This window comes from Primulina eburnea, chromosome 8 (genome assembly GCF_022965805.1).
Source record: "Primulina eburnea isolate SZY01 chromosome 8, ASM2296580v1, whole genome shotgun sequence".
Lineage (NCBI taxonomy): Eukaryota > Viridiplantae > Streptophyta > Magnoliopsida > Lamiales > Gesneriaceae > Primulina > Primulina eburnea.
This window is the reverse complement of record NC_133108.1, coordinates 38,766,960-38,911,138: the sequence shown is the minus strand read 5'-3', so window position 1 is coordinate 38,911,138 and position 144,179 is coordinate 38,766,960. Positions and strand designations below refer to the sequence as shown.

The window sequence follows — 144,179 nt, the reverse complement described above, 5'->3', positions numbered from 1 at the left end:
AGATTCATTATTTAATATATAATATAAAATAAAATAAAAATATATTATTAGGCCGCGTTTGGTTCGGATGATTAGCCGAGATAGATTATTTTATCCTACCTAGTCAGTTGTTTGGTACGCGTGATTATTTAACCAAGTCAATCCATCTTATGAATGATTAGGTTATATTAGGTAGGTTAAATAATACCTCCTCACCCCCTAGGATTATTTATCCAACTCTTAATATCTCATATTTTTCCAATTTTACCCTTCTATTATATTCAAACTCACCACCACTTCCCGCCGGCGCCGCCGGCCGACCGCCGACGGACCGCCGGCGTCGGCACCGACTATTTCCGGTGCCGGTCGACATTTCCGACCGGCCTTTTCTGGCCGCCGGCCGCCGCCGCTATTGTCGTCGTCGTCGCCTCCGCCGCCGCCGCCGCCATTGTCCGTTCATCAAAAAATTCAAAATTATCCTACACTTAAAAATCTTACTAAACATAATATTATTTTACACCATATATTACAATCCTACCACAATCATTTTCTTTATCATTTACATACTAATCATTAGTTTATCATATCCTTCCAACCAAACGCAACCTTATTATTATATAAAACGGGACTGATTCTTTCTTCAAAAAAAAAAAAAAAGAAAAAACGGGACTGATTCATTAAAACATGTTACCCGCCATGAATTTAAACCCAACCCATTGCTTCACTGTATTCTCCCCTAAATATCACCCACGACCCTTACCACCGACAATCCTACCCCGAGCTCGATCACATTACCTCAGAGCTGGATACTTCCTGAATATGACGCATGGAGCTCCGCCCCAAATCTCGCTCGACCTCCGGCTCAACCGTGGGATTTGGCCCAACTCTATCCGTTCATTCTATTCTGACTTGGTCCCAATAGCAGAGCAGATACCAGAGCCTGAGCCAAGCCATACGGGGCCATACATCTACCAGGATATCAGTTAGTACGTTTTTGTTTTGGCGGCATCAGGGTTGGGAAATATTTTGAAGGAGTAAAAATTATGTTTGGTTGTGTTTCTAAATTAGATTTATTTTTTTATTGGCAAAAGATAATAGGAACTGTTGGAAAGTAGTATTCTCAATTTTAAAGTTATTACACTTTAGTGGAGGATATAATTTAATATTAAAGTTTTCCCCTGCAATAATCTAGCTATGAAAAAGGAGAAAAAAATATATATATTTAATGTTAATGATAATGATTATTCTAGCTATGAAAAAGGAAAGTATATACATTTTCACATGGAAAGATTATTCTGGGGAAATAAAATAGGAAAGGGCTTATAAATTATTAAATAGGCATTTTTTATTTTAATAGGATTTTTTTCTTGGTCCTAGTTTTTGTTTTCAAATAATCCCAACAAAAATAATTTTCTAACTTATATTTATTATAAAAATGTAAGAGATTAATACAGAATCAGATATTTGAAACATGATTCACGAGGAAATGTTGGAAATCAATTACTCGATTAAAATAATAAATATTATATGATATTTAGCCATATCAAATAAATAGTTTATGAATGAATTTGACTTTTCAATTAATAATCTTTTGACATTCCAATATATATATATATATATATATATATATATATATATATATATATATATATATATATATATATTCAAGCTGCGATGGAAAGATGATGATGGAAGAATGGGTTGCAAGCCGACAAAAGGCAGACCAACAGTAGTGGTTCACGTTTCAGATTTCGCGTAAAGCTCACCTCACATTATTAGTTTTTGTTTTTCTCTCCATCGCCGGCCATCTTTTCTTTTAACCGTCTGTTTCCATTAATGGATTCTTGCTGGGATTTGCTGTCTTAAGGGAAAAACCCGTAAATTTGTTGCCATTGATTTGGATTCTTTGACAAGAAACGGAAATAAGAAGCGCAATGGGGCAGAGTTTTAGGCGGGGAGATGGTTTTGGCCTAGTCATGCTGTTGTTGTATAGGGTGGTGTTCGTGTTGCTAGTGAGCAGTGGGAGAGCCGGCTCGGAGCCGACTCAGGATAAGCAAGCGTTGCTCGCGTTCCTCTCGCAAGTTCCGCACGAGAGACGCCTGGTGTGGAACGAGTCTGAATCGGCCTGCAGCTGGGTTGGGGTGGGATGCGATGCCACCAATTCTTCAGTGTACTTTTTGAGGCTTCCCGGTGTTGGGCTCGTCGGCAGAATCCCGCCAAACACACTAGGTCGGCTTACTCAGCTTCGAGTCCTAAGCCTGCGGGCCAACAGGCTCACCGGAGAAATCCCACGTGATTTCTCCCAACTCAAGCTACTCCGCAGCCTCTACCTCCAGAACAACGTGTTAACCGGTGATTTCCCGGCGAGTATCGCTGACATGGGTCGGATTACTCGGCTGGACCTCTCGTCCAACAACTTAACCGGCTCAATTCCGTTTTCTATCGGCAATCTGACTAGTTTGACAGGCCTTTTTCTCGAGAACAATGGATTCACGGGCAAAATTCCTAGCAATGTCCCACCCAGACTCGTCGATTTTAGCGTCGCCAACAACCGTCTCAACGGTTCAATCCCCACGGGGTTCGCAAAATTTCCCAGGCTCGCATTCGCGAACAACGTCGATTTGTGCGGCGACCCATTGCCCTCGTGCAACCCATTTTTCCCCTCTCCGTCCCCTTCTCCAACATTGCTTCCCAACGCCACTCCCCAAAAGAAACATAAAAAACTCTCAACTGCCGCCATTATTGGAATATCAGTTGCCGGCGGAGTACTATTACTTCTTCTCATCCTTGCAGTAATTTTCCTTCTCTGGAGAAGAAGAAGGACCAAAGAAAGCTCAAAAGCTCCGAAACCGCCCATAACAACAGAGGCCATGGCAGTGGGAGAGGCTGGAACATCTTCGTCGAGAGACGACGTCTCAGGGGGTCCATTGGCGCAACCCAGTAAGCTTGTTTTCGTTCCCGACGGGGGCTACAGTTTCGATTTGGAGGATTTGCTTAGGGCCTCGGCAGAAGTGCTGGGGAAGGGGAGTGTGGGAACAAGTTACAAAGCAGTTTTAGGGGAAGGCACAATTGTTGTGGTGAAGAGGCTTAAGGACGTGGTGTATGCTAAGAAAGAATTCGAGGAGCTAATGCAGAATCTGGGCACTGTAAAGCATCCGAATTTGCTTCGTTTGAGAGCTTTTTACTATTCCAAGGATGAGAAATTGCTGATCTATGATTACTTGCCTGCTGGAAGCTTATCTGCTCTTCTCCATGGTAATTCTTTCTCTTCAAGATTGTCATTTTCTTGTGTATTCTGGGTGGCCTTTGCCTTAGATTTCTTTACCAAGATTTTGTCTCCATTTTGTTCCCTTTTTTCAGTAACGAATTCCTAGATTTTGTTGCAGATTATTAATCTTATTTGAAAAACTTTTCTTTAAAAAAAATAAATTACGAGAAACTTAGTTGAAAATACTTGTTAAGTTTCTCATATCTGTCCATATAATCAAAATTATCTTATCTCGTCGGCTAGAGGCACATACTAATTGGTGAGTTTTGGTTTGATTCATTCAAAAGCCAAGGTATGATATATTATATTATATAAATTGTTTTGAATTTGTTTTTCTAATCGTGTTACTACTATTTTAAAATCAGTAAATTCCTTTGTATGGTGCATATTCATTAGAAACGAGGGGTGGAAAGCCACGAAAATTCCGGATGAAGTTTCTTTTTCTTTAGTTAATTAGCCCGAGACTTTATTGCTCACATATTGAAATGTTGTCCACCACGAAAACGCCAGTTCTTTTCAATCAATAATTGGAGATTTGGAGTCTCCACCTACCCATACGTGTCAGAAATTGATTTATAATTTGAATTCAGAATAGTAATAACTTACAAAATAGCCAAAAACTTGGGTGAGACGGTTTCACGGGTCGTATTTTGTGAGACAGATATCTTATTTGGGTTATCCATAAAAATTATTATTTTTTATGCTAAAAGTATTACTTTTTATTGTGAATATCGGTAGGGGTGACCCGTCTCACAGATAAAGACTCGTGAGACCGTCTCACAAGAGATCTACTCATAAAAATAATAACTTTTATTTGCTTTTAATCGTTCGTGTTTAATAGTTAACTATTGTTGTTCTATTGGTGTAGAGTGTAGACCCATTCACATGGTTTGAGTCTTTTTGGTATGTAATATTTATTAAATAAAAAGATATGAAAAGTATATTCTAGATTCCTCAAAATTGTGAAACAATAAGTGTGGCTATTTGGGTTGCCCTTAGCTCTTGTTCACATACATGGCAAGACAAGTACCGATACACATGCTCCTCTCCTTCATTACTGTTATAATGAAAGAAAATTTGATGACCACTCTATTTTCCTCTTTAAATGTGAATGCCTTTCCCCTATCTTGACGTTATGTGTGTGTGGTCACTCCATTATCATGTTTTCTTTCCAATTTACATGAATACTTTAAAGATTTTACATTTACATTATACTAGACCGCAAAATACGTTTTCGGTGTAACATACTTCCACACATATTTTTGATATATGCAATCATATTCATATATTTTATGAGAAGAAGTTTTTGTAATATTTTTGTGTGACCATCTGTCTATCATCAACAGAAATTTATCATATATACTGATTATGGAAAGATAAAAGAAGTTATGATTCATTATATAGGAATGTTACGTAGAATAGAATGAAACATAATATTTTTTGCCATATGTTACACATAATATGATATATCGTGCCTTTTTTAAACTTAGGTTCCTCTCATGTACCCATTTGAAAACCAAGAATTGACCTTTCAATCAATGTTATTGCTATTTTGACAGTCTGTGCACATGTAAGGGGCCGATATGTATACCATATTCACTCAAAAAGAAGTTAAGTATAGGCCCATGGCCATGAAGTAGTTGCCTACAGCTGCCACCTTTTCTTGAAATGTTTTTTTACGGCAACACTTTCGTTGTTCAAATATCTGTCTTTGGTGATGCATGAAATAAGAAATGGCTCTTGATCCAGTGATTATGTACTTCACCGATTGAACGGGGTAGGCACTAAGGCAATTGATTTAATGATTGTGCTTCTTCCTTTTTTGCCTTTTCTTGAGTGGTGGTTTATGATGTTCGATTAGAAATGATGATGGTTTTACTATTGATTGTACCAAGAAACGAATAATGTAGAGAATCCGAGGAGGGTCTATTTTCGGAAGCAAGCATTTTTGTTTCTTTTCAACTTTTGATTGATTAAAATTGATTTGTAAGTTTTGTTATGCAATATGATATCTTTTGAGTTCTGTATGTCGAATCATTGATCTTGTTGTTTGGCCACCTCGAACGAGCTTGAGCTTGGAAAGAAAATTTCTATATGGCATCATTAATGCCCGACATACTCGAGTACTTCTTGGATCATTGTAGCCTATGGCTTGCTACATTCCATTTGCCCTGTTTATCTATCTGGGAGTTTCCTAAAATGCATTGATTCTTGCATTTGATTGGGACTCAGTTATACTGATTATAAAACAGAGCTGATGTATAATCATTTTACAGGTAGTCGTGGCTCGGGCCGCCCTCCCCTAGACTGGGACAGTAGACTGAGAATAGCATTATGTGCTGCGAGAGGAATTGCCCACCTCCATGTATCTGAAAATATAGTTCATGGAAACATCAAGTCCTCGAATATCCTTCTCAAACAAGACAATCTCCATGCCTCCGTATCAGATTTCGGACTCAATCCCCTCTTCTCAAGCTCAACACCTCCTAGTCACCGGATAATGGGCTACCGTGCCCCTGAGGTGCTCGAAAACCGAAAGGTTACGCCGAAATCCGATGTCTACAGCTTCGGGGTACTACTGTTAGAGCTATTAACAGGCAAAGCACCTAATCAAGCTTCTCTAGGCGAAGAAGGGATTGATTTACCGAGATGGGTCCAAAGTGTCGTGCGGGAGGAATGGACGGCCGAGGTGTTCGATGTAGAGCTCATGAGGTATCAAAACGTAGAGGAGGAGATGGTGCAACTTTTGCAGATAGGTATGGCCTGTGTGGCCACGGTTCCAGACCAAAGGCCTTCCATGCAAGAAGTTCTTAAAATGATCGAGGAAATAAACCGAGGCGACACAGATGATGGCGTACAACAGTCTTCAGATGACACATTAAGGGGAGGATCAGACGGCCAAACACCTCCAATGGGTTCAAGAGCTTCTCCCCCGAGTGTCGTCAGACCTTGAACATAGCTCGAGCTCGTGAAAATCATCTGAAATTTGATAAATCCAACTCCAGGAGGCTCCTTCCTGATCCCGTGAATTGGCTTTTATATTCTTTGGAGAGGTTTGTTCTTCTATAGTTTGATTGTGAAAAGAAATTGATTTTTTTGTATAGATTGATGGTGGCAGAGTGGAATGGTTTCGTGGAGTTGCATATTGGACCATGTCATGTATTTATTTGCTTTCATTAATAATTATTATTTTCTGAGTCAATGGAGTCCACATTTATTTAATAGATGAACAAGATTTTGGTATATAATAAAATTTTATATATAAAAAACAAAGTAATAATTGATAAAATTATAAGTCAAATTTGTACTTTGAAACAATTGGCCTCTCAAATCCTTTTCTTTTTAAGATATGGCAACAATATATATCTTTAACACACGTTTTTTAAAAGTTTAAATCACAAAATCTTTTTTTAATCCATCAAATATAATACAAAAGTAGGAAGAACTAATGCAAAAACACGAAGATAAAAATTTGTGTGACACGGCCTCACGGATCGTATTTTGTGAGATATATTTTTTATTTGGGTCATCCATTAAAAATTATTACTTTTTATGTTAAGAGTATTACTTTTTATTGTGAATATCGGTAGGGTTGACCCGTTTCACAGATAAAAATTCGTGATACCATCTCAAAAGAAACCTACTCCAACACGAAACTTAATTTTCGATACAAAGTAACAAAGTATATATTTAAACAAAAACTCATTTGAGTCAATTTTATGAGACATATATTTTAGTTGGGTCATCCGTGAAAAAAATATTAGTTTGAATTATAAATATGTGTAATATTGACTCGTCTTACGAATAAAAATCCGTAAGACCATTTAACCTATTCATTAATTAATGGCCAACTCATGGGACCTAAAATATTTACCCAAAAGCCAAAATGTATTGATTGACTACACACAATCACGACCATCAAATTTTTGGCGGCATGAGAGCACGTTAGCTTTGTCCTCAAGTTTTTGAGATGGACAAATTTAGAGGCCCAATGGGTTCTTTGAAATAGACAGACACGCACAAATTTCACAATTTATGCTACATAAAACGTACCATTCATACTTGATTATCACATGTAATTCTCCTTTTTGCCATTATCACTTCATTCTCGGATGCTTTCCGAAAACTAATCCGACGCTCAATTCAGTAAAGAAGAATGAAATTACTTAAGATTTGAGGTTAAAATATTCTACTTGTACGTTATGATTCGCATAGGAATGAAACTACTATTATGTTTCTGAACAAAAACATAACTAAAAAAATAATAAAACTTTAGTTTTGAAATAAATTTTAGTAGAAAAAAAAATAGGGCAAAAACTTGTGTGAGACGGTCTTACGAGTCGTATTTTATGAGACATATCTCTTATTTGGATCATCTACGAGTCGTATTTTATGAGACATATCTCTTATTTGGATCATCGATGAAAAAGTATTACTTTTTATGCTAAGAGTATTACTTTTTATTGTGAATATTGGTAGGATTGATCCGTCTCACAGATAAAAATTCGTGGGACCGTGTCACAAGAGACCTACGAGTTAAAAGATACCGTACCAAAGTTCGCGATGTTTTATCTATGACACGTTTTACAGTATTCAAGTTTGAGTAAAAAAAATAATAATAATAATATTTTAATATCTGCAATCGATTGAGAATGTAAAAATTAGAGTACAAAATGTATATATAAAATCACAAATTATTCATTTATTTATTATGCTTAAAATACTAATCAAGTTGTTCAATAATTTCTTTCTCAATCGATAACATAGCCAATCTATTCAATTTTTTTCGTGACATGGTTGATCGGAGAAAAGTTTTGATGAGCTTTATCTTTGAGAAACTTTGCTCTGCACTTGCTACTATGACCGAAACAGTCAACAAGATTTTATAAGCTATATGGAGGAATTTATTTCATGACTTGTGAATTTAATTCATATTTTTAATGTTGCTGAAATTTTTATGTTTAAAGTCCTAGAGTTTCGGCCATGTAATAATAATAATAAAAAAAAGTACTTGCTTCGTAATTTTATAGATGACTGACTGACTGACTGACTGGACAAGTTTTCCCACGTAACGGGACGAGAGATTATGCGCTATTTTGAGATCATAAATATTTGGAAATCGAGCTGCATGGAGTTTGAGAATCTTGAGGAAATCGCTATTGAAGGTAGAACCTACTTGAATTTTCGAAAATCTTGTTCGAAATACTCTTTGACAGATCTCCAAGTAACGTTGTAGTACTAGGAGACACTTTTAAAGGCTTGTTTTTGGTCCCTCCATCTGTGGTACTAAGAGCCTTGTTCGTTGTTATTCTTAGTTACAATACATGTATATAGCATCTCCTTTTACAGGATCAGCGAATGGTTCGGATTCGCGTTGATAGTTTCTTTAGCATGTTTGCACTGCCCGCCTGCCTGATCATCTAATAGATCAGTTCGGTGGTCATGAGGATGTATCGAGCTTTCGAAGCGAAATTCGTTTTCGAAGAGAGAGCTGTAAGGTCTCAAACCAGATAACTTGTACTCCTTTCTGCACAAGTTGAGTCCCCATGATGTGTTAGTCTGTGCCTATTATGAATTGTGAAAGCAGTTGAAATATAATTAAAAGGACTCGAATAAAGAAATATACTATTCGGCAAATCTTGGATAAAGTTGAGCCAAAAGATCGCGATTCAAGATAAATTCGTGACAAAGTGGTCTCTTTAGGATCTACTCCAGAGTGGTGCCTCGCCGTTGAGAGCGTCTGTTGTCTCTGTAGCTTTCGATTTCTTATTTTTCATTGTATACACTAGGGGTGTGTTTGGTTGAGTGGATTAAATAAGGATAGATTAATAGTCAAATATTTATCGTTAAAATTTTAAGTTGTTTTAATAATCATTTTGACCCGGTTTAAGATCCAATTTTATGGATAAGTATTTGATTAATAAAATTGGATATTGAATCGGGTCAAAATGATTATTAAAACATCTTAAAATTTTAACGATAAATATTTGACTATTAATCTATCCTTATTTAATCCACTCAACCAAACACACCCCTAGATACTAATGCTTAGTAAAAAAATAAAAAGGCGATACTCTCAAGCCATTCAACTATAGTGCTCCTTCAAAAACCATATACACAATCAATGGTTTCCAATAAGCAAACGCACTCTGCATTCATATATATGTTACAATAGCATACCAGAACAACTTAAAACCTGAAACAAAATCAAGAAACGAGAAACAGAACACTAGTACCTTAGAGACTACGAACATAAGACATCATGATAATCAAAAATCCATGATCCTATCGAACACCTCGAGGAACTCGAGGGGCGCGGTGAGTTGAGGGAAATGACCGTCCGTGTCGATGATATGTACCTCGTGTTTTCCCTTAATTTTACTGTTCATGAACTCGGTGACCGAGTTTGGAACGACGATGTCGTTTCTTGTTTGGATGATGTCACATGGAACGATCACTTTGTCAAGGATATCCCTGTAATCACCTAAGAAGACAGTCTTGGCCAAAGGCAATGCAACTTCAGGTCTCATCCTTTTCAGACAGTGTTCAAATTTTTGCGTGGAAAGAGGATCAGTTGAATCCACCACAAGAGAAGCAAAACTTGTAGTCCATTTCTCATAGTTGTGCTCAATGTTGAAGAAGATTTGGTCAATCTCCGACATTTCGAAGCCGCCTTCGTAGTCTTCAAGGTTTGCCAATCTGTATTAGATTTATCGACATTAAAATGAATCGATTAGCTCAATTGAATTTGTTGGTGGGAATGATCAAAATACGATGTTATATATTAATTGTTGTTATATTGGAACTTGGACTCAACTCAACTCTAAAAGCTAGCTCAAGCGGGGAGGATTGTCTAAGACCATATATACAACTCCCAGGTAATTTATCCAACCGATGTGGGAGAACTAACTACACCCTTTTTACGCCTAAGAATGAACATCTGGAATGTGGAGTTTACAAATGACCCAATTATGAGCAGAACGGGTGGCTTAATTATAGACAGTTCAACACATAACGATGGAACATGAGTAACATTATCTGTTTTTTTTTCCGATTTTATAAATAGTTCGTTTTCCGTATTAAGCACAAATGATATATTAGACATCAACTCACTAACATAGTGTATTGCAACGTAATTTACGTGGGAGAAAATTATTTTTTTGATTATTTTGTTAATTTTGGATCATTTTACTTTTAATTTAAGAATTTTTTGATCTAATTGTTGATGTGATGTCAAAAATAATATATGACTTTAGTATATATGGCTTTTATATTTTTGTCAAACGTAATCCATCACATCTTATGTTAAATTCTCGGAAAAATACCAAATTTATAAACATACAATTCGTTTGACACCTTAACTTATAAGAAATATTGTTTGATTGAAAGGTTTATATATGTAGATTAAACTTGTAACTTTTGGATTGCTAAAATTTCGAGAATTTGTGGAGACCAAAATAAAAATCAATTATTCGTTAAACATTGACTTTTCACGCACTTCAAAATTGGCTGCATGCTTTTATATCAACAATGAAAGGAAAGGAACGTTCAACTTTTCAAAATTTATTGATTTGACGTTGAAGTGCATCTGAAAACTAGACGTATTGGGGCCATTTTTCAATACATAATTAAAACTAGTTTTTTGGGGTTATTGAAAAAGTTAATTAAAAAGTTTATCACATGGTTTATATAATTTTATAATTTGGATTTGTTTCTGTAATCTATATTTTGAAAATCAATCTTCCTACCTAATATATATCACAATGCCTAAAAAGATGATTGTTGGGTTAAGTGTGCATGAATGAGAGTAGTATTAGATGAACAACCTTCTAAAAAGTTCTCATGCGTCAAGCGGAGCTGCTGACGTTGCGCCGCTTGATCTATTGGTTAGATGAGCCATAAAAGAGTGACACTAGATCTTAAAAAATAATATTATTTCTATTGAGGACAACGTCAACGGTAGGAAATTGATAAGACTGATCTCCAAGAGATATGAAACAACACCAGCAGATAGACATACACATCCTCGGACTAATGGCCCTAACAAACATACCCATTAGTACTCAAATAGGTGCACCCTATGCTGCCACAAGTATAAAGAAATAAGTTGCATGTTGATTAATAACTGTAGGTTTAGGGCTAGGGGTAAGCTTTTGATCCTTATAATAACGATGTTATAGCAAAATGATAAGGCAGAATATAAGATAATAATGTAAGCCATAATCGTCAAAATTATTATAAGATTTATAAGTTTTGAAAAAAAAAGCTTAAATAATTATTCAAATTAGTTATCAAAATCTCTTATTATTATTTATTAAGGCTGAGTAGGTTAGAGTAACTTCCTTGGTCTGTTTTTAAAAAATCTAAAATACCCTTCACCCCCACTCTCTATATATATTAATAAAGTGTTAAAAAATAAAAACAAGTCACATGTAGTTTAGTGGATAAAGCCTATGTTTCTTAATCATGAGGTTGTAGGTTCAATTTTTGCTTGGGTCTTTTTATTCTTTTTTAATTTATTTTTAGTTCATATATCAAAATTATAATGTAGCCACTCATTATTTCTATAAAAATATTTTGATCCTCATTTAAATATAAATCAAATAAATTATAAAAACATATTGTACAAGCACGCAACGCGTGCGTCGTTGTACTAGTATTTTATAAAACATCTCACCTAAAGTCTTCTTCAGTCGCCCTAAAACAGTAGAACTTCATAACCAGCGCTGCTTTTTTTTTTTAAAAAAAGAAAGACAAACAAAAACAAAAAAACCAATCCCAAGAACAATCAACTTTTATGTATTCTTAATCTATTTAATTTACCTCATGCTTTTCTGAATTTCATGCAGATTACTTATATTTTGAGTTAGATCCATTTTGTTTGAGAAAAAGAAATCGTATATTGAGACCGAGCTTATAGTCCGGTGATCTTACCCCGCCAGATTAGCTGGCTCATCTCCCCGGGTTCAATAATCCCCTCTCTCCGCGTGTGTTGTAATAAAAAAAAGAAAAATAAATCGTATATTAAGAGAGATTAAGTATACTAATATAAAGTAAAAAGTCAAAGTATTCAAATTATACACCATTAATAGACGAGAATTATTTTCCTTACAACTCCAATTACAAAGAACGGTCAATAAGATCAAAAGATGTTAGGTTGTTATTGGATTGACTTGTTTGAAATGAATGATTTTGAATTTATTTTTATTATTAAATAATTTAAAAAAAAGTGAATTTGCTTTTGAATCTTCAAAATCAAACTTAATTTTGCATCTATTTTCTATCAGAAAATTAAATTATGTGTTTGTACTTCTTGATGAACGAAAAAAACTTATGCACTCATTGGATCCACGTGCTTTTTCTCGGATGAAAATCGAAACAAAATATTAAAAATATGACACAAATATATGATATTTGACTACGAGTTGTTTCAGATCTGATACTATATATGATTAGTAGGTATTCAAACATGTATAACAATTATTATTATTAATGACATATTTGTCTTTTCGGATTAAAATTGATACAAAATATTAAAAATATGGTATTAATATATGATATTTGAGTACCAACTGTTTCAAATTTAATAAAAATATATGATTTTTGAGTATTCATACATGTGTATCAAATTTGATATTAATAAATTTGTTCCAATTTTATACTTGAAACCTTATCTTTTGTATCAGATCTAAAACATTCGATGCTCAAATTTATATTATTACCATATTTTCAAATTTATACTGATTTTCATTTGTGAAAAACATGTGGGCTCAGATAGTGCATATATATATATTTTTTTGTAGATCAAATAACACAAACACATTTTTATCTTCTATTTATTTACAATTTTACATTATAATTATATTAATCACAATTGATTTCAAATGATTCCAATATACTTATGAAATCAAATATAGCGTAAATAAGTATGAATATGGATTTGAATTTCTCTCGTTTAGGTAATCTAAAGAATGAAAATACATTTAAATCCATATATTTCAAATGTAATTTAGATGTTTTTTTTGTGAACAGGCAGGCTTGGGTTCAAAGTTCAGTATAGCAAAAACCTTTTCACCGAAATGAAATAAAAATATTAGAATAACACACATATATACATGAAATATATGTATTTATTTTTAAAAAATGGATGAATTAATAATATATAATAAAGTGAATTAATAATATATAATAAAGTAGTTTTAATAAACTCAACCTGGGGGTAGCTCCAACGAGTAGCAGCCTTTGGAAAAGGTCGGGCCTTTTAATCGAAGCAATGCACCCAACCATACCAGACATGGAGTGTCCAATGAATACTGTTGTTTTCAACTCCATTTCATCAACCAAACCAATCAAGTCATCTGCAAAATCATCGTAACTACCATACCTGCAGCAAACATGTATCCTCTTAAAATTTAGTTTCAAACACTGAAAAATATTCAGTAATGAATGCGATATTTTGAAATTCAGCAGAAACCTTTTTGGTAATACTTTTGTAGTTGAGTAAAACAGTGAAAATGAGAAGTAAAAATGGTATTCAAAAGGGATTTTGGCCTACCTAATGGAGTCGTAGAGGTTTGGATCCTTGGCAGCACCTGAGAAGCACCAATCGAAAACAAGAACTCGGTAGTTTTGAGCTAAGTGTGGCAATATTTTGTCCCAGACAGAGTGGTCGGCTCCGTAGCCATGCGCTAGAACTACAGTGTGCTCGCCGGAACCCACCATTTTGGCGTTCATTGCTGTGGGCAGATACTCTTGGATCACCATTTTCCTTTGGTTTTCGTAGAGGCTGAGACCAAGATGATATTATTAACTATATGCTTCTCTAGCTCTCTTTGCGTGTGACCTAAATTTAAGTATAAAAAGTCTTACAGCGTCGGATTCACTTTATATAGAAAGGAAAAAAAAAAAAAAAAAATTATCATGTGGTAGGAAAGGATAATGATGTCCTGGAAAGGTCTTTGGACTCGGGCAGGAAAGAGGAACAAAGTAAGACTAGATTTCGAGTTGCTCGCGGAAAACTGAGTAGAGATCGGGTAGAAGTTAACCAGTGATCATCTTGTCCGACCAGGGTTCACGTCACCCTACCAGGGTCATCTCGCCCGACCAAGTTCATCTCCCCCAACCATGGTTCAAGTCACCGACCAAGTTCATCTCAACCGACCAGAGTTCATCTTCCTCGACCATGGTTCAGGTCACCCAAACAGGGTGATCTCGACCCACCAGAGTTCATCTTCCTCGACCAGGGTTCAGGTCACTAGACCAAAGTCATCTCGCCCGACCAGAGTTCATGTAACCCAACCATAGTTCATCTCGCCTGATCAGGGTTCAGGTCAAGCGACCAGGGTTCATCTTCCCCAACCACGGTTCATCTCACTTATTCACCACCAAAGATCATTCCAGATTGGGTTCCTTCCCACTTGGGCCGATCGCAAGGAGATGGGCCCGCCAATATGGGTCACCATACCTCAAAATTATTAGCTTGACAATCAGTGCTCATAACAAGACAAGAACAATATAGGTCGTCATCCCTACTGATAAAGGACAGGGCATGGGCAATTATCAGAGGACAGGGCATGGACAGCCGTCAGAGGATAGGGCGTCGGCCGCGAGCATATATTTAATAAAAAACAATGTCCATGCACCATAATCGATGTCATCTTCTATCCTATAAATATTTAGGTTTACTCATTCATTTGGGAAATGAGAAATTGCATCCTACTGCATTTAATAAATTCTCTCACTGCTTAATGAACCGTGTCCTAACTTGAGCGTTGAAGTGGCCACGTCAGAAATCCTTTCGGTGCCCACTAACATTTTCTTGTTGAGTGTGCAGATCGCCTGACCCGAGCTGATCCTATTAAGCCAAGTCACTCGGGCTCATCTCACCAGACCAGGCCAGGCCACCCGGACTCATCCCATCAGGCCAGGACATCGGGCTCGTCCCATCAAGCCAGTCTCATCTCATCAAGTCAAAATATTTAATAAAAAAGTACACATCTCTGTTCGGTAGATTGCTCACCCAACTCACACAATCTACCCGGGGCGTCAACATTGGTGTCGTCTGTGAAAAATTCAATTTATAAACATAGATACGGTTTCCATTCAAAAATAAGTCCGACCAGCTCAGCACTCAGATTTTATCTAAGGATTTTCATCTAGGCTCGAATTTCGGCAGCTATTTCCGAGAGACTTGAGGTCGTGGCACCATATTTTAAGCTCGGGATACATGAGACCCCAATATTATATCTTAAGCCCCTGAGACATGAGGCCCCGACACTTATTCTAAGCCCGGGAGACATGAGCCCCTAACATCTTATATATCTTAAGCCCGAGAGGCATGAGGCTCTTACACTTTATCTAAGCCAGGGAAACATAAGGCTCCGACACTTTATTCTAAGTCTGGGAAGCATCAGGGCATGGTTACTTTTGAACACTTGGAAAATTTTACAATGTTTTGAAGCTACTTAGCCCGACTAACTAGCGAAAATTCAAAAAAGAAAGGATTGAGCTAGAAAATGAATATTTTCATCAATAGATGAACAAGTATAATAGAGGGGTAGAGGCCAAGAGCCGCATCATCATCAAAGAAAGAATCAATGGTCTTGTCCAGATTGCAGAAGTCTTCCATGTCCGCAGGGTAGATGCCATCCTCTTCAAATTTTTCTTTTTATTTTTAGGAGCCGATCTGAAAACAAGAATTAACTATCTTTTTGGCGGAGTCAAAGCATAAATATTTGGAACAACGTGTATGACTCTATTTCGACTATTTAAAAAGGGAGTGATGATGCATTGGAAAGACCTGGGTTATCTCTGGACTCGGGTAGGAAGATGACCAAAGCAGAACCACGCTGGAAATCATTACGTTGCCCACTGACATTTTCTTGTTGAGTGTGCTGATTGTCTAACCCTAGCCCATCCCACCGGGCCAGACCAGGCCCATCCCACCAGACCAGACCAGGCAATCCTGGCTCATCCCATTAGATCAGATCATCTGGGATCGTCTCACCAAGCCAGGCCACCCTGGCTCATCCCAGCAGACCAGACTCATCCCATTAGGCCAGGCCACTCGGAATTGTCCAATCAAGCAACGCCAGAGTCATCTCATCAAATCAAAAATCATCACATGGAAGGACACATATATGTCCGGCAGATTGACCACACAACTCACTCAATCTACCTGAGCATCATCAAATAAGTAATTTAGTCACTTTTCCGTGAAAATTACATTTTTATATCGGTGTACCAAACGTGATGCCTCACATATGGATGACAATTCCACCTTATTAAAAAGGATACGAGTGGAGATGGATTTCGATAATGAATTGGTGTCTGGTATGCAGCCAGACGAGCGTTATGAGTTGCTTAGCTTGGACCAGCCGCGGCTAGACATCAATGCGGGATGTAATGTAACAAAGAAAGTGGTCAGTATTGAGGTTGTCTAAAGGAACTTCAAATGGAAGGTTTTGGGAGCCAAAGAGAAAACTATCATGTGCACGCGATCGGTGGTTGTAGCATAACTAGAAGTCATTCGCTTTGGGACGGACTTCTGTAAAATCCATGGTTTCTCAAGCATATGCATTTTTTCAAATTCTCATTTCGCGGTTCAATCCGCCGCTAATCGTGTAGAGGTCTTAAACTTCGAAGGAAATAACATTTTTGAGTTTCAATCAATTATGAAACCTCCAATTTTCTGATCAATTCAACACATGAAAAGATCGACAAATGAAGTAGCTCATCAGCCGTGAAAGGTCTTAAGTCTAATATTAGTTTTGAGTGGGTTAATTGTGATGTACCTTTATTGCTAGCTACTATTTAACTCGTGACCTCGATTGATAAGTTTAGTGGATAAATTAAAAAAGGTTATTGTATATTTTTTATTTTTCATAATATTATTGGTAAAGTTACATTAGTAGTCCGATATTTTGTATTTTTTCTATTTTAGTTTATCTTCATTAGATTGTTGATGCGGTGTGGAAAAATTTTGACATTTTGTCGGATATTGTTATTGTGTCCAATGTCAAGCCACACTCTGATTAAAATAGAATTAAAATTGATTTTTTTTTGCAAATTATTATATTAAGATTATGAATTTACTGATAAAATGATAAAAAAAAAAAATAACGTAGAAATTATATGACGTAAGATATTAACTTTCCTTGCTTTTTTCTGTTTTGTATGTCTTGATATCTGTCTACAACTAATATTGTTTAATGGATTTATATTGTGGTAATTCTTTTTCAATCACATAAAATAAAATTTATTAATTTGACGTATAGTCTGATAAATTTAATACAAAAACTCATATAAAATCATGGTACAAATTAATTTTATTATGTAAATCTCTTACTCAATCCATGATACCAAGGTCCACAAAGATTGAGTTTGACTTTGCGTAATTTACAGGTAAACTTAGGTATGCATGATTTTAACATTTTCATGATTGCTTTTAAATTTTAAATGTGAAAATGAGAAATTATATAATATTATTCGAATTATTATATTTTCTTTTTATGGATTGATTGGATCACTACCACAAATTGTGGATTTTTTTTTTAAAAAAAAAACTCAGAATTCTGGAAAGTTTTTAAAAGAAATTCAACTCTGTCTCTGTCTATCGTACAAACAAATTAAGACATTACGTGTGTGAACAAAAATACCTTTTCTAAGTTTTAAAAAAGCACCTCTTTATTTTTAATAAAACATTATAACTAGCTGAAATCGCATGTAATCTATTTTATAGATTCTCTATTAACATCTCAATTCAAGGTTATTCATAATATATTTGAATAGTGTGTATATAATTCATTTTAATTTTTCTTTTTTGTTTGCATATGGGACAAGGTAACACACTCACTTCTCATTCAGAACTCGACATCTTCGTCACGACCTGATCTCTCGATCTATATTGCTAAGAATCTAGAGATGACTTCTATATGTCCAAAATGTGTCGCTAGTCATGTAGCATTTTTGTCCGTAAATTCAAAAAGTGACTCTCACACACATAATAATTTGTCCTCAACACTTATTTTATAGTGTTTCGATGAAATATAACTATATTCTAGTCGGTTTAAGATATATCTCGCTAACGTTATGTTATTTTTTACATTAAGTTAGTTTTAAAGAAAAACTACGGACAAAATATTTATTAAACATGCTCCAAATTAAATAATATTGCAAATGTTAACTATTCGAAACATATTCCACCTAAAATCATTCCCAAAATATAAAATTGGTGAATTTTTTTCTAGTTTACAGGGATCAACTAAAAATATAGACAACTTAATATTGATTGAACAATATGTAGTGCAAGGAAAAAACGAACACAAAAATTTTTTATGCGATCATCTCACGGGTATATTTTATAAAACGAAAATCCGATCAGACACAACAAATGAAAAATACTGTATTTATGTAAAAAAATATTGCTTTTCGTTACATATATAGACATTATCGACTCGTCTCAGTGACGTAGATCTATGAACTGTCTCACAAAAAACATACATAAAAAATAATAGTTCCGTGATCGAATTGTGACTTAGACAAACTTGGTGAATTGATAAACTAATTATTAATTTTGAAATAAACTTAAGTCAAATAATTTTTTTTTTCTGCCAACCTAATAAATTAAAAGTAGTCGAAGTCTGCTGCTCAAAATAGAATGGATTAATTGAATGTAATTGGAGCCACTGACTTTTATAAGTCGATACACGCAATGATGTACAAGCAGTTAGTAGTTAGCCTCATTTATTTCTCCTTACCTTTTTAAATTTATAATGTTAAAACCTAAATGTGACACAATTGTAAAATATTTAATATTATAAAGTTGGGATTACTAAAAAATAGAAGAAATTAATTTTATGTACTTATAATTAAATATTTTGTAATACAATTGACGATTTAATAATTAAAAACATTATATATGTTTCAAAACTTTTGTGAGGCAGTCTTATGAATCAATCTTATATATATATATATATATAAATATATATATATATATATCTTATTTAGGTTACTTATGAAAAATATTAATTTTTATGTCAAAAATATTATTTATTATTGTAAATATATCTATGGTTGATCCGTTTCATAAGGCGTATATTTTATCAACACAAAAGTTTATGTGAGATAGTTTCCTGAATCAATTTTATGAGACATATCTCTTATTTAGGTCAACCATAAAAAAATATTAGTTTTTATGTCAAAAATATTATTTAGTTCTTTAAATATGATTAGTGATACCGTCTCATAAGATACTTACTTTTTTTTTCAATTACAAGTATTTTTTACTCTCGAACGAGCATCTTTTTATTTGTTTCCTTAACAACAAGAAGAAATCCCATTTTGTATAAGCGGAAACAAAATAAGAAAATATAATTACTTCCATGAATAAATATTTTGTAAGACGATCTCATGGTTCTATTGCTCCAAAAGGTGAAATCGCTCACCTTAGGCGCCCCTCACCCCCGGTCCGACAGGATCGTGAGATGAGGTAAATCATGGTGACTCAGCCAACCAGCAGCAGCTAGACCTTATGCTATGCCGGTTCTCATGGTTCTATAACCGTGAGATGAGTTGATCATATCCATAACTAATCGTGAATAATAATATTTTTAGTATAAAAGTAATATTTTTAATTAGTAAAGTCGGGTCGAAAATTCGTCTCATAAAACAATAGTGATACTGTATTACGTGAGTTTTTGTATACTTTCAAATACTCTGGAAAAATTATTTCTAAAAAATTAAAGCTAAAAACACCTTAGAAAAAATCATTACTACTAAGTTCTTATCCAAATTAAACTATAAATTTGGGTCTTATTACCCATGTATGATAGGGACATTACATACAAGTATATATCTCAATTCAATCTCTGTTTACGTGTGATCATTCCATTTAATAGACGACAAAAAATACAACTGCACAAGAAAATAGTTTTAGACAAATTTTACAGATTAACAATAGAATTGATCACGTTATCCACCCAAATAAATTATTATAAAAATAGAAAATCTTATCTATAATATATATATATATATATATATATATATATATATATATATATATATATATATATATATATATATATAGAGAGAGAGAGAGAGAGAGTATCTTCTCCAAAAAGGCATGAAATAGATAAATTAATGGGACATGCAGACAGATCTAAGGTGGAGCCTAAAGTGGTACCACATGCACATATAATCAACTATTGTTTGTTCATATTTTTGGAGTTTTTTACTCCTTTAAATTTATTTATGATTGAATAATAGGTCTTTTGTGAGACGGTCTCACGAATATTTATCTGTGAGACGAGTTAACCTTATCGATATTCACAATAAAAAATAATAATCTTAACATAAAAAGTAATAAATTTTCATGGATTACCCAAATAAGATATATGTCTCACAAAATACGACCTGTGAGATCGTCTCACACAAGTTTTTGTCTTGTTCGAATATATAATTCGACTAAAATTGACAAATGAATAGTATTGTGGTTTTTTAAAAGTACACAAAAACTCATGTGAGACGGTTTTACATATCAATTTTGTTAAATAAATCTCTTACTCGACCCGAATAATGAACAAATATAATTTTTTTGTAAAAAAATATGATGAATAAAGATTTACTCAAGAAAATCTCATCGTAAACTCTTGTTCTTTTTTTTTTTTTTCCAATTTTATAATTTATTTAAACAAAATTGAAATAGCTATTGCTGGAATCAATATATTATATTCGATTTGATTTTTGTATTTTATTTTGTTTTAGTTAGATGCCAAAAAGGTTCCTTTTGTCGTAAAGGCATTGATTGGGGCAGTTGGGAACAGATACAATGAACAGCTTTTTTCCGTGGGGGCCTACCATGTTAATCAGAGGACAAAACAATGTTCATGATTGCCTAGAAAAGCAAAATTTGGCATGCGCATCTCTACCTTTTCTTTATTTAATTATTTATTTATTTAATTTTTTGGGTTTTTGTTTGGGAGTATGAATGGCAATCGAGCAAGTTTAAATACGATTCGGATTAAAAAAATTGTTTGGGACGAGTTAGTTTAATCGAAAATTGTTTGGGACGAGTTAGACCCGATTAAACGGATCTACAAACAAGTTCGATATGAGTCTGGAGATTTAATGGATCCGCTTGAGGCTTACATCATCATTATATGTTTATATATATATTGTCGTTCTTATTTGAGAGACGAAGTGGTTATCAAGTGGAAGGATTTTTTTCTGTATCATCAAATCTTTAGGACATATCCGATCATGTGCTACTTCAACGTTAGAAGCAAAAATTGTGTAGGAAAGTCACTCAAATCCAACGCTGTTCTTTAAGTTAGATTGGGGTGGTGCTACAGTGTTTCACCATATTGGGTGTAGCTAGCACTAAACATGTTTTATTAATTTTTAAAAAATAATAATTTCATATAATTTTATAGTAAATGAATTAAAAATATGGTTAGTAGATTAACAATAAATTATTTTTAATTTTACGGTGTTATGCATTAGAAAATTTCATATTATAATTATTTAATAAATATATAAATAATATAATTATATTTTGTATATTAAATTCAAGTTTAAATTTAATATATATGAATTTGAACAAATTTATATGTTATATAATTTAACTGTTATAAATAAAAATGCTAAGAATATTCTAAATATATTTGTTAAGGCAAATTTATATATAAGTTTTGATGATCTCAAACTAAACTAATCTAATTCGATTTATATTAATGTAGATTATTAAACGGCCGAATTAAACAAGACTACAAATACGATGATCAAGTTACGATGTTACCAACTACCCTGAACAGACAGATCGAGCTATTCAACTATTTCGACCTGATAGAGTTTCTTCATTAGCACGACTTTAACCAAGCTGTTCAAACTTAACAGATCAACTTGAATACCAGTATGTCAATATTCTCCGAAGACAGACAGTCTATCTATGAGTTTATAATATAGTTGTCAGCAAAAATAAAAAAACGAAGATCTGTTGGTTACTCATTTCAGCTAGTGTCCAAGGAATTTGAATTGGTTGACATTATATTTGACAAAACAATAAGGATGCGTGTCAATATGTGCATAAATGTCGGCTACCCAGTACATCTGTGAGTACTCGATATATTTATTGCCGTTGGGGACCAATACATCTATACTATATTATTAAGTTTGAGATTTTATAATAACTAAATTTTGATATCATAGTATTCTTTAATAATTATATATATTAATGAAGTGTTAAAACTTCAATGTGAGTCACATATAATCCAGCGGATAGAGTTTTTGTTTCTTAAACATCAAGTTGCAGGTTCAGTTCCTATTTGATTTTTTTAATTTTTTTTTTCTATTTATTTTCTTAATTCATATATCAAAATTGTAGTAGTCCCTCACTATGTCTTATAATTACATTTTGATTCTCATTTAAATATAAACTAAATGAATTATAAAAAATATCGCGCACTTTGTATTCTGAATTATCCTTTACACACGAACATTGTTGTATTGTGAGAATCAATTGTAATTATCAAAAACATGTTTTTGAATATATCAAGTTGAAGAAAAGAGTGTTGATAGTTCATTTCATTAGAGTTGTAGAACCGAACTGAAGTAGTTTGTACAAGTTATTGTACTGATAAAATCTTATAGTAGTATCATTATGAAACAAAAAGAAAGGGAGACGTAAAAGATTAACATTCGAACTTCCATAAACAACTCGTTGCTTCTTTATTTACTAATATTTATTTGTGATGTTAAACTTTGATTTGTGCTGATAAGTCAGCCGATGATAACTGAGCAGTTGTTTTTATATTATACTCATTAAGTCATCTGAGCAATTTACATACTCGGGACTTATTTCTGATAGTTCAAATTACTGAGTATGAATAAAATATTGACTTGAGCTATTAACACAATTTAAGCTTAATATTATTTGACATAGTTTGCATAATAGTTCATTCACTCTCCCATTAAACTATTATCTTCGATCCTTATAATCTTCTTTTTAGACTTGAGTTTAGAGCTAATGAGTTGGAGAAGAGTTTCTGTTTTTTGTAAAAATTATATTATTTTGAAATTAGTGATGCACTAAAATAGAGTAATGAGGTAGTTTTAAGTTTATGTTTTGATCGATTAATCATTTGATTAGTCTAGTGACATGATGGATAAACATTAAATGACAGTAATATACCACAATTTCCATTGATATGGTTTCACTCGGCAAAAAGTATATGAATTTGAAATCACTTCAATTTTATTATCAAATAAGTCTCATTGATTGCAAGGAGTACACTTATTAGATGATGATATTGTTGGGTGCAATAACTGTCCCTACTAGAAGAGCGATCGAATCGCGGTGCTTCAGCTGCTGTGCAGTTTAAAATATTTGAGTTGCACCATTAACACCAGCTATATCTTTTGGTAAAGCGGCAAACGTTCGGTCCTACAAATTTTTTTAGAAAAATTAGAATGACGTAATTTGTATCATGAATTCGATTACTTAAATCAACAAGAAAATTATAACTTTATATTATATGTTAAATACTTTGATATTTACAATTCCTTGTTTACCATTTTTATAATCAATATTCTCTAAAATTTTATATGCACATTTTGAGCATTGTTTGCTTTGAAATTTATAAATATGGAGTGCTACGTGGCCGGGTTTAATATTTAATTGGGCCCCTATGTTTAAGAACTAATTGGACTAATGGGCTTAACCTTCGGAATTGTAAGTGGGCCGCTTAGTCTGTTATTTAAAAGGAACCCGGTAGTCCGGTGTGGCATGGGCCGTGACATGCAATTGTAACTAGTTTCTTCTCCTCATCAAAATTCAAAATTATAGGTATTAGCATAGCCTCCAATTAAATAATAACCTTGGTTAAACTAAGTTTTAGAAAAATAATTCAATCCAAGTATATTTGAGTGTGTTCAATAATTCAAAAGTACTTGAGAATGTAAGTTTTTTTTTTTATATAATAAAAAAATCGATCAATGTTATTCTGCTTACTAGCTATCTATCTTTGTTACCTTGTATATAGGGTGCGTAATATGTACACGACTCATCATATATTTCATAAAAAAATCGATCAATGTTATTCTGCTAATTAGCTATCTACCCTTGTTGCCTTGTAAATAGGTTGCGGAACATGTACACGACTAATCACATATTCAATGGCTTTATTTATATTTTTTCTAAAGTGTTTCTCCATGTAACACGTATAAATATAGCCCTGTGGATCCCTATTACTTCACATAAACATATATTCATAAAAATCAAGGTTCTCGAAAACAAGAACGTCATTTTTCGATGTTAAGCGAGATTATGTGTAAGAAACTTTTTCAGTTTTTATTATAATTAAATTTGTAGTCAAACAATAATAAAAAGATGGAATTATCATAAAATTAAGACTACGTGAATAAATTTAAGTGCTAAGAATATTAAATTATTAAAATTATAAGAATTAATAGTTTCATACAAATCTACAAAATAATAGAATAAAATTAGTTGATTATCAATCGGTATGTCATATTTATGTTGATGATTTTTTTATTTAATATGTAAATCCGAGCGTTTGTCATTTTGTCAAAAGTTATAACTGGTGGTAATAATGCAATTCAAATCTTTTAAGTCATATAACAGCTCAAACACTATATTTTGATTGCTCTAACAACCATGGACAATTATTGCATCTCAACAATATCTATCTCAGTAATTGTACTACTTGTAATCAATGGTAATCATACTTTTGACTTTGGCTCTGATATCAATTGTAAGACGAGTACTTGTCGTTTTATTAAAAATTATAGCTGGTGGTAATGGTGCAACTCAAATATTTAAAACCGTACAACATCTCAATTTCTAATGAGCAATTATTGCACCCCAAAATAATATTTATAAAGACATATTAATTCAAAAATATAAGTGAAACAAAAAAACTTTTGTGAGACATTTCATGTGTCAATTTCGTGAGACGAAGCTTTTATTCGAGTCACCATAAAAAAATATTACTTTTTATTGTACATATGGACATAATTGATCTGTCTCAATAATAAATATCTACAAGACTATCTCACAAGATATCTGAATAAATTTTAATTACTGGTAATTAATAAAATTGCATTTTGTTTATCACCTCCTATCATTTAACCAATAAACATATTTATTTAATGATAATTATTAATTAACAATAATAATATATCTTAAAACTAAAATATATTTCACATATATGAATATAGTAATTGATCATATTACAATATAAATATAAATAATATACACCAACCAACATATCAAGCAAAGGCTTTATGAGAAAGGTAAGCGCCATTAAACTTGGTTGGCTAGTTTAGCCCTACTAGCGGCATTTTCGATGTGATAGTAACTAGGTATGGTAATTTAGAGCTCAAGATTACATTTTTTTTAAAAATATTGTTTGATCCTTTTTTTTAATATATATAAAGTGATAATATATTTGATTAGAAAATGTTTTTGTTTTAATTTTTTTGAATGAAAAAGTTAGATTTTGAAATCTTTTTTGATAAAAATTAATTAAAAAAAGCAAAAACTTGTGTGAGACGGTCTCACGGGTCGAAATTGCGAGATATATATCTTATTTGGGTTATCCATGAAAAAACATTACTTTTTATGCTAAGAATATTTCTTTTTATTATAAATATCGGTAGAAATGATCCGTCTCACAGATTAAGATCCGTGAGACGGTCTCAACTTATACTCGCTCTTAAAAAAATAGTGATGGCGAAAATATTGAATAGTCTTTATGATGAGAAATTTATAAGGAACACAAGTTCTAACTTCCTGTGATGGTCCCACTTCAAAGAGTTGATCGAGGGTATGACATATGCGGAAATAAGCTTTTTTTCCTTAAAATAACTAGTAGACTAGACCGTCTCACGTATTTTTTAATCTGTGAGATAAAACAATCTTGTCTATATTTACAATAAAAAATAATTTTTATATTGACCCAAATAAAATATCTTACTATTGTGAAATTAATTAGTTTGAATAGTTTTTGTTATTTTTTTAATAATTTAATGATTTGCTTATATATATATGTATATTATGTATATAGAGTTTGCGAGAAGCCAAATGTCCAGCTAGTATTACAAGCAAGCTTCTCAAAATACTGAAGAAAACGAAGATAATACACAATATCTCGTAAAATTCAGGGAAGGGGGAGAACGGTTGCCAACATTAGAAATCCTGCGAGTCTCTGCTAATGGGTTTTCTGAGCTGATATTGAGGAAGTCCGTTTTGTATTCGTATTGATAAAGTCCGCATTTTTTGTTGTAGTTTTTCTGGCATTGGAAAGGTGTGCCCATTTTCTGATTTGAATGAATTTCAATGGGTTTTCCGTGATGAGTTTGTATTTATAATTTTCCATTTATCTGCTGCTTGTTCGTAAGATGCAGATAAACCTATTTGATGTTTGGAGAAATACGTTCCATTTTGTTGTTGGAATTTGAAATGTGCGAATGGATACGTCGTTCTTGTGGTTGCATGTTTTGGGTTTCTTCTGTAGCAGTTTTCTTCCGTTGAGTTTTCTTTTTCTGGTTGGTTGCGTGTTTCTGAATTCTGACTTCGGCTCTGTTTATTAAACGTTGGAATCTTGTAAAGTGGTAGAATTCATGTGTATTAATGCATCTGTGTTCCACTTCTCTGCATATATGATTTACAAGAGTTTAAGAATCAGTGCTTACATTAATTGAATTCTGCTGGAGAAACGTTTCCTTTTTTCTTGATTTTTTTTTTCTCCTTCTGTCTTTTTTTTTTGTCTCTCTGTTGAACTTCAGTTTGATCCATATCTTCTTCTCACAGACTGTGCACTAACAAAGCCATGGTGGCCGCTGCAGCAACTCACGCATTCCTTCCAGTAGTGTCCCCAACTTCGGATTCCTCCGGAAAACCATTGGGAAAGTTCGGGGGAAGCATTGTTGCTAGTGTTGATGGTCGTGGAAATGGCCTTAGTTCAAAGTCCCGATCTTCGGGAAATTTATGGGTTAGGGCCAATGCACAAATCCCTCCCAAAGTTAATGGGTCTAAGGTTGGAGTTATGGATGGTTTTGAGACTGATGAAGTGACCCCATCATCTCCCCCTCGAACCTTTATCAATCAATTGCCTGACTGGAGCATGCTCCTTGCTGCCATCACGACACTATTTTTGGCAGCTGAGAAGCAATGGATGATGCTTGATTGGAAACCGAAACGACCTGATATGGTTGTTGATCCTTTTGGTTTTGGGAAAATTGTGCAAGATAGTTTAATCTATCGACAAAACTTCAGTATCAGGTCCTATGAAATAGGAGCTGACCGAACAGCTTCTATAGAGACATTGATGAATCATTTGCAGGTAACCTCTGGAAATCATTATTGTGGTGCCTTGGTGTGTTAATTGTGTTTGCAAGACTACAATTATTGAAAGTCTTACTTGATTATGGTTAATATGGTGTAAGTACAGGAAACAGCTCTTAACCATGTGAAGAGTGAAGGTCTGCTTGATGATGGCTTCGGTTCAACACCAGGGATGAGTAAAAACAATTTGATTTGGGTGGTTGCTAAGATGCAGCTTCTCGTGGATCGTTATCCTGTATGGTAATTCACGATACGTTGAGCAATCTTGATTTGGCTATCCTTTGGCTAGAGGTCTTAGAGATGTAATTAAATCTGTAAAGCTCGATGGCATAAATGTTTCTCCTGCAGGGGTGATGTTGTTCAAGTCACTACTTGGGTGGCTGCATCTGGTAAGAATGGAATGAGACGGGATTGGCTTGTGCGTGACACCAATACAGGTGACGTTCTAAGCAGAGCATCCAGGTGAGAATTGTGTGACTAGTCTGCATAAGTAAGTATTTTATTTACAATTCTTAGATTTTTCCATCATCTTGGTAGCCTACTTTGTCAATTAGGGGATTGATACTAGCTAAACAATGTCAAGCCCAATGAGTAACCTGGTTAATTAGGCTTTGTGGGTTAAATCAGAGGGGCCAATGGAAGGCACTCGACTTCCAATCTTCAACCATCAATGGGTGACTTCTTCCAGCATCTTTTGAGTCAGACTGATGGAATTTGCTGCTAAATATTGCATAGCATTTGAAATCTATCAGACTCTGAATAACTTACCCGAAACTTTGTTTCTTGTTGGATTAATGGCAGTCTGTGGGTGATGATGAATAAAGAGACGAGGAAACTATCTAAAATTCCAGAGGAGGTCCGAGAAGAAATAAGTAGCTATTTTTTGGAATATCCTCCTGTTGTAGATGAGGATAGCAGGAAGTTTCCGAAACTCAATGAAAGCACTGCAGACTCAATTCGTACTGGTTTAACTGTAAGTAGAGTCTGTTCTATGTTAGCAAACTACTTCGTACCCTACAAATATCACAATCTTTTTTATCATTGCTGGAAAGTTCCCATTCTTTGTGTGCAGCCAAGATGGAATGATTTGGATGTGAACCAACATGTGAATAATGTGAAATATATTGGTTGGATTCTTGAGGTGAATATTTATTTCCTCCCTGTTCCCTTTTACTTTGGCAAATGTTGCATTTTGGTGTCCCGTATTCGAAAGATAGGATATAGTGTTTTATTTTTTTGCTTATTTTAGTCCATCTTAATTAATATTTTGGTAGATTGGGTTGGTGAATTAATTCTATGAAATGCATCAAAACGAATAATATCAACAAACTTCACCACGTTTACGATATGATCTTATCCGTGGAATTACTGATCACGGAAATTCCTGGTTTTTTTATTAGCTATTTTTCATCATCTCATTTGTAGTTACTTGTTTCAAAGTGATGTGCATCTACATCATCTATGTTTGTTTCAGAGTACCCCATCCACGGTTTTGGAGACTCTCGAGCTTGCCCGTGTGACTCTGGAGTACAGGAGAGAATGCACGAAAGACAGTGTTCTGGAGTCCCTCACTTCCCTTGTCGAGAATGAGGTTGGTGACTTGGCAAATTCTGGCTTTATTGAATGCCAGCACTTGCTTCGATTAGAGGGCGGTGGTGAAATTGTTAAGGCAAGAACTGACTGGAGACCTAAATTTTATAAAACAATTGGAAGCTCGAATCCGCTTCCGGTCGAAAGTGCACAGTGACTCTGTCTTCTCACAGCTGAAGTGGAGGTACTGTGAATTAGATACTGCTTTTTCTTGTGGTTGTGCATGCGTTTTCTGTCCAATTCCATGTAATATTCAAGACTCCATGTTTGTTTGTTTGTTTGTTTGTTTTTTATATATAAAATTTTTATTGATTATTTGATTAATCGGGAGAAAGATGCATACAGCATTAAGTGATTGCTAGTACCTGTCTCCGTCTGCCATTTAATTTCCAGCTAGATGAAAACTCACAACGGTACCATTATCTTGGTACCGTTTTCAATTATTTTGAAGTGAAAGTTGGTGTGTAGGGGGGTTAGCAGTCTATTTCTTTACTGTCCAACGGGTTTCTGCTTTAATTCAAAAGGTATTAATTGGGTTGCTTGCTCATATATTATATAAGACTCTTTTTTTAAAAAAAAATTACATGGAGGTGGGAGTTTAGTCGCGATCATCCCATATCACCTGGAACGACCTCGGTTTTTCACCGTACGAGAGATGTTTATGTCATTACAAGATTCACGGGACACATACATAGGGCTATTTGAGGTTAGATGTTGGGTGATGCAAACTCCAACCATGTAGCTGTTGGAAGGAAAATCAACTAATATAGTTGGCCCTTTTATTGATAATTATAGTTATTATATTCCTTTTAAATGGTATTGTTTTTTCTTGATTGATCATAATTAGATAATTCATTTTAAAGTCTGGACGGATCGATGGAGTATATTTGTGGAGAAAATTAAGAACATTACCTTTGTTTGATCATGAATTTGAATAAAATTTGTGCTTGCTTTTTGTTAATTGGATATCTTTCAAAGGTATTTAAAAAAAACATTAAAAATATTCATAAATTAATTTGATCGACACTGGTTTTGAGTAAATGTAGCTAGGCATGTTTTTAGTCAATCAATGGTCCATACTACAAAATATATGGTAGACACTTGTATTTTTTAAATAGAGTTTCACCTACGTTACGTTATTTGCTTTATGATCTGGTGTAGCATAGAATAATCTTGAATGATCGATGCATCGAATGAAAGATGATATGTTATTCAAACTGATTGTTATTATTTTAATGAATTGGCACCATGTCAAATCATCTGTCATGTGATTTCAGTTCGAATTTCCATTTCTATCCGTTTCAAATCAAATTGTTGCACAGAAAGCATGGAGTTGGAGCGTGGCGGGATTGTTGGTTTGCATGGGATTGTGGCACGTTGGAAACATATTTGAATAAATATTTCAACAAAAGCATGCCATGTTAACGGACTCTAGCGCCGTATTCTATCGGTTATGAAAACGATTTGTAAAATATAAAATAAATACAAGTTAGTGAAATAATGTACGCACCTTGATTGTATCTCATATTTATTTTCTTGTAAGTTTTGTTTTCGTTTTCTATTTACATAATAATAAGTGGGTCTCATGTGAGATCGTCTCACGGATCCTTATGTGAGACGGGTCAACCCGACCGATATTCACAATAAAAAGTAATACTCTTAACATAAAAAATAATATTTTTTCATGAATGACCCAAATAAGAGATCCGTCTCATAAATATGACTCGTGAGACTGTTTCACATAAGTTTTTGTACATATATAATTGAGAATAAATAGTCAAACGACACAAAAAAGGAAATATACACAAAGTAATTTATTGTTTAGTCTATTTTTTTAAGTTGACTTGTGCAAGTGGAAAGATCATTTTCTATATTTATTCAGGAGGTAACGCTTCTTGAGTAGACCAATTCCACGTTCAAATCTCAAACCTTGCCTTGGGGGTAGGTTTACCTTCTTAGTCGAGCCTTACATCTCAACTATTCAAACCCATGCTACTTTGTTAAAACTAATAATGGATATGATATTTTCGCATAAATAGGTTTTCCTGTCGTGAACATTGTCCGTTGTACAATTGAAAACTGTTGAAAGTCATAGATATCGACAACTCAATGCACAATATGGAAAATAACATTAACGACGCAGACTGTACGTTGTCGTTGATGTTTATTTTATTTAATAATATACGATAAAACCTATGATTTAATAAATCAATTAATATATCAGATTTAAAATAATTATCAATCTATATACAAACAATCATCACAAATATTACATCATAGTCCAAAATCAAATCACCATCAAAATTGATATGTTCCAAGATCGAACAAACATAAATATATTCCAAAATCAAACCAACGTGGATATGTTCCAAAATTAAACATTGTCACTATTATTTCTCAAAAAAGCTTATGTACCAACATCCCAGACAATTCTTTCAGCCGCAAACATTTCTTTAATCACATCCATTGTAAGCCTGCAATGAACAGTCAAATTTTAGTCTAAACTCCTACAAAAAACTAAACCTAATTAGAGGAAGAATAAACAGGAAATGACAAAATTTTGCTCAAATATTAGTTCTTAGATGATAAAACGTGCCTTAAATGAAGGTAAATACAGTTTCACTAATGTAAGCTTTGTCTTGCCCAAGTTCCTACAGCTCAAGTTATTCAACTTTATAGCACAAGCAAAATTTCCAGATGTGAGCAGACAACTCACTTGTGACTTATGGAATGAAATAACGATAAATTATTTGAACAAACCGGAAGAAGGAAGAAGCCAACGTCCTGAACTATTGGTCCTGGACGACGGAATTAATGAAATCCTCAGGCAGCCAATCCATGACTGTTACTATTGATAGGTAATATAGATATTAGAGACATTTAACGTAATTTACACATTCCAAATCACAATTACCATCAAGATGCAATGCCTCATTAAATCGGTGTTGCAGGCTATCCCCTCCTATGTGATGTCTTGTTTCAAAATTTCGGCTTGTATTTGTCAGGGAATCGAGCAAGCATGTGCTAAAGTTTCGTGGAATGAAAACAATGGGAATATAGGTTTACATTGGACTAAGTGGTTTGCATTTCCGAAAAGTATCTGCATTTGATATAGCACTGTTGGCAAAACAAGTTTGGCATGTTATACAAGCTCCTAATTCTTTGATGACAAAAGTACTCAAAGCTCCTTATTTTAAACATTCTGGAATTATGGAAGCTGGATTAGGAGCTAACGTACCCTTTGAAATGGTTTGGCACCTCCACCATTTCAATCATCGTATCCTTTGCGATGTTGGTGGAAGTTACTTTGCAGTCTTAATACCTCTCCCAAAGTACGTATATTTTTGTGGTGAATATCTCGAGACCTTATCCCAACTGCAGCTAACTTGAAGATGCATCACATGCCCATCTCAGGTATTTCTCCTTTATGCAAATTATATCATTTTTTTCATGCTATTACAAGCCATTTCGTTTTGTTTTGTCATGCGGTTCGGAATTGTTGGAAAGACTCTTATGTTTTGGCAACATTTGTGCAAGCTTCACATGGCTTCTTTCTTGAGTGCAAGTTAGATTCGTCGAAAGCCTTTTAAAAAGAAGAGTTTGAATTGTTTGCAATGTTGCGTTGGGCTGTCTGGTTTGAGGTTTGTAAACACACACATTCAGATCATGCTAAATCGAAGGAATTGAGAGTGGATTTGGTCTATTCATCTTTGGAGGCATTTCGAAATGTTACATACAGAGGTCATAAACCGATATTTATTAATGAGTTGAATTCATAATCGAGATAGGTGGCTCCAAATTCTTTGCAATATCACAAATAATAGGTATGCTGCACATCAATGATTTGAAATTTCCAGGGACAAATGGTGGCTGATCAGACGAGTGTTATTCGTTTTCGGGCTCCGTGCTTAGCGTAAAATTGGAAGCAATTCGATTCGATATGAATTTAATGTTTACATTACGGGTTATCTAATATATATATATGTTCATATTCTCTTCTGATGGTTAAGTCAGTAACGAACGATGTGAAGTATTTTCTATTAAAAGAAATTCTGGTTGTCAACGTTCAAACAATTTTGATTTCCTCGATTTTCTTTTCGTTAAAGGATATGAAAGGATGATCAATTGCTGTAACTTATTTTCTAGCACATGAAGCAATTGAATCCGAGTTTCGAGTGGATTAATTGTGATTAACTTTCGTGATTATCAACTATTGTAAATCGTAATATTATTGACTTGTTTTAATTATAATTATAATAAAAAAAATACATAGTTCCTAACACAGATAAAATATAAAGTCCGGTGGGCCAAAATTCCGGCCCGAAGAGTTTGTGTGATAATGAAAAAGACGGACATTGACTTGATGCCATTCATATATACGCATGATATAATTTCTTTGTTTCAGTAAATTCTAAATCCCTCATTGGGCTACAAATTCTTTTCAAAATTTGATAGATGTTTTGAAAATTGAGTCGGAATCTCCGATCCATCATCGGCGGGAATGGAATCGCCGGGTCTTTTGGAAGACTTTGGTCAGAAGGTGGATTTGACGCGCAGGATCAGAGAGGTTCTGTTGAACTACCCGGAGGGCACCACCGTGCTGAAAGAGCTCATCCAGAACGCCGACGACGCGGGCGCCACCAGAGTCTCGCTCTGCCTTGACCGCAGGACCCATGCCACCGGCTCTCTCTTATCTGATTCTCTCGCTCAGTGGCAGGGCCCCGCGCTTTTGGCGTACAACGATGCTGTCTTCACCGAAGACGATTTCCTCAGTATTTCCAGGATTGGCGGCAGTTCTAAACATTCTCAGGCTTGGAAGACTGGTCGATTTGGGTAATCCCGCAAATTCAGTTTATACAAGCTATTCTATTTAGAGAGAAGCGTCCGGGTTCGGGTATTTGTGTGTGTATTGATTGTTGATTATATATAACCGCGTGTGTTGTGTCCATATGCCCCTTTTCTCTACCATTTCCTTGTACGCTTCGTGGTTGTGGAAGACCGGTGCGGTATTTATGGTTGTAGATTTACCTCCTGCCCGTGATCGATATGCATTTGAGGATCATATTGATGATGGCATTGCTTGCGTTGACCTTTGCCTCTATTAGACATTGAAAATGAGGACATGCTGTTGCTTTGTGCTGATAATGAGCAAGGTTGCTACTTTGTGCTTGAGAGAATGTGAATTTCTACCATCCACACTAATGAATATTGCAATGCATTAATATACGGCCGGTCTTGTCAAATATTTAGTTCCTACATATGAAAGAGACATACTGAGAATCTTTGAATAGAGATTATTCAAGGCAATGATATTTTCCTATAAAAAAGTTATTTAAATAAGTTTTTATTTAATTTTTAGGACTCTGATTTGTCAGGCCATGAAATTCCGAAGACCGGTTAGCATGGTCTTATTTTATGTTTAGGGAAGTGTAAGGAGAAATGGCTTTCGAAACTAAAAAAAAATACTTTTGATATTATTTTCTAAGCATATATTTATTATTTTGCATGCCAAATCATGTAAAAATTGGTTTGCTTAATATTATTGTGTTATGTTCGAATGTATATTTGTGTGTATGATGATTGGAGTAAAATATATTAAATTTTAAAATATTGTATATTTAGTTCAAATATTGAACTATCGTACGATAAATTGGGTTTTTGTGGGAAGATGTGGAAAATTGAGCTTAATGTATTGATTATTTTGGGAAGCATAGAAACTGAGAAATGTATTTTTGGGAAAAAGGACAGAAAAGGAAGTGTTGTTATTTGATTTTATGTTAAGGAATGAAAACTGGAGTTGGGAGATGAAGATCAAACATTTGTAGGTGTTCAGTGGCTTTTTGTTGATAGAATTCACCTCTCTATTTATCTCTGAGAACCAAAATTTGTTAGTAACTATTAAATGTGCAGTTGTAGGATACGCGTGCTTAATGCCAGTGTTTTGAGATGACAACCCAACTTAGATATCCACTTTCAACACAATTATTGACCTAGAATGATATAGGTTACTGACAATTAGCAATTAATTAAAGGGAGTTTTTTTAATGATTTCTGCCTGTTATGTTTCAGATATATTAACTATGTAGGACCGTCTATAATTGACACATCATGGTGGATGTCTTATTTAAAACCTTTGTATTGAGAACAATTGCAAGTTCTACATGTTTTTTTTTTTTTGATGAGAAACTAAATATTATTAATAAGAGAAGTTTTACAATTAATGCGGATGAGTAGTCCGCAATACGATTAAGAACACTACATAATAGACACTAATCCAGTACGATCATGCCCATACATACTTCCAATCCCTAATTAAATCAGAAATAGATAAATGCTGAAATTCTTTAAGAGCTACTGTCCAGCCGGCGACTCTGAATCTAATCTTTTCCCAGACTGCCTCTGTGTCATCGGTGCTGTCTTGAAAAATTCTTTTGTTTCTCTCCAACCAAATGGACCATAGCGTGCAGTGTATGACCAATGGTAGGAATCTCGCCAATCTTCTGTTTGAATTATTTCCCAGCTCCATGCTGATTATTTCTGCCGCTTTCCTTGGAGCCACCCACTGAAATCCCAGCTCTATCAAGACTTTTGTCCAAATATCTCTAGCAAAAGAACAATGCACGAGCAAGTGATCTTGATCTTCTTCTTGTCTTTGACATAAGGCACACCACTGAGGGCACAACGTACACAGGGGCCACCTTCTCTGAATGGAATCACATGTGGGGAGTCTCCCCAAAGCAACAATCCACGCGAAAACCCGGACTTTATGAGGGATCGGTACTTTCCAGATTCTTGAAAAGTATTGAAAGTAAGGAAATGAAGAAATAGGAAAGAAAGAGTTGTAAAAAGAGCGAACTGAGAACACGCCCGTGTGATCACCCACCCAAACTCTAAAATCCCCCACACCCCTCTCGAGTCTAACCGAATCTAGAACCCCTAAAAGGTTAGTGTACTCACCCACTTCGACCTCGTTCAACTCTCTCCTAAACCGAATGTCCCAATGAAAGCTCTGATTTGGTCCCTCCGAATGTGACACAAAAAAGGGGTTAACAGGTTTATTTTGACTAGTGCAAATCCTATACAGTGAAGGAAAACTCTCTGAAAATGACTCTCCCCCCTCCCAAACATCTTCCCAGAATCGAACGATATTACCTTCTCTTAAAACCCCCCCTACCAAAGGAAGAAAAGTCGGGTAAGATCGAGAGATAAATTTCCACGGGCTTCTGAAAGTTGTGTTTCTTGCCAACCCCACATCCCACCCATTCTCTTGAGTACCATAGATGCTTGTAATCACTTTCTTCCATAATGCATCCCTTTCCACCGATCCTCGCCACCACCATTTCCCCAACAAAGCTCGATTTCTTAACCCTATATTTCCCACACCCAATCCACCCCTGTCCTTAGGCATAGTAACCTGTTTCCAGCCGACAATATGGCAATGCTGATCCCCATCTGCACCATCCCACAAAAAATCCCTCATCAACTTTTCCATCACCTTTTCGACCCTTCTTGGGACTTTAAATAAGGACATGTAATATGAAGGCAACGCACTCAACACTGACTGTATCAAAACCAATCTTCCACCTCTCGAAAGGAAGGCTTTTTTCCATGAAGCCAACTTCCTTGCCATTTTCGACAATACCGGTTCCCAAAATTCCATCTTCGAAGGATCACCACCCAATGGAACCCCTAGGTACCTTATCGGCAAAGTGTCTCTATTACATCCAATCTCATGTGCCAAGGCAACAACCTCATCATCCGGATAGTTAATTCCCATAACCGTGCTTTTTTCCAAATTAATTTTCAACCCTGAATGAAGGCCGAATTGATTTAGTATATCCACTAATGCGAGTACATGCATCTTCGACTGGACCATAAATAATGTGTCATCCGCAAATTGAATATGTGAAATCTCCACTTTCCTTCTCCCAACTTCTAGTCCTTTTACCTCGTTCAAGCCCTTGGCCTTGTCAACCATTCTTCCCAAGACATCGACCACTAAATTAAACAAGAAGGGGGATAGTGGATCCCCCTGACGAAGCCCTCGCTCTCCCTTGAATTTTCCCCTCGGCCTTCCATTAATAAACACCGAGAAAGACACACTCGAAATACATCCCATAATCCATCTCCTCCATTTTTCCCCAAACCCTTTCCTGTTCAAAACATATTCCAGAAATCTCCAATCCACATTGTCATACGCTTTTTCCAAGTCAACTTTGAGAATCCATCCTTTCTTATGCTTCCTACGATAGTCCTCCACCACCTCGTTTGCAATTATACAACAATCCAGAATCTGCCTCCCCTTGATAAACGCACACTGTGTGTCCTTGACGGTTTTTTCCAAGACTTTCTTCAATCTGTTAGTCAACACTTTCGACACAATCTTGTACAAGCTAGTGGTTAGACTAATTGGCCTGTAATCCTTTACCCTTATGGAGTCCTGTTTCTTAGGAATTAGGCAAATATATGTTTCGTTTGTGATCCCATTCACCACCCCTCCTTCATGAAATTCCTCAAACACTCTTATCAAGTCTGCCTTAACTGTTTCCCAATTATGTTGGAAGAAAGCTAATGTGAACCCATCGGGGCCCGGCGCTTTCTCACCGTCACAGTCAAACACCGCTCTCCTAATCTCTTCCTCCGTAAAAACAGCTTCCAACTCCTCGGCCTCCATTGTCTCTATGGGACACCATTCCACTCCTTCGATCTCCCCTACCCCATCCCCCTCCGATCTTCTGTAAAGATTCTTATAAAAGCCAAGTATATGTTCCTCAATCTGTCTCTCCCCAGTGATCATAGTTCCATCCTCCAGCATTAATTTTTCTATCGTGGACCTGTTCCTTCTATTAGTCAAAAGGGAGTGGAAAAATTTCGAATTTTGATCCCCTTCCTTCAACCATTTAATTTTCGATTTCTGTCGATCCATGCGAAATTTCATAAGGGATACCATCTGTAGTTGACATCTCAATATTTTCCTTTCCTCGTGCAAGACCGCCGACCACTCTCCCTCGGACTCTAACTCATCCATCTGCTTTATCCTTGAAGTCAACTCGCTCAACCTAATACCCACATCTCCAAAAACTTCTCGATTCCATTTTGATGCCTCAGTTTTAATTCCTTTCAATTTTAGCATGAATTTATACCCCTCCCACCCCTGGAATCCCACATTATTCCACCACATCTTGACCAAGTCTCTAAAAGAGTGGTGCGACAGCCAAGCATTCTCAAATCTAAACGGAGTAGGACCCCACAACACCTTCGTAGTGTCAAGTACCACCGGGCAATGATCCGATGTAAATAATGTATCATGGTAATTTTTGAACCTTGATTAATGATATCATTCCAATTCACTTCTGATTAACGTTGATGTGGGCGAACAATCTATGGTCTAAAATATCAATAAAAGAAGAAATCATTTGAATTTTAATACATAATAAAACCCTGAAATTAAATATTGTTCAACTCAAATGTCACAATCATTATCCACATGTTAATTTCTATCTAGTTGCATTGGCTACATGATCACTTTTATCCGTTGTGCTCTGTTTGGTATTATTGTAACCCTCAAATAGTTCAAGTCATTTTCAATTAGTGCATTGAAGTCAGTTTTGGACTCCATCCTCTTTTTCTTTCTTTTTTTTGGGTCTTAAATATTTATAATTCCCCTACTTATCCACCCAAGCCTTCGATGGTTGATGTTCAGATTAAGTACAAACAATGAACATTTGATGTTCTGATTGAGTCATGGGCGAATTAAGCTATCTTGAAGATTAATATCCGGTTAGTTCATATTCGATATGGATTATTTAGGATATTTTACTTCCATTTCTTCACAAGGCATGCTCACCTCCTTGGAGGTAGGGCAAATGCTTTTAGAAACAGCTCAAGCATGACTAGGGTTAGCCTGCATCAGAATCCCACTTTACAGATCCAGACTTCTGCTGGGCTGTTGCATGCAAAAAAAAAGAAGAAAATATAGGTAATTGTATCCCACATAATCAATTGCACAACTCTGTAAGACAATGTTGACACTCTATTCTATTTTCTCGTGACTTTTATTTTTTTGCATCTAATTACATTGCACAAGTGGCCACTTTATATACTTATAAATCGTTTTATAGTTACTGGTGAACTAGGAGTGGCCACTTTATATACTTATAAATCGTTTTATAGTTACTGGTGAACTAGGAGATACTTCTTTGTATTTACTTTGGTTTTTACAATGGGTAATTATGGTTTTTGCAGATTTTCAGTTTGGTGCTGAATTCTCTTTGTTCTGTTTGAAATGGATCATCTCTAATTTCATTGTTTCCAGGGTGGGCTTCAACTCGGTGTACCATTTAACTGACTTGCCTTCTTTTGTAAGTGGAAAACATGTGGTTCTATTTGATCCTCAGAGTGCTTATCTTCCCAATATCTCGGCGGCTAATCCCGGGAAGCGAGTTGAGTACGTTAGCTCCTCAGCAATTTCTCTGTATGAAGATCAATTTCTTCCATATTGTGCTTTTGGATGTGACATGAAAAGTCCTTTCCATGGAACTTTATTTCGATTTCCCTTGAGAAATGCAGATCAGGCTGCAAAAAGTCAGCTCTCGAAACAAGTGTACCTTGAAGATGATTTATCTTCCATGTTTAGTCAGCTCTATGAGGAAGGAATTCTATTACTACTTTTTCTTAAATGTGTATTATCCATAGAAATGTATGTATGGGAAGAAGGCACAACTGAACCAAGGAAGTTGTTTTCGTGCTGCATTGATTCGACTGATGAAAAAGTGGTGGGGCATCGTCAGGCTCTTATGAGATTCTCAAAATCAACAAATTATTCTGATTTCGGGATGACTGACTTCTCATTGGACTTCTTGAGTGAGGCTGTGATTGATGATGTTTCATATAAAAGGACACATAGGTTTTTTGTGGTGCAAATGATGGCTTCACCATCCAGTAGGATTGGCTCTTTCTCAACTTCTGCGGCAAAGGATTATGACTTACATCTATTGCCTTGGGGATCAGTCGCAGCATGCATTTCAGATGATTTGCTCAATGTAATTCTTATCAACTCAATTAGATGTTGGGTGATATTTCTCAATCTCTGTAACTGTCTGTTCTGGGGATTTTTCTCTTGCTCCTTTACAAGTACATGAAATTCTTTGGGGTTCTTGTTAAATTATGTATGCGACACTTAGTTTTTTGTTCTTCCCTACGCATTTTGGTTGGGATTTATTATCACAAACACAGGGTTTGGTTTGCTGAAGAACTTGAATGCTTCACACTTCTTCAATTTTTTGGGGGGCAAATAATATGTGGATTTACTCGTGCCTTCCATTGTTTTAGTTACTACCTTCACATATTTAATTGATGGTTGAAGAGTTTGTTAGGTGGTGATTAGTGTGCTGATGAAGAATCACGTCTAGAAATAACCTGTATGATGTAGCTCATCGGGCCTTGGGCTGCAGTAATAGATTGTCATCTCTTGAAAATGTTTGAACTTTGAAGCTACAATATTTGCTCTCAATTATTTAAATATTTTAACAGTTTAGAGGGCAAATGAAGTGCTAGAGCTGAATGATACTTATTTTTCTTTAAGATCTAATGTCTTGATTTGCTACTGTATTAAATATATTTTGGTGCATAAGTTTCCCACATGTAATGAGGATTTAATAAACAACCTTGGTCCCATAGAAGTTTTTTTGTTTTTTGTTTTTTGTTGTCTTTCATTGGAGAAAAAGCAGGAAAGGCATGTACTGATTTTTGGACCCTTTCTCCAATTAAACAAGTCTTTTTTCGTGTAAAACTTGACAGGATGATGTTCTGAAGCTAGGGCGGGCATTCTGTTTTCTCCCATTGCCTGTGAAAACTGGATTCCGTGTGCAAATCAACGGATACTTTGAGGTTTCTTCGAATCGCCGTGGGATTTGGTACGGAGATGACATGGACAGATCCGGAAAAATTCGGTCCGTCTGGAACAGGCTTCTCCTGGAAGATGTCTTGGCTCCTTGTTTCAATAAAATGCTTCTTGGTATTCAACAACTCCTGGGTCCAACAAGAAATTATTATTCTTTGTGGCCTATTGGTTTATTTGAAGAGCCATGGAATTTGTTAGTTGAGCATATATATAGGAGTATCAGGAAGTCTCCTGTCTTATATTCAGAGGTGGAAGGTGGGAAATGGATTTCACCTAAGGAAGCATTTCTTCATGACTCCGAAAGTTCAGGAAGTAAGGAACTTGGTGATGTTCTTGTCCAGCTTGGAATGCCTACTGTTCCTTTACCGAGTGATTTATTTAATATGATATTGAATTCCACAACTGCCAGTGATCAAAAAGTTGTTACTCCTGATTCAGTACGTCAGTATTTAAGAAATTGCCATCATTTGAATGTAATCAGCAAATCCTGGAAGCTTATGCTGTTGGAATATTGCTTTGAAGACTTGGTTGACACTGATGCTGGAAGTCGTGCATCTGGCCTGCCTTTGTTTCCATTGGCAAATGGCGATTTTGGACCAATTTCCAAATCCACCGAAGGGGTTACGTATTTTATTTGCAATGAGCTAGAACATGTGCTCCTTCAACGAATCTCAGATAGGCTGATAGATGGGAGTATTCCGATGAACCTTTTATGCAGATTAACAGCAATAGCAAATGTCTCGGGAGCAAATCTAGCTGTTTTTAATGTAAATGAGTTTGTTAAATTATTTTCTGCGTTTGTACCTGGTGAATGGAAATATAAGACGAGCGTTTTATGGGATCCGACTTCCAATTTTTCTCACCCAACTTCTTCTTGGTTTTTACACTTTTGGCATTATCTTAGGGAGCAGTGTGAAGAGTTATCTCTTTTTGGAGATTGGCCTATACTACCATCACGGACTGGGCATTTGTGTAGGCCTTCTATGCAGAAAAAAATGCTAAATGTGGTGAAATTGTCTGATAAAATGCAACACATTCTTGTCAAGCTAGGGTGCAAGATACTGAACAACAATTACCGCATTGAACACTCAGATTTGGTTAACTATGTGCATGATGCTGATGGTGAAGGTGTTTTAGATTCAATTTTTGACGTGTCTTCTAACAATAGCATTAGTCAGCTTCTTCAGTGTTTGGAAGCAAATGAAAGAGATGTGCTTCGGCAATTTGTTCTAAATCCGTCATGGTTTATTGGAAAGAAAATGGATGATTCTCTCATACGAAATAGCAAGTGGCTTCCAATTTATAGAGTGTATGGTGGAGAATCTTCTGAAACTTTCAAGCATTCAGATTTGATAAACCCTCGTAAATACATACCCCCATTTGATAGTCCAGAGTGCTTGTTTTGCGATGAATTCCTCTGTAATTTGTCAAACACTGAAGAAGAAATACTTAGGAGATATTATGGAATTGAAAGAATGAAGAAGACACAGTTCTATAAGCTTCATGTTTTGAATAGTATAAAGAACTTGAACATTGATGTGCGGGATAGTGTCATGTTATCGATTCTTCAAGATTTACCTCAATTATGTGTCGAGGATGAATCCTTCAAAGAAATCTTGATGACCTTTGCATTTGTACCCACAGTTAGTGGGGATCTTAAAAGACCATCAAGTCTATATGATCCACGGAATGAAGAACTGTGTGCTTTACTCGAGGATTTTGATAGTTTTCCTTCTGGGAAATTTCGTGACTCAGGAATTCTGGACATGCTACAAGGTTTGGGTCTTAAGGGGACTGTGTCTGTCGAGGTGGTCATAGAAAGTGCTCGGCATGTGGAACGCTTAATGCATGAAAATCAAGAAAATGCTAACTCAAAAGCAAAGATACTTCTTTCATATTTGGAAGTGAATGCATTCAAGTGGCTACCTGATCCACCAGCTGATGATCAAGGAACAGTTAATAGAATATTTTTAAGAGCTGCAAATGCATTTAAATCTCGTCAATTCAAATCTGACTTAGATAAGTTCTGGAATGATCTTAGGCTTATTTCATGGTGCCCCGTCCGTGTTTCTCCACCTCACATTTCATTACCGTGGCCCACAGCTTCATCAATGGTTGCTCCCCCCAAACTTGTGCGGCCATACTCGGACATGTGGCTTGTTTCTGCCAGCATGAGGATACTTGAAGGAGAATGCTCCTCTTCTGCATTATCCTACCAACTTGGTTGGTCTAACCCTCCTGGAGGAAGTGTAGTTGCTGCCCAGCTGCTTGAGCTTGGTAAGAATAATGAGATTGTATCTGATCCTATTCTTCGGCAAGAACTGGCTTTGGCAATGCCAAGGATATACTCTAACTTGATGTCTTTGCTTGGTTCTGATGAGATTGACATTGTAAGGGCTGTTCTAGAAGGTTGCCGGTGGATTTGGGTGGGAGATGGATTTGCCACCTCCAGTGAGGTTGTCCTTAATGGTCCTCTTAATTTGGCTCCATATATACGTGTCATGCCTATCGATTTAGCTGCTTTCAGTGACTTGTTTCTGGAGCTAGGTATTCAGGAACGTTTGAGGCCTTCTGATTATGCAAATATATTATATAGAATGGCCATGAAGAAGGGTACTGTTCCTCTGGATTCTCAGGAAATTAGTTCTGTTGTATTTATTGCTCATCATCTTGCTGAAGCTCACTTTCAAGAGGATCAAGCACATCTGTATCTTCCAGATGTATCGGGCAGACTATATAGTGCAACGGATCTAGTGTATAATGATGCTCCCTGGTTGCTCGACTCTGAAGGCTGTGACAATTTGTTTGGTAGTACCACAATTTCACTGGGTGCTAAGCAAACTATTCACAAATTTGTTCACGGTAACATTTCTCATGATGTTGCTGAAAAACTTGGAGTACGTTCCTTCCGGAGGATCTTGCTTGCAGAGAGTTCTGACTCTATGAATTTGAGTTTGTCTGGAGCTGCTGAAGCATTTGGGCAGCATGAAGCACTAACAACTAGACTTAGGCATATTCTTGAAATGTATGCTGACGGGCCATCAGTTCTCTTTGAGTTGGTGCAAAATGCTGAGGATGCTGGAGCTTCCAGTGTGGTTTTTTTACTAGACAAAACAAATCATGGCACTTCATCTCTTTTGTCTCGCGAAATGGCTGATTGGCAGGGTCCAGCTTTGTATTGTTTTAACGACTCTGTATTCAGTTCCCAAGATCTCTATGCTATTTCACGCATAGGCCAGGAAAATAAACTTGAGAAGCCACTTGCAATTGGAAGATTTGGGCTTGGATTTAATTGTGTTTATCACTTTACAGACATTCCTGCTTTTGTTTCTGGTGAAAATTTTGTTATGTTTGATCCTCATGCCTGCAATTTGCCCGGAATTTCTGCTTCTCACCCTGGCCTCAGAATAAAATTTGTAGGTAGAAAAATTTTGGAACATTTTCCTGATCAGTTTTCTCCATTTCTGCACTTTGGGTGCGATCTGCAACATCCATTTCCTGGCACTCTTTTCCGTTTTGCCCTTAGGACTTCAAGTGCTGCCTCTAGAAGCCAAATAAAAAAAGAAATATGTGCACCTGCTGATGTCCTGTCACTTTTTTCTTCCTTTTCCGAAGTTGTTTCTGAGACTCTGCTATTCCTTCGAAATGTGCAAACAGTATCCGTTTATGTCAAAGAAGGGCCTGAGAGCGCCATGCAGTTATTACACCATGTTGGCAAGAAATGTGTTATTGAACCTGAAGCCGTAAAAAATCCGTTTAATGACATTTTTAGTTTTATGTATGGAAATCAGCAAGATAAATTGAGCAAGGATCAGTTCCTTAATAGGTTGAGCAAATCTATTAATTCAGACGTTCCATGGAGGTCTCAAAAGCTTATCATGTCCGAACAGAACCCTTCTGGGTGTAGGTCAAACCTGTGGTTAATGAGCGAATGCTTTGGAGGTTCCCACAGCCGAATTAAATCAACAACCTATGACAAGAAATTTTTCAAATTTGCTCCCTGGGCCTGTGTTGCCACACCTATCAACTCAGTTGAGATTGGGAAAAATTCGGCGGAGAGCGGGGAAAATTTTGAAGAGTCTACTCTAAATACTGCTGACATTCCGCAGGTTCCTCTAGCCTTTAGCCAAGAAATATTCAATTTTGAAGGTCGTGCTTTTTGCTTCTTACCACTTCCAATCAGTACTGGTCTACCCGTTCACGTCAATGCCTATTTTGAGTTGTCATCAAATCGAAGGGACATATGGTTTGGTGATGACATGGTGGGGGGTGGGAAGATGCGTTCAGACTGGAACATGTACCTACTTGAAGAAGTTGTTGCACCAGCTTATGGTCACCTTCTTGAGACACTGGCGTTGGAATTGGGCCCAAGTGATATATTTTTTTCCTATTGGCCAACAAAGGCAGGTTTTGAGCCTTGGACATCATTGATGAGGAGCCTTTACCATTATATTTCTAATAGGGATCTTTGTGTGTTGTACACTAAAACTCGAGGTGGACGGTGGATTTCGACCAAGCAAGCTATTTTTCCTGATCATACTTTTCATAAAGCTTGGGAACTTTTATATGCATTGTCTGATGCTGGTTTACCTGTGGCTATTGTTCAAAAGGAGATTGTTGACAAATTCAAGGACATCATCCCATCTCTGCATTACCTCACACCTGAGTTGCTGAGAACTCTTTTGATAAGGAGGAGACGTGAATTCAGCGATAGAGATGCAATGTTCTTAATTCTGGAATACTGTTTGCTTGATATAAAAACTCCAGTAACAGCAAAAAGTTTTTACGGGTTACCCTTGATACCTCTTTCAAATGATGAATTTGCTAAGCTAGAGAAAAGAGGGTCAAGCGATCAAATTTATGTTGCACTGGGGGATGGACACATGCTTCTCAAGCATTCAATCCCACATCAGCTGGTAGATGCGAGGATTTCCGACTACCTATTTCAAAAGTTATGTCTTCTTGCTGAAAGTGAAGATTTTAACATTTATTTCCTGACATGTCCAATGCTAGAAAAACTGCTTATCAGATTACTTCCATCAGAATGGCATTATGCTAAGCAAGTGACGTGGAGTCCTGGTAATCAAGACCATCCCAGCATGGAATGGGTTAGGCTTCTATGGAGTTATCTGCGATCATGTTGTGAAGATCTATCTTTGTTTTCAAACTGGCCAATTTTACCTGTTGAAAACAATTATTTAATGCAACTTGTTGAAAATTCTAAGGTGATAAGAGATGGTGGGTGGAGCGAAAACATGTCTGCTCTATTGCATAGAGCTGGATGTCTTATATTGAGACGCGACATTCCAATTGAACACTCCCAGTTGAATCATTATGTGCAGTCATCTTCTGCAATGGGTGTTCTAAATGCACTACTAGCGGCAAACAGTATGGTGGTTGACATTGAGGAGCTTTTTGGTGATGCTACTGATGGGGCACTTCATGAGCTTAGGAGTTTTATTCTCCAGTCCAAATGGTTCTCTCAAGACTCTGTGAGTAACACGCACATTAATATAATTAAGAGCATTCCAATGTTTGAAGTGTTCAAAAGTAAAAAGCTTGTGTCCCTTAGTGGATCGCCCAAATTGCTTAAACCAGTATCCATACACGAAGATCTTTTAGGTGATGACTTTGTGAAACTGGATTCAGAAAAAGAAAGAACGATACTGAAAACATATTTAGGGATCAGTGAACCATCGATAGTGGTTTTCTACAAAGATTATGTTCTTTCTCGCATGTCACAATTCATTTTCCAGGATGGCATTCTTTCAGGCATTCTGTCTGATATTAGGTTCTTGATTGAGGAGGATAACAGCTGCATAGCATTGTTCTCTGTGATACCTTTTGTTCAGGCTCTTGATGGTGCTTGGAAAGAACCAATCAGGTGTGTTTCTCAACTTCCTCAATTCACCACTACAAATAATTGCACTTAAAAAATAAATTTCTCAACAATTCTTGTTGGGCTGTATAAATTGCCCCATGGGAATGCCTCCATATTTTTTTCTGAGTGCATGTTTTGATTTTTTTTTTAATTTCAACGCTTGAGTACCGGAGCAGCAGGAACACAAATAGGTCATGAAAAAAATACAAAGTGGAAGTTTGAGACATTTTTTACTTACATGAGCCTGGGAAAAGCAGCTAAAAAACATGAATTCTCTTGTTTTTTAAATGAATAAAGCTTACAGGCAGCTTGGATGTCCAATATAATCTTAAGCTTGTTTTGACGATCGTTGAAATTTTTTAATAAATAATGGAGAAGTTCTTCACCAGTCTTTTTATGGCCATTTAGTTTGTGAAGGTTTATATAAAATTATCGAATATCATTATCATTACACACTTGTCAAGACAGTTAAATCAAGTACATACATCTTTCTTCGGTAGCGTGCTCTCGCTGAAAATACTATATCCGAAAAGTTATATAAACTTAGTAACTTCTTGACAAGGGAATTTGAGGCTTCTTTCATTTTATTTGATTTACTAAATGTATTCTCTTACTTCCTCGTACATGCTTTCTATGCTAAGTATTTCTAAACAACCTTTAACAATCAATTCTGGGGTTATCCTATATTTAATAGCTGCCACAGCATCTTTTCTCTTGCAAATCATTCTTGTTAACTTATTCACCTTTTGTGTTTGCTTCATGGCCACACCCAATTTGATGTGTTGTTTTTCATACTCCATTACTCATTCTGCAGGAGCGGAACCAAAACTTTGAGCTAGGAGGGAATTTTATGGTAAAAACATATTGATCAATAGGACAAGATATCAATTATATCAGATTATTTTTTATCATTCTCTTGATTTTTATGTTTATTTTAGTTTTTTTGAAGAACACTCCCGTTTATAATAATACAAGAAACTAAATTTATAGAATTAACATGTGAAATTTATAATATTATATTATCTAAATCTAATAAAGAACATTATATTATATTTTAGCAATGAAATTTTGTTTTGAAAAACATTACACAAAATTTTGTTTTATAAATGAACAATGTTATAAGTTGTTTGAATTGTTAACATAATTATAAAATATTTTTATAACATATGGTATAATTTTTTAAATTTAATTTATGTTGATTTTGTTCTATGTTATAAAAATTAAAGCATTGATCCAATACTAGAATGAAATCATAAATATTGAGATTTAATTGAAATGCCACTTATATGGATGTTTGTTCACTTTATAGATTATAGATTTAAGCACCAATTAATTTATATCATAACCATTAATTTACTATGGGTGTGTTTATTTTAGATGGATGGGATTGGATTATTTAAAATAATCCCATCTTGTCACTTGTTTGGTTGCATTTTGTATACTGATTATTTATTCTATATAAATCAAATCACTAATATTTATCCAATATCATTCAAATCATTTATTTTAAAATTAGAACATTCATCCTTCATATTTTTTTTTAATATTCATTAATTATTGAAAAGGACAAAATCGTAATTTATCATTTTATCTCAAATTAAATTAGTCATACGAAGCATACTATTACTTATTAAATCTATTCCACACCCTACTCAATATTTTAATAATTACATCATTATTTATCCTATCCAATCCCATCAACCCAATTATACACAACCTATTAGAACAATTAGTTAGTCTTATTTTTGTTTCTCACAAAAGACACAAAAGACAACGATATATTTAATTTATAATATGCATTTTTATCAAAACCAGAAGGATGACACCCTGAGATTGGACAACAATCACAGCGTCAAAGAAATGCAAGATACGGTAATGATGCAAATTTCTGAAGGTCGCAAATGTTACTCCGAACCATGGTATCGAGGTAAGCAGATCAAGATTTTGAAAAGAATCCAGCCTAAATCAGTGAATGAATTTCAAACAGGGACGATCGAGTCTTTGAAGATAACTCCAAAACAGAGGGAATTTCAGTACGTCTACAGTAGGAAGAAAAGTAAGGCAATTAATGATACATATTACGCCCCAGCGGGTGAAGAATCAAAGAATCCATTCATCGAAAAATACACTGATTTCACAGAAGGGGACGTAGGAAACTGGGAGAAACATCTGAATCCAAATTTTTCAGATGTAGGTGGCGAATCCAGTGCAGAAGAAAGTCTCATATCCGATCACTCGACATTACATTCTACAGATTTTGACGATTTGGGTGTCTTTTTTGAAGAGTCTCCGAGTAAGGGTGGCAATTTGCCCAATAACTCTATTCTTATTCAATCCTCTATCCATTCTCTGTCTCCTACTCGTTCCTTACAGGGTCGGGGGGGTGGGGTCGAGATTTTAGGTGGGGTGGGAAATACATCTACTGTGTTTAAGTTGGGTAAACCCGGGAAAAATTCCATACGGCAACATAATGACAAGGTGAAAGAATTGTCATCGGGGGGAGTCGACTTACAGAACTTGAAAATTGCGGCCGATAATGATTGTTTGACAGCTATGGGTGTCGAGAAGATTGGAATTTTGAATATCAGCGAATGTGGGGAGGTGGATGGATAGTGTCGTTCTTTGTGAAGAGCGAGTTCAAGGGGAGATGCAGTGAAGTGATGAGAATTATTTCATGGAATATTAAGGGAAGTGGTTCTGCAACACGTAGGGGTTTGATACGTGCTGTCCTTGTTAAGGAAAAACCGGATTTAATAATTTTGCAGGAATTAAAAAGAGAGGTGGTGGATCGAAGATTCATTGCAAGTCTATGGAAATCGAGGTTTGTGGAGTGGCTCATTCTACCTGCTATTGGTCGGTCTGGGGGAATACTGATGATGTGGGATCCAAGGATCATTTCGGTTAAGGATAATTTGATTGGGGACTTTTCGATTTCGATTCATATACAAAAGGATAATATCATTGATTGGTGGTTCACGGCGGTTTATGGTCCATGTCAACCTAGATTGAGAGCTAATTTCTGGGATGAGTTGGCGGGATTGAGGGTTCTATGTGGTGATCGTTGGTGCTTGGGAGGAGATTTCAACGTGGTCAGATCAATAACCGAGAAGATTAATAGTCTTTCACAAACAACAAGCATGAGTTGTTTCGATGCACTGATTCAAGAATTGGAGTTGATCGATCCTCCATTACTCAATGGAAAATTCACATGGTCGAACTTTAGAGACTCGGCCATTTGCTGCAGATTGGACAGATTCTTATTCACGGTGGGGTGGTCTGAAATTTGTCCTTCTTACAGACAATCTCTCTTGCCCAGGATTATTTCGGATCATCATCCAGTGGTTTGCGACTTGGTTAAACCTAAGTGGGGTCCGACTCCATTCAGATTCGAGAATGTGTGGTTGCGGGATCCGAGTTTCAGAAATTTGATGCAATTGGCGTGGAACAATGAGAGCTTTGAAGGCTGGGAGGGTTATAGATTTATGATGAAATTAAGGGCAGCAAAGGGTGAAATAAAAAAATGGAATGAGGATGTGTTCGGGAAGGTGGATATGAAAATTGCAGACTTAGTTAACAAAATCAGCAGATTGGATAAGCTAGAAAGCGAGGGTCGGGGTTCACAAGAGGTTTTGAATGATAGGAAAAAAACAAAATTGTTGCTGGAAGAATTGATATGCCGTAAGAATCAAATTAATAACCAGAAAAGCAGAATCAAATGGACTACGGAAGGAGACCAAAACACAAAATTCTTTCATTCAATCTTAACTCAACGCAACAACAAAGCGATCATTGACAGAATGGAAAGAATTGATGGAACAATTATGACAGACGACAATGAAATAGTCTCCATTATTCTCCAGTATTATAGGGAATTGTACGGGCTGTCAAACGTGAGGAGTTGGGGCATTGAAGGGTTGGAGTGGAGTCCTATTGATGAAGAGTTGAGTGCAGAATTAGAAAAGCCATTTTCAGAAGACGAGATTAAACAAGCTGTTTTCCATTGCGATGGATGTAAGAGCCCGGGAGCCGACGGTTTCACGTTGGCTTTTTTCCAAGTGTGCTGGGATTTGGTGAAAAATGATTTGATGAAGGTTTTTGAGGAATTCTTTCAACGAGGAATCATTAACGCAGCGACAAACGAGACATATATTTGCTTGATTCGTAAGAAAGTGGAATCGAATAATGTGAAGGATTTCAGACCAATAAGCCTGGTAACGAGTGTGTATAAGATTATAGCAAAGGTACTGACGATGAGGCTTAAGACTGTGATAACAGCCACCATTTCTGAATCTCAAAACGCTTTCGTTGAAGGGAGACAAATTATGGATTGTGGACTTATTGCGAATGAATTGGTGGAAGAGGGAAGAATTAAGAAAAAAAAAGGGTGGGTATTGAAGGTGGATTTCGAAAAAGCATATGACAATGTGGATTGGGATTTCTTGGATTTTGTTCTGTTGAAAAAAGGGTTTGGTAGTAGATGGAGGTCGTGGATCAGAGGTTGTGTGTCAAATGTGTCCTTTTCTATATTGATCAACGGCAGACCAAGAGGTAAGCTCAAAGCTTCCAAAGGGCTAAGACAAGGTGACCCATTATCACCGTTTTTGTTCAATTTGGTGGTAGATGTGTTGGGAAGATTAATGGATAAGGCGAAGGAGACAAATTTTATAAGTGGGATTGAAGTTGGAAGAGAAAAGGTAGAAATATCACATATTCAGTTTGCCGACGACACACTCTTCTTCGTGCAAACCGAAGATCATCTAAGATTCTTGGTCAAAGTGGTTCAATCTTTCTGTGACATGTCGGGATTGAAAATCAACTGGGATAAAAGCGCTTTGTTGGGAATTCATCGTGCTTCGGAAGAAGTTGAATTATTGGCACAAGAAGTGGGCTGTAGAAGGGACAACTGGCCTATCAATTATCTTGGGATGCCCTTGGGTGGCAATCCGTTGAAAACATCTTTTTGGGCACCCATCGTGGCTAAGGTAACAAAAAAATTGGCAAACTCGAAGAAATCTTTTCTTTCCAGAGGTGGTAGGCTCACTTTGATACTATCGGTTTTAAATTCTATCTCGATTTATTTTCTGTCTCTATTCAGGATGCCGAGAGGCATAGTGGAGGCATTGGAGAAGCTCTCTAGAAACTTTCTTTGGGATGGGGCGGATGGCGAATCTCATTGCCATTTGGTTAAGTGGGAAAAGGTGTGCACACCGAAAGAAAAAGGAGGATCGGGTGTGGCAAATATAAGTTTGAGAAACAAGGCTTTGCTTGGAAAGTGGTGGTGGAGATTCTTTGTGGAGGGTGAGTCATTGTGGAAGAGGATAATAGTGAGCAAATATGGGTTACAAGAGAACATGTGGGATGCAGGGTTGGCGTTGAATGTCACGTTTAGATGCCCATGGAAGTTCATTTCCCGAGTTTACCCAACTTTTAAACAGATGGTTGTATTTAAAGTGAGAGGAGGTAATAAAGTGAGATTTTGGGAGGATAGATGGTGGGGGGATTCCTCTTTCAAAGAACTTTTCCCAGCTTTGTTTCAGCTTTCTTCAATCCATAACATGCCTATTTCTTATTTTGCATGTTTTGATAGTGTGTCGTCTACTCTTTCTTGGGATTTTCATTTTAGAAGGGTTGTCAGGGACGAGGAGTTACATCATTTGTCTGAGTTATTAAGGAGTCTAGATTCGGTGAGTTTGGTAGAAGGGGCAGATGATTTTCTTCAGTGGCAAGGGGACCCTTCCGGTGTTTTCTCGGTAAGATCGTTTTACGATTCGTTCTTTCCTATTAATCGTTTCCCAATTCCATCAGTTTCCCTTGCTATTTGGAAAACTCCGGTTCCAAAAAAAATTCAGTTCTTTTCTTGGATAGTGTCATTGGGTAAGCTACCTACCTCGGAGATGATTCAAAAAAGATGGTCATCGATTGCATTGCAACCTAATTGGTGTGCACTTTGTAGAAATGATACAGAAACTCAGAATCATTTGCTCATTCACTGTCCATTCACATTATCCCTATGGTTTAGAGCTTTGCAAGAACTTCATTTGGTGTGGGTGATGCCTAACTCAACAATTGATTTATTAAATATGGACTTGGGACAGCATACGGGAACAAGGGGCAGAATTTTTTGGTTTGTAGTTGTTCAGTGCTTATGTTGGTCTACATGGCTTGAAAGAAACAGAAGGGTTTTCGAAAATGTTGAAGAAAATGCGGAGAGATGTTGGGACAGAATTAAGCTTAATATTGCGTTGTGGATTGGCAATCATCACGATTTTAAGAACGTCTCGGCTCTAGATTTATTGAGAAGTTGGGAATATGTGTATCATTGACATAGTTGTTTTCGTGTTTTTCATTATGAGAGTGGACCACTAGTCCACTATGTAATCCTTCTTATCATATTATTAATAAAACATGTTTCTTATAAAAAAAAAATTATTACTTTTTACACTTGCTATTTTACCTCTGAATATAAACCCAATTAATTTAAAAAGTAATAGATATTAATCTATTAAGGATGTGGGCTAGCCTGGGCTGAAGCCAAGGCTAGCACCAATATGGTCCACCCCTATATATAGTCGTCCATAGAACTACTAGAACTACCTACAAAGAATAACATTTCATTACTTCTCGCTGCCTTGCGTAGAAATGCGATAGCACTTGTGCACATTTCACTAAATTGAGGCTCAGGTGTAGTGCATCATTAGTGGGCGGCACCTCTGCTATTTTGAGATAAGTTCATAGTCATAGGAGTGATTATTGTTATACACTGGACGTGTACCTAACATGGCCCTCCTTATTGAACCACCAAGATGTTTCCTAACAGTGCTGTACAACAGTATGCTTGGTATTGTTTTAGGAAAACATATATGTTATTATAGATGTCAAATCACATAAAAAATTGTCTCGTAATGGTGCTATATCATAATGTAATCCTAATTAAAAGATTTCACGTTTTGTGTTTTGGGTTAAAATATAATAATATTTATGTTATTTTGAAATGTGATAAAAAGTTTAAAAGAATATTATGTTGGGAGATATGAAAGGACAGAAAATGTTGTTCGGGGAATAATGAAAATGAGATGGTGATTAATTTATTTTATTTTGGGGGAGGTAAAATGAAGAGTTGACAACGAAACCAAAGAAGTTATTCCATTGTTTAATGTCTCATGTAAACTGTGGTGAGAGGAGAGGCATTCTTTTCACACTTTGCATTGTTGTTGCTTTTTCATTACATGAAGATGTTTATCTCAATCTTTGATGTATGCCCATTATGATTTGTGAGTTGCTCTATGCAGGCTTTATGATCCTCGCATTCCAGAACTGAGAACATTTCTTCACAGTGAAGCCTTTTTCCCCTCGGAGAACTTCTCTGACCCACAAACTCTGGACACTCTGGTAACCCTTGGGCTTAGACAGACTTTGGGCTTTACTGGTTTACTCGATTCTGCCAAGTCAGTTTCAATGTTGTACAAATCAAGAGACTCAGAAGCAACAATGATCTCAAGAAGGCTGCTTTCTTGTTTAAACGTAGTAACTTTGAAGCTGCCTTCTCATGATGAGGGAAAACTTTCAACCAATGATATGGAATCTTCAGATATTGCACTTCATGAAGGTGAAGAGGAGAGGTCCTACATTATTTATGGTTCTGAATATCTTTTGTCAGATGTTTTGGACATTGATTCAGTTGTCAGTGACATGGTTGATGACAAGATTGGAGAAGATTTTTGGTCAGATCTGAGGGCTATCAGCTGGTGTCCTGTCTACACGGATCCACCAATTCATGGCCTTCCATGGTTAGCCTCAGCTCATAGAATCGCAGCACCATTTATGGTCAGACCTAAATCACAGATGTGGATTGTTTCATGTAAGTTTCATTTGTTGGATGGAGAATGTTCTGAGTACCTACGGCAGAAACTTGGTTGGATGGATCACCCAGATGTGGAAACCTTGTCTGCCCAATTAGTTGGGTTATCTAATAGCTATAATGAGCTCAAGCTGCATTTTAATGACGAATTGCAAAAGCAGATACCATTAATCTATTCACACTTGCAAAATTATATTCAAACTGATGATTTGATGTTTCTTAAATCTTCATTGGCTGGTGTTCCTTGGGTTTGGATTGGAGATGATTTTGTGGTTTGTGAGGTGCTTGCATTTGATTCCCCTGTGAAATTTAGTCCATATATGTATGTTGTACCATCTGAATTATCACTTTTCCAGGATTTGCTTCTGGCATTAGGGGTCAGACGCAGTTTCGATGTTTTTGATTATTTTCATGTTCTACAACGGTTGCAAAATGATTTAAAAGGTGGCTCTCTCCTAACTGACCAGTTGAGTTTTGTCCTGCATATACTAGAAACTCTTGCAGATAGTTACACGGAAGGGTCAGTACTTGAAATTCCTAGTACTCTATTGATTCCAGATTCTACTGGAGTACTCAGAGCTGCTGGGGATCTTGTGTACAATGATGCACCATGGATGGAGATTCATTCCCCTGTCGGGAAACATTGTGTGCATCCATCAATCAGCTATGACTTGGCCAACAGATTAGGCGTTCAATCACTCCGTTCCCTTTCTTTAGTCAGTAAAGAATTAACTAAAGATCTGCCTTGCATGGACTATAGTAAAATAAACGACCTACTGGAATCTCATGGGAACTATGAGTTTCTTCTTTTTGACTTGATTGAATTGGCAGATTGTTGCAAAACCGATAAGCTTCACCTCATTTTTGACAAGAGGGAACATCCACGACAGTCTCTGTTGCAACACAATCTAGGTGATAATCTTCTGTTTAATTTCTTATAGCTATTTTAAGATGAATAAATTGCAGAATTTACTGTATTGAATTTTTTTTATTGTTCCTGGGTTTTAGGTGTGTTAATAGAAATGATTCTTATATTTAGCTTGAGAGTGTATACATTTTTCGTGTGTTCTTGGAAATGCCAGCTTTTGATGACGTTTGTAAGTTAAAAAAATCTGGTGTCTTTTGTACTTTCTGATTCTGAGCTTTCTGTGATTGATGCCCCAACCTATGCAGCGGAATTTCAAGGGCCTGCCCTGGTGGCAGTACTGGAGGGTGCCAGTTTAAGTGGAGATGAAGTAGCCAGCCTCCAATTTCTTCCACCATGGAATCTGAGGGGTGACACTCTCAACTATGGCTTAGGATTACTGAGCTGTTTTTCCATAAGTGATTTGCCATCAGTCTTATCTGATGGCTTCTTCTACATTTTTGATCCTAGGGGTGTAGCTATTGCCCCACCTTCAAGTCACTTACCTTCTGCCAAAGTTTTTCCATTGAAAGGTACGCTGTCGTGACATCCTCAGCTCTCAACTGAGGGTTTATACATTAAATAACACATTTTCTTGCGTTGGATATCTTATTTGGTTCATTTACTTAATTAGATTAGATGCCCATGTAGAAAGTTTGATATTTTTGCAAGTATTAACTGTATGGTGATTTAATTTATGTCTATTTATTTCCGTAGTTTTTTGTGTTTGTAACTTAGAAAGTTAGTTTAATTCATTGAGTGATAATAGTTTGGAGGAAACTGTTTAGGTGGCAGAGTGTTAACCTTTTTCTCTACTTTTACAAATGTCTTGAGAATTGAGATACTTAGGTTGAGATGAGATGAGGAGATATAAAAGAAGAAAGGAAAGAAGAAAGGGTGGGTGTTTAAGGTAGATTTGGAGAAGGCCTATGATAATGTGTACATGAGATTTTTGGATTTTGTTCTTTAACAGAAAGGTTCTGGAGTGACATGGAGAAAGTGGATTAAGGGTTGCATATCATCTGTTTCTTTCTCGGTCTTTATAAATGGTAGAGCGAGGGTCAAATTCAAGGGGGAGAGAGGTCTAAGGCAACGGAATCCACTTCCCCTTTTCTGTTCAATCTAGTTATACATGCGCTGGGAAGATTGGTGGATAAGGCAAGGCAAAGAACGAGGTCCGGGGATTGGAAGTTGTAGAGAGAAAGTAGAGACATATCTTATCTAATTTGCGGATGATACTTCGCTCTTTCTTAAAACTGAGAGTCATTTGCGCAATCTATTGCAGATTTTGAACTCATTCTGTCAAATGTCGAGATTAAACGTCAACTTGGAAAAAAGTGCATTGTTGGGAATTAATTGCACATATGTCGATTTGGAAGAGTTGGCTACAGAGATTGGATGTAGGAGGGAAGGGTGGCCTATTAAATATTTACGGGTTCCATTAGCGAGAAATTCTAGGAAAACGAGATTTTGAGAATACGTCGTGTCTAAGTTGTCAAAGAAGTTAGCTAGTTGGAAGAAAGGCTTTAAATGAACTAGATTGACCCAACTCTGAGCCAAGCTCGACCGTACCCAACCATATAAACCTCATCCATGTTCATAAGTTTTGCTCGATTCACTCAACACTTTTTAATTTGTTATCATAACATTAAATTTATGAAATTTTGAGGCTACAAAGTTCAATGGAGTCTGTTTTTGGAAAAATGTTGGTAGCATGGATTGAGCTGACTAGTTGTTGACTTCTAAGTCTGGGCTCAATTTTAAGTGAAGTTCAGGCCTGAACTTTATTGCATCTAAGGCTTTGCATAAAGCTATTGCCGAGTAAGTGATTGGATAATCGGACTAGTTGGACATCTGAGCAGACATATTCGTGAACATGAATAAGAGACAGAGCGAATGAATAGTAGGTCAATTTTAAAATTCAAATATAAGATATGGTGGAGATACTATGCGTAAAAGTTACAAACACGCGAGTACATGTACTAAAGGGAAAGTTTCAGTTATTGTTTTTAAATGCCATAATTTATCTAGTCGTGTCAATTTACAATTCGTGACTTGAATTTTGACTTAAGTGAAACTACAACTTACATTGATGCAAGAAACATTTAATTCTAGTATTTGCCGTTAAACTTAAAGATTATTTTTTCTTTGGTTTTTTAAACCTGCACAGGTAATTAAGGCATTTTGAAAGTATCTTTCATTTGTGCATATTTGAAGATATGCATATTTTATATATTTGTAGATTGTAAATTTGATCTATATCTTTAAATGAGCAGCTAGGCTATCATATTTAATTATAGGTAAAAAATTATCTCTTGCTCTATGCATATGCATGTTATAGTTCCGAGTCATGGATTGTGTTATGGTGCAGCTAATGGGTGACGAGATGAGGGGTTTGACTTTTGAAACTTCAAGATCTCGTGAACAAATTGAGGCTAGTTAAAGAAAACCTCACGATTTCGTGATCACATTTTTGAGAATAAATTTGAGTTGTTTTATTTCTTTTTGGTTACTTCCTTAAATGCAAGAAGCCTTCTAAAATGATAAAAAAGACAAATATGCAAAATATCTTCCTAATCTATTCTTTTTTTTTTTGAGTCTAATAATTTGAGTTGTTTTTTTTGAGTTGTTTTTTTTTTGAGTCTAATAATTTCATTGTTTTATCTCTTTCATACTCAAACACCTTCATGATGTCGTTCTTAATTGTGTTCCGATTGTGTTCCGAGAAACAATTTTAAATAATGGTTGTAAGGAATAAGAGTAGCTTCTAAAGCTCACATGATCAACCATAGATAACGGATACTCATGCATTATAATCATATTCGCAAGCTCCGTCCTCCCACGATCTTGGTTGAAATTGTATATCCCAAGCACCGTCGTCTCATCATTGGATTTTGTTGGCTGCAATAGTGATTGTTTTATTGTCTTCTGTCTTTTGTACAAACATGCTTTTATATGGTCAAGCAAATGCCTGGTACCATTCTTAGCTTCAGCACCCAAGGATTTCTTACAATCATTGCACACCGTTCTCCAATTTCCTCCAATTTTCTTTCCCTTGAAATGATCTCATGCGGGAGATCTTAATTTTCTTTTATTTACATCATCTTCTCCTGTAATTGCAGCATCTAAATTCTCATTTTGAGATGTTTCGTTTGCCCCTATTGAAACACTCTCATTTTGCGAATGTGGGGCTTGACTTCCCACAGTTGGAGTAGTTTGCATGGCACCACAACCTCTTTATCACTAGTTTCCATCTTAAATGATATAAATAATAGAGTAAGTTTGGTTAATATATATAACAAACCATCCTTGTATCATTTCATAGAAAACTTTTAATCACCCTAAAGAAGTTTATGAGATGCAAACACATTTGAAATAATTAAGTCAACTCAAACAAATTTTATTTACTGAGTTAACCAACATAATCATTAATTATATGATGACAACAATTTAATCAGAGAACCAAACAGATGAGAAGCTACATCATGCAGTACGTAGCACCAAGTTTGAGCAATATAATTTGGTAAAATTTAGCCATAAATCTTAATGAAAGTAATCTAGAATCTGGAATCTTATTGAAACTCAAATAACAATATATAGTCATGGTTTGCACACTGAGGACCTTGGCAGTGAGCTCATGATCAAAAATCAATTCCCTAAAGCACCCTCAACTCTAAAAATATGTCATGGCTAATAAGAGAATCAAATTGCAAAGAATTAACTGCACCACAGTTTGTGGGTCCCAACTTTCCATGAATATTGTTGTGACTCCATTTTTTTCATGAACACAATTGTCAAACTGTGTTCGGGGCAAAGAATAAACTTGAAAATTGGGAAGAAAAATTCATGGATTGGCATCGGAAGAAATAAGAAAAACCAATAAGTAACAGAATTTGTTACAAAATCTCTCTCGCATTGGATGATATATGCATAAATTCTTATCATTCCATCCACATGAAGCACCCAATATAACAATTTAAATTTCATTGCCAAAAAAGAACTATAAACAACTAATGACGAGCAAGTATGTGTATATATGAGATGTTCAAGGTAATCGAAACTAGAAAATTGCTGCAAAATCGAAACTAGATGTGACCTACGCCGGAGACACGCCGCTCTTCGGAAAAATAACAAAGAGATGAACCAGATTCTTGTATCTTACCAGATTTAGATTTGGGGGCTAGGGTTTTTAGTTCTGCGTGTTTCTGATTCGTTAGTGTGACTGAGCCGTGTAGGTGTTGAAGTTTAAGTCTAAAACTTAAAGTATTATCTTTATATATATATTATCGGGGTAGGTTTGGGAGGGTTTGGTATGGGGATAGGATTCCCAAACCTGGCCCAATATACTTCGGGGATTTTAAAAATCCCCGAATCCAAAACCAAACCATTAACTTTCTACCGAACCCGTCCCGTTTCGGGTTTTCTTCGTGGGGAAAATTGCCATCCCTACCAAGGAGCAGATGGATCTTCTTTTAGAGTTGCTAAACTTGAATTGCTCCTTGTATTATTCTTGGATGTCAATTTCTTTTGCTAGTAATGAGTTTCTTGGCAATTCTCTCATAGATGGTGATTTTCTTGCCATAGTATGGCTTTTGGATTTTGATCCTTAGGTTGTGCTTGTATTAATAGATTTGATTTGGAGGGAGGGATTTGATTTAGAGAAGGATTTGATGGATGTATTTCAAATGACACCTGTTTTTGCTGTATTTGAAATCGATCACAAATACCATGGAAAATCTCATATCTTGATATTGAGTGGTTTTGAAATTAAATCCAATTTTGTCAATCAAAGCAAGTCAAAGAATATGAAATCAATGGATTTGAAATTCATGGTCTCAAATCCATCAATCCAAGCACATCTTTAGCCACCAATTATAACTTGTTCTCTCATTTGTTTATAACTACTCTCCTTGTTTTGGCAATGAAAATTCAGAATTTCTGTGGGGCGTTTCTCACCAATTGTTGGATAAGGCTAAATCAAATGTCAGAAAACTTGGAATGTGAGCAACTATCTTATGAATCCAATTGTTTTGTCCCCACTAATATATAGGTACAAAATTGACGGACCGTTTTCGTGATCAGTTCATGCCAATGTTGATTGGAGAAGATATGCAATGGTCTTCATCTAATTCTACTGTAATACGAATGCCTCTTTCATCTAAGTTCAAGGAAGATGGAGCAGATCTTGACTCATCTAGGATGACATTGATATTTGACAAGTTCATGGAGCATTCTTCTAAAATAATGCTATTTTTGAAGTCAATTTCTCAGGTATGATTAGTATTAAAAAATGAAGATTAAATAAGAATATTTCCAAATAATTGGTTTGAGTCACGATGGATGGAATTCACCAACCATATTTTTGTGTACCCAATTTCATATGTGAACTGTTCAGTACAAGCCACTGAAATTATATTCTGTTTGGTTCAATTTAAGAAGTGACTAACTATGAGGTTGTAGCTCTATATTTTTGGGGCAATACAGTTAGTTATATAATTCTGATTTGGGCATCTGATAGTAACTTGTGGAGCATCTGATATAATACAATAGTTCAGTCCATTATATAATTCTTTACCCCCAAGCCACTATATTCAGTTAACTCCTGTTATTTTGCGTGGGATTCATGGATCGTGTAACTTGTGGAGGAGAGCATAGTTCCTTCTAATGCTTTTGAACCTTATGAATTGAGTCTTTTAGGTTGTATTTTTCAAAATTCAGTTACTTTAAAGCTTATTTGTAATTAACGATTATTTTTTGGTTTGTTTGCTGGCTTTATCATTAGTTGGAACTCCATTTGTCAAGATGAAAAAAATCTGAAATTTAGGCAAAATACCGCTCGAAAAATGTGATTTATGAGCTACTTTTGTGAGCTAAACTTTCCAATCTGTCGAAGTTTTGTTGGGACTTGATGTAGATAAAATCAAAATAATTCAATGTTCCCTTGGTCGAATTCATAAATGAATTTTGAGCTTTAGACGGTGATTTTTCATAAAAAGCCATTAGGTTGTTTATAAAACTATGTTGCCTTCACTGAATGTTTAAGTATTTAATGAATTAACTACTAAGGAAAAAACCAAAGAAAAATTACTGTCCACTGTTTCTAGAAATTTTTCTGAAATGTGCATATTCATTTAAATGACTACTTTAAGAGTTCTTGTAAACTTGGTAATTTTTTCTTTTAAATATCAATATAGATGTATGGAAAACCTAGTTATTGTAAACTCCCAGAATAAAGGCGTGAGATGGAAAATCTAAATGAGTTTCATTTGAAGGAAATCACAGTAACATGAGGTGTGAAATGGACAAATTTTTTGTTTGGAGCCTGATTTCGAGATAATATTCCACTTCTCAGGTATCTTTGTTAACATGGGAGGATGGCAGCCCACGGCCCTGCCTAGATTATTCGATTGATCTCGATCCCTTGTCTGCTGTATCTAGAAATCCTTTTTCCAAAAAGAAGTGGAAGAAATTCCAACTATCAAGCATATTCAGTAGCTCAAGTGATGCCATCCAGTTGCAAGTTCTTGATTTGAACTTGAGTCTTGGAGGAGCTAAATTCGTCGACCGATGGCTCATGGTACTCAGTATGGGTTCTGGTCAGACAAGAAACATGGCCCTTGATAGGTATGCTGTAAGGTTCAAACACTTGTTTAAGTAAATCATGATGTGTAGCTCAAGTGTCGACTAAGAGGATTAGTAAGTGAATCAAGATGTCTAACCTGTCATCCCATATGGGTTCATTTAGCAATTATGCCATTCACGAAACTTCTTGTGCAATGAAACCTGGTAGCTACATTTTTTGTGAGTAAATGAATGATTTTGATGTTTCTCCTAACAACTATTATGAGAGGTGTTTGCACATGCATACATGCTGACACTGTGGCATCACACTTATCACATGGTAGCCATGGGATTAATGTTTGAACAAGTGTTATGCATGCAGAAATGTCTGATGATGGTTGATGACTGGAAAACGAACATTCCCCGTACATTTTGATGGCAACAAGTTTCTTTAATAAGTGCATCCACACGGTCTTGTAAAAGAATATCAACCATTAAAATAAACTAAGTACAAGTCAAGGAATCATCTTTATAATGAGAAGTCTTTTTTTCTATTTTCTTTTTAAAGGTTTGTATTTCTAGTGATATAAAAAGCATTTAATGAGAAATATGGAATTGAGTCCTTGATTCCTAGGAAAACAAGTTGCTACATAGTACATATTTAAGCAGTATCTTATGTTTTACATGTCTTACTGCTCCAGATGATCTGTTAACCTTCAAAATAATTGTGTGGTAGATTTTGTAAATATATTCAATCATGAAGCTTATGTGATAAATGTGGATACCTGTGTATGTCCCATGTTTTGCCTAACTATTACACGTTCTAATTGTTGTGTCCCTTTTCTATCTTCCTAAAAGGTTTATCCTTTCTATAAGAAACTAATTCATAATGATAAAATGTAATGTATGGATTACTTATCCGCACGAAGGATGTAACCGAAATTATCTTAATATATCTAGTTTCTTATCAAAAAAATAAAATAAAATGTAATGTATGCTCTTTGTTTGGTTTTGTTTGATGGGATGATTGTGTGATTGATGATTTCATTTTTGCAAATTAAGGAATGATATGGGATAATTATTTCAGCACTTTTTTAGATAATAATCATGAAGTATTTGGTTGAATGAATTAATAAAAAATAATTTATTTCTTGTGGGTTTTTTCTATTTACCCTTGATAAAACATACATATTGTCATTTTTGTAAATTTTGTGCCATTTTTCTCTTATATTTTCTTTACACCTCCTCACTTTGCATCTTCATCTTTTTCATTCCATCGTCTTGACCACAACCAATCTTAGTTTTTGTCTTTGTTGAGAGGTTGTGCCAAATATGAGAAAGGTTTGAAATTAAGGATTCAGGTATGCAAGAGAAAATGTTTGTGGAAAGTGTATGAGCTTTGAAGAGCAGCTGGATGTGATATTTGCGCTTGGATTTGCTTCTTCGATTGGAAGTCGAGTCAAAGAAAGGGTTATGCCCTGGTGATACAATTTGCTACAGGGCGTGTCAAATGAACTGGAAATGGATTCAGCCTTCTAATAGAATTTAAGAAGTCTTAATAAAAGAAACAAGAAATTTTAAAATTTATTATATGGACATCACTGATGAAAAGGACAAAAGTTTGTATATTTGTAAAATTGGTGAATGGAGCAGAGTCAGTATATGATCAAATTTCTCATCCTCGATCAGTGGCCAACTAGTTGTAGTGATAAATTGGGAAATGAAAATTAAAGAAAGAAATAAAAGTTGAGTTGGAAGAGTTGATGTGTAGACGAAAAAGGATGTTATTTCAAAAAGCGAAAACAAAATGGTTCAAGGAAGGAGATCAAAATACAAAATTGTCTTGTCAGCCATGATTAATAGATTCTAGTGAGAGAAAATTTTGAAAATGCCTATCCCTCCCTACGGCGACGTATGTTGGTCGACATCATTCGAGGTTCTACTCCGGTGACTGTCGCCGGCTGCCGTCGCATCTCATCGTTCTTCTCCGACCACCGGTTAACCACCGGCGGCTCGTTTTTTCGGTTTCCTTCTGTCAGTTCGTTTTTTTTACCCACTTCTCCTTCATTCTCGGACCTTCGTTAGCTCCCCCATTCGTCATCGGCGCCGATAGACAACTGTTGGACGGCCGATTTCTATTTATATTCAACACTCCATTTCAGTTTAGTCTCAAAAATTTTTACGCCGATGGACTTCAGAGATGTGGTTAAGATTGAGTTTAAAACTTTTTCACTTAGAAAGGTGAACGGAGGATTTTCGATATTGTGGTCGGAAACAACAAGGAATGCGACTTATTTTCTGGAATTGGCTAGGGAAGAGGCAGCATGGGTCAGTTCAAAACTCAAGGAAATATTACACAAGCATCAACCATCGCTGGATTTCTATCGCCTCAGGGGAAAAAGCTCGACAGTAATATTACAAAGATTTGCTAACAGGAGAGGGCAGTTCATTGAAATCTCAAGATTCAATCTGTTGGGGAGGAAACAGAACATCATTGTGCCAAGCGGTGCGAACTCTTTTGGGTGGACAAGGATTTCAAACATACTCACTAGATTTTTGACAGCGAATGCTCAGAGACCGTTTAAAGCTACAGTCGATCATGAAAATCCCCCTACCAAAGATATCCCTCATCACAGGCCTCTACCAAGAGCAGCATGGGACTTCCAACGAGATTTACAGAAGAGTCAACAGACTTGTGAAGCGAAACGATACGAGAGGAATTGGCAAGAAGCTATTATCGTCACCAAGGAAAGAGTTAACATACAATGGGAACAGATTGAAAAGATATTAGGCAATGATGTCAAGAGAAGAATCACATTATACCCATTCCAGGCAAATAAAGCAGTGTGGTGGCCTTCAAACCGGACGGAATTTCTTCGTTACTTTCAACTGCGAAGGGGATTTTTTGATGGCGGCGTTTCTTTATTGTTCGAGGAATGGAGACCAAATATCAACTCGTCGCCTACAGTCTACAGGTGTTGCAACAGCTGGATAAAAATTTATGGTTTGCCGTGGAATCTCTGGGAATTCATCAACTTTAAAACTATTGGGGATCGGTGCGGAGGATTGGTGGAGATCAGTCATGACACATTATCTTTCCGAGAGTTGGGAGCTGCCAAGATAAAGGTCAAAGGTACCAGAGATGGTTTTATCCAAAACAAAATTATGGTACAACTAAACGGGGAAGAGTTAGAGCTCGACATATATGTGGAATCTTTCGACATTATGGCTTATGAATCTTACGCAAAGCAAACTTACGCCCAAGTCGTGGTTAACGGGACGAAGATGGCGGCGGGGTGGGGAAATTCCAACATCCAAAGGATCAATAATGCAGAGGGACATACTATCTCCTATCAAAACGATAAGCCGACTGAAGAGCAAATAATTACGCAGTCAACACCAGCACTAGCAGGGAATCCCAGTAAAAAATTGGATGGAGATCAGAAAATGGGAAGAAAGGTGGTAAAAATATTACAACGAGTTGCGCCAAAAAATATCGAAGATTTCAGACGAACCACAATATCTTCAGCAATCGACACAGCAACTGATATCAGTGCCAAACATCAAGGCGACATTGCCACAACCAAAGTACTGCCTTCTCTCGGTTACACCTATCGCCGAAGAAATAGAAGAGTTCACAAGGATGACGCGACACTGACAGAAATAGAAGGAGATTACAAGGCGGATGACATGCTCACGGAGGAAGAGATCATGGAAGGGGATTTTGATGACCCCCAACATGAATGTTTCGATGATTCATTTGCATCTTCAGATTCCGGGAGTCAGCTATCGAATTACACGGATTCTTTGGAAGGCATTGACACCGAAGAATTAGACCTACAGGGGCTGTTCTGTCAGGAGAATACAAAACAGGTCAACAAAGCTCCACTTTCTCTAGGCAACACTTCACCTGTAGTGGGCAAGGTACTTTCCAGGTTTCGACCATTGACTCTTCCTCACTCACTCAAACTCCATTCTCTTCTTCCTGCGTCTTTTTGTACTTTCAGTTTGTATAGAGGGTTCTTAGGGGGGTTGTCAATAACTATTCATGACAAGTCGAGTTCCGAGAGCGAATTATCCAAGGGCAAGTCGGCGAAGATCACACCTATTGTTGAAAAGAAAAGTGGGGGAGTCAACTCGGATTACAAAACAGTCAAGGAACTTAAAAAGCCATCGGCCAGCTTAAGCAGAGAACTTGATAGGCTGAAGTGGGGTATCAATTATGAGAAAGGTGCGACTTCCAAGGGTTCACAAAGGTTGTTATGAAGATTTGCTCGTGGAACATTAGAGGGGGAGGGTCGTCGAGAAGAAGGGAACTAGTTCGGACGGTTATTCGCAAAGAAAATCCGGACATTGTTGTGATTCTAGAGACTAAGAGGAATGTAGTGGATCGCTGGTTCGTTGCAAGTATTTGGAAATCAAGATTCGTGGAGTGGATCAGTTTGCCGGCAGAGGGGAGATCGGGTGGAATATTAGTAATGTGGGATCCTAGAGTCGTGGTGGTAAGCGACAACTTGATTGGACATTTTTCGGTATCTATTCAGATTAAGTTCAGTGATGAAATCAGGTGGTGGTTCACGGCTGTGTATGGTCCGTGCAAGCCACGACAAAGAGAATTATTCTGGGATGAATTAGCTGGCCTGAACTCGATATGCGGAGAAGTGTGGTGTGTTGGAGGTGACTTTAATGTGGTTCGAAATTTGAGTGAGAAAATGAACAGCACATCTTTAACCACAAGTATGCTTTGTTTCGACAACTTAATAGAGGAACTGGATCTTCACGATCCTCCTTTATTAAATGCAAGATTCACGTGGTCTAATTTCAGGGATATCCCAATATGTTGCAGATTAGACAGGTTTCTCATTTCAAGGGGGTGGAAGGACATCTTCACTTCATTCAGACAAACAGTGCTTCCTAGAATCACTTCGGATCATCATCCCCTCATCATGGACACTATGAAAGTGAAATGGGGTCCTGCACCTTTCAGATTCGAAAACGCTTGGCTGTCGCATCGCAATTTCAAAGAGTCGGTTAAAATATGGTGGAATTCGGGCGGAACTCAAGGATGGGAGGGCTACAAATTCATGACAAAGCTCAAACACATCAAAAGAGAAGCAAAGAATTGGAATCATGAGGTCTTCGGAAATGTCAACGTCAAAATCACCGAGGTGCAGAATAGAATCTCGGAATTGGACGCAAAAGAGGCGCGGGGACAGTGGTCAGCAGATTTAAAAAATGAAAGAAGAGATGCTAGATGCGAGCTGGAAAGTTTGAACATCAGAAGTCTTCAAATTAAAAGTCAAAAGGTAAAAATAAAATGGCTCAAGGAGGGGGATCAAAACTCTAGCTTTTTTCACTCATTACTGACAGGACGAAGGAATAGAGCAACGATTGAGAAGATGGAGTTGGAGGACGGCTCGGTGATAACGGAAGAATTTGAGATCCAAAAACTCATTGTTGACTTCTACAAGAATCTGTATAGGACTTCGGAAGGGGAAGGATCGGGCATCGAAGATTTGGAGTGGTGCCCTTTAGCTTCGACAGAGGCAGAAAGATTGGAGGAGAATTTTTCGGAGGAAGAAATCAGGGCTGCGGTGTTCGAATGTGATGGATCCAAGGCTCCGGGACCGGATGGTTTTACAATGGCTTTTTACCAGAAGAATTGGGACACAGTTAAACCGGATCTATTGAAAGTGTTCGCTGAATTTTTCGATGGAGGAATTATCAACGGAATCACGAATGAAACATATATTTGCCTTATGCCAAAGAAAAAAGAAGCGATGCGGATTAAAGATTTCAGACCTATTAGCCTTGTGACGAGCTTGTATAAAATCATGGCAAAGGTACTAACAAATAGATTGAAGAAAGTTATGCACAGCACAATAGCGCAAAACCAATGCGCTTTCATCAAAGGAAGACAGATAACGGACTGTTGTCTAATTGCCAACGAAGTGGTGGAGGAGCATAGACGGAAAAAGAAGCAAGGGTGGGTTTTGAAAGTTGATTTCGAAAAAGCTTATGATAATGTCGACTGGAGATATCTAGACTTTGTCCTTCTTAAGAAAGGGTTCGGGGAAAGGTGGAGAAAATGGATAAAGGGATGCATATCAAATGTCTCCTTCTCGGTCTTTATCAATGGAAGACCAAGGGGGAAGTTTAGAGGGGAAAGAGGACTCAGACAAGGAGATCCATTATCTCCTTTTCTATTCAACCTAGTGATTGATGGCTTAGGACGCATGATAGACAGGGCCAAGACGGACAACATTTTGAGCGGTCTAGTAGTTGGAAAGGAAAAAGTCGAAGTCTCTCACATACAATTCGCGGACGACACTCTATTCCTTGTGCAATCTGCTGATCATTTAAGGGAGGCGGTGGGGTTGCTAAATTTGTTTTGTGCGAATTCGGGGCTGAAAATCAATCTTGACAAATCAGCGATACTAGGCTTGAATCATTCTGATTTTAACTCGGTTGCAGGCGAGAACAATGGCCTATTAAATATTTGGGGGCACCATTGGGAGGAAACCCATCGAAAATGGAATTTTGGGAACCCGTTGTTTCGAAATTGAGCAAAAAACTGGCTAATTGGAAGAAGTCATTCCTTTCAAGAGGTGGTAGATTGACTTTGATCAAATCTGTGCTGAGCGCAATGCCAACATATTTCATGTCTCTTTTTAAGATGCCGTCTCGAGTGGCAAAATATTTGGAGAAATTGATGAGGGACTTCCTTTGGGATGGACCGGATGGGGAGAAGCACTGTCATGTGGTTGGATGGCAACAAGTTTGCAAGCCCTTAGCGAGAGGCGGGCTGGGCTTGCCTAATTTACGGTTGAGGAATTTGGCTCTATTAGGTAAATGGTGGTGGCGAAACTCAGTGGAAGACAAACCTCTGTGGAAAAAGGTTGTGGGCAGCATATATGGGTTTCAACCGAATGGGTGTGATGTGAACCTTGCAAAGAATTCTACATTCAAAAGCCCGTGGAAGTTCATCTCTCGTGCTTACTCGACTTGTCACCACTTAATAGGGACGGTGCTTAAGGGGGGGAACTTTATGCGTTTCTGGGAGGATAGGTGGGTGGGTTTGGTGTCTTTTAAAGAGTGTTTTCCTAGTCTTTACCGTATTTCGTCCACTGTAAACAAACCAATCAACCATTTTTATTCCACAGTTGAGTCTCAGGGACAGTCCATTTTTCAGTGGGATATAAGGTTTAGAAGGGATTTAAACAATACCGAGTTGGAGGAGTTCACTACTCTTTTAGGTGTCTTAGATACGGTTAGATTGTGTGTGGGTTCTGCGGATGTCAGGGTTTGGTTAGGAGATCCCTCTGGAGTCTTTTCGGTCTCATCTCTATATGACTCACTCACTCACACAAATTCTTTTAGTGTGTTCCCATACCATTACAATATCTGGAAAGTACCGATTCCACTAAAGGTTAAGGTGTTTTCTTGGATTGTCGCTTTGGGGACATTACAGACCTGTGACGTAGTGCAAAAGCGGATGTCGGGACTTGCTGTGTCCCCACAGTGGTGTACCTTATGCAAGAAAAGTGACGAGACTCAAGACCATATTCTGTTACATTGCTCGTTCACGACGAGAATATGGGCACAAGTTATGCAACATTTAGGATTCGAATGGGTTTTTCCAAGAAGATCGCAAGACATGTTAATCATCGAGCCGGGATTCATCAAGGGAAAGAGTATGACGAACTTTTGGTACTTAGTGGTGCATTGCACTTTTTGGTCTATTTGGATGGAACGCAACAGCAGAATTTTCAGGGAAGAGAACAAATCTTGCGAAGATATATGGGATAGTATCAGAGTCAGAGTGGCTACTTGGGCAATAATCAATCCTCAATTTCAGCACATCACATTATCAGAGTTAGCTAGAGATTGGAAGTTCATTTGTTAGTTTAATTTCCTAGTATATGATGTATGTGGATTGCTCAACTGTGGATTGCTCATCCACTGTAACTGTAACAATCTTTATTATTTAATAAAATATTAATAGTTTCTCATCAAAAAAAAAAAAATACAAAATTCTTCCACTCCTTGCTTAATCACAGAAAAAGCAGAGCAATGATTACTAAACTGGAAAGTGATGATGGTTCGGTGGTAGAGGATGAGGATGAAATTGCCAAAACAATTGTCGATTATTTCCAGCAACTGTACAGTAAACGAGATGGGAGGAGCTTTGGGATTGAAGGAGTGGATTGGAGACCTATTGATGATGACATGAGGGTTGAGCTTGAGAAACCGTTCATGGAAGAAGAAGTTAAGAAGGCGGTGTTTGAATGTGATAGATGCAAAGCGCCAGGGCCCGATGGTTACACTATGGCTCTTTATCAGGATTGTTGGGATATTGTCAAAGGTGATTTGATGAAAGTTTTGGTGGAATTTTACGAAGGGGGAGTCATAAATGGTTTGACTAATGAAACGTATATTTGTTTGATCCCAAAGAAAAACGATTCATTAAAGGTAAAAGATTTTAGACCAATTAGTCTCATCACGAGTTTATATAAGATAATTGCAAAAGTGTTGGCTACAAGAATGAAAAAGGTTTTGTCTCATACATTATCGGAATCTCAAAATGCATTTATAGAGGGGCGACAAATTTTGGATTGTTGCTTGATTGCGAATGAGGCGGTGGAGGAAGGTAAAAAATCGAATAAAAATGGTTGGGTATTGAAGATTGACTTTGAGAAAGCATATGACAGTGTCGATTGGAACTTTTTGGATTTCGTATTAGAAAAAAAAGGCTTTGGGACAAGGTGGAGAGGTTGGATGAGAGGCTGTGTATCTAATGTTTCGTTTTCCATCATGATCAACGGGAGACCAAGAGGGAAATTTAAGTCATATAGGGGGATTAGACAGGGAGATCCCTTATCACCTTTTCTTTTCAACATGGTAGTGGATGTGTTGGGCAGTTTGATCGATAAAGCAAAAGAGACAAATTTAATCAGTGGGATTGAGGTGGGACGAGAAAAGGTGGAAGTGTCACATATACAATTTGCGGATGATACCTTGTTTTTTGTTAAAACTGAGGAACACATTAGCTTTTTGGTGCAAGTGGTGAAGCTATTCTGTGACATGTTAGGTTTAAGGATCAATTGGGAAAAGAGTGCTTTATTGGGATTAAACCAAGATGAAGAACTTGAGATCGACATAGCACACACGATTGGTTGTCGTAGGGATCAATGGCCGATGAAATACTTGGGAGTTCCTCTAGGGGGCAATCCACTTAAAGCATCTTTTTGGGAACTTATTACGGTTAAATTAAGCCGGAAATTAGCGACTTGGAAAAAGGCTTTCTTGTCCAAAGGAGGGAGATTAACATTGATCGCTGCGGTACTAAGTGCTTTGCCAATTTATTTCTTGTCTCTCTTCAAAGTACCAAAAGGAGTGGCAGCGGGATGGGAGAAAACTATGCGTGATTTTTTGTGGGATGGACATGAGGGCGACACACATTGCCATATGGTTGGATGGAAGAAGGTTAGTAGACCGAAAGAGCGTGGTGGGTTAGGTGTAGGGAATATCTGTTTGAGAAACATTGCATTATTGGGAAAATGGTGGTGGAGGTTTAGTGCTGAAAATGACACGTTGTGGAGTAGAATAATCAGGAGTAAGTATGGCCTACAAGAAAATGGTTGGGACGCGGGATTGGCGAAAAATGTAACTTTCAGATGTCCGTGGAAATTCATCTCTAGAGCTTACCCGATTTATCACCGATTTGTGCGACTAGAGGTTCGAGGGGGAAATAAAATTAGATTTTGGGAGGACATTTGGTGGGGGGAGTCATCTTTCCGTGATTTGTTTCCTTCATTATATCTCATCTCACAGGGTCGTAACTTAACCATATCTCATTTCGTCTCTTTTAACTCATCTACTGCTCTATCATGGAATCTACATTTTCGTAGATCACTTCGAGATGAAGAGATCAATCAATTGTCTGTGTTCCTAGGTATTTTGGACAGGGTAATAATGGTGGAAGGGGTTGATGATTTCAGGGTATGGGAGGGGGATCCATCGGGGAAGTTTTCGGTCAAATCTTTGTTCAATTCTCTCTTCAACGTTAATAATTCTACACCACAATTCAGCTTCTTCGATATCATTTGGAAAACACCTATTCCAACAAAAATTCAGATCTTCTCTTGGACGGCAATACTTGGAAAATTACCAACATCCGAGGTGATTCAAACGAGATGGCCTACTTGTGCTCTTTCTCCAAACTGGTGTGTGTTGTGCCGTAAGGATGCGGAAACACAAGATCATTTGCTTGTTCATTGCAACTTCAGTAGTGCACTATGGGCTAGGGCTTTGGAAGAATTGAGACTGGTTTGGGTTACTCCGAAAACATCAAAGGACTTGTTTGCTACAGACCTTGGACAGTTGCTTGGCAAAAAAGGAAAAATCTTTTGGAGAGTGGTGATGCACGGAATATGTTGGGCGATATGGCTAGAGAGAAATAGAAGAATCTTTCAAGAGATTGAACAAAAAGAAGAAGATTGCTGGGAGAATATCAAGATCAATATAGCTAACTGGATTCGATCAGTCAAAGACTTCAACGGTTTATCGATTTCTGATTTATTAAGAGATTGGTCTTACATCTATTGTTAGACGTTGTGTTTTCTTTTCATTAGTAGTGGATTTCTAGTCCACTGACTGTAATGGACATTAACATATATTAATAATAAATATCTGTTTCTTATAAAAAAAAAAGAAATGAAAATTGCTCATACGCATGCCCTAGCCGCCGCTTATTTCCTAACCACAGAAAATGAAGGTGTCTTCCGATTTTGGATATGCAAAAATATTTTCATCTAAAGTGATTACAATGTCATCACACCCTCGATATGAATATTTTACTTAGGTCAACACTTGTCTTGAGCCTATAGCATTACACCACCTATCAGAAGGGTATCTTGTCATTCAGCACTAATATCCGGAAGATGACACTTTCACATCATCTTGTAGGATGGAATCTCCGAGCTCTCTTGTCGAATTGTTCATTTAACAAGCATTCTTAGAATCTCAATATTTTGCCTTGAAGAGGACACAAACCTCCACAATCTTTAGCACAAGATTTTGATTCTGGGTTATCTACCATCTCTATGACAAGGCAACTTGAAAGTGTGCCCTGTTCCATAAATATGACATTTATTTAGGGTGACACAAAATATATGACCCGACCACTTTCTATCGGTAAACCAACAGAACAATTGGAAGGCATGTAATTTGGGATGCGGGTAATACAATCTAACTTTGGTTCGGTTGACTAGTCACCTAGAGTTAGTGATTGGTTACGGGCTGAAGGAATCGAGATGGGATGAAAACGTGAAGGTTTAGAAACTGTCATTTGCGGCTGCAGTTCAAGAAGCTGGACTTATGACTTGAATAGAACTTGAACGTTACATTTGGAGTTCTAATTAAAGTCAATTTTGAGCCTTTTTGAATAAACTTTGAGCTCACGCTCGAATTTAAAATTCTGACTGCTGTTTAGTTGTGCTCTTCTGACTTGTCCTCCGTGTATTAATACTCAACTTTTAGTGGATACGTGTACACAGATATTTAAAACTGTATGATGGTTAATCTACTCCTCAACTAACTTATTTTTAACTGTTAACTTCTTTGGATATTAATTTTCTTACATAATTGTCTTGCTCCATACCTAACATATATACCCTTTGCAGGCGGTACCTTGCATATAACTTGATGCCTGTTGCTGGAGTTGCAGCACATTTGTCACGAAATGGCCATCATTTAGAGAACCATCTGTCAAACTTCATCATGTCTCCGCTTCCTCTATCAAGCAATGTAAACATTCCCGTGACTGTTGTTGGATCTTTCCTTGTGTGTCATAATCAGGGTCGCCACCTTTTCAGATTGCAACATAGCGATGCTGCATTGGAGGTGCAATCTGATGCTAGTAGTCATTTGATAGAAGCTTGGAACAGAGAATTGATGTCTTGCGTTCGCGATTCTTATGTTAAATTAATATCGGAGATGCAGCGGTTACAGAGAGATCCGTTGACCTCAACTCTTGAGCCAAATCTAGCTCGTTCTGTTAGTTTGGTTTTGAGGTCATACGGGAGGGATGCATATAATTTTTGGCCTAGATCAGGGGTTATTGCTTCAGTCAAGCAATCAAAAAATGGTGCAGAGTCAACTACGATGCCTCTTGAGGCAGACTTCGAATGTCTTATTGAACAAGTTATTAAGCCATTATATGCTCGTCTTGTTGACCTTCCAGTTTGGCGGATGTATTCTGGAAATTTAATCAAGGCTTCCGAAGGTATGTTTCTTTCACAGCCTGGAAGTGGTGTAGGAGACAACTTGCTTCCAGCTAGTGTTTGTGCTTTTGTCAAGGAACATTATCCTGTGTTTTCAGTCCCATGGGAATTGGTGGCTGAAATTCAGGCTGTGGGCATCGCTGTTAAAGAAATAAAGCCCAAGATGGTACGAGACCTTCTTCGGACTACTACTCCCCGTATTGGTGATTGGTCAATTGACACCTACATAGACGTCCTTGAATATTGTTTATCAGACATCCAACTTTTGGATTCATCTCGAGTCAGTGATCTTAACAAATCGAGGGGCTTGAGTATTTCTGATTTGGGTTCTTTAAGCAAACAGGAAGACAATTGTTCCTCAGTTGTATCAAATGCTAAGCTACATAAATATGGGGGGGTGTCTACGCTAGATTCAAACAACTCTGGGGGTGATGCAATTGAAATGATGACAAACCTAGGGAAGGCTCTATTTGAATTTGGTCGTGGAGTGGTTGAAGATATAGGTATGACCGGAGGTTCTTCCCACCGGAATACTGTGATTGGTAATAAAAGTTATGGCTTTGTTTCGATGGAAGATCAAAAGTTTTTCCATTTAGCGTCTGAAGTCAAAGGTTTACCATGTCCAACAGCGAATAATAGTTTGATAAAATTGGGGTTTACTGAAGTTTGGATTGGAAACAAGGAGGAACTATCTTTGGTTGTCTCTTTAGTGGGAAAGTTCATGCATCCCGAAGCACTTGAGCGACCAGTCTTGAAAAATATTTTCTCTAACTATTCAATGAAATCATTTTTGAAGCTCCAGACTTTCTCTTTGCGCTTGCTTGCTAGCCATCTGAAGTTTGTTTTTCATGAAAATTGGGTGATACATGTTAACTCAAATAATGCTCCCTGGTTTTCATGGGAAAAAACCGGGAGTTCTGGTGGGGAGGCAGGTCCTTCTCCTGAGTGGATATTACTCTTTTGGAAAATCTTCAGTGCCACATCAGAAGACCTCTCTCTTTTTTCTGATTGGCCCCTTATCCCTGCTTTTCTTGGTCGTCCGATCTTGTGCCGGGTGAGAGAAAGCCATCTCATCTTTACTCCTCCTTCTAGTTACAATTTACAGTCTTCTAGTGCTACTTTGGAAATAGATGCATCTGAAGTTAATCAATCTGAATTTTCCTCTGAATCTCGTGAGATGCAATCATACTTGTCATCGTTTAGATTTATTGAACAGAAGTATCCTTGGTTGTGGTCAATGCTTAACCAATGTAATATTCCTATATTTGATGTTAATTTTATTGATTGTGCTGCTTCATCAAATTGTTTGCCAGAAGATGGCAAGTCATTAGGGAAAGTTATAGTATCCAAGCTTGTGGCCTGCCAAACAAGCTGGTTATTTTCCCGAAATTACTTCCTTTTCAACTTCAGATCGAGATGAGCTTTTCAATTTATTTGCCGCTGATATCATTTCCAGTGGTTGCTCTTATGCGAGGGAAGAACTTGAAGTTTTACGCAATCTTCCTATTTACAGAACAGTACTCGGGAATTATACCCAACTGCAAGACCAAGATCTTTGCATTATCTCATCAAATACATTTCTCAAGCCATTTGATGATCGTTGTCTTTCTCACTCTTCTAATTCTTCTGAAAGTTCTTTCCTTCGAGCACTTGGAATCCCTGAATTGCATGATCCACAGATCCTTGTGAAATTTGGATTGCCTGGATTTGAATGTAAATCTCAGCTTGAGCGGGAGGATATCTTGATATACTTGTACACAAATTGGCAAGACCTATATTTAGATTCATCTGTGTTAGAAGTGCTTAAGGATACCAATTTTGTCAAAACAGCTGACGTTCGATCTGAAAACCTATGTAAACCGAAAGATCTTTTTGACCCCAGTGATTCATTATTGACTTATGTATTCTCTGGAGTAAAGCAGAAATTTCCAGGAGAGAGGTTTGTTTCTGATGGATGGCTTCAGATTTTACGAAAAACAGGTCTCAGAACTTCAACTGAAACAGATGTGGTGTTAGAATGTGCCAAAAGAGTGGAGTATCTAGGGAAATGAGTGTATGAACCCCACAGAAGTTCCGGATGACCTTGAGACCAACGGTATACATTCAGAGAATGGGGTAACTATTGAAATTTGGGAACTGGCTGAAAGTTTAGCGAAAACAATTTTTTCAAATTTTGCTGTACTTTATGGGAACAAATTTTGCAATCTCCTCGGCAAGATTTCTTGCATTCCAGCTGAAAATGGTTTTCCAAATATGGGTGGCAAAAGGAATGGGAACAGAGTGCTTTGTTCTTACAGTGATGCTATATTGGTTAAGGATTGGTCTCTTGCTTGGAGTTGTGCCCCAGTTCTTTTGAAACAGACTGTTGTACCTCCAGAATATGCTTGGGAACCACTACATTTGAGGAGTCCTCCAGCCTTTTCAACCGTGCTGAAGCACCTTCAGGTGCGGTTTTGCATTGTGATTATTTGATTGACATAGCTTATTTTACTTGACATGTATCAAATATCTTCCTCAGATTATTGGAAGAAATGGTGGGGAGGACACTCTTGCTCATTGGCCTGCTGTATCAGGTTGCAGAACAATTGATGAAGCTTCCCTTGAGGTGTTAAGGTATCTGGACAAAGTCTGGGGCTCCCTCTCTTCATCAGGTGCCTTACCTTGATCTAGTTTTAGTGTTGATACTTTTGTCTGGGCACATGCATGCACAGGATATAATGCTTCAGGCAATCCCATTGCTCTTCTTTATATTTTTCATTTTTATTTATGACTAGTCACAACTCCCGCTTTAATGTTTCAATTTAATCACAATCTTGGTCGGTCACATTTCACCTTTTAAGTTCTCTGTTGCATGAATTATGCTGGTATGATTTGATTGTGGTGCTTTCTACATTTTTAAATTGCATTCTCTGGTTCATTGGCGTAAATTATCATTAGATTCATGTTGTTTCAGTTTTACTTAATACTTGACAACTATTAATATTATTTTTTTATAAGAGACGACATTTTATTAATAATAATGTAAGTAAAAATTACATTAGTGGACTAGTGGTCCACTAAATCATGAAGTACATAACACATAATTGTTTTAATTATACACAAAAGCTCAATCTCGCAATATATCAAATATCGAGACATTCTTGAAGTCTTCATGAGTGCCGATCCACATAACTACTGAGATCTTGATTTTTTCCCAACATTGTTCTCTAGTTTCTTCTTTGTCATAAAAAATTCTTCTATTTCTTTCCAGGCATTACTATCCAGCATATGCATTGAACCATGACTTGCCAAAAAGTTCTCCCCTTCTTACAAGTTAGCTGTCCTAAATCCATAGCAAATAAATCCCTTGTTGACTCCGGCATCACCCAAACCAATTCAAGTTCTTGCAACGCTTTAGACCACAAACCGGTCGTGAATGTACAATGGATGAGCATATGATCCTGAGTTTCTGTGTCATTTCTACACAACACACACTAATTTGGACAAATGGCAATTGAGGGCCACTTTATTTGCATCATCTCCGAGGTCGGTAGCTTACCCTGAGTAGCTGTCTATGAGAAAACCTGAATTTTTTTTGGAACTGGAACCTTCCAAATTTGATTGAAAAGAGGAAAAACCGGAAAACGACTAGGAGGAAAAAAAGACTCGAAGAATGATTTGACCGGAAAAAGCCCAGAAGAATCCCCTCTCCACACTCGGACAGTCATCTACCCCTTCAATCAACCTAACTCTCTCTAACACCCCTAATAGCTCGGACAACTGAAAAAGTTCAACATCTCTGACTGCCCTCCTAAAATGAAAGTCCCAAGATTGAGTAGACAAGGCATTATCGAAATAGACATAGTTAGAAATAGGTAAATTATGAAATGTCGATAATTGAAATAAGGCAGGAAAAAGCTCTTTGAAAAGAAAATCTCCCAACCACCTATCTTCCCAAAATCTAGCCTTATTACCCCCTCTCACCTCGATTGAAACACGCTGCTGAAAAGTCGGGTATATTCGGGAAATAAACTTCCAAGGGCACTTAAACGTAACGTTTTTTGCCAAACATGCATCCCACCCATTCTCTTGTAACCCATATAAATTTTTTTATTTATTGAAAACTAGATATATTATATTAATTTAAAGTTACATCAGTTGCACGGATAAGTAATCCGCAACAACGTTACAATTGGAGTAACTTAACCCAAACTCTACGACATCATTACAATAACCTCAATAGGCACAAATCTTATGACATAAGCACACTCAATTCACAAGCAAACAAATTTCCAGTCCCTAATTAATTCCGAGATGCTTAAATGATTGAACTCTTTCAAGTTTGTTGTCCAAGATGCGATTCTGAATTTTATTTTATCCCATACATGATCGACTCCGAGACATCATCAAATATTCTTCTTTTCCTTTCCAACCAGATGGACCAAAATATGTAGTGAATTATCAAATATCAGAAGTTGCTGAATTTTTTGTGTATGTGAGACACAGAATCCGGATAAAAAAGATCTTTGCTTGCCTCGGAGCGACCCATTGATATCCTAGCTCTTGTATAACTCTCGACCAAATACCACTAGAGAATGAGCAATGTAGAAGTATATGATCCTGATTCTACTCATTGTTCGGGCATAAGCAACACCATTGCGGGCTTAAAGCACAGTTCTTCCACCTTCTTTGCACTGAGTCGGTCGTAGGAATCTTCCCCAAGGCCACGATCCACGAGAAAATCTTAATCTTTTGCGGGACATTTACTTTCCAGATATTATCATAAAAGCCGAATGAATGGAAATTTGAAAGAGGAAAGAATGAGTTATAAAAGGAACTAACAGAAAACGACCCTGAAGGATCCTCCAACCAGACTCTAAGATCCTCACTCCCCATCTGCAATCTGACACTCTCTAAGACACCCAACAAATCAGTGAAATCCCCCAACTCACCCTCAGTAAGATCTGTCCTAAACCTCACATCCCAAATGATAGAAGAACTACCCCCACTATTGACGACTGCTATGAAGTGACTGATAGGTTTATTGGTAGAAATGCAAATATGAAACAAAGACGAAAATCTAATCTTGAACGAGACCCCACCCTCCCAAATATCCTCCCAAAAACGAATGAGATTACCCTGCTTAGGCACCACCCTAGTAAGTTGATGAAAAGCCAAGTAAGACCGAGAGATGAACTTCCAAGGACTTCTGAATGTCGCTTTTGTCCGCCAACCCCAAATCCCACCCGTTTTCCTGAATCCCGTAGATGCTCTTAATAACTTTCTTCCACAGCACCCCTTTTCCACCGAACCTCTCCACCACCATTTCCCAAGAAGAGCCTTATTCTTGAGATGTATATCCCCCAATCTAAACCGCCTTAGATCTCTAGCTCTTGGTGTTTGTGAAGGAATCTGGATACAAAGATTGCTTGAAGAATTGGGAAGAGCTACAGGAAATTCTATCAAGATTTTATGTGACAATCAAGCTGCCATTAGCATTGCAAAGAACCCTGTAGAAATCATGATAGAACAAAACACATCGAGATAGATCAATATTTTATTTCAGAAAAAGTTAAGAAGGCGATTATAGAATTGATCTATACTTCTACAAAATCACAAACAACATACTTACTCACTAAAGCTCTTCCGAGAACCAGCTTTGAAGAACTAAGTCACAAGCTGTGCATGTGCAATATCTACGCCCATCTTGAGGGGGAGTGTAAAATGATGGAGCAAAGTTAGAAATTTGATACTATTGTAAATATGTAGAGGATTTATAGGGATTATATCAGATTAATTTTGGAATGGTGTTTTTAGGAGATTTGTTATCTAAGATTAAGTCCTAATTATATGGTTATTAATTTGCACTATTTCTATAAATATTGTACTCGGTGGAATTCATAATGAGGAATATTCTTATCTCAAATCTACAGAACTCTATCTTTGTGGAACACTTACTTTATGAGTAGGACTCTTCCCATTTAAAAATAAATGTATTTTGCTGACCAGTTCAATGCATATGACGCTTTACTTGACTTTGAAAATAGATAATGAAAATAGATAATCCTATTTATTGAATGAGCTTTTAGGGCCTATAAGTTTCTCCCCTTTCTTAGTTTCTAAAATTCATTTAATTTTATTGCTGCTTTGACAGACATCTCAATGCTGCAGCAAGTTGCCTTCCTGCCTGCTGCAAACTTTACTCGCTTGGTAACAGCTAGCTCTCTGTTTGCTCGTTTGACGATAAATCTCTCTCCATTTGCTTTTGAACTCCCTTCAGAATATCTTCCTTTTGTGAAGATTCTTAGAGATCTGGGTCTTCAGGACTCTCTTTCTGTTGTTTCTGCGAGGAATCTTCTTTCAGATCTACAAAAATCTTGTGGTTATCAGCGACTAAATCCAAATGAATTGCGTGCTGTTATTGAAATTTTACACTTTTTATGTGATGAGCCAAACAGTTTAGCCATCTCCAACGGGGAATCCGAAGCAATCGTCCCTGATGATGGATGTAGACTTGTCCATGCACATTCATGTGTATTTATTGATCTTCTTGGTTCAAAATATGTGAAGCATATCGACACGTCCAGGTTAAGATTTGTTCACCCAGATCTTCCCGAAAGTGTGTGTGTGACCCTTGGTGTGAGAAAGCTCTCTGAGGTCGTCATAGAGGTAATTCAACAAGCCGAAGTTAACATCTTGTAGTTTTTCTATTACATAGTGTTTCACCTCATGATATTGGGAAATCAACTGTCTGTCTGTAGGAATTGGATGACAGTGAAGATTTATGCCCTTTGGAATGTATTGGATCAGTTTCTCTAGCTGTCATCAGGCAAAAGTTGAACAATCAATCGTTTCAGGCTGCGCTGTGGAGAGTACTGTCTAGCATAGCAAGATTTTCCTCTGGATTTAGTCCTCCAGTCTTGGAGACTGTCCAAGAATCATTGGAGTCTATCGCAGAACGATTGAAGTTTGTTCGATTCTTATACACTCGTTTCTTGTTACTGCCAAAGTCACTGAACATTACCCTCATTGCAAAGAAATCTGGCATCCCTGAGTGGGAGGATGTATCCAAACACAAGGCTTTATACTTTGTCGATCGGTTCCAAACTTGCATCTTAATTGCTGAGCCAACAAAATATATTGCCGTTACTGATGTAATTGCTGCTGCTGTAAGTCACATACTGGACTCACCAGTCCCATTACCCATTGGATCTTTGTTTGTGTGTCCAGAATATACTGAGACTGCAGTCCTCGATATCCTGAAATTTTTTCCTCATATAAGAGAGACCGAGTTTCAAGGTGGTAGCAATTTGCTTGGCAAAGAGATACTGCCCCAAGATGCAATTCAAGTGCAATTCAACCCATTAAGACCTTTCTACAAAGGAGAGATAGTGGCCTGGAAGTCTTCCGATGGAGAAAGACTGAAGTACGGCAGGGTTCCAGAGAATGTTAGGCCATCAGTGGGACAAGCACTCTACAGATTCATGCTGGAAACATCACCAGGGATGATTGTGCCCCTTCTTTCTTCAAACATTTTCTCATTCAAGAATATTTCATACAGCAGTGAATTTTCATCAGCAACTATGCAGGAGAGCGAGCATATGATTCGTGATAAATCATTGCCGGAAACTTCTGGAGGAGTCAGATCAAGGTCCTTCCAGGTATGTGACTGTCTCAGTCGACGTTCTTTACTTGTTAATGAATTACATAATCTTAGAATATTTTGTAGCATGGTTCGATAAGTTTGATAGATCCTTTCTTGTGAATTCGCCAGAATTTTGATGAGTGATTGAAACCATGGATTTCTAATTTATAGAAGCTGTCAAGGATAGATGTAGCGTGTGTACAACTTATTATTTTTGAAAATTTTATTCTGTTATAAAATTTAAATTTAATATTTACTGATGTGAGTAACTTAAATTACAAGTGTGGTAGAACAAATGAAATTAAATTTTAATCAAGTTATGGTAATATTGAAGAGAGAGAATTTAGGAATGAGTAATACGAGATTTGTTAGATAAAATGAATAGGCTTTAATTATTTACCATTATAGGGTTTGGCCTGTTTAGCTTAAGAAGCATTTTCATCTACACTTGAAATATTAAATTAGTTATCCTATTAGCTCTTCTTTTAAAATATGTATGCGTAGATAGATTTTCACTGTGGTTCTGAAAGAATATGAAACTCTCCTTCATGGATCGGCTCATTCATTGTTTGAGGTTAGAAGTTACGAGAAGAGCACTTGTTTCCTTCTTATCATGCATTTTTTTCCCAATGCAAGTCTCAATCCTCAATTTGTAATTATGGCAATCGACCGTACCATTGTCTGAAAATAATTTCAATTAGTTTGATTTTTTGCCATGAGAAGATGCTGACCAATGTTATAAATGAGCAGCGGCAGCCAGTGCAAGACCTTCAGCAAGGCCGGGTATCAGCTGCAGAATTCGTGCAGGCGGTTCATGAAATGCTTTTTGCAGCTGGCATCAATCTCGATATAGAAAAGCAGTCGTTACTGCAAACAGCATTGACACTTAAAGAACAGCTGAAGGAATCTCAGGCTGAGCTATTGCTGGAACAGGTAACTATATTAAAATTTGTGTTGTGAAATGTGCGCTGACAAAAAATTACCAATTAAAAGAACGTTTGAAATTGATAAAGGTCATTAACTATAATGTGCTGTGATGAACAGGAAAAGTCTGAGATGGCTATCAAAGAAGCTGATACAGCAAAAGCAGCATGGTCATGCCGAGTCTGTTTAAATAATGAAGTTGATGTTTCCTTGATTCCCTGTGGTCATGTACTATGTCGACGATGCTCATCTGCAGTTTCGAGGTGTCCTTTCTGTCGTCTCCAAGTTTCAAAAACAATGAGAATATATAGGCCTTGATCACTACTCACAATTAGGTTTTTAATTAAGTTATCGATGTATTGTCACATTTGGTCATATGATGGTATGTAAGTAATGTGTTGTTACAAACCAGGAGGGATGGTCTTCCTTCCCGAGGTTAGGCTAGTCCGATGAAGCTCGGATACTTGGGCTACACTAACATATACATACATATATACACACACACACACACACACACACACACACACACAAGTACCGTCACAACAAACCCATTTCATGGCTATTCTTGCTACAGCAATTGCAAAGTTGTTCTTAATCCATGAAGCACAAAATATGTGGAATGGAATAATGCCCAAAACACCAGAAATTATTAACCAGTTTAACTTGAATCTAAATCTCTCCTCATTTTAATTTAAACCATACTTAAATCCTTGAATTCTAAATTTCTACGGTCCTCATTATTCCATCAACAAAAAATAAATACAATTGGTGTAATACGTCAGATAATATGAATTTTTCTACGAATTACATCTGAATTTATAGCTTTTGCTATAATGTTTCAGGCAACATCATCCTTGTCTTAAAGGATTATGAATCTTCCATTTATTTTTTAATTCAGAGTTATAGATGGGGCGACATGAAATTTCTAAAAATCTTGAATATATGCATATCACGAGAACAAAATATCATTTGTGATTCTTTGGTCTTGCGTGATCCTCCAGGAGGTTCCTATCCCTCCCTCACACACGATCTCTTTCCGCCGAAGGGTCGAGAGATATGGTCCATAATTCTCTCGCGATAACGTACCAGAAGCCAGCTTTCTCGTTTCCTTCCACTTCTGCCTACGACTCTCATCGCTCCCTGTTGTGCTCAACAACAAGAAGCCTTGGATTTTCCAAGTTCAAGATTTTTTCCAAGAAAGATGATGGCGGTGATAATGGGTCGGCGGAGCAGTTCTTGCAGAACAATTCTATTGCGGATTTCATGAGGTTTAAGAGGGACGGACATTCCCAGTTGCAGACTGCTGTTGTTAGTTACCGCAAGAAGTTCCCTTGGTCCCTTCTTCAGCCCTTTCTGCAGGTCAGTTTTTCATTTTGATTCGGTTTTGGTGTATGGAGGTGGCTTCCTTTTCTGTTTTCAAGCGATTCTTTTGTTTTTGTAGGTGGACTTGGTATCAACTATTCACATTGCGGATAAGGAGTATGTTTTTACCCACTCTAATTCTGGGAACTTTTGGGGGTCCCTTTTCATGTTACTTGTTTGGAATTGTAGTGGAAAAGTTAACTTATCTTATGCATATTCATGAGAATTGTTAATATGTGAATTAATCGAGTCAGAAGAACAGGATAAGGTGCTACTGCCTAAAAAGGATAAGAATGGTGATTGAGAAAGCTCTAAGGATGCGTTTATTGGTGGGGATGAGTTTCTTTATATGTGTGAGCTGCTTTGCCGGAAGCATGCAACCATACATGTTGAGGAATATTTTCCTGGAATAATATCCCACATATTTTTGCATCAATTTTATTCTATGACTGCTCCTAACTAGCATGCTGATTAAAGCTTCACAGTTGTCTTGCTGTCATGTTGTGTTTTTGAGCTTCTTTGGTTTTCTTGTTGTCATGTTGCGTTTTCTATTTTGATCTTTTGATTCTATTGGTCTTTCTCCTTGGTTTTGGGTTCCTCACTCACACCCTCACTTTCTTTTTTCTGGTTCTTCATATATCCTGGTGTTAGACAAGTGAGATACAATGTTTGTGCTACATTTTCTTTGCATACGTGGATATATTTAGACAGGGCTTTCTTGTATTTCTTTCTCATCTCCTAAAACATCAAGACACCAACAGCTGAATCATATATCTGCTGCCTGTATGAATTTGCGCTTTACCATTCAGATTCGCCAAACCCTTGAATATCATGGCCTTCACGAGCAGCATAGGTCAAATGAGTTGTGGAATAAGCAGGAGTGTTGGTTCTCCATTTTCATTTGGAGGCGACTGGTAGCTCGTACAATATTGTCTTCTATTTGTGGATTAAGTATTTTCAGAAATACAAATGAAAGAGAATGTAGAAGTGGGCTACGTAGGAGAATGTGTATTAATTTATTTAAATATTATACTCATCCGATTATTAGTTTTGCTCAACATGTATTTTTTATAAGTTATACTTAATGTTTTTCCGACTATTAGGAACCAACAAATGGGAATGTTTTACAGGTACTTTGCAACCCTGCAAAATGTACTTGAGTCGTATGATTGTATTCTTTATGAGATGGTTGCTAGCAGAGAAAGTTTAGAAAGCAGGAGAAAACCTGATTCTAAAAAGAAGCTGAGGGGATCATCTTTTAGGGGATTTAATATTCTTGGATGCATTCAGAGACAGATGTCTAAACTACTTATGCTTGATTTTCAACTAGATTGTCTTGATTATCAACTTGAGAATTGGTATCATGCTGATCTTGACTTTGAGACTTTCAAGTCACTTCAGGTATCATTTTGTCATATATTCATTCTATTCTTTACACCAATCAACCTTAAACACTACTTCATCCATTGCTACTATTAAGTTTTAATAGCTGGATATTTCATGTACATTCTTTTTCTACGCCTCAACAAATAAGTTTCCTGTCGAAACTCTTGAATCACATTTGAGAAAATTAGGCGAGTGTAAGATTTTGGGTCAATTTATTTCTACTGACATGAAATTGTTGTTTACGTTCATCATTCCTCATTCCGATGCCTGTGATATCATTTAAAAGTTTGAAGCCTTACTGTTGTTACCAATCCATTTCAGCTTGAAAAAGGCGAGAGCTTCATCACATTTGCCAGGGATATGACACTTAGATCCACGAAAGCTATAGTGATGCCTGCTCCCCTCCGAGAAGATCTTGGTCCTTGGAGATCTAAACTTTTATGGGCTTCCAGAGTGATACCGATGCCTCTTGTTGGTCTTCTCATAATTGGAAGCGTGTGCACAGATATGGGAAATGAAGCAGAAGAAAATCTTGAATTTAAAGCCCTGTCCAGGCTTGACTTCAGTGCAGCAATGAAAGTTTTCCTTGCAAAGAGGCTTACATCTGAGTGAGTATTTTTACTTTTGAAATATACGCTTTTCTATTTTATCTGTTGAACTTCTAGCATGTTCTTTATTGTTTTGAAAATTATTTTGTTCACTTAGTTATGAAAGTAATGAAAGCTTCATGTACATATGTATGTATATATATCTTTGTGTGTGGTGTATCTATGCTATACCACATGTTTAATGAACGTATCATTTGTTTTTTGGTCTATTTTGTCTGTCACCAATTAAATCTACCAAAATTACCTTTATTCGAATTATCTAGACGGAGTTTTAGTTTAGATCTAATTTTTATATATTGTTATTCAAATTCAATAAAAGATTCTTAATAAAAACTATTCCTAGTTTTGATCTTTATGTTATGATTGTAGACAAAAATGATTTAGACCAGACAATTTGTAGGGCATACAAGCCACACACCCAATGTATATACTATGTAGCTAGTATATACATGTACGTGTGTTTTTATGTGTGTGTAAGTGGCTGTATGCATATATATGTGTATCCATATTTATTAATGTGCACGTAACTATGAATACATGTATTGAGTGTTACATATTTATATTTTCTGTAGTTCCATTATTGGTAAAAAAAGCACCCAAAAGTGGCACCTGTTGCTTTGCCTTCAGTTTTCAGCTTTGAATACTTAATTTTAGAGATTAACAAGCAGAAGCTCTTTTGCAGATAATTTTGTTTCTATTCATTTTGGTCCTTAAAGATTGTTCAACTTCTTATTAACCTGCTATTGTTGTGTCCAAAGGCCATAATTGCAGAAGCCATTACACATGAGCCAGTCAAGGAGTTAAAATGAAGTATTTATGCATTTTGCGTGTAAAAATGAGACGGGAAGGCCGGACTGTTAAGTGAATCACGGTCTTTACAAGTCTGCAGCACAAGCTGTTGACATGCTGTAGCTTCACAAAACTTGTGCAATGTGTATTTTACCATCATAACATAGATGACAGATTGACAGTGTGGATGAATGGTGAAATTTTATATCGACGTATCTATTCATTCAACTCTTTTGTGACGGTAGATAGATAACTTTATACCACTACTCTCTGTAGGTTCTCACAGGTTACAGCTGATGTGGAAGAGAGATCTGTTATTATTGGCGAGAGAAACAGAGCCGCTACAGAAGCACTTGATAGAGCAATTAATGTCGGACATAAAAAGATTGCAATACTATACGGGGGTGGACACATGCCAGATTTGGGACGACGCCTCCGAGAAGAATTTGACCTTGTTCCTTCCCAGGTGCATTGGGTAACAGCGTGGTCGATTAGAAATAAAAATATCACCAGTGATTCATTTCCTTTCTTGAGAACATTAGCTGAAATCTCTGGTTGGCCTTTAAACCGATACCAGACTCTTGCATTGCTCATCTTTTCTTCAGTCCTTGCATTGGATCTCTGGTTCTGGGAACTCTTTTTTGGTACAACAGTAGATTGGATTTCACATGTTGCTGCGGACTTGTTTCGACATGTTGACGCCACTCCATTTATGTAATGGCTTATACATATATATTGCAATGGCATCATTTTATTTAATTTCTTGATTTTATCTCGAATTAAAGACAATATTATAGATTTATTTAATTACATCTAAAATAAAAATACTCCACTAAATACATTTCATGTCTTGGTCTCCAAAGAAAATTGAACTTGTATTTAAGTAGTGCTATTTATATCGAGTGCGAAGCACAAATCAATAAATTGAGGCTAGAACTAGTCGTCCAACAAATAATAAATTGTTGACTATTATTATTATTATTATTAAGATTTTGTTAATTGTTATTCCATGTAGAGACATCAATGATACTGACGTCGTGACACGGATATGACTCATACGACACGATTCTTGATACCACACATCGATCCTAAATTATAGGTATTATATATGTACACGACATTGAAAATAAATATCAACATATATTCAAAAACAAATCAATATCATTAAGTCAATATATCAAAAATTTGCGAAAATATGCATATCATATTTAAAATTGTCTATCAAATAATAAATCAGTTAACGGTGAACTTGTATCGATGGATTTGAAGCCATGAATTTGAATAATATTATATCGAACAAAGGGACGGTTTAGTCATACGGTCGCAATATTAATAAATTGTCGCTACAATAGCGACGATTGGATATAAACTGTGGCTAAAAATGCGACGGTATACATTAAACCGTCGCTTATTTTGGAAGCGACTCTTTTACAAACCGTCACAATAAAGTGCGACGGTTTAATTATATCGTCGCAATATTAGCGACAGTTTATTAAAAACTGTCGCCACAGTAGCGACGGTTAAAGATAAATCGTGGCTAAAAAAGCGACGGGTTTTATTAAACCGTCGCTATGTAGCGACGGTTACAGTAAAACTGTCGCCATTATAGCGACGGATTGATTAAAACCGTCGCTAATCCATCTGTTTTTTTGTAGATTTGAAGTTGGAAAAAAAACCAAGAGAAATGAAAATTATAGAAATACGTAGTCTAGTTGATTTTTAATTTTAGGTAGAAATTTAAAGTGATTTGTTGCGAGGTTTTTGGATTTTACGTGGGACTTGGATTCCATGCCTAAGGATAAGAATTGAACTAATTTTTGTCATCTGTGTCCACGTCAAACATGCTCCCATCATTTAAAACATGCTGCCATCACTTTACATGATGGCTTCCACGACGTTTCATGTTTCTCGATACACCATAAATTGCTCTTGGATAACACACAGATGTGTGCATCTATGCATATATATAATTTTGATATATTATCTTATACTTTCATAAGGATCCGAGTCATCATTAACTCGGGTTATTAATTAGATAGCCCAGATCAGAGACAATGTGTCGGGTACTTTCCTCACTAGTCGGACATTTCTCCTCTTCCCAGGTAATCAATAGTCCGGGCCCTCATACAAGCACTCAGGTACCTTACCACCCGTGCCACCTCGAGAATTGTGCCACACTCGAGTATGATTGATACAAGCTGTCTAATCTGTCAGAGCAACATGAGTTTGGAGTGTTCTGAAAGTCATCAGAATTTATAGTATGGGCAGCCGACTTGTCATACTTAGTAGCTGACACTGAAAACGAGGTACCTACCCCATTTTTCTACTATAAATAGCAGGTATTAATGTCATTTACAGATTCTGAAATCTTTGAACTCTAAAACATTTACATAAATTCTCTCATATATTCGCTTGTGTTCATCTTCAACCTCCTGACTTAAGCATCGGAGTGACTACGCCGGACATCCCTCCAACGCCCATTCACGAGTTACTTTCTTGTTTGCAGGTGTTATCGAAGCCATTATCTATACTCAAATTCCTAAACAATAAATTATTGATTTGATCCGGTGAAGCCCCTTACCCGACTCATCCATTTCACTAAGATCACATCATTATCTATTTGTTGTATACATTTTTGCGTCCATCACTAAGGTGATACCCATCTATTGAATATATTATTTGGATACATTTCATCACATATAATAGACGATTGTCGTCTTATTGATAAACACAAAGATGAACACGTTGACTAGATAACATATTCCATATTGAGATAAGAGTAGGTATCTTGTGAGATGGTTTCACGAATTTTTATTCGTGAGACAAACCAATCCTACCAATATTCACAATTAAAAGTAATATTCTTAACATAAGAAGTAATATTTTTTTATGGATGACCAAAATAAGAGATCTGTCCCACAAAATATGACCCAGAGACTGTCTCACATGAGTTTTTGTCTTGAGATAAATGACATGAGTTTTTGTGGATCCATGTCACTTGTATAAAGATATTCTATATTATAGTAAATAACAGACACTAACAATATATGACGATTGTTGTGTTTTTCTAAAAGAAAATACCATCCATCATATGTGTGTTCTAATATGAAAATTATTGGAACACAAATTTATATATATTGATTTATTCTTGTGGCTGGTGTTAAACCAGGAAAAATAATTTCTTAGGACCACTATTTTTAAATATTGCTTTTTTTTGGGACCAAATTTGATTTTTATTTTTGTATTTAGGTTCTCTTATGTCGAAATGCTGATGTGAAACAAGAATCGACTAAAACCTAAATTTCAATGAACCGAAAATAGTATTCCTTAATAGAATATATGAAAATCGTTGGAACACAAATTTATAGATAGATATTATTCTGTGATTGGTATTAAATATTATTTTTCACTTGTTCATCCTCTATATATTGGTTTTAGTCTCATCTCCAGTTTCTTTAGCTAGCTAGCAACTCAGCAAAGAAAAGATCGAAGATATAGAGTATATGGCTTCCCAAGAAACAAGCAATAACAGCAACATAAGCGGAGATGGAAGCGCCGAGTCTCCGAAAGCTGGGCAGTGTTTGTGCTCTCCAACCACACATGAAGGTTCATTTAGATGTAAATTTCATCGTTCAAATACTTCAACCAAATGGTTTAAGAGATCCACTTCCATGCCACTCCCACCCACCAAGACTGCGTCCACCAGTCTCTCTCCCCGGACGATCGATAGATAGCTAGATGTATCGTCTAATATTTCCCGAGAAACTTGGTTGTAATAATTCTTGAATTGTGCTATATATTGTGTGGAGTCTTGGGGATGATGCTTATAAAGAGCATGTTGGAAAATTTCTTTTACTTAAGTGTTCTTTGTAGTATATTATTGCTGAATCGTGTGGACGCTGGGAATCTTTTGAGAATGAAACATGTATGTATAGGGTTTGGATGCTCTACTGTGTTGAAAATACAGCACTTGATGTTGTGTACTTTTTACACGAGATGATCACATGTTCATCTTGTGGAACATCACACAATATGGGATAAATTTAAAAAATTGTCAGATTAAACGATATGATCATGTGATCATCTCGTGTAAAAAGTGCACATCACCAAGTGCTGTGTTTTCAACACAGTAAAAGATCTAAATCCCCATTTATACTGCTGGCTTGCCCACTTTTCCAGCAAGAATTTAGAACACAAATGTGTGGTAACGTAATGGTGGCTTATACATTTAGATATGACACCAAGAAAGTGGGGACAAAATCATTTACTACGTTTCATGTTTCAAATCGTTCTATATTTTACTCAAACTTATTAAAAAGTAAATGCACTAAATACTATGCGTGAAGAAAATAAAATAAATTACAAATTTGATTCATATATATTTTTTAATTAAAAAAAATCATCAACAATTCATTTATTGTGATTGAGATATAATTTATTATCGTTTTTTTTAAATAGATGAATCGAATGTTTTATCGATGATTAATTGTTTTTTATTCATACATGATATTTATTGCGTTTAATGTGTAATAATTGTGTAAATGAGACTTGTTTGAGAAAAATATAATATGATTTGAAATATCAAATGCAGCAGATGATTTCGTCCCCTCCTGAACTTAATATTTATGCTAGGTCCTAAACTCCTGAGGCTCGATATATATACAGGGCTCATCGGCCTAAATGTAATAGAAATTGGGCCGGATCTTTAAGCTGGGCTTGGGAGGCGATAACCAAATTGGATAAACAATTATTACATATTTAATTATTTTAAAAATTATCACCATATGTTTTAGGGCTCTAATAGTTATGGGTAATCTGTAAGCCCAACAGTGATTTTCAGATAAGGCCCATTATCAGCATCGACTGAACCGGGCCGAAGATCTCCAGTGAGACCTCTAAACGACGGCGTATCATTGTCGTCCCTTTGCTTGTATCGCACTCGCTTTCAACCAACAGCTTGACAGCGATACACTGAACATTAGAGATCCTCGAGTCATTCTTCATTCATACCATTTCATTTCAACATTAATATTCTCGAATTATTTCCGAATATCATTTCATTGATCTCCAAAAATTTGTTACGCGATCGTTCTGACTGATCGAGATCACCTGTTGATTTACCTCTTTATTCGATGATTCAAAAGTGTAGGACGTTTCTGTTCCAGTAATAAGTTGATTCGATGGCATCGTGGCTGAAAGCGGCCGAAGGTAGGATTATCATTTTTTGCGCTATTCTGGAATATGAACTGATCTGAATTTAGCGTTTCTTGTATTTGTTTTCTTGTCAAACGTATTTGTTTTCTTGTCGTTTGATTGTTTGGAAATGTAGAAACTTACACATTATGGCACGCATTGCCCATGTTCGTCAGACCTCAGGGACTGCAAACTTAGTTTTACTGAAGGGGAAAAAATTTGTAGTTTGTTGAATTGTGTATCTTGTTAATTGAATTAAAATATCATGTTGAACCTTATAATGTTTAGGTTTGATAATTCGTGTATGATTGTTGTGCTAGATTTATTTGAAGTAGTGGACCGAAGGGCAAAGCTTGTGGTTGGTGAACAATCGGACGAGCTGCCAGTTACCACCTCAGGTATGTGTTTGAGAAATTTCATCACTCTTTTCTGACAGAAGTATTGCTGGTCAATCGAAAACTATTACTTTGAGCTAGATTGTCTCTAATTAAGATGTCAGTATTGTTTTATTTTGTTTTATTCATCTTTGTCCAAAGACATGACAGATTTTAATTCCTTAGTGTTTCCCAATATCATCATGCGTTCCTCTCCAATGGAAGGTCATAAATTTCTCCCAAAGATTCATCCTCTGACTTTGTCCTGATCTCGGTTTAATCATGCCAGAAAATCATGTAACGTTTATTTATCAAGATGTGGTTTAAATGTGACATGGTCTTCAGCATCCGCCCTGTCAGTTTCGTGAAATACATCAAGCTACTGTTAAAGAACTTTAAGAGAATTATCTTATGTAGTTACCTCTGAAATTCCTTGACAAAAGTGCTCGAGGTTCATATTAATATCCAACACTTGAGAAGTATTCTCAAGATTTGAATAATTTTCTGCAATAGCATCCCCAAATTGCCTTTGCAGGCTTAAAAAAATATTAGTCAAGTGTGGCTGATGTTGGTCTTCATTGAATTAGTGAGCGATGCTATTACAGTCAAATTCTTGAATTCCCATGCTGAGTTGGATTGTCTGGACTCGGTTTCGTGCCTCTACCTTAAATTACCGTTAGACTGCATTGAGATCACCAAAGGAAGTTCGGGATCTAATTTGTGGTTGGCAATGAGAAGAGTGGAATGATCATATACTATATAATGATTATTGTACGACAATAGTTCATTTTATTTGCTGGTTAGTAGGGTTGGAGCGGAATATACGGTTTTTTGACAGTTTAGAAGAGTCCGTTGAAGAATTTTAGGACAAGATTAAGATTCGGACATCTAGTTGGAGTGAGAAGCGTGTAGAGTTTAAAAACTTATCGATTTCAGACTTAAAGAGAAATTGGAGTTATACATGTTGTTGACTTGTGCAGAGGGTTTTTGTCTTTTTTACTTCTTTATGTGCGGATCACTTGTCTGGTATATGTAATTATTGTTTCTAGTTAATGAATATATTATAGTTTCCTATCAAAAAAATTATTGAATTTTGAGAAATAGAAATTTTGGAACTAGTCCCCATTCAGGATGTTTATTCCACATGCGTCCATGATTGAGAGGCAAAGGTCTTGGGACTTTTTTGTTACCTGCCATGCAGATAGGAGGAAAAACAAATTTTTAATTATAATTTTCAATTACAGCAGCAAATAATTAATACAAAAGAGATCAAGGTGGAAAGGAAAAAAACTAATTTAAGGCATTTACACAACTTTAAATCAGGGATTTACAAACAAAAACAGATATGATTAACTTTCTTAATGATATTAACCTTTAAACTTATGGACTATATTTCTTTCACTATCAATCACTTTTTATTTTTATTTTATTATAAAAAACGATATTATATTAATTTAAAGTATTAATTATAAAAAGTGGACCAGAGTTTCACACAAAACGAAGTAAGATCTATAGTCAAAATAGATTAACATAATACTAGACCTCAATTTCTATACAAATCTGAGACCGCGAATGTTTTGAACCCTATATTCCTCAAACTTCAGCAACAAACCCTGAATTTAATCTTGTCCCAACACTCATCAATCGAGTCTTCTCGGTCTTAAAAAAATCCTCATATTCCTCTCCATTCACACGGACAAACTCAAACAGTGAACCACCACAACCATACCTCTTTCCAAAATACGATTGAGATCTGCCGCGAATGAATGCCAAGTTGATTTGAGAGATACCCAAATCAAGCCGGACTCCGCCAATGCTTTAAACCCAAGAGAGGGCGAAAAAAGACAATGGATGATCAAATGGTTCAGAATCTCCATCTGTTCCTGACATAGCGCACACAAATTTGGACAAAGAGAACAAGAAGGAAATATTTTGTTTTGCAACTTCTCAGACGTGGTGATTTCCCAAGCAGCAATCCACGAGAATACTTGCAACTTGGATGGAATAGGCGCTTTCCAAATTGTTTGATAATGAGAAAAAGAGGGATAACTAGAATATAAAAATAAAAACTCGAATAGAGATTTCTTGTCCGCTATCTTTAATTATTGATCCCATTTAATGAATATTATATAGTTTCCTATATAAATAAAAAGAAGAAATAGAAGTGCACACACCTCATTAACTTCTCCACTGCTACCCTCAACGACTTTGTTTACTATCTATAAATTGATCTTTTCCCAAACAATCTTCAGTTGATCCTGCTATATCATCAAAGATCCTACTGTTTCGCACCAGCCAGATTGACCAAAATATACAACCGTCAACTCCAAAAAATACTGCATCTCTTCCCAATATCATGACCAATATCTAAACAAAAAATTCGCGCGCTGATCTTGGAGCAACCCACACCAAACCCAACTCCTCCAAAGCTTTGCACCAAATACAAGTCGTGAATGGACTTTGCACAAGCATATGATCTGGAGTTTCCTCCTCTTTCGGGCAATATACACACCAATTTGGACATAGTGCACAAGTAGACCATCTCTTTCGCAACATATCACAAGTTGGCAATTTACCCAGAGCCACATATCACGAGAATACTTACACCTTATGTGGGATTGGTATTTCCCAAATAGATTGAAAAGAAGGAAATAACGGAAAGGCACTGATCGGGAAGAAAGACTCCTAGAAAGATTTAACAGAAAAGACCCTTAAAGAATCCCCTTCCCAAACTCTGATATCTACACCATCCACATCCAACTTAACATTATCTAAAGACCCTAACAAAGAACTCAACTCATTCACTTCCTCGTCACTCAAATCCCTACGGAAGTTCAAGACCCAGGATAAAAAAGAACGAGCTCCCTCCCTTTTCTTGAATGAACTGGATAATAGGCTTGTTATGAAGCGAAGAAATCTGAAATAAAGATGAGTAAAGGTCTTTGAAAGATGAATCTCCCCCACCAATTTTCCTTCCAAAATCTAATGATATTCTCACCTTTAGCCACTGCCCTCACTAATTTATGAAAAGCCGTGTAAGTTTGAGAAATAAATTTCAACGGGCTTTTAAATGTAATATTCATTGCGAAATCCGCATTCCATCAATTTTTTTGCATCCCAAATTTGCTGACAATAACCTTATTTCATAACGGCTCCCCCTCGACAGAGCATCTCCACCACCATTTCCCCAAAAATGTTTTATTCCTCAAACATATGTTCCCAATACCCAAGCCTCCTCTTTCTTTCGGTTTGCAAACATGCTCCCACACGACCAAATGACAATGTTAATATCCTTTAGCTCCGTCCCATAAAAATCCCCTCACGATCTTCTCGTTACTTTCGCTGCCCCTTTTAGTAACCTAAAAATAGACATGAGGTACATTGGAAGAGCATTCAATATTGCATAAATCAAAGTTAATCGACCCTCCAGGATAAAAAGGCTTTCTTCTAGCTCGCTAATTTCTTCGACATCTTAGAAACGACAGGTTCCCAAAATTTAGTTTTATAAGAGTTGCCACTTAATGGAACCCCTAGATATTTAATAGGCCACTCCTCCCTTCCACACCCAATCTCTCTAGCTAACCCTTCCATTTTTGCTTCTGTACAATTGATTCCCAGCAATGCGCTTTTTTCCAAATGGATCATTAATCCCAACATTTGGCAGAATGAGTTTAGAATCTCCATCAAAGAACGCACATGACTCGATAATCAACAAACTCGGCTTGGAAACCACAAGAGAATAGCCACTGCCAAGGTAGGAGTGTGGAGACTGAATCAACGCAAAAGTACATGGCCGGTGAAGCCGAAGACTAAGGCTAAAGTCCGCTAGGAAAGAGAAGGACAATTCTGGAAGGCTGGGTTCAGTGAGGGTAAGCGCAGGACTTTGAATGGCAAGAAAGAAAACTGTCTGTCTAGGAAAGGAAAGATGGCCAGTGCTAGTCAGAAGGAGACGGGAAAAGCAAGAAAAATTAGAATAGGCGACCAATGACTAGGGTAGAGAGGGGCGGCGAAGTGAGGCTGAGGTCGTCGAGGGTCGGTGAAGGTCGGAGAGCAGGTTGGCGGTGGCTGGTTAAGGTCGGGAGGTGATGGGCTGGGACGTCGATAGTCAAGAAGTGGTGGGCAGAACATTTTGAAGAGAGACAGACGATCAGTGAAGTGGGGCGGAGGTCGGCAATGGTTGGCGGTGGTCAGAAGGGTAGGCATTGGTTGGCTAAGGTCAGAAGATGATGGTGTCGGTCGTCGTTAGTCAGAGAAAGGTGGGAAGAGCATTTTCAAAGAGAGAATTTTTTGAATATTTTGAATCCATTTTCCTCTTTATATTTTCACCTTTCTGTACAGACTCAATGTGCATAGCTTCTCCCGTTCTCCGTTTATCTTCTTCCCCCCCAGTGAAAATTCTTCTTTTTAGTTCACCTCTGCACTAGCTACAGATCTGTCTTACCTTGTCAAGTCAATAAAGCGAGAATTCTCTACCCCGCAGAAGGAAATTGCATAAAACAAGTTTGTTTCAATACCAAAATTATCATGTGTAATGTGAATAGTTATTACTTTGCTTAGAATATATATATTTCATGAAAACTAACAGTAGGAGTATGAGTATCTCATTAATGTTCTGGTGTATCCTTGTAGTTGAGAATTTCGAAAAATAGGACACCAAACACCCACACTTACAGCTGCCAGTGAACCAGTGACTTGGTCTCAGATTATTGATGCATCAGGCAGATTACTTTAAGTCGGTGACATTACAAACTTAAGCCAAGGTTGAGCCGTACTGTTAGTATTATAAAACGAAGCATCATCGTGTCACATAATTAATACTGTAAAATTCCCAACTTCTCAAATTCGAATAAATAATTTCTAAGAAGTTAGAAAATTTAGAGGTAGTATGCAGATACATGTAAATGAGTTTTCTAATTCCTGTTTTTTATACCAGCAGCAAATGTTTTTAAAAAACATCTGGATGTTCTGAGTCATTTTGCTGTCAATGTATCAACTAATGTGTGAGATTGGGCAGCCATTAATTTGGTTGGTTATTTTTTTCTAACTTTAAAATAAGTGAAAAAGATGGATGGGTACTGGGTAGATCAAACAAATGAAGCAGAAACTTGAAGATATAGTGTTATGCTGTAGTGCTTGAAATCATGGTTGTGCAAAGTAAAAACTGATAAGTGCTAAACCATAAAGCATGGAGCTCTGCAAATAGAGTGGTCTATTAGCTATATTTTCTTATGAATAAAAAAGTCACTGTTTAAAACATGATCAGAACTTAAAATATCCTAATTTAGAATTGAAGAAAAGTAACATACTTTTGTAAATACCTGTGCAAAAATGAGTTACATGGAATTCAATTCATCAAGACATTGGTAAACAAGTACCTTATCTCCCTTTCTCAAAGAAAGCATTGCAGTTATCTTAAATTGATAAGATTGGATACACATAATTAAAGCCAGTTTATTTTTAACAAGGAATTTTCTTCTGGAAAAAAAATTATTTGAATTGAGTTGAAAATGTGCCTCTTGGTGTTTTGTTTCTGTCCCCCTTAACAGGTTCCAATGAACGAGGTTTTCAAGGAAAGAGGACGAGGACTAAAGCCCAGGTACTTCTCCTGCTATTTGTCGTTAGATTTTTCATACATTTATCTGTCATATCAGACACCACGGCTCTTATATTGATATAATCCCAGAGGAAGCGGTCTTCCATAGAAGCTCCAGCATCTGTAAGTAATTTACAAGAGCAGGCCACCTCTGAAACATCTGAATCACATGCAGAATCTGATGGGAATATTTCAGTGCCTTCTATTCAAAATCACGAGAGTAATTCAGTTATTCCCGTTGGCAAAGTTGACAGCAGTGAGCGAGAAACTGTTAATACAGAAAGTCCCATAACAGAGACTTCTATATCTGGAATGATATCTAATGATGCGATAAAATCAGTTGATGGTCATACAATAGCAGAAAATTCTTCTAAAGCAGAGTCAGTGTCTCCAAATTCAAATGGCAATCTCAGGATGGAATATTTTGCAGATATATTAGTCAGAAGTCCTTCAAATTCTTCCAAATTTGTTGAGGCTGGGAATGGTAAAGCTCCAGTTGACTCCAATCAAAATATGACGCAAGAAAATGAATGGTCTTCTAGAGCTATTGAATTTTCAGAATCTCAAACTCTAAATGATAATACACCTAGTAAATCTAAATTTCAGTCAAAGGATGTGGGTTTTGTGACTAAACCTGGTGATCAAGGAAATAATAACCAAGAACAAGAAACTATTACTTCCCATGTCAAAGTACAAGAGCGACTAGATGAGGTAGTGTATGCTTGAGCATGAAAACTTTGGTTCCATATTCAACTTTATGAGCTTCTAATGCTTAGAATAGTTGTTTTGTTGAGTAATTTTTTCAGTTCAACAGGCTCAAGGATTACTTGAAACTGCAATTTCAACGGGCCAGTCAAAAGAAGCTAGGCTAGCCCGGGTAAGCAGTTTTTACACTTCCATTAGAATGTTAGCGTCTTGTTTTTTAACCTTTTGAAATCTAAGCAACAGGGTTTTGTCATCATTTTTTCTATTTCACCTTTTGGAGGTTCTAAATATTTTTTGAAAGTTGAAACATGATGAAACAAGAACATGCTGTGTGTTTTGAAATTTACATTTATGACCTGCATCTACAATAATTATTTAGTTACTGTTGTCTGGTTCTTGGTATATAAAAAGTTAGATTGCAACTTTATGTTTAAATTGAATGTTACAAGATCCAAATTTACTGTTTTTCCCTCTTCGTTTTGATCCATGATGCTTACGAGGTATGGGCATAAAGTAATGAAACCACATACAGTATGGAATTAAATAGGTGGAACATAACTCTATGAAATTAGGTTTGAACTGAATTTGCATTGTGCTCAAGGACAAAATTCTCTCAACCATGTTCCTAAGCTAAGAGCAGCTGATTGTCAATATTGTGATCATGATGCTTAATTATATTTTATTTGCCAGAGAACTGTGTACGCATTATCATTGATTCGGCGAAACCATCTTTATTTATTTGAGTCCAAACCTCCAATGTCAACTAAACACTTGTTTTTGAGATGAGAGTATAATTCACCCTTAAAATGCGAATATTCCTAGTATCCATATTTCACGTTTCTAAATTCTTCTTATGGCAAGCAACGCTAAGTGTAAATCAATCCCAAATTTGTGTTAGATAAATGGGCGACGAATGTTATCTGTGTGACGATATGATGCAAACCAACGGCGAATCATTTAAATAAGGGCTTACCTCGTGATGGAAAAAATATTTGTGTCATCGTAGCCTGTAGTATTGGTTTTTCTTTCTTTAATATGTCTTCTTATTTTTCAGTTTTAGTTTTCTTTTGGTATTAAGAAACACTATGTGATTTATAACTTTGATACTTAAAGGAGTTGGAACATTGTAGATAATCAATCGTATTCTATAATATGAGTGATAATAGGGGAAAATTATGGTAAAAAAGTTTGCATAGAGGACTTCTGAACTTTCTGATAAAAAAGTCTTGCATAGATGATTTCTGAACTTCTTGATTAATCCCTTAGTCATGTATTTTACGTATTGATAGATAATGATCAAATTAAGTGGCAGACAAAAATAGATTTGGTCCATATATCAGTTTTATTTGCAAAGAATACTGATTACCGTATAATGAACTCTTAATGTATATATAGTTGAAAGAAAATATCTAGTGTCATGAAAATATGGTACTTCATGGTCGAGAACGGAAGGGGGAAAGTGGCCTTCTCCCCAGAAGTCCTTTTGTAAACTGAAGACAGTTTTATCTTAGTTTTTTTGTGAAAATGTATTTGTGAAAATATGTAAGAAAAAAGACATGCATGTGACAAAAAGTGAAAAAGTACAAGTGTACAATGCGTCAACATGTCCTTTCTTCACCCCTCTATTTTTCTTGGACATCATTTAATTTCCAAAAACTGATGCATGGATCTGATTTCCCAAGTGCTAAGATTTTTTTTAACATAGATTGGAGGTCCACTTTCTAGTGACGGTCATGTTTGTATCTTATTCATTTGAACCACACATCATTTAGTTTGCCTTGGGAACTTAATTGCTTAAAAAGTCCTCAGGTGGCAGGTCATTTGATACTTTCTCTGATAAAAAGTGGCGTAAATTTACTCTTTTGTGAAAACTGAGAAATTAATGCCCAAAGCAATACTTTGGTCTATGAGCATGGCCATTATTACTTATCAAGTAATCTTATATGAAAAGTGATATATTTAGATGAGCTAAACAACTTTATTTATAAATTTGGTCTTCTGAATTTTTCAATTTAATTCTCTTGGCCACAAAAGGGAAGCTTGAAATTAGCTTTATTTTCTATTACAATTTTTTTGGCTAATTGTTCACTGATGCATGACTTTGGTTCTGCTACCACCATGTAAACCTTGGCATGGATAGACGTTCTTCCAGTTGGAAGAGCTTCGAACCATATATTTGTGTAAAATTAATTATGATTCATTTTTAAGGCAAAGAGTACCTTTTGCTTTGTAAATTATGCTCATTCTTCTCTTTACTTTTCATAGAGCTTAATGTGGTTATTGCCAGGTTTGCGCTGGACTGTCATCACGCCTTCAAGAATATAAATCTGAAAATGCTCAATTGGAAGAGCTTCTCATGGGAGAGGTGAATAACAAGCTGATCTACCTTACGACATGATTTAAACCAAAATTTTAAATATCGCACCTTTGCAAGTATGTCATTGGAAAAATAGATGTTCATGTTTTTATGCTTTACCATGACAGAGAGAATTGAGTAAATCGTACGAGGCTCAGATAAAGCAGCTTCAGAGAGATCTATCTGCTTCGAAAAGCGAGGTGAGCAAAGCGGAGTCCAACATGGTTGAAGCTTTAGCTGCAAAGAATGCTGATATTGAGGCCCTTGTTAGCTCTGTTGATGCAATGAAGAAGCAAGCTGCTCTGTCAGAAGGAAATTCTGCATCACTCCAGGTCACTAGACATTCAGTGGATGCTTATTATCATTATTCGCCTTTTTATCAAAATAATTGGTTTTAATTGATTTTGGTCTTCGAGCAAGAGAGGCGGCTTATATTAACGTACCAAAAAAGGGGATAAAGAAGAATGAAGTTCTTTGTATTTGAATCAATAATATACTGCATTTTCTGTATATTTCATCTAGCTATGTCCTATCATTCCCTTAAAACTGTGAGATGCAAACTTGATTCCTGGAAATGGTATATTTTCTTTGTTTTTGGTCTTTAATATTTTATTTAAATTTTTCAGGCAAGCATGGAGTCGATGATTAGAAATAGAGAACTAACTGAAACAAGGATGATGCAAGTAAGTCCTTTGTTCCTTATGATGTAAGGAGGCTGGTTATAGTATAGTTCTAATGTCGTTAATGTTGGTGCGGTATCAGGCTTTGAGGGAGGAACTGGCTGCCGCTGAACGTAGAGCTGAAGAAGAGCATGCTGCCCATAGCGCTTTCAAGCTGGTTAGTGGATGCGAATTTGTTTATTTTTCTTCCTTGGATGTGTGTTTCTTATGAGTTCATTTTTGTGCTGTCGAGTTTCTTTCTCATTGCTTCCAAATATTATTTGCTTCGTAATTAACTTTGTAATCTTGATTTTCAATAATGATTTAGGCTGCTAGAGAAAGGGAAGTTGAATTGGAACAGAAAGCAATTGAGGCATCCACAGCATTAGCCAGAATCCAGGTAATGGACGAACACATATGAATATTTACTGTAGGCATTATATAAATATGTATGTAATTTGTCTATTCTGAATTTCTTATGTTCTTCCTTCTTATTTGATTTTGATCTAAATAATGTTATATAACTTAGTTATCATTCGCTACACGAGATTAAATTTATATCTATATGCAAAATTTATTAAGAACACTTTATTTTAAATTGGCCCCTAGAGCAAGATAACTATCCTAATTGAATAAAATTCTCTCTTCCTGGCAGTGCTAGCTACCACAAAGGTTGAATTTGCAAAAATAACCAACACTCTCCTTTTAAACAATACCAATTATTTGTTTGTTGTATGTCATTAAATTATTTTATTTATTATTATCTCTTAATATGAATTGTTCATTACTTTAATTTGATTAATTATTGGTGATTTTAATTTTATTAAAAATGTTATCTCTAGATGAAGTTAATTTAATACACGTTAAGTTATTTTGACCATCGAATATCATGTTTGACTCTTCCTTCCTAACAATTTACTGGTTATGCTTTTAAAAACTTTTTAGTTTTAAACAAACATCTATTTGTATTTGTTTTAAAGGAAAAACTACTACTTTAAACACAAAAACAAGAACCAAGTAAGTAATAAAAAACTTTATTGTTCAAGAGTGATACTCGTCATATGTGGATAGTTTATGAGTACATCCTTAATGTTCACATATATTACTTGTGCAGAGAACAGCAGATGATAGAGCTGCGAAGGCAGCAGAGTTTGAGCAGAAGGTTGCACTACTTGAGGTAGTACTTTTCTTTCTTGAATGAGTCAAGGTCTCTACCCTCATGCGTGTTCTCCACCGACCCCATTCCCACCACTCTTCAAATTGAAAGAAAAATTGCATGAAGGGTATTGACAACATATTAAATGTTTTTCTTACTTAACCAGGTTGAGTGTGCATCATTAAATCAAGAACTGCAAGATATGGAAGCTCGTGTTCGCCGTGGTCAAAAGAAGTCCCCTGAAGATGCCAATCAAGCGATCCAGGTTCTAAAATAAAAGAACAAGAAATGAGAAATTTTCTTCCTACATAAAATTGAGAAACCCCATATTTGTCTAAGATGTCTGGTTTAAATTACCTGCATCGACTATAGTTTTTTAAAAAACATTGTTTGCTGTTCTTTTGAATAACGTTGTCTCCTGTTCTGTTTAAAAAATAGTTGTTCGCTGTTCCGTTCTCCATTGGACTCGCCCATCATTATTATTTTTATTTCTTGTCTCTTTAGTTTTATTCTGTCATCCTCTATGAGTTGGGCTTTGTAGCTTCATACTTTTTTTATTTTTCTTGCCCCTCTATTCCTTCCTAGCTTTCTTTTGTTGAATAGGTAATTAGTTGTCACTTTTATTATAACTATGTGTTTTTGTGTGTGTGTGTGTGTGTGTGTGTATCTTTATTTACACACCAACACACATATAATATATATCTATGCATGTCTGTGGATGCACATACATTATTATGGACCTTAGTTGTCAGGCTGGAACAACGAACAATGTTTTTTTAACAGAACAAGAGACAAAGTTGTTTAAAAGATTGATTGGTCCAATGGATTAGTACCATGGTTAAATGTCAACTAACAGACTAGTTTTTATCGAGCTTCTATAAGATCAGTCATGCCATATGTTGCCGACTTTGAGTTTTAAAAACCTGTGCATATAAGTTGAATGAAGTTGGCTAGATGATATTGGGGTATATTGTAAACCAAGAGTGGATAACAAGAAATTGACATACTTTTTAGCCACTCAAGGTAGTACCAACCTGTAGAATTCCGAGTGTAGGTCAGCAATGAGATGCTTTAGAGTTTAGACATCCCCAGTTGATGCTGTTTGATACAATGTTCTAAGTAAATATATGGAACTGTTAACCTAAAGTAGGCACCCCCGATCGCATACATAAGCTTTATCGAGAAAAGTAAAAGCCTTTGTGATGTTTCTAGATGATATGCAAAAAAGTATAGTGGAAAAAGGTGATTTTTGTAGCAAATCCAAAGAAAGTAATATACACTGTTTTTTGGCACTTTTCCTTAATCCATGAGCAATTACAACTTCACGTGGTTGAGAGACCTATGAGTTGAGAAGAATGATCTTTATGTCAAAATTATGTGGGCACGGCTTCATTAACCTTGTCAGGGTCGAGATCCTAGATACTGAGGAATGAATCAAAACTAAGATCCTAAAAATGAATGGTGTAAAACCACAATATGGAAAAAAAAGCTGTAATGATACGAAAATCATTTAAAAGATGACAATTACTGAATATTATAATGCTGAATGTCAATAATAAAAAAATGAAAATCTGGCCAATAAAAACTAATAATCCAAAATGTCGAAATTTCTTCTTGCTAAGTTTTTTGTCTGTCAGAATTGCAGTAAATGATTCCTATTTCTACAAATTTAGAAGGTAATGTATCATTTGTCTTCTTTACTGATGCCTTGTGATTTTGAACCTTCTGGTATAATGATTTCCTTTTCTATCATTTTGTGTGGAATGTCAAATTAATGCGCCACTTATGGAAAAACTGGACCTTTTAATGTGATATAGTTCTTTCGCTGGTAAAAACAATACTACTTGTTGCTTCTTCTTGATTTCATGGTTTGAATATGAAGGTACAGGCATGGCAGGAGGAAGTGGAACGTGGTCGTCAAGGTCAGAGAGAGGCAGATAGCAAGCTTTCTTCAATGGAGGCAAGTCGATCTTGCTTGTAATTGTTTTCTCTGCCTGAATACACCCTTATACAATGCATGGAGGTTGTGAGATCTATACAGAAAAGGATCATTTGGTGGCATGCTGGTTTTATCAAGGACTGAAATCTGTTACCTTGCAGGCTGAAGTTCAAAAGATGAGAGTCGAAATGGCTGCAATGAAGAGGGATGCAGAGCACTACTCACGTCAGGTTGCCTTGTTTTATCTTCCACAAAATACATCAGTTATTTCTAAAAGATTTATTTGATCAAAGTAATGACAGATGATGGTTTTTATTTTTAAAAGTTTAATGTATCTTCTTTGTAAATAATGGTTTTTATGATGGAAGAAGAGTTGCAGTTTCTGCAAGTCTTATAAAAATGACTATGCAAAAACGCAAGTGTAATGTCCCCCTCTGAATTTCTAACAGGTCAATCCATAGCTGTAGTGATTTATGGGTTCTACTTCTCTCTTTTGGTTGTACTCTTCATAGTCTAAGTTCTCAATCCAGAATATATCCAAACCTCTGGACATGGAAAATCAGTGTAGTGTTTTATATTATTTATGACGGATTCAAAGTGTCTTTTGGGATTTGTTCTTAAAATTTGTGTTGGAGGATTGATGCATGTTTGGCTTTGTTTTCTGACGTGGATATATTTTTTTATTAAAGATGTTATGTTATATAGATTATTTGAGGTCATCTAATTTTTTATTAGCGTGTAGAGCATTGAAATACAAAAATATTGTATATTGTATTAGAATATTACTCTAATACAATAATAGATAATTATCGAGACACACTGAAAAGTTTAGAAGTAATGAATTTGTGAGAAGATATGAGACTGGATTACAATATATTGTATGTTGTTTTACTGCCAGAGGTGGAAAATATTTCTGTGGAAACAGAATGAGGCAAGGCCCATATATTCAATATTGGAAATATTGGTGAAGTTAAATATAGCGCAAAATCTACTGGGACGGTAGTTCGTTTTACTATTCTAACAGCTGCACTGGGAAAAGTTTGTGGAGGTTACATGTGTACTTAAGCTGATGGTGATAATTAATGACATTTTTGTGCAAATCACCATTGGTTTTTAATACAGGAAGTTGTACTGTATTTAGCTTTAGTTCTGTGCAAATGGTGATAAAAAGCTGCACTGTATTCCATTGCAATGTATCACCATGTATTCCAAATGACATTTTCTGTGCAAATCACCAATTTTATCACCATGTATTTGATCATGGAAGTTGTACTGCATTTAGCTTTAGTTCTTCTTAAAGTCCTTATTTTTTGGTTCCAAAGGCACACTATGAAAGGAAATACATATGTTTCACAATGAAATTATCACCAATCTCAGTTGAGAATTCACTTTTATACTATCTGTATGGTATGGCCAGAAAATTTATGGCTCTTTTTATTAATTATAGGTGTTAGACAAAGATGAGGGTAGTAATTCTTTTCCATTGTTTCGTATTGAGCACTTGTTTTCAATAATGAATTCTTCTGTCTTTTGTATTTTCATCGTGTATGTTGCACTGTATTTAAAATTGGAGCTGTGTATGTGTTTGAGCAGGAACACATGGAACTCGAGAAACGGTACCGGGAGCTTACAGATTTATTGGTATTTGTTTACCATCGATTTTATTGTTAATTCATTTATTTAATCTTCCATCATAACTGTTTGCTGTTGAACATTGAAAATGTTTTTTCAGTATTACAAGCAAACACAGCTTGAAACTATGGCAAGTGAAAAAGCTGCAGCCGAATTTCAGTTGGAAAAAGAAGTAAAACGTCTTCGGGAAGTGCAGGTCTGAACTTGGTTTTTCTTATAATGGATATATTCCATCATTTTAGCCCTCCATTTCTCATGGACCTGAAATCCGATTTTATCACTAATTTCTTTATTGATTCAGTTAGAAGCTGAAAGAAACAGAGCTCCTCGCAGAGCATTGTCCTCTTGGGAAGAAGACACGGATATGAAAGCACTTGAGTATGGGTTGCTTACCTTTTTATGTGCCTCTGAATTATTGTGATCTCTTGTTTAAAGTGATCCTATTCTAAAACTTAAAATTCTTTTTTTTAATCATGCCTTCTGTTCTATTACATTGAACTGAGTTACGAATAATTGTTTTTTGATGCCATCTCATGTTTGTTTAATATAAAAAACAGGCCTTTTTGTTGATTTGTCAAGGGAGAAAAGTTACTGGCCCCGACTGCTAACTTGGTTTCCCTGTGGTGTTATGAGTGACTCGGATTTTATCCTCTAATTTGAACAGATGCAAGATATGTTTCATAATAGTGCTCTTGTTGTTGGGCCTTACGTTACACTGAGCTCATATTAATAAGATATGGCAGTCTGAGGGACCCATCCTTCTAAGTAACAACTGGCATTAGTGCAATCCCTCAATGTCCCTTCGGAATGCTCATGGAATGCAATGACTTGTGAAAAAATGTTCAGAGTCCAAGATGAAAGAATCATTTGTTTTTTATTCGTCCTGGAGAGAGATAAGCCAATCAAAAAGAAAATGGTGACGGCTATCTTACTTGTAATTATGCTTATATGATAATTTCTTAGGAAAAAACTCCTAATTACAACATGATAACTTGTTAGATAACTTACACTGTTGTCCATTTTAGCACTTTTTTTTATAGGAAACTAAACTATATTCATAATTAAAAGCAATTAATTCCAGATTGCGGACAAGTGATCAGCACAATAACAAAAAAGAAAGACAAAAGTCCTGCTCAAATTAAAAACATATATAACTCAAATCTCTCAATAAATCTGAGGACTAAGATCGAGAAGTTCTTAAACTCTACATGCTTCTCAATCCAACTAGATGCCCGAATAATAATGTTGTCCCAACACTCTTCATTCGATTATTCTAAACTATAAAAATCCGTCTATTTCGCTCTAATCATACTGACCATCAAATACAATGAATTATCATTGCCCAAAAAATTATACCACTCCAGCCAATTTCGTGTCCAAAATCTGAATGAAATAGCTCGTGCGAAGATCTTGGAATTACTCAAACCGAACACATCTCCTCCAAAGCTCTGAACCAAAGGCATCTCGTGAAATAAATATGAATAACCTTATGATCTTGATTCTCCACCTTTTTCTGACCCAGCACGCACCAATTTGGACACAGAGTAGACGAAGACCACCTTTTTTACATCATCTCACAAGTTGACAGCTTACCCAGCACCACAATCCACAAGAAGAATTGAACCTTTGGTGGGATCGGAATTTTCCAAATGACGTGATAGAAAGAAATAAAGGAAAACCAGTTATCGGAAAGATAGACTCACAAAAAGATTTGACTAAGAATAACTTAGGATCTTCTCCCCAAACCCTGATATGCTGTATAATTTTCACTAATTCTATGCCTCTGCCCCTTTCACGAGATATGCTCTATAATTTTCTGAAATACTCTACTATGGTTGACTCAATCTGCTCACCATATGATGTTCTCGAGCAATCCACCCGCTCCAATTTATCAATAGATGACCTTTTCCTACAATGATTTTATAGGGAATGACCTTTTCTCAACCATTTCACTTTTGCTTTTTGATTATCTATATGGTTCATTCGACACATTAGCTTTTTTAGTGCACATTTGGGTTGGTTCCCTTCTCTCGATTGCTTATTCATCTGACTCCTGACCCTCAATTTCTTGCTCATCCAACTGTCGAATTTTATTTTGTAACTTCAAAAATCTCATTCTTACGTTCCATGAAAACCTCATTATTCCATATTAAAAGATCACTTTTGATAGCTTAAATTTCCTCATAAATTTGTACCCTTCCCAACTCCGAAGATTTGAGATGTTCCACAAAGATGAGACTGCTAATTTAAAACTATTGTGTTTCAACCACACATTCTTGAATCTATATGTTGACGGACCTTACTTTGCCTTTGAAATATCTAGGATCACTAGAAAATGATTTGAAGTTATTCTTGAAGACTGTTTGTCTGTAGAAAGAAAATGTATCCACCCAACCCGAAAAACAAGAATCTGTCCAACCTACCAAAAATAGGACCAAGTATACTTTGTGGTTAACAAAGGTGGATCATACAACTCCAATTCCCCAATTGACGAATCAAAACACTTCATGCTCGTAGTTGAGGATCTATTATCCATTTTTTTATTTAACGATCTAACGACATTAAAGCCCCTCTCTAAGCACCAATTATCCCAACAAATTACGCTGCCTTCCAATTCATCCTTAAAATCATGTCTTTCCCTTGGCTTACCAGGCCCGTGAGATAATGTCTCCCACTTTAGGATCTGAAGAATCCTCGGTATGCAGTATGCCCAATTGCTTAGAACTCGGAGAAGATGCAAAAAGACCTATGTCCTTTATACCCAAACAAGTAGGCACTAAGATATCTGAACTAACATGGCTGCCAAACACGGATGATTCTAAGCTCTCTCCAAAACTATCGTCAATCAAATCATTGTGCATTTGATCCTTGCACCCTTCCCAAGACCTCCACCATCCAACGTCTGATCCTCCTGTGTTAATGGACCTCTCCTTGAGAAGTCATCCGGCAAAAAGTTGTCTTTGCCAACTGTTGTTCGGGACTTTCTTATGTAGTATAAATTCTCAAAATTATGCACGGGCGCCTCACTCAGTACCCCAGAGGTAGGCAATTCTGAACCTCCAACGTCTGACTTGTTTATATTTTGAGTAGAACCTCTTCTAATGTCACCTACCATTTTAGGAATAATCCTCTTGAGAATCTTGATAAGTCTGCCTCGTAATAGCGGTTCTCACCCAAAATAATTACTTTCTAGACTTGCCACATTTCTTTTATGATTGTCTCGCTTTAGATTTCGCCAACAAACAAGTCCACACCTTCGATATTGTGAATGGCCAAAATCCTAAGCTTCATAAAGATTCTTACATATAACCCTACCTTCGCTCACACAAACCCCAAATATTCAATTGCTGTTTCCGAGACTACTTCCTCGGTTTTTGGCTCCTGGTCAGTAATGATGTCCACATCTACCTTATCTGAACATTTAGATGATCCTTCTCCACTATGTCCCTCATAAGCACCTTTCATTTCCCCCACCCAACCGTCCTCGCTTCGCCAACGACTACTTGAGCGTATGATTATCATTCAAGGATCTCGTACACTATTATATTAACGGTGTCCACCACTACTCGGACGTACAAAAGACCAAATTGCGATTGGATCTGCAATGTACTATTAATAAAACAACTTTCAGGCCTTACCACCTTGATTTTGGCTGAATATAAATCCTTAAGCATAGCAGTGTCTTGGCTAATTTCCAACAGACCTCCACAAAGATCCTCGATATTCTTAAACAAATTTGTCGCCCACAGGTTCCACGGAAATCCGAAAATCCTAACCCAACTATCACAACACTTATACACCAACTCCTTTTTGTTTGTCTTCTAATTCCATATTTCGAATGACTAAGTAACTCTCTTTTCAAAGAAAAACTTCTCAACCTCAAATAAACCTCAAGTAAAACCTAAAATCCTCACTGTTCGGAACACTGCCTTATTGGCTTGAAACGGGAAAATTTCAATGTGCCGCTTGACCGCCTTACCTAGAACAACCCGAATCAAGTCCCAAGAGATGTTGACCTCTTCCCTAGTCATAATAAGTGCTTCACTCCCGTCTTTATCCTTAAAATTAAAAAGTTTGACCTTATCCTAAAAATGTAGACACTAGTTTACGACCTGCATGATCATCTTTCTGAAATGAATGATTATCTGGCTCTCGACCTACACAAGGATGTACCAGCACCTATTTCTTCTCACACAGGAATTTGGACAAATGATTAGCCAAGCACTTTCAGCCCCACATAGCAATACCACTCGGTATTTAGATGTGCTGCCTCTTACCTTGCTGAATGAATTTAGTCACTTCCAAAAAGCTACCTCTGTTATTAACAAACCTTTGAATAGAAAGTATTGCATTGTTGCACCTGAATCGGTTAAAAGTCAGGCATGATCAGGCATGATTTAGATTTAGGGATGTAATCCCAAAATTTCAAACACAACCATTGGATACTACCAAAATCTGCTTCCAACAAATAACTCGCATTCCTAGTTAGTGTAGGCAATGCTTAGAGGGGGCAATAAGATCACGTTTTGTGATGCTAGGTGGTTGGAGGATTATTCTTTTAAGGATCATTATCCTACTATATTTTAGTTATCATCTGTTCGTAATAAGCTCATTTAACATTTTTATTTAATTGGAGGGCTTTTCCTCCTCACTTCTTTTACATCCTAGCTCTTGCATCTGTGGAGGGACTGGAGGGATGAGGAAGTGAATGAGTTGAGCTCTTTGCTAGGGTCTTTAGAGAGGGTCGGATTGGTTGATGATATCAAGGTTTGGGGCAGGGATCCTTCAGGATTATTCTCGGTCAAATCTTTCTATGAGTATTTTTTCCGATTAGCGGTTTTCCTTTTTTTTTCTCTTTTTCATGTCATTTGGAAAGTACCGATCCCATCAAAGGTTCAAGTCTTCTCGTGGACTGTGGTGCTGGGCAAGCTGCCAACTTGAAAGATGATGCAAAAGAGGTTGCCTCCGTGTGCTCTGTGTCCGAACTGGTGCGTGCTCTATCTGAAAAAGGTGAGGAATCAGGATCATTTGCTAATTCATTGTTCTTTCACGAGCTAGCTGTCTTTGGCTTTGAGCTTTGGATGATTTGAGTTTGATGTGGGTAGTTCCATGGTCTTTCGCACGACCAATTTGCTGCAGATTTTGGACGCGAACTTGGCTGGAGTGGTAAAATTTTTTGGATAGTGATAGTTGGAGTGGAATAAAAAGATTTTTTTACAGTTTAGAAGAGTCGGTTGAAGAGTGTTGGGATAAGATTAAGATTCGAGCATCTAGCTGAATTGGGAAGCTAATAGAGTTTAAGAACTTCTCGATTTCAAGTTTATTGAGAGATTGAAGTTATATATTATGATATGAGCAGGGTTTTTGTCTTTAATTTTGTTCTTGTGTAGATCAATTGTCCGCCACCTATAAATAATTACTTTTAATTAATTAATATAATATTCTTTCCTATAAAAAACGATGATTTGACAAGTCTGGATCAAAGGTCCCCGTGTCGTGATGCTACCACATTGTTCTGGCTCACCTTCAGTAGATGAGGCTTTGCCTTTATATCTTTCCCAAAGACCTGTTTACTCGAACCAGCGTCTCCATAATTTTAACTATAGTGTGTTTTATTGAAATTTTTTTTTCTTTTTTATTTTGTAGCGTAAGCAAGAACCAGATATTCGCCAAAACCTGACTCTCCATTACTTAAACTCTTGGACTTTCAAATTCTGATAGGGATTCGTGTGAAGTCTTCCATCGAACTCCTGCCACAATAATGGGCCCCAATATGAATTTAAAAGTTAGAGATGATGTTCATTGTTTTTCCCTTTAGATATACCTTAGTTTACAAATTACAAACGTAGCTCCAGAGTTGGATAAGTTGACAGCTTGAGAATCAAGTCATAAAGTTTTGAATCTGCATACCAGATCTTTTATACTTTTTACCCAATTGTGTATATATATTAAATTTTTTGGTCCGATATTCTTTACCACAGGCCTCTTCCCTTGCATCATCGCCACATGGCTACGGCAAGTTTACAGGTACACTTAATTTGTTTGATTTAACTTCCCAACAACTCTTTCCCTGTAACACTTGATTGTCTGTAACAATACCGATCAGGCGCAGTTGCAGAAGGCAGCAAAACTTTTAGATTCTGGAGCTGTCAGGGCCACTAGATTCCTTTGGCGGTATCCAACTGCTCGAATTATCCTGCTTTTCTACCTGGTGAGAACAGAATCAAACTAGTCACACTTTAAGTTACTTGTCATGTACTTAAATGGGCTGGCATATATTCCCTTTTGTTGAGGTATTTTAATTTTGTGATATTGATAGATTTTTTCAAGTGAATCTTTGTCTGGATGATGATATATGGGACCAAGGACAGATGTTCTTGCGAGTCATTTGAATTATGCCACTGTAAATATATTGTATTCTATTATTACACAGAGTTCTATAGCATAACCCAGAGGAACTTGACTTCAAACCTACGCCACATTTACACCCAAGTCCATTTATCGTAGTTCATAGTCACCAAATGTCTTTTGTCTAATGGCACTGTATGGTTATGTTGACAGGTATTTGTTCATCTCTTCTTGATGTACCTCTTGCATCGCCTTCAGGTACAGAAATCTTTTCGTTTTTCAATCATGACGGAATGCGTGATAAGTAAGAAAACAAAAATACAATGATAACAACAAGGTTATACTGCTTGATTATAAGTTTGTGAAAAGGAATGTGGTAGTTTTGTGTTTTAACTTCGAGATTACAATCTTACGAAACTGATTGAAGGAGAAAATCAGCATGATTGGATATAAGAACTCAAATCAACTGTTTTGAATAAAATTTGTTCTGTCATATTTGTTTTACCATCTAATGGAATAAAACTTTATGCTTGGTATTCGATGACTGTCACGGCTATTCCATGAGGCACTTCTACTTTCTGTAACGTTAGTATCATCGTCTTTTCCTCTTCGCATTTTGACACAGGACAATGTTCTTTTCTGCCAGCAACGTGACTTTAGCATAATATAAAGGGCACCAATATAATTTTATTTATCAGCTGGGTTAAAATTGCTTTTTCAATGTACTCGAATACCATGCATTGAGACAGTAATGATTTATCTTCTCATTTCACTTGACGTGTTCCATATGACGGCAGGAGCAAGCTGATAATTTTACATCTAAAGAAGTCGCGCAATCTATGGGTTTATCAAACCAGACATTACCTTGAGCTACCTATCTGGAAGCTGCTACCTTATATTAAATATAGTTATAGCAGATGGAATATTTTCCAAGCAAAACAGGGCAAGTTTTCCGATTATCATCCCAAATTTTGTGTTCGTTATTTACTGGACATTCTTACTTGTTGATCCCGTTATTAATGAGTTTGTCTAGGTGAATCTAACAAGATTTGTGCACTGGATTCAACTAATTATACACGTATAATCGAGATGTTTAACATATTCTTTTCAACTTTGAGGCGAATATATCGTTGATGATATGTGCTGTTTGTTGTATGATTTTTGTTCTTTACATATTTACGACTGTTGACCGGATGTTGAAATAAGTCAAGTTTTTTAAAGTGTTTTATTACGCACGAGCAGTTTTGGAATTTAGATAAATATTAAAATGTTTTAAAAAAAAAATTAAAATAGAAGTAGAAGCAGAAGTTCAAAATCAGAAATTCTAGATTATAAAAACATTTTCTTAAAACTGTTTTTAAAACAACTTTTGTAATTAATTAATATACTTTCTTAAAATAAAAAAAAGGCTTTTAGTTCATTGTCTTTTTTTATTCAAATCAGTTTGGTTAAGTTTACCAAACCATTTTTTTACCAGTTTGGTCAAGTTTTCCATGCTATGGTTCATTTTTACGATTCACCTGTTTTAATTATCAATTGAATCATAAATCGACTTGTATAATTTAAAATACTAATAAAAGATTAAATGACTTTAAAATTTGAAAATTCTTTTAAAGTAAAAATTGTATAGTTCTGGAAGTACGAAAAATATAATTAAAATAAAAATGTTCGGCTGGAATATTTTGAATTTTGTGGTCAAGGAGAAAAGCAAAGGCGTGAAAGGGAGGAAGACTCACACGAGGGAGAATTATAGCTTCAAAATCTCATATTCCCATTTATCTGAGGCTGTAAACAGCGATTAGTTTGCTTCTTTCTAATAATCCATTTTTTTTCTCTTGACGAATCCTTCTATACAAAAATCGTTTCTGTCCTTTTTTCATACAAAATCATTCAAAACAATTTCTTACAAAAGATCACAATCGATTCTATTTTTCTATAGTTTTATAAAACTCTATTGATTTTTTTAATACATTTTATCAATCATTTTGAGTAACTACCTTGATCATTTTAGTGGATGAACAAAACTACTCTTATTTCATCCAAATAAAAAGTATTATACGAACCTATTTTAGTAAATTATAAAAAAACCTAAATTAGTCAATCATATTAAAACAAGTATGATCGCTAATGAAAAAACAATTTCCCCATTTTTATAATCATAAAATAAATTTAAAAAAATATACAACTCAAGTTATCCTCTGATATGTGTCGTAGCAGTGAAGCAGAGATGATGAAGATGTCTCGAGTATCATATGCATCAGGAGTGGAAAGTTTGATGTTCGTCATGATCAGTACAAGACCGGACATTGCTCAAGCAGTGGGAGGAGTTAGTCGGTATATGAAGAATCCTGAAAGAGATCATTGGAGTACGGTTAAGAGGATTTTTAGATACATTAAGGGTACCTCAAATGCTACGTTATGTTATGCAGGATCAGATTTTACACTCAGGGGCTGTGTCGATTTAGATTATGCATGTGATCCTGATAAGAGGAAATCTACTACTTGTTATGTGTTTATACTTGCAGAGGGAGCAATAAGCTGGGTTCAAAACTGCAAATAGTTGTGGCGTTATCTATGACGAAAGTAAAATATATGGCCGCTACTCAAGCATGCAAGAAAGAAAAATGAATTAAAAGGTTATTGGAGAAGATCGGGCGCGAACAAGAGAATGTTCCTTTGTTTGTGATGGCCAAAGTGCCTTGCACATTACAAGGAATCCAATCTTTCATTCTATGACGAAACACATTGGAGTCCAATTTCACTTTGTACGAGAAGTATTAGAAGAAAGAAGTGTTGATATGCAGAAGATCCATACAAAGATAACATAGCTGATGTCTGACCAAGCTAATGATCATTGACAAGTTTAAGTGGTGTAGATCTTCAAGTGGTAGCAGAAACGTAAACAACAGAGAATAAAAATATTGAAAAGATGTGTGGAGATTTGTTTGATTCTCAATCAAATATTGAAATGGGAAAATTTTCGGAAAAATATTTAGCTATATACGGTCGGAAAATTTCATTAAATGAACATACATCATTTAATGTTGAAGTTGGCGGAATTTTCAAACGACGCGTTTTATACGCATCTTCACACGGAGAAGAGAATCTATAAATAGAGCACCCCCTCATTCTGAAATTATCATTTCTTCGAGTTCTCTCTCGTTTTATAGCATTAAAGTGCTTAGTTCTATAATATTTGTGAGGTATTTGTTCTTCTGTATCAAGAGAGTATGTGTTTTATTTAGAAACACAGTGAGTGGGTTGTACATCATAAAATATTATAGTAGAATTCTTTTCATCTTGCCCGTAATTTTTATCCTAATAGTTTTTAAGGGGTTTGATCGGTCCATCCGAAAGGCCAAAGGTCAGTCTAGCTAGAGCACTAAAGGTCAGTCTAGCTGGAGCACCAAAGGTCAGTCTAGCTGGAACACCAAAAGTCAGTCTAGCTGGAACACCAAAGGTCAGTCCATAATATAATTTTTCAAAAATAAAAATAGCAAAAGCCAGATAAACCTTGGTGGGAAATTTTGCCTTGATCGGTCCGACATTCGACGTACTCAGATCGCGCTCGTATGCTTGCACACAAGTCAAGCCTTTTTCCACTGCAAATCGGGCCCACAATTTGCAACCCCTGCGCATGTGTGCGCAAAAGAGAGCCTCTTGACCAATCATTGTTTCACCTCCATAAAGTGTAAATATAAATTCATCAATGCTATGTTCATTTTTCAATGTGGGACATTTCTCACTTAGCATCTATTAGGTCTTGCTTGCTTGTCCAATTTCACATTCAAAAAGAACAAGCTCAATAGGCCTCTAAGTCCAACGGTATTTTGGACGAGAAAAAGCAATGATCGTTGACTTTAACCATACTGAGGTCTAACTTTGATTTTCAAAAAATCCTAGAGCATGTGGTCGCAGGTCCGTGCCTATGTAGAGGTATGAGAGTGCATTGACTCAAGTCCATTTATTTTATGAGGCATATAATTTTTTGAAAATTTTATTATATATTAGTATATGTTTTTCCAACATAAATATATTATTTTAGGTTTTTTCATAACAAAGTCATTGTCTTCCTCAGATTTATTACACACATTCCAATATTCAATATTTCTTACAATTATATTATTAAAAATATGAATATTACATAACTACCTTTATTAGGTTTGTATCTCCGTATTTTTATTATAAAAATAACAATCATTCTTTTGGTTAATTTCAATTTAATATTTCATGTATCTATTTATTTTATTAAAGTTGAGGACATGATAGTAACCACCTAAGAAAGACACCAACTTTTTCTTCCAACTTTACTCTTATATGATAATAATATTACACTTTTGTTTTTGTTTTTTTTGTTTTAATTCAACACACACTTTTATTTATTTATTTTTTTTATTTCAACAATTCAAATATCAATTTAGTCCCTCCATAATTTGTCAAATTTCACTTTATTCCATCGATAATGATAAAAAATATTGTACACACACATTGCGTGTGCAGAACAGCTAGTATTTCTTAAGTCTTAACTCGCATAAAAGAAAAAAATTGCTCTGCTTACTTAATGTTTAATTAGTGGACAAAATATTTTTGACTCTATTTTTTTTATTTGCGCAATCCTCATGCCCAAACATTACTAGTTCGTATGAAATATTTGACTACAGAGAACCTATTGAAAAAAACGTTCGCTACAGCTTTTTGTCGCCATCAAGCGGCACAGCTGCACCTAGAATCGAGATTCGTTTGGTGTTATTCGATTAATAGTTAATTCCCTAGAAAATCTAAATCATGAAGTTTCTCGATTTTTCTAGATAATCACGAATCTTCTGCTATATTCTTTACCGTATCTGACTATTTTTGGCGGTTGGTTTTCCTTTTTTATTTTCTCGTGCAAGATTGTTTTGCTTCATCGAGCACTAAAATTTTGTATCATAGCACTAGATCAGTAGTATTGCTATAGTATCCAACAATTTCATCCGTTATCTATAATCTGTTCGACAAAATGTATAAATCTGCTCTATAGAGTGATTTATGGTTCACGCTTGTTACTGTGTCAATATTCATACTAATGTAAGAAAGTTTTACTCACTGAGTTTAACCAATGTACGAGGAAAACAAATTTCATATGGTCCAATTTGGTTCTGAACAAATGATATATAGTTGAATGATACGAAAGTATATGTAATGCGCTTGTGACTTATGTTTTTATAAAATTAATATCTGAACTGTCGATAATTTATAACTCATGTGACATCAAGTTTGAAATGATATCTCGGGGTTTCAGACTAATCAACTGTAACAAACTTCTCCTCGATTGAAAGTTTTTGATTCCGTGGCATGAGATTTTTGCCATAACTTCAAAAATATTAGGAGGTTTTACTCGATTAATCTGTGATTAAAGATTTAGCAGAATAAAAATAATATAAGGGTGATTTATGCAATATACCCCACATACCGAGAGTGTACTTCCATTCAATAACGGAACCATTGGTACCATAGTCTCCTTGCTGCAAGTTACAAGCTTGAATTTTTGCTGGCGTGACATTTGACAAGTGGTACGGCGTCCTGCTTATTAGGCGGTGAAACCACATCTCGCACGGCTTTGAACTCTGACTTGAAGAACCAAGGGCGAAAGCGGATGTGGATTGTCCGGTTTGAGTAATCCAAGTCAAGTGATAATCCACTCGCCTTTGGTTTTCGACGTTGGTAAAGTATTCTGTAGGTCTCCAATAATCTCCCCCTAGCATACTAAAGGAGATGGTCTTTTTCACCTCGTCATCTGGAGTAGTTGCTTGCAGTTTTCCTTCCATCTTATCCATGTCATGCATAAGATGCCAGATATTGCAAATAATGATTTAACATATATATATATATATATAGCATACGCAAACGTTGAAGTTTATTTAATGAATTAAAATTTTGGGTTTCTTGTGTTTTCATTAAATGATTTCGATGCGACCGTTTCCATAATATTTGCATGTATCAGTTTGTCTCTATGATTTTTTTCCAACTCAAATATTAGATTTGGCTTGTTAAAAAATATGATTAAATTTGTATTTTTATTTGTTGTTTGAAGACAAGATTTAAATACTTAGGATTGGTACTCCATCATCTTCATGTGTTTCTCGAGTTAAAAAATATTGCTTGACAATTAGTGGAGCACCAAAAATCGATTCAACCAACTAAATATTCATGATTAATGAATTATAATTAGTTCGATAAGTTGATTCCGTTCGGTTAACTTTTATTAGTTTTAATATTTTAATGTGAGATATTTATAACAAATATACTTTGTATAATAAGACTCGTTATAATTCGACGATTTCAACTCTGAATCATGTGACAGTACACCATGATACTACACACGCGCGTGATCGCACGCACACGAACACAGACCTTTTTTAATAAATTGCATATCATTGCATAGTATTTATGGAATTATTGATCTTTGTTTTAATTTAGAATATTTAGTGGATTGTTTAGTGGAGTTGATTATGATTGTATCTCCTATATATATGAGATTAAAAATAGACTAAGTAAAATTAGCTTCTTGTTTCTTTCAAAGTCTTTGTCCTTTTTCTTTCAAATTCATCGTGGTATCACAAAGCACCTTTCCGTTCTTTGCTTTGCGTATGCTGGTTATAAATAAAATTTGATGTTTTCTTTGTACTTGTTTGGAATCTTTCTTTTGGTATGAGGTTTGAAACCCCGCTTTTTCCCCTTGAGCTTGCATACTGCTGGCTTATCCATTGCTGATGATTTTCCGAAAGTAGGTTCGAATGACTTAATTTAATGGTGAGGATGGCTCGTTGTTAAGATTGGAACTTGAAAGGAATTTTTATTCCTTGAAATACTTTCCATGATTATTGTTGATATTTTGCCTTTCTAGTTTTTGATATGATATTATAATGATATGATCTCACAATATCTTTAAGATATTATCCTTATTTTTAAAGAGTTTGTTTCCTAATGAAATTGCTCTTTTGTCTAGGTTAAATATGACTCCAAGCAACTAAACGTGTGCGGCGTGAGAGAGAGGATTATTAGAGAGCCAAAGGTGTTCGAGAAGAGTTCGGAGATCAAAGCTAGCTCGTACTGTTGTTGCCGAGAAGTGCTTGCATCCTATGACGCCAACACCTAATCATTATGTTGATTAGTGTGTTGTTCTTTTGAAGACCTTTTCTTTCTCGGTTAATGCATCCATTGTATACCGGTTATGCTTTGTCAGAAGTTTTGGATGCAATTTGTTACTCACCTTTACAAGGGAGTTGTTTACTTCTTTCACTAGTATTGATTTTTGTAAACTTACAAGTTTTTCTAGTGAATTATTTTGCCTTGAGGCATCGCACAAGTATTTTATACTTGTGCATAATTTATATCTCGTCTCTCTTATTATTATCGTTATTCCAACTACGTTTAGGTGTGTTAAACTTATAACTTCCGCTGCATGTTGTCGTGAGTGTTACAACACCTACGCACAACACCTATATTCTGAAACACACAACTCTCAACTCACACATACACTGTGGAAACAGAACTCTCAATTGGTATCAGAGCCTCCACTTGACGCTACTAAGTGAGATTCTGTTTTGTTTTGTTTTCAGAGTGAAAAGGAATTATGGAAGGATCAACAAATACCGTTTTTAGGCCTCCCGTGTATGGATCAAACTATGCATTGTGGAAAGTAAAGATGAGGGTTTTTATTAAATCCATTGATGAAAGAGCTTGGCAACGTGTACTTGATGGTTGGAGTCCACCAAAACTCGAGGATGCTGATGGAGACACATGGCTCAAACCTGAAAGTACATGGACTGTCGATGAAGTGCAATCATCAAACTATAATTCCAAGGCTCTTAATGCTATATTTTCATCCGTTGACACAAGGATGTTTAATTTAATCACCACTTGTGTATGCACCAAAGATGCTTGGGAGATACTCCAGAAGCACTGTGAAGGATCCGCAAGTGTGCGTAAAACTAGGCTAAGGATGGTGACATCAAAGTTCGAAAGTTTGAGAATGGAGGACAAGGAGTCTATCCTTGAGTATGACTGCCGGCTGAGACAACTCTCAAATGAATCACATGGCCTAGGAGATCCCATACCAAATGAAAGATTGGTGAATAAGGTCCTAAGATCTCTTCCTGAAAGATTCAAGTCAAAGTCTGTGCTATTGAAGAATCTAAAGACACGTCAACAATCAACTTAGATGAACTAATGAGTTCTCTCAGAACCTTTGAGATGAATCTTGATCTTCAAAGGAAGGATAAAGGGAAGACAATAGCCTTTGAAGCCTCAACTGAATCTTATGATGAAATCCTTCAAATATCTAAAGAGGTGGATAAGTCTGATTTAGGTGAAGAATCGATCTCTCTTTTTACTAAGAAATTTGGTGATTATTTGAAGACTATGAGAGAAAAGAAGAAAGTTGGACAAAAGTCTGAGCTGCCCAATAACTCCACATTTGCAAAACCTCAAAGGTTTACTCCTATGAAAGGACACTTTCGACCAAAGACCGAAGTGCAAATCCAATCTAATGTCAGAAACCTGGACTCGGTGCAATGTAGAGAGTGTTCGGGATATGGACACTATGCCAATGAGTGTGCCAATCGACTTAGGAAAAACAAAGGCATGACTGTCACCCTGAGTGATGAAGAGTCTGATGATGATCAAGGATCGAGTGAATCTGAAAATCACACATCGTTATCTTCTGTGATCAAGGAAAAGCGCTCAATGCAAGTCAATCCTTTGGGTGTTGCCACAGGTGTTGCAATACCTGGCCGCAACACCTCTTCGAAGTCAGTATGTCTTACATCTACAACCCTTGCGGAGGCAAGTGAGTCTGAAATCCAAGAGATAAATGATGATGAAGTCACTCTAGAAAGTGTGCAGACGATGTACGAAGAGTTATATGAAGACTGGATCAAAAGAACCAAAGTAAATGCAAGTCTCTCCAAAGAAAATGTTGAGCTAAAGTCACAAATTTCACGACTTGAAGTAATCTTAAGCAAGAAAGATTTGGAATTATGCAAAATCAAAGAGGAACTTGGAGAAGCAACTCAGATTCTTGCCAAGATGAACTCAAGCTCATCCAAACTTGATTCACTTTTGATGACTGGACAGAATGACAAAGCTGGACTTGGTTATCCGAATAGTCTGTTTGAAATTGGAGAATCTTCCAACACTAAGGGAAAACAAACTGTTTTTGTCAAAGGAAGTGTTGAAGCTTCGAATGCTACACAAACTGAAAAGGGTACTCCATCAAAAGGGCGATTGTCTATCAAAAAGTCTAAATCCAGAAAGCGCCACTTCATCTGTCACTACTGTTACAGACCTGGTCATATCAAACCCTACTGCTTTAAACTGAGAGATGATTACAAGAGATGGGAATCAGAACGGGTGTTGCCACAGGTGTTGTACAACACCCGGCGCAACACTGCCAAAACCCATGGTAAAAAAGGTTTGGGTACCAAAGGCACAGATTCAATGTTCTGTTATTTATACTTCATTAAAGACTAACATTGCAGGAATATGGTACTTTGACAGTGGCTGCTCGCGCCACATGACAGGTTCAAAAGACCATTTGATTGACTTTGTTGAACTAAGGAGTGGTCATGTGACATATGGTGGTGGTGCTAAAGGAAGAATTGCTGGGAAAGGAACCTTGAATGTTGATGGATTGCCTAATCTACACAATGTGCTCTATGTCGAAGGGCTTAACTCAAACTTAATAAGCATAAGTCAACTTTGTGACGACGGTTTGCATGTTAAGTTTGATAAAGACAATTGTGAAGTGTTTAATAAGACTAATAATCGCATTTTGACAGGTACTAGGTCTGCTGATAATTGCTATCAACTTGGAGAAGACATAGTGAGCAATCATTCAAAGGTGAGCGAATTAAACATGTGGCATCAAAAATTAGGACATGCAAACTTCAAGACATTAAAGAATCTTGGTAAGTACGATGCTGTGAGAGGTATGCCTAATTTATCCTCTGGAATTCCGTATGTTTGTGGTGCATGTCAAAAAGGTAAGCAAACACATGTTCCCCACCAAGTGTTGCAACACTTTGGGACAACACGGTGTCTTGAACTCTTGCACATGGATCTTATGGGTCCAATGGAAGTGGAAAGTCTTGGAGGTAAGAAGTATTCTTGTGTTTGTGTGGATGATTTCTCTCGCTTTACTTGGGTAAGATTTCTTAGAGAAAAATCCGATACATTTGATGTTTTCAAGAAATTACATGCTAAGATTACTAATCTACATAATATGAGGGTTGGTAAGATAAGGACCGATCATGGCAAAGAATTTGAAAACTCACATTTTATATCATTCTGTGAAAAGAAGGGGATAACTCATGAATTTTCGGCCCCTAAGACTCCTCAACAGAACGGAATAGCCGAAAGGAAGAATAGAACACTGCAAGAAATGGCTAGGGTCATGTTAAGTTCTAAGAATATTTCAAAGAGATTTTGGGCCGAGGCCTTGAACACAGCATGTCATATTTCAAATCGTGTGTACTTAAGGAGTGGTTCCACTATGACATCCTATGAAATCATCATGGGAAAGAGGCCGAACCTCAAGTATTTTCATGTCTTTGGGTGTGTATGTTATGTTTTGAATGATCGAGAACATCTTGCAAAATTTGACTCTAAAAGTGACAAATGTTTATTTCTTGGTTATTAATCCAATAGTCGTGCATATCGCATGTATAATCTGAGAACAAGAACGACTATGGAATCTATTAACGTTGTGTTTGACGATCTTGCAGATCTAACAGGAAAAACAATCGAGGATGAAGTTGATGGGCTCCTGAATACAAGTGAGACACTGCCTAACACAGATGTTGGACCCGGTGTTATAACACCTGAGACAACACCTGCATTGGCAGAATCAAACGATGAACCAGAAGAGAATACTGAAAATGATGATGGTGTAACCAATGATGGGATTGACATTCCCAGCAAGATTCAGAAAAATCATCCATCATCTCAGATCATTGGAGAAACATTTGAAGGAATGCAAAATAGAAGAAAGGAGAAGGTAGACTATCGGAAAATGATGGGACTAGTATGCATGACTTCCTTGTACTCTCAAGTAAGTCATTCTTGTTTTGTTTCACTCGTTGAACCCAAAAATATTGTGAAGCCTTAAAAGATGAATTTTGGGTTGATGCGATGCATGAGGAACTTGAACAATTTGTTAGGAATGATGTGTGGGATTTGGTTCCCAGACCCGATAATGTGAATGTTATTGGAACCAAATGGATCTTTAAAAACAAAACTGATGAATATGGAATTGTTGTGAGAAACAAAGCTAGGCTAGTTGCTCAAGGGTATACTCAAATTGAAGGAATTGATTTTGATGAAACGTTTGCCCCTGTTGCCTGGATTGAATCGGTTAGACTTTTACTTGCTATTGCATGTCACATGGACATAAAATTATATCAAATGGATGTGAAAAGTGCATTTTTAAATGGCATTTTGAAAGAAGAAGCGTACGTAAGCCAACCTAAAGGATTTGAAGATCCACACCACCCGAACCATGTCTACAAGTTGAAGAAGGCACTGTATGGGCTTAAACAGGCTCCACGGGCATGGTATGGTAAGCTTACGGAATATCTGCTTAACTTGGGCTTCAAACGAGGTGAGGTTGATAAAACCCTTTTTATTAAAAAGTCAAAGCATGATATACTTGTGTGTCAAATTTATGTGGATGACATAATCTTTGGTGCTTCTTCTCAAAAGCATGTTGATGATTTTGTTAAATGCATGTCTACCACATTTGAAATGAGTATGGTAGGAGAATTGAGTTTCTTTCTTGGTTTACAAATTAAACAAATGCATGATGGTATTTTTCTATGCCAATCTAAGTATGCCAAGAATGTGGTAAAGAAATTTTCTACTGAGAACACTAAACACATGAAAACTCCAATGGGGTCGACTGAAAAACTATCCAAGGACGATGTTGCGACAGGTGTTGACAACACCCAGTATCGCAGCATCATAGGCAGCCTTCTTTACTTAAGTGCAAGTCGTCCCGACATCATGTTTAGTGTTTGCCTGTGTGCTAGGTACCAAGCTGATCCTAAAGTCACTCATTTAAAAGCTGTTAAAAGAATTTTGCGATATATTTCTGGAACAGTTGACTTAGGCTTGTGGTACACCAAAGAAACAAACACCAATTTAATGGGTTTTAGTGATGCTGATTGGGCAGGAAACCTAGATGATAGGAAGAGCACCACTGGTGGATGTTTTTATCTTGGTAATAATTTGGTGTCTTGGTATAGTAGAAAGCAAAATTGTGTGTCCTTGTCCACTGCTGAATCTGAGTATGTCGCAGCTGCTAGTTGCTGTTCACAACTTTTGTGGATGAATCAAATGGTTAAAGATTATGGATATAACAGTGATACCTTAATTGTATACTGTGACAACTCAAATGCAATTGATATTTCAAAAAACCCAGTACAACACTCTCGAACGAAACACATTGGCATTAGACATCATTTTATTCGAGATTTGGTTGAGAAGGGTATAATTCGAATGGAATTTATTAGAACTGAGAACCAACTGGCTGATATTTTTACAAAACCATTGGACTTTGAGAGATTTTCCAATCTTAGGAAGTCTCTCAGCTTGTGTGCACAATGATCACTCACGGATGTTGTCCACGGTGTTACAACACCGGTGGACAACACTCAGCATGCATGTGAATTTTATTTTTAGGATGCTAGACATATTACATTCATCCTGTTTTGTGTGAAGACTGTACAGGTGAAGGATACTAAATGGTAGGCTCTCAGTTATGAATCAACATTTCTGTCAAACTTCCCTGAAGTCTGGAGTGTGCTCAAACTTAGTCATAAAACTGTGAAGATGTTCATGTACTACATGATCTTGTCCCATGCAGATAATGACTTCGAAAATTTTTTTTTACAATAAGGTGAAAAACAGAAAAGAGGAAAAGAAAAAAAGAATTGTTTAGAAGAAAATGGAAAAAGCTACCTAGAGGAGTCCTATGAAGACCGTTCTTCTAGAGTGAGAGCTACCACTTCTAAGTCAAAATACAGATGGAAAAAGCTACATAGAGGAGTCCCATGAAGACCGTTCTTCTAGAGTGGGAGCTACCATGTCTGAATAAAAATGTTCAAGAAAGGTTGAGTCCAACTTGTGAGTGTTGCCAAGAGGTGTTGCCAACACCTGTGTACAGACTGATCACAGTTTGATCACATGTGTGTGCATTTCATTTTCGATCATATTTTAGGCATAAACTTAGGTCATTCATTCTGCTGTTTTGTGAGTTAATCATGTCCAGCGGGGTACCTGTTTTTTTTCATGACATTCGAAAAACACCCTAACCAACTTAATCTTGAATATTCTTGATTTCTAACTGATTGTGGGGTTAATTTGAAGTGGCGTTTTGTTCTGACTGGTTTCTTGAAATAATGATTACACCGGTTCAGAAAAAGTTACCGTTGGGTGAGCGAAAACCTGATTCGGAAAGGCTGTAGTCGCGGCTTAACAAAATATTACCGTTGGAGGGTAATGCTTAAATTCTTACGGGGGTATAGAGACTAGCTTTACTGTGTACTCTTTCCCTCACATTCTCAATATTTCGCATACCCTTGCTGTTCATTTGTTTTTCGCGCAAATCATTTGTGAAAATTTCTGTGCAGTTCGAAATCTTTCTACCATTTTGTCTCGTGATTTGTGATTTTGCTGATGGCTGGTTTTGATCCTCAAGATATAAGGAGTGAAATGGCTGCTAGTATGGGTGGTGAGTCGCCGAACACAACACCCTCCACCGAAGTTCATGTCGAGGGACAGGAAATTGTGGCTCTATCAGACGAACCAATGCCACTGGAAACTATCATCCCTGGGGAACCTGGGAATGAGATTTGTGTTGAGAATCCGCCAGATTTCGAAGCCCTCAACAGAGCATTTCCCCCTACCCCCATGCGCAGAAAGTCAAAGAGACAAGCAGGGTTCGACCCTGACTTTGTTCCAACCAAGAAACCACGGGCATCTACAACTTCTAATCTTCTGGACACCGATTTATCATCGTGGGACGACTCCGATGATGCTGATTTTGAGTTGGTGGCTCATCCCAGACCAACTGCTGCAGCAAAGGTATCAAGTTCCACCTCTGATACTGGAAAACAAACCCCCACTCAAAATCCCCGAAGTCCTGCTGGTGAAGGAACTTCCGAGAAGGCTGAAGAAGATGAACAATCTTTGGCGGAATTTCTTGCTCACCTTAAGGAAGAAAAGGCTGCCCAGAAACGAATTTTCAAGGAGGATGAGCCTGACTCAGAAATGCTGAAGGAATTTGAACAAAATCAACCTGGAGCTCCTGAAGATTCCTCTTCAACATCTGTATCTGATTTTGAATCTGAAGAACAGAATGATGAGGGTTCTGAAGATATTAGTTCAGAGGGGAATGAACCTTTCGAAGAAGAAGCTGCCCCTGATGCTGCCGGTGTTGAGGACGATGTTGACAACACCGAGGATCACACTGACTCTACTGACTATGACTTAAGTAAGTCCTTTTGATATGACTCGTTTTTACGTGTTTTTAGTGTTGTTTTCGAGTCGCATTCATGCATCATATTAGTTTGTTTTAGTTTAATTTAGCATTTTTCTATCATTATTTAGCATATGGCTGATCTCGTGTATTTTGTGGTTGTTTTGTAGGAATTGGACCGAAAAGTGGGATTTTATTTGGCACAGCAGCGAAGAGATCTCGCTAGGGCGGTCAAAAGTGTCCGCCCCAGCGAGCATTTTAAGTTGATCGAGTAGTTGATGCGCGAGTGTCTCGCTAGGGCGGTCAAAAGTGACCGCCCCAGCGAGAATTTTAATCCAGCCGAGGAGCATTTGCGCGAACCTCTCGCTAGGGCGGTCAAAAGTGACCGCCCCAGCGAGACCAGAGACATGGCCGATGATTTTAATTCGAGAACCACTCGCCCCAGCGGTCAAAGGGGGTCGCCCTAGCGAGCGACGAGATCAAAGAAGATTTGTTTCCAAGTTTTGTGGACTCTATTCTACACCTAACCTAATACACGAGATTGGGCGCCGTTTTTTCAGTCTGACACCATATTTTTCCATCACTTTTCTTGGGAGGAAGGCTAGGAGCAAAGAGATTTCGAAGACATCGAGATTTCCAAGCGTCGTGGCCGTCATCCATCGTCAACCTTAGTATTTTAATTATTCAGTTTTTATTTCTTAGATTGTTGTTGATTTCTAGCATGAATTTTAGTGGCTAAACTCTAGATTTGTTGGGATTTGAGGGGATCCTACCCCGTACTCGTTGTTGAACATTATTTAGCGACGTTTTTATGAGTGATTTGTTTATGCTTTTGTGCTTTCTTATTTCAATTGGAGTCTAGCTAACTTCCTTTGATTATTTCATGTTGTTGATGATTTCGATAGAATAATTGACAATAGGATCGAATAGTATAGACCACGGATTTACAATTTTAGTAGATATACGGAATTGGATACGTGTCGATAGTGATAATTCACCCGGATGAAAGCTAGCGGGTTCCATAGAACGTAATGCAATCGTGAACTGTTAAATAATTGAGGATACTTGATTACTGCATGTTTATGATTAGTATTAATATAGCTCGACAGAGTATATTAATTAGTCTAGGGAATTCCGTCGAATGCACGAGTAAAAATCGAGTATAATTGTTTAAACACGAGTGGTAGGTGAACTGATAATTCCCAACAAATTCGTCTCTCATTTGATTTTCATCCAATTTAATCATTGATTTCTTGATTATTTGTTCTTGCACTTTAATTATTTCAGTTATTAAATTCACTTTAGTTTAATCACCAACTCAATCTATCGTTGCTGAAGAAATTTACTTGAAAATAAAGATATTGTAACGCAGTCCTCGTGGATCGATACTCGTATTCACTTACGTTTATTATAACTTGACTATCGTGCACTTGCGATATTTTAAATCGAGCTTTCATTTATAAAACAAATTTTGGGACTATTCACTGTGCAAGTTTTGCTCGATCAAGTTTTTGGCGCCGTTGCCGGGAACTGTTGATTCACAATTTTTTATTTTTCATTTAAATTCTTTAGTATTATTTATTTCATTATTATTTGATACTCTCATTGTGTTGCAGATTTTTCTTGTGGTGCATGCCAAGATCACTTGACGTGGAGCTTGAATTTGACCCTGAAATCGAAAGAACTTTCCGCAGGCGAAGACAACAACAAAGACTCAAAGAACAGATGGAAAGACACGAGCAAGAACGTGGAGAGGAACAGCGTGACAATAGACAAGTTGAGATACCACGTCGCATTCCAATGTTGGATTATGCACAACCGTCTCTTGATGGAGCACGTCCAAGCATCGTAAGACCAGTCATCCGAGCTAATCAGTTTGAGATCAAGCCCGCTATCATCCAGATGATTCAGAACACTGTTCAATTTGGGGGAAGTGCACTTGACGATCCTAATTCTCATATAGCTGACTTTCTTGAAATTTGTGATACTTTTAAGTTTAATGGTGTGTCTGATGATGCTGTTCGTTTGCGTTTATTTCCATTTTCACTAAGAGATAAAGCTAAGGCGTGGTTAAACTGTTTGCCTGTAGGGTCTATCACTACATGGGAGGATATGGCGAAGGCATTCCTGATCAAGTACTTTCCTCCGTCGAAGACTATGAAGCTGAGAGCCGACATTACTACTTTTGCTCAATATGAGCTAGAGTCACTTTACGAGGCATGGGAGCGCTATAAGGACTTGTTGAGGAGATGTCCCCACCACGAGCTACCTCTTGGGTTAGTTTTTCAAACTTTCTACTACGGTCTGCTTACTTCTAACCATACTATGATAGATGCTGCTGCCTGTGGTAACTTACTGAGAAAGACGGCTGAGGAAGGATATGAGTTATTAGAGGAGATGGCTGCTAGTAGCTATCAGCCTCAGTCTGATAGGCAGAGACGAGGTGCTGGAGTTAATCAAGTTACTGATTTGTCTGCGGTGTCAGCACAGTTAGAGGCTTTGAACAGAAAGATTGATGGGATGAGTGCGAGTGGATCGGCTATGCGTCTGCAAGAGATTTTCTGTGATAAGTGTGGAGGTGAGCATGACGTGCAGGATTGCCAAGACGGAAATCCATTCTATGTGCCTGAAGGAGCACCGGTAAAACAAGTGGTATTCCAGAACCGTCCAAGAAATGACCCGTATTCAAACACATATAATCCGGGATGGAGGAATCACCCAAACTTTTCATGGGGAGGTCAAAACAACCAGAATCGCCAGCAAAGAGGTCCACCATATGGGATGCACCAAGGGTTCAAGCAAGAACCGCCTCGGGAGGAGAAATCTAATTTAGAGCAAATGATGACTAAATTCATTTCTGCGACGGAGACGAGATTTCAGAACCAGGATGCATCCATAAAGGGGTTAGAGACTCAAATTGGGCAATTGGCTAAGTTGATTGCTAACAGGGAGCAAGGAGCTTTGCCAAGCAACACGAAAACTAACCCGAAGGAACATGTGAAGGCGGTGGAATTGCGCAGTGGAAAAGCACTTGAGTCTAATGAGAAAAAAAACAAGCAAGGTGAGGATGAGGTGGAACATCAAGGAGGTAAGTCTTCTAACTCTACATTTACACCTATTGCACCGAATAAAATTGTTATCCCCCCACCTTTTCCTACAGCAATGAAAAAAGCTAAGATAGATGCACAATTTGGTAAATTTCTTGAGATATTCAAAAAACTGCATATTAACATTCCGTTTGCTGATGCTTTATTGAATATGCCAAGTTATGCAAAATTCTTGAAAGATATCTTGGCGAATAAGCGGAAGCTAGAAGATCATATGACTGTGAACTTGACTGAAAATTGCTCTGCTTTAGTTCAAAACAAGATGCCTCCAAAGCAAAAAGATCCAGGGAGTTTCTCTATACCTTGCATTATTGGAGATATTAATTTTCATAAAGCTCTATGTGATCTTGGTGCGAGTATTAATTTGATGCCCTATTCTGTGTTTAGGAGACTGGGATTGGGTGAACCCAAGCCAACTAGGATGTCATTGCAGCTGGCTGACAGATCTGTCAAGTATCCACGTGGGATTATCGAAGATGTCTTGGTGAAAGTGGATAAGTTTATTTTTCCTGCAGATTTTGTAGTACTTGACATGGAGGAAGATTTAGAGATGCCTTTAATCCTAGGGAGACCATTTCTGACTACAGGGAAAGCACTGATTGATGTTGACGAGGGAAAATTGAGACTGAGAGTTGGAGAAGAAGAAATTATTTTTGATGTCTTTAATACTCTCAAGCACACAATGCACAATGATAGTTGTTTTCGTGTTGATGTCTTAGATTCTCTCGTTTGTGATTTTGTGCAGGATGGATTGCAAGAGCCATTGGAGGCCACTCTCACTACGGAAAAGCAGGAGGACGAGTTAGACGAGGAAAAGATGGAGATGGTAGCTCACTTGAATGCCATTCCACCTTGGAGAAAGCAAGTGAGGCTTCGACTAGAGGAATTGGGAGACAGAAAAGATTTAATGCCTCAAAAGTCGAGCCTAGAGAAGCCACCTACTTTGGAGCTCAAACCACTACCTCCACATCTCAAGTACGTATATCTAGGAGAAAATAATAAACTGCCTGTTATTATTTCCTCTTCTTTGACAGATGATATGGAGAGTAAGCTCTTAGGAGTCCTTAAGGAGCATAGAGGAGCATTCGCTTGGAAAGTTGCGGACATCAAGGGGATAAGTCCTTCGATCTGCATGTACAAAATTCTGATGGAGGATAAATACTCACCCCTAGCACAACCTCAAAGGAGACTCAATCCAAAGATGCAAGAGGTAGTAAAAGCTGAAACGATCAAACTTCTGGATGCAGGTATTATCTATCCTATCTCTGATAGTGCGTGGGTAAGTCTTGTACAATGTGTGCCGAAAAAGGGTGGGATTACTGTTATTACCAATGAAAAAAATGAGTTGATTCCCACTAGAACTGTTACGGGTTGGCGTGTGTGCATGGATTATAGGAAATTAAATGATGCAACCCGTAAAGATCACTTTCCCTTGCCATTTATTGATCAAATGATTGAACGATTAGCCGGTCATGAATTTTACTGTTTTTTGGATGGATATTCGGGATACAATCAAATCACAATTGCACCTGAGGACCAAGAGAAAACTACTTTCACTTGCCCTTATGGTACTTTTGCGTTTAGACGTATGCCCTTTGGTCTATGCAATGCACCTGCTACATTTCAAAGATGCATGACCGCTATCTTTCATGACATGATTGAGAATTTTCTTGAAGTTTTTAAGGATGATTTCTCCATTTTTGGCTCTTCATTTAATGAATGTTTAGAGAATTTAAACTTGGTGCTTATTAGATGTGAAGAAAGCAATTTGGTGTTAAATTGGGAGAAGTGTCATTTCATGGTGCAAGAGGGGATTGTGTTAGGACACAAGGTGTCGGAGAATGGAATCGAGGTAGACAAGGCCAAGGTGGAAGTAATCAAAAATCTACCACCACCTGCATCGATAAAGGGAGTCAGAAGTTTCCTAGGCCATGCGGGTTTTTATAGGCGTTTTATTAAGGATTTTTCTAAAATTGCTAAGCCTTTATCTTCTTTGTTGATGAAAGATGTTGAGTTTAAGTTTGATTCTACTTGTCTGCAGGCATTCGAAATACTCAAGGAGAGCTTGGTGACAGCACCTGTTCTGACTGCCCCTGATTGGGAGTTACCGTTTGAGGTGATGTGCGATGCTAGTGATACAGCTGTTGGTGCGGTGCTAGGTCAAAGGAAGAACAAGGTATTTCATACCATCTACTATGCAAGTAAGACCTTAAATGATGCTCAATTGAATTACGCTACTACTGAAAAGGAATTACTTGCTATAGTATTTGCTTTTGAGAAATTTCATTCATACCTTGTTCTGTCTAAAGTGATCGTGTATACAGATCATTCTGCCTTAAAATACTTGCTTGCTAAGAAAGATGCGAAACCTAGGTTAATTAGGTGGATTTTACTATTGCAAGAATTTGATCTCGAGATTCGAGATAAAAAGGGTGTAGAAAATGTGGTTGCTGATCATCTGTCTAGGCTTGAGGATGTTAGAATTAATGGCGTTGATACTGATATAGATGACTGGTTCCCTGATGAGCAATTGTTTGAGGTGAATGCGTGCCCTTGGTATGCCAATGTTGCAAATTTTCTTGTCACTGGCACACCTCCCCCAAATTTATCGTTTCACCAAATAAAGAAATTCTTTTCTGACGTGAAATATTATTTTTGGGAGGAACCATTTTTTTTTAAGATCTGTGCAGATGCCATGACAAGGAGATGTGTAGCGGAGGAGGAAACCAGTCAAATTCTGAACCACTGCCATGACCGTGAGGTAGGTGGTCACTTTGGACCCATACGGACGGCATCTAAGGTACTTGAATGTGGCTTCTATTGGCCAACTCTTTTTAAGGATGCTCGTTTGTATGTTCTCAATTGTGATAGATGCCAACGCACAGGTAATATTTCTAACCGTCATGAGATGCCTTTGAATAATATTATTGAGTGTGAAATATTTGATGTGTGGGGGATTGATTTTATGGGTCCTTTTCCTGCTTCTTTTGCAAAGAAATTTATTTTGGTGGCAGTGGAGTATGTGTCGAAATGGGTGGAGGCAGAGGCTTGTGCCACGAATGATGCACAAGTGGTGTTAAAATTTTTGAAGAAACACATTTTTAATCGATTTGGTACACCACGTGCAATCATAAGTGATGGTGGCACCCACTTTTGCAATAAAATTTTTGATAAACTATTGGGCAAATATGGTGTCACCCACAAAGTTTCCACTCCATACCATCCCCAAACTAGTGGACAAGTTGAAGTGTCCAATCGAGAGATTAAGAGGATTCTAGAGAAGACAGTGAATGTGAATAGAAAAGACTGGTCCATTCGGTTAGATGATGCTTTGTGGGCTTATCGTACTGCTTTTAAAACACCTATAGGCACTACACCATATAGGTTACTTTTTGGTAAAGCATGTCATCTACCCGTAGAATTAGAGCATAGAGCATACTGGGCGACCAAGGCACTAAACTTTGATTTTGCTCTTGCAGGTGAAAAACGGTTGCTGCAGTTGAATCAGTTAGACGAGTTTCGAGAAAAAGCGTATGATCTTGCACTATCTTACAAGGAACGCACCAAACGAGCCCATGATAAACACATTGTAAGAAGGGAGTTCAAAGTGGGTGAGGCGGTGCTGTTATACAATTCTCGCTTGCGACTTTTTCCGGGCAAGCTGAAGTCCAGATGGTCAGGACCATTCATCATAGCCGAGGTGTTCCCATCAGGTGCAGTGGTGTTGCATGATGGCAAGGAAGGGACGTTTACTGTGAACGCCCAAAGGTTAAAGCACTATATTGGTGGCACAATTGAGCCACAAATTGGAGTCACTCGGCTCCATGACAGTCGTTGAGGACACGGGTGAAAAGTCGAGCTCTAGACTATAAATTGAGAACTGCTTCTTCTCCTTTTTATTCTTTTTCCTTTATTCCTTCATCGTATCATTTGCATTTAGGTAGTTGCATGGCATGGCATTCATTGTTTTTATTTATTTTTTCGAGAGTATCTCGCTAGGGCGGTCAAAACCGACCGCCCCAGCGAGACGTCGTTTTTTTCAAAAACATAGCCACCGAGAAAGCCTCGCTCGGGCGGTCACTTTTGACCGCCCCAGCGAGTGAATTTTTTTAAAATTGGTTTTCCTGGCGAACACTCCTCGCTAGGGCGGTCACCTTTGACCGCCCCAGCGAGTGAATTTTTTTTAAATTGATCTTCCTGGCGAACACTCCTCGCTAGGGCGGTCACTTTTGACCGCCCCAGCGCGCCCTCATATTTTTCAAACAGTCTGTCACCGAAAACCACTCGCTAGGGCGGACACTTTTGACCGCCCTAGCGAGTCGCGCATATTTAAAAAGCTGCGTCGCGTTTTTTTTCTTTCCCACTCGCAAACCCTCGCCTCCCTTCTCGATTTTCGGCGCCTCCTCCGTCTTTGAAGCTCAAATCTTCTTGTTTTGTGATATTTTCAGGAAAAGACTCGATCTTGGTTGCTACACTCCACCGGGACGCGTTTACACTACAATTTCTTCTACTCCGTCATCTTCCAAGGATTCCGGCGAGCTTCTCCGGCGAACTTCGAAAATTTTCCGGCGACTTCAGACTCTTTGCACTCCCATCTCGACATGGCACCTAAACGGTCTAAGGTAACTCACGGTGCCTCTAGTTCTCGTTCGACTCCGTCTAATTTTGTTAATGAGAAAGCTCGGGAGCGGTTTGAGCATGCTAAACTACATAGAAAACCAATCCCTGAGCGAGGGTTTACTACATCTGTTATTCGTGATTTTCCGGAAGTCTTAGTAGAGGGACGAGGGTGAGTAATTTTTTAGCACAACCGAATGCCGCGGTGATTCCGGTTGTGCGTGAATTCTATGCCAATGCTCCGGAGCGGAGTGACCATAAGGCATCTGTGCGGGGGAGTCTAGTCCCGTATGATTCGAGAACTATCAATGACTTGCTGGGTTTACCGTCGGTCGATGACTCTGAGTTTCAGGCGTGGGTGCTCAACCCGGACTATGATTTAATTATTCGCACGCTCTGCTATCCGGGCACCACGTGGAAACAGCCGGGGACGTATACGATTTTTCTTGAAAAATTTTTGAGAGTGGACGCGGCAATGTGGTATGCGTTTCTATCTAAGAGATTGATGGCGGTCGGGCATACGAGTGATGTCCAGCGTGAGTGGGCGGTTGTTCTGTATGCCATCCAGACTGGGATGGCGATTGATGTGGGCAGACTCATCTTTGGACAGCTCAACATGTGCATACACAGCAGCAATTTGGCGTTTTATTTTCCGACGATCGTGTCTGAGCTATGTGCCCGAGCGGGGGTGATATTTGCCGATGATGATGAGTGGCTACCACCGATGAGAGCTATTGATGACGCTCTTTATCGATCCAAGAGGGAGAAGAGGCAGGCAGAGCTGCCCGAGGATGTATTTTTCGAGTATGGGGGCGCAGCTCAACCACCTCCGGCTTTAGGACATGCACTGCCACCTCCGCAGCCACGCCGCCGTGCCATGCGAGATCGCATCAACGAATTGGGCGCTTGGGCCACTTACCAGACTGAGTATCAGGCCGTCAATCAAGCTCATATTCAGAACGTCGAGTACTTGGTACAGGGGATCTCCACGCATTTGGGCATCGACACATCCGGCCAGCCACCACCACCCGCATACCCGCCACCCTTCCAGTTCCAGTACCATTATCCTATGCCGCCACCAGCTGACGAGGGAGTCCCACCACCTGAGCATGACGAGGATGAGGAGTTCTGATCAGGGGAGTTCACTGTTTCCCCTTTCTTTTTATTTTTATTTTGTTTGTGTTGTCATTGCATTTGCTTTCATTCGTTTTTATGTTTTTAGTCTTTGTTTCGTTTTGTGCTATGAGGGCATGGCACAACTCTAGTATGAGGGGGTGGGTAGATTGTTTTGGTTGTTTAGTTAATTGGTTATTGTTTTGATTGTTTAGTTAATTGGTTTAGTTTCGTTGCATTTCTGTTGTTTGGTGTCGTTTATGTTGGTTTCTTTTGTTGGGTGTCGTTTATGGTGAGAAGCCATCGTTTATGAGCCAATGATGATTTGAATTGATAGGTTACAAAAGAGTTGATTGGGTCACGTCGTGAATGATACTCTTGATTGTTAAAGCATGAATTTTGGTACAAAATTTGAACCTTTTAAGCACACATGTGTGGGGACTAGAACTGTAGTGACCCGTTCCAGAATCACCTACTAATCAAAAACTAAGCATGCAATTAACCTAATCAATTATAATCAGAGATAACAGCGGAAAATACCAACAAAATAATGGTTATACAACCCAATCGAAATCGAAGTCTAGAATAACTCAAAATAAAAATACCCAATACAATCATATCGAATCAAAACAATACCGATAAACTAAACCAACCAGCTACTCAACGTCCTCCTCCTGCTCCTCCTGAGCTGTCCAACCTGAGGCCTGCCCCGAGGGAATGGGGTGTCCAAGAATAAACAAAACCGAGGACGTGAGCGATAAGAACGCCCAGTACAAAAGTATGAGTATACAAACCTATATGAAATGCACATGCTATGATATGATACCAGGGTAGTCAAGAAACAGGAGTCACAAAAGGATCTCAACAATGCTCAGTCTAGAGGCGCCAAGTGGATAGTGCCGCGCGGTACACCTCTGGGTCACTGCATCCACTACAAGACAGACGTGGACCTAAAATGTCCCGGACCACCGAAGCCCTCCCGACCCGTCGGCCACTGTGTACTCTCGGTGTCCATGCGTCCACAAGACAGGGCTGAGCGGCCCCAAGATATAGCTTATCTCGAAAGAGATACAGCTCAACAGTAAAGGCTATCTCGAAGAAGATACGGCTCAACATGAAATGCAACGTGCAGTAATAACCGTGACATAATAGCATGCATCATATGACATATAACAATGCACCACATACTCATGCAACACATATATGAATGTATACTCAACCAGGATATCTCGGATAGTACTTTCGTACCTCTATCACAGTAATCCTAATCCACTGGAACCACCAGACAACAGGTCTAATCCAAGCCTATTCATCAAGTGAAAACCATCACTAAACTTATCTACCAGACTTAACTAGATAATCCTGAGATAAATACTGATAAAATTCCAAACCTTCGTCCGTCGCTAGCCCGCTGATGCCGCTAGCTCCCAACTAGAGCACAGCTCTGCTACAAGACCAGCAGCTCCCCGCTAGTGCCCAAATCTCGGAACACGACTAGAACCTGTCAGAAACGACTGAAATGCTATGGAATTCTCTGAATTGGCGAGTCAAAATGAGGAAATCCGACCACTATTTATAGGCCATGTTCGGATCCTCCGAACACCACTTCGGAACGTCCGAACGCTACGTGTCCATTGGCTCTTGACAGCTCATGATCGGATCCTCCGATCATACACTTCGGACCGTCCGAACATGCACGTGTCCAGCTGCTCTTGACACCTCATGATCGGATCCACCGAACCCACTTCGGACCTTCCGAACTCCCACGTGTCGATCAACTCTTGACACCTAATGATCGGATCCACCGAACTCACTTCGGACCTTACGAACTCTTCGGTGCTTCCGAACCATCTTCGGTCCGTCCGATCATGACTCGGTCAAAATTACACATTAAACCTTCTTAATCACCAATACTCCGTTAATTACCCAATTTGGAATTCGGGCTACTACATTCTCCCCCCCTTAAAACGATTTCGTCCTCGAAATCTAGGCAAGAGAATGAACAAAACGAAAATAACAACATCGTTACCCTCAAAATCTAAAGGACAACCCATCACTAGACGCTTAGCTAACCCCGAATGACCCATCGGAGTAGAAACAGAAAGAATGACGTCTAGAGAAACATGCGGTAACTTATGACGCTTAACAAATCGTCCTGGTCACCCCAACGACCTACACTTCCCTGACTACTCTCATCACCAAAGTGGTCAGCCATTGCTACAACATAGAATAGGGAAACTAGTAAAATGGTCAACGGAAATCCCAAAACAGAATCTATATCCCAAAATCATACGCATGCTCTGATACCATAAATGTAGTGACCCGTTCCAGAATCACCTACTAATCAAAAACTAAGCATGCAATTAACCTAATCAATTATAATCAGAGATAACAGCGGAAAATACCAACAAAATAATGGTTATACAACCCAATCGAAATCGAAGTCTAGAATAACTCAAAATAAAAATACCCAATACAATCATATCGAATCAAAACAATACCGATAAACTAAACCAACCAGCTACTCAACGTCCTCCTCCTGCTCCTCCTGAGCTGTCCAACCTGAGGCCTGCCCCGAGGGAATGGGGTGTCCAAGAATAAACAAAACCGAGGACGTGAGCGATAAGAACGCCCAGTACAAAAGTATGAGTATACAAACCTATATGAAATGCACATGCTATGATATGATACCAGGGTAGTCAAGAAACAGGAGTCACAAAAGGATCTCAACAATGCTCAGTCTAGAGGCGCCAAGTGGATAGTGCCGCGCGGTACACCTCTGGGTCACTGCATCCACTACAAGACAGACGTGGACCTAAAATGTCCCGGACCACCGAAGCCCTCCCGACCCGTCGGCCACTGTGTACTCTCGGTGTCCATGCGTCCACAAGACAGGGCTGAGCGGCCCCAAGATATAGCTTATCTCGAAAGAGATACAGCTCAACAGTAAAGGCTATCTCGAAGAAGATACGGCTCAACATGAAATGCAACGTGCAGTAATAACCGTGACATAATAGCATGCATCATATGACATATAACAATGCACCACATACTCATGCAACACATATATGAATGTATACTCAACCAGGATATCTCGGATAGTACTTTCGTACCTCTATCACAGTAATCCTAATCCACTGGAACCACCAGACAACAGGTCTAATCCAAGCCTATTCATCAAGTGAAAACCATCACTAAACTTATCTACCAGACTTAACTAGATAATCCTGAGATAAATACTGATAAAATTCCAAACCTTCGTCCGTCGCTAGCCCGCTGATGCCGCTAGCTCCCAACTAGAGCACAGCTCTGCTACAAGACCAGCAGCTCCCCGCTAGTGCCCAAATCTCGGAACACGACTAGAACCTGTCAGAAACGACTGAAATGCTATGGAATTCTCTGAATTGGCGAGTCAAAATGAGGAAATCCGACCACTATTTATAGGCCATGTTCGGATCCTCCGAACACCACTTCGGAACGTCCGAACGCTACGTGTCCATTGGCTCTTGACAGCTCATGATCGGATCCTCCGATCATACACTTCGGACCGTCCGAACATGCACGTGTCCAGCTGCTCTTGACACCTCATGATCGGATCCACCGAACCCACTTCGGACCTTCCGAACTCCCACGTGTCGATCAACTCTTGACACCTAATGATCGGATCCACCGAACTCACTTCGGACCTTACGAACTCTTCGGTGCTTCCGAACCATCTTCGGTCCGTCCGATCATGACTCGGTCAAAATTACACATTAAACCTTCTTAATCACCAATACTCCGTTAATTACCCAATTTGGAATTCGGGCTACTACAAGAACTTTGTAGGAATAAGGGTGAAATTTGAAAATTTTGTGAGGTTAACTTGAACGGCACCATTTATGAGTTGATTTGGCATGTAAACCCGTGAAAACAAGTCGCTAATTGGGACCTTGAATGAGAAAATTTGATTTGCCTTGAACTTTACATTTACCTATTTTCCATTGCACTGAATTACAATGTCATACTCCTAACCAGCCGTGATCCAAAGTATTATATTCTTAGCCTAGGGAGTACATGTGTGAAAATTGTGCAATTAAAAAAAAATATAAAAAAAAAAGAAGAAAAAGAAAAAAAAAAAAAAAGAAGGAGATGTAAGGTGAGGGGGAGCCGAAATAAAAGGAATGAAATTCTATTCCTAGGCTAAAAGTTGGAGATGTAAGGAGACGAGGAAAGTCAGACGAAAAGTCTTGATGATTGCACAATGAAAATGATCGGTGTACTCCCAACTTTTAGCCACTTGAGCTTATTTTCCTTCTTTTCGACACCCTTATCTGTACTTAAAAGCTGAATAAAGTCAATTTGTGGCTAGTGATGAATGGACACGGGGATGCATGCTAGTGAGACTTATATTGAAGTGTTAATTGAGTGACTCGCATGATTTGATAATTGATCTATTTGAAGTGCGAATGACTAGACCCATCATGACACACACACACGTTCAAATTAGTGTCGAAATTTATGTGTAGATGAGAATGAGTATTCGGTTGCGATTTGACTTGATTGGTTATGGGAAAGTAAACTGAGGCATGAACATAAACGTTGTTAACTCACCATTGACATTTACTCGTGTTTTTTTTTCTTGGTTGAGTTTTCTTTTTGTGTTTGTTGAGTTTGTTAGAATATCGTGCTTTAACCTATTTTACTCGAGGGCGAGCAAAAGGTTAGTATGAGGGGGTTGATAGGACTCGTTTTTACGTGTTTTTAGTGTTGTTTTCGAGTCGCATTCATGCATCATATTAGTTTGTTTTAGTTTAATTTAGCATTTTTCTATCATTATTTAGCATATGGCTGATCTCGTGTATTTTGTGGTTGTTTTGTAGGAATTGGACCGAAAAGTGGGATTTTATTTGGCACAGCAGCGAAGAGATCTCGCTAGGGCGGTCAAAAGTGTCCGCCCCAGCGAGCATTTTAAGTTGATCGAGTAGTTGATGCGCGAGTGTCTCGCTAGGGCGGTCAAAAGTGACCGCCCCAGCGAGAATTTTAATCCAGCCGAAGAGCATTTGCGCGAACCTCTCGCTAGGGCGGTCAAAAGTGACCGCCCCAGCGAGACCAGAGACATGGCCGATGATTTTAATTCGAGAACCACTCGCCCCAGCGGTCAAAGGGGGTCGCCCTAGCGAGCGACGAGATCAAAGAAGATTTGTTTCCAAGTTTTGTGGACTCTATTCTACACCTAACCTAATACACGAGATTGGGCGCCGTTTTTTCAGTCTGACACCATATTTTTCCATCACTTTTCTTGGGAGGAAGGCTAGGAGCAAAGAGATTTCGAAGACATCGAGATTTCCAAGCGTCGTGGCCGTCATCCATCGTCAACCTTAGTATTTTAATTATTCAGTTTTTATTTCTTAGATTGTTGTTGATTTCTAGCATGAATTTTAGTGGCTAAACTCTAGATTTGTTGGGATTTGAGGGGATCCTACCCCGTACTCGTTGTTGAACATTATTTAGCGACGTTTTTATGAGTGATTTGTTTATGCTTTTGTGCTTTCTTATTTCAATTGGAGTCTAGCTAACTTCCTTTGATTATTTCATGTTGTTGATGATTTCGATAGAATAATTGACAATAGGATCGAATAGTATAGACCACGGATTTACAATTTTAGTAGATATACGGAATTGGATACGTGTCGATAGTGATAATTCACCCGGATGAAAGCTAGCGGGTTCCATAGAACGTAATGCAATCGTGAACTGTTAAATAATTGAGGATACTTGATTACTGCATGTTTATGATTAGTATTAATATAGCTCGACATAGTATATTAATTAGTCTAGGGAATTCCGTCGAATGCACGAGTAAAAGTCGAGTATAATTGTTTAAACACGAGTGGTAGGTGAACTGATAATTCCCAACAAATTCGTCTCTCATTTGATTTTCATCCAATTTAATCATTGATTTCTTGATTATTTGTTCTTGCACTTTAATTATTTCAGTTATTAAATTCACTTTAGTTTAATCACCAACTCAATCTATCGTTGCTGAAGAAATTTACTTGAAAATAAAGATATTGTAACGCAGTCCTCGTGGATCGATACTCGTATTCACTTACGTTTATTATAACTTGACTATCGTGCACTTGCGATATTTTAAATCGAGCTTTCATTTATAAAACAAATTTTGGGACTATTCACTGTGCAAGTTTTGCTCGATCACCTTTTCCCCCAAATTTTATTCCGAGGATGCCTTGGTGTTGTGGCCACTATTTATTCAGAGAGAACTGATAGAAGAGAAAAATATTGATGTGAATGCTTATGGGCGATACAACCTGATTGAGTTCCTCAAGAACAGAAGGTTGCTATCCACGGTTACCACTGCTGTACCATACTGCCGCCGTGTGGTGCTGGAATTTTATTGTAATCTCCTGCAGAGTGTTGGAGTTGAGGACTCAGTGAAGTTTGGAAGAGTGTTTGTGCGGGATAGCATTCAATTTCTCTCCGTCAGTAATCAATGCCTTCTATGACACTTCCGATGTTGAGGAAGCTGACGAGGAGCTTGACATACATTATGTCACCTCTGTACTCACAGGAGGTGTGATCGCCGTTTTCCCTGACTATCCCAAGAAGCTGAGTGCTGCTAATCTCACTTCTTTCTACTCTGTCCTACATAAGACCGCCATTTGGAATTGGACCCCTTCAACTAATTCCACCACAGTGACCAGATCTCAAGCCATGGTACTATTTAATATTGGCACTGGAAGGCCCTTCAATTTTGGTAAGTTGGTGTTCAGGACAGCATTACTGTATGCTGAAGGGGATTTCAAGAAGACAAAGTTGCCATATCCCTCACTGATCTATGGAATCCTGGAGTCTCAAGGGTTCATTCGGGATATTGATGAAGATCTCTGTCCGGTTAAAGATTTCTTGAAGATTTCTCCTGTGTATTTTAAAGGCAATAGACAGATTGATCTGCCTTGGGTAAGTTCTAGTGTTGCTCCAGATGTTGGCCACACTGGAAACACAACATCGACGCCCAGTCTGACCCTGCTGATACCTATGCGTCTCTCGCTGCTGGTCTACCTCCTGCACCTCCTCCTGGTTATGTTACATTAGCTGTCTCCTACATTCGAGCTCAAATTGACTATGGTCGTCAACAGATTGCTCATGCCAAGAAGACTATTGACTATTATGAAAATCAAATTGCAGACTATGAGCTTCTTCTTGCCACTAGCCTCCATTCTGGACAAAAAGGGGGAGAAGATGCTGCTGAAACCAGTGGAGCCCAAGATGATGATGATGGCAGTCATGATGAATGAGATTTTGAGTTTTTGTGTTCTTTTTTCTCTCTGGATGGTTCTTGTACCCCTTACCTTTTAGTTGTCTTTTTATTTTTCTGATTTGATCCTCCTGATTAATGAACAATTTCGGTGTTATGACTTGAATGTTGCAACATCTAACATACAACACTGGCTAATTGTTCAGGGGGAGTCACTGAGTTATCCATTCAGGGGGAGTTCAGCCTAATTACTCACTTGTGGGTTGTTTTGTCCAGAAAGGCAAAAAGGGAGAGATTGAAAGGAATTTTTATTCCTTGAAATACTTT

General features: G+C 37.1%; 6 protein-coding genes across 10 annotated transcripts; 5 read left to right on the top strand and 1 right to left on the bottom strand.

Annotated features, from left to right (window-relative positions):
- Positions 1-1,648: 1,648 nt before the first annotated feature.
- LOC140839624 (probable inactive receptor kinase At2g26730) lies at positions 1,649-6,262 on the top strand. The gene is made up of 2 exons (XM_073206458.1): positions 1,649-3,234; positions 5,524-6,262. Exons 1-2 carry the CDS (start codon positions 1,914-1,916, stop codon positions 6,198-6,200), a joined length of 1,998 nt encoding a protein of 665 aa, XP_073062559.1. The 5' UTR covers positions 1,649-1,913; the 3' UTR covers positions 6,201-6,262.
- Positions 6,263-9,361: 3,099 nt separating this feature from the next.
- LOC140839623 (strigolactone esterase D14-like) lies at positions 9,362-14,110 on the bottom strand. The gene is made up of 3 exons (XM_073206457.1): positions 13,803-14,110; positions 13,461-13,631; positions 9,362-9,946 (listed from the first exon to the last, which is right to left on the bottom strand). The coding sequence occupies exons 1-3, from the start codon at positions 14,009-14,011 to the stop codon at positions 9,517-9,519; spliced, it is 810 nt and encodes a 269-aa protein (XP_073062558.1). The 5' UTR covers positions 14,012-14,110; the 3' UTR covers positions 9,362-9,516.
- Positions 14,111-26,327: 12,217 nt separating this feature from the next.
- Positions 26,328-30,726, top strand: LOC140839622 (palmitoyl-acyl carrier protein thioesterase, chloroplastic-like). 3 transcript variants are annotated; one of them, XR_012119767.1, is made up of 9 exons: positions 26,328-26,571; positions 27,078-27,609; positions 27,718-27,851; positions 27,960-28,073; positions 28,413-28,584; positions 28,684-28,752; positions 29,086-29,385; positions 30,524-30,570; positions 30,604-30,726. XR_012119767.1 is itself a non-coding variant. In XM_073206456.1 (8 exons), the coding sequence occupies exons 2-7, from the start codon at positions 27,097-27,099 to the stop codon at positions 29,356-29,358; spliced, it is 1,275 nt and encodes a 424-aa protein (XP_073062557.1). In that variant the 5' UTR covers positions 26,328-26,532; positions 27,078-27,096; the 3' UTR covers positions 29,359-29,385; positions 30,524-30,726. The 3 variants fall into 3 exon arrangements, 2 of the variants coding, with proteins under 2 accessions (XP_073062557.1, XP_073062555.1); XM_073206456.1 differs by having other exon boundaries at positions 26,328-26,532; positions 30,524-30,726; XM_073206454.1 differs by having other exon boundaries at positions 26,329-26,571; positions 30,524-30,726.
- Positions 30,727-33,512: 2,786 nt separating this feature from the next.
- On the top strand, positions 33,513-83,547 carry LOC140839620 (uncharacterized). Its single transcript, XM_073206451.1, is given in 15 exon segments — positions 33,513-34,034; positions 39,517-40,243; positions 41,001-46,987; positions 54,274-55,754; positions 56,016-56,279; positions 60,797-61,017; positions 62,099-62,370; positions 73,992-75,948; positions 75,950-76,665; positions 76,667-77,036; positions 77,110-77,242; positions 80,725-81,239; positions 81,332-82,231; positions 82,939-83,148; positions 83,260-83,547. Coding segments are annotated over 15 exon segments (14,283 nt in total). The 5' UTR covers positions 33,513-33,702; the 3' UTR covers positions 83,458-83,547.
- Positions 83,548-84,027: 480 nt separating this feature from the next.
- On the top strand, positions 84,028-88,043 carry LOC140839621 (uncharacterized). 2 transcript variants are annotated; one of them, XM_073206453.1, is made up of 5 exons: positions 84,028-84,498; positions 84,581-84,618; positions 85,632-85,902; positions 86,209-86,495; positions 87,254-87,533. In XM_073206453.1, the coding sequence occupies exons 1-5, from the start codon at positions 84,196-84,198 to the stop codon at positions 87,258-87,260; spliced, it is 906 nt and encodes a 301-aa protein (XP_073062554.1). In that variant the 5' UTR covers positions 84,028-84,195; the 3' UTR covers positions 87,261-87,533. The 2 variants fall into 2 exon arrangements, with proteins under 2 accessions (XP_073062554.1, XP_073062553.1); XM_073206452.1 differs by lacking the exon at positions 87,254-87,533 and adding an exon at positions 87,561-88,043 and having other exon boundaries at positions 84,031-84,498.
- A 4,102-nt stretch (positions 88,044-92,145) lies between these two features.
- LOC140839618 (golgin candidate 1-like) lies at positions 92,146-114,362 on the top strand. Of its 2 annotated transcripts, none has more exons than XM_073206450.1 (21): positions 92,146-92,492; positions 92,798-92,875; positions 98,398-98,447; positions 98,535-99,155; positions 99,259-99,321; positions 101,437-101,514; positions 101,634-101,837; positions 102,132-102,188; positions 102,268-102,342; positions 102,493-102,564; positions 103,279-103,341; positions 103,487-103,585; positions 105,209-105,280; positions 105,421-105,489; positions 106,853-106,900; positions 106,992-107,087; positions 107,193-107,269; positions 112,873-112,918; positions 112,998-113,102; positions 113,453-113,497; positions 114,037-114,362. In XM_073206450.1, exons 1-21 carry the CDS (start codon positions 92,465-92,467, stop codon positions 114,106-114,108), a joined length of 2,118 nt encoding a protein of 705 aa, XP_073062551.1. In that variant the 5' UTR covers positions 92,146-92,464; the 3' UTR covers positions 114,109-114,362. The 2 variants fall into 2 exon arrangements, with proteins under 2 accessions (XP_073062551.1, XP_073062550.1); XM_073206449.1 differs by having other exon boundaries at positions 92,148-92,492; positions 105,203-105,280.
- The last annotated feature ends 29,817 nt before the right edge of the window (positions 114,363-144,179 follow it).

What these genes read in the sequence shown, in the direction of transcription:
- LOC140839618 (XM_073206449.1), top strand. Translation starts at nt 92,465, where the DNA reads ATGGCATCGTGGCTGAAAGCGGCCGAAG. An exon ending in GAAATTCTGCATCACTCCAG is followed by an intron (nt 101,838 to 102,131) that starts GTCACTAGACAT and finishes TAAATTTTTCAG; the next exon opens with GCAAGCATGGAGTCGATGAT. An exon ending in AACGTCTTCGGGAAGTGCAG is followed by an intron (nt 107,088 to 107,192) that starts GTCTGAACTTGG and finishes TTATTGATTCAG; the next exon opens with TTAGAAGCTGAAAGAAACAG.
- LOC140839622 (XM_073206456.1), top strand. Translation starts at nt 27,097, where the DNA reads ATGGTGGCCGCTGCAGCAACTCACGCATTCCTTCCAGTAGTGTCCCCA. An exon ending in CATTGATGAATCATTTGCAG is followed by an intron (nt 27,610 to 27,717) that starts GTAACCTCTGGA and finishes GTGTAAGTACAG; the next exon opens with GAAACAGCTCTTAACCATGT. An exon ending in ATATTGGTTGGATTCTTGAG is followed by an intron (nt 28,753 to 29,085) that starts GTGAATATTTAT and finishes TGTTTGTTTCAG; the next exon opens with AGTACCCCATCCACGGTTTT.
- LOC140839623 (XM_073206457.1), bottom strand. Translation starts at nt 14,011, where the DNA reads ATGGTGATCCAAGAGTATCTGCCCACAGCAATGAACGCCAAAATGGTG. An exon ending in AACCTCTACGACTCCATTAG is followed by an intron (nt 13,632 to 13,802) that starts GTAGGCCAAAAT and finishes TGTTTGCTGCAG; the next exon opens with GTATGGTAGTTACGATGATT. An exon ending in CTCGTTGGAGCTACCCCCAG is followed by an intron (nt 9,947 to 13,460) that starts GTTGAGTTTATT and finishes AATCTAATACAG; the next exon opens with ATTGGCAAACCTTGAAGACT.
- LOC140839621 (XM_073206452.1), top strand. Translation starts at nt 84,196, where the DNA reads ATGGTCCATAATTCTCTCGCGATAACGTACCAGAAGCCAGCTTTCTCG. An exon ending in AGACTTTCAAGTCACTTCAG is followed by an intron (nt 85,903 to 86,208) that starts GTATCATTTTGT and finishes AATCCATTTCAG; the next exon opens with CTTGAAAAAGGCGAGAGCTT. An exon ending in GCAAAGAGGCTTACATCTGA is followed by an intron (nt 86,496 to 87,560) that starts GTGAGTATTTTT and finishes TACTCTCTGTAG; the next exon opens with GTTCTCACAGGTTACAGCTG.
- LOC140839624 (XM_073206458.1), top strand. Translation starts at nt 1,914, where the DNA reads ATGGGGCAGAGTTTTAGGCGGGGAGATGGTTTTGGCCTAGTCATGCTG. An exon ending in CTTATCTGCTCTTCTCCATG is followed by an intron (nt 3,235 to 5,523) that starts GTAATTCTTTCT and finishes ATCATTTTACAG; the next exon opens with GTAGTCGTGGCTCGGGCCGC.